Source organism: Mesoplodon bidens (genome assembly GCF_964165515.1).
Source record: "Mesoplodon bidens genome assembly, contig: HAP1_SCAFFOLD_921, whole genome shotgun sequence".
NCBI classification, from domain to species: Eukaryota; Metazoa; Chordata; class Mammalia; order Artiodactyla; family Ziphiidae; genus Mesoplodon; species Mesoplodon bidens.
The window spans coordinates 1-111,000 of NW_027671703.1; the positions used below are offsets into that span (position 1 = coordinate 1).

The 111,000-nt window shown below is 39.7% G+C and overlaps 1 protein-coding gene across 1 annotated transcript; it reads right to left on the bottom strand.

The window, feature by feature from the left end:
• Positions 1 to 260: 260 nt before the first annotated feature.
• On the bottom strand, positions 261 to 92,182 carry LOC308611130 (uncharacterized protein; the record flags this gene model as incomplete). The annotated part of the gene is made up of 32 exons (XM_081260031.1): positions 92,116 to 92,182; positions 88,060 to 88,185; positions 85,225 to 85,350; positions 79,558 to 79,683; positions 76,719 to 76,844; positions 72,271 to 72,396; positions 69,431 to 69,556; positions 66,603 to 66,728; positions 63,775 to 63,900; positions 60,947 to 61,072; positions 58,119 to 58,244; positions 55,291 to 55,416; positions 50,843 to 50,968; positions 48,003 to 48,128; positions 45,175 to 45,300; positions 42,347 to 42,472; positions 37,896 to 38,021; positions 34,828 to 34,953; positions 32,000 to 32,125; positions 29,172 to 29,297; positions 26,344 to 26,469; positions 21,896 to 22,021; positions 18,575 to 18,637; positions 16,938 to 16,988; positions 15,631 to 15,690; positions 11,653 to 11,715; positions 9,679 to 9,726; positions 7,720 to 7,782; positions 5,746 to 5,793; positions 4,015 to 4,077; positions 2,042 to 2,089; positions 261 to 376 (listed from the first exon to the last, which is right to left on the bottom strand). The coding sequence occupies exons 7-32, from the start codon at positions 69,546 to 69,548 to the stop codon at positions 261 to 263; spliced, it is 2,631 nt and encodes an 876-aa protein (XP_081116157.1). The 5' UTR covers positions 69,549 to 69,556; positions 72,271 to 72,396; positions 76,719 to 76,844; positions 79,558 to 79,683; positions 85,225 to 85,350; positions 88,060 to 88,185; positions 92,116 to 92,182.
• Positions 92,183 to 111,000: the final 18,818 nt, after the last annotated feature.

Genomic DNA, 111,000 nt, shown 5'->3' on the forward strand with positions numbered 1-111,000 from the left:
ATAAATATATATTTAATATAAATATAAATGTAATTCATTTTACTAAAATAAAGTTGTATTTTAAAAAGAGCTCACTTCCTATCACTTGTCAAGTAAATCTGAAAATTGAGTCTTAGATTTTTTTTTTACCATTTAAAAGATTTTAGAGTGGCTTTAAATTGTAGTAGTACACATTCTTTAAGCATATTATTACTTTACGAAATACTCAGATTAATGAAAGTAAAATTTTTAAGTCATATAATGATATGCTCCAGGTCTGACTACAGTGTTGTAACTTTAATACTGTGAATAGTTTTTTCAATAGGTTCTTTACCTTCTGCTTCATTGCTGACTGTTTCAGGAGGTGGTAATGTCGTGTTTTCATTGACGAGTTTATCTACGAAAAGGCATAATGGATTATCAGCATATAAATATATTGACTCAACATTTGTGATTAAGCATTTTTTAAGCTAAAAAAGTAGAAGAAAAGGAGACAAAAATGTCAAAAAAAAAAAAAAACCAAAGAGAGACATGTTGACATTTTCCTGAGATACCTTAAAGGAGGGGAAAGAAGAAGGCTTTGAAGAATGATGTTTGTGTGATAATGGGTCGCCTGAGGTGGGATTAATATGCCTATAATTTGCAAGAGTGAGGAAAAACTGGGAGCGTGGGGCCACAGGCTTCCTTTGACAGTACGGAACATCTATCGAATGAGAGGCATTGGCTTCCCACGGCTCCCTGAACAGGCCTTGAAGTGATACGGTCACTTCAGGACAAGTTGGTTGCTGGTCAGGGTGGTGACGTGAAAGAGTTGTAACATCAATGTCCTTGCAAACTGGAAACACATGCATGTTAACTACTCAAAACAGAGTTTTGGCCCTAAAGATTTGGGGCTACAAATCAAGGATTTTCAGGCCTGATCTAGTATATATCTCAGTCTACAATGTGTCCATCTGGAGGTATGTCAGCAAGAGTGTATTTGGGAACCATTGTGACTGAAGGACCATTGTTCTCCCCACGAAGTTGGCAATTTCAGTTAAATTGCTTCATACAGGAGTCAATAAAGTTCCGTATGAAGTACAGGCAACCCCACTTCTAGGAAGATTTCTACTGAGCCTACAAACAGAATAGGTATCTTGTTGGCAAGGAAGGATGGAAAAACGAACCCGTTACCAGAGTTGACACAGATTCAGGCAGGGCTGGAACAATTGGTAAGTAATCCTTTAACTCTGCTATGCAACCCTCAGACTTGATTTTGGAGAAAAATGTCTGGATTGTCTCACTACTGCCTTGCTCTCGTCGTTTTAGGGACTAAAAGAATTGTTAGTCTAAATTTTTCTGGAGCTTTCCATCTCCTTGAGGAGCTTGCTCCCTCAGAATGTCCCCGCCATGTCAACATGTCTCCCTCTGTTAGGGCCCCTTTTAAAATGGCAGAAGTTTCTTATCCCAATACAACTTTGACAATCCTTTGGGGACCTGAATTGTAGGAAGAGAAGTTAGGGTTTTGGAATCTCTTCCATGGGTACTGTGGTCTTCAATAATCCATTTCCTAAGGGAATTTGAGGTACCTGGCTCTGTGTGTCTTATCCCAAATAGCTCAAGATGTTGTCTGCTGTGTGCAAGCAAAATTCCCATGAGAGGTTTGTCTAATTCTTGTATGCCCTTGAAATGTCCCTAACCATTTATGCCCCAAATTTTGGAATTGCTCAAAATATTTCGTTATTGTCAAGTAGCTTTATTAATAGTTAGGCATTGCTGAGTCCGGCTTTTCCCAATATTGAATATTGTCATAGTCAGAAATATGCTGTCTTGCCTTATTTATTTTCATCCCCTTTTCCTTGTCTTCTTGTCTTTCATAGACATGAGCTATTGACACGTCCAGGTGAAAGACGTGGTATATGTACTCTAGAGACTTTTAATGGCCTCCAGAGTCACATGCTGGCAACCGTTTTATCTATCAAGAGTTACACTTGGTGGAAAGATGCAAAAAAGAAATAATATTTGAAGCTGAAAGTGCAAAGCAGAAAGAAGTAAAAATCATTGGAAAAATGACATGATTTACCCAGTGATCTACTGTGTCTCAGAGTTTCCTGTCTTTGCCCAGCAGGTCCTGTAAGTAGCAGGGACATTAGGATGGCACTGCCCAATGGAGATCACAATGCTGGGGATGAATTCCCAAAAGCTTTGTGACTCAGTCTGATGTCTTTATCTGTGGTCCTACAACAGTTTTGAGGTGTTTTTTTTTTTTCATAAACCACTATCAGATTTTCTTTGAAAATTAAGAGTTATGTTTTCATGAGGTAATGTATATTTTTGGTTCCTAGATTTTAAAGAACAATTAATATTGCCGATTGAAAGATGAGAACAGACCTTTTTGGTTTTCAAAGCATTTACAATACCGTATATTCTTTTGGATGAGCACAAGGTATCTCCTAAAAAACTAATCAGACACCAAACTTCGATCCAAATGCCCTGCAAATTCTGGTTCATTCGCTATCTTAAGTGTAATGATTTTTTTTTTTTTCCGGTAAGCGGGACTCTCACTGTTGTGGCCTCTCCCCTTGCAGAGCGCAGGCTCTGGATGCGCAGGATCAGCGGCCATGGCTCACGGGCCCAGGCGCTCCGTGGCATGTGAGATCCTCCCGGACCGGGGCACGAACCCGCGTCACCTGCATTGGCAGGCGGACTCTCAACCACTGCGCCACCAGGGAAGCCCCAGCTTCAGGAAATTTTTGATAGAACATTCATTCATTTGTTACTTTAGTCATCTAAAAGTTAGACCTTGAGTTCCTATCATGTGCCAGACCCTGTGGTTGGCATTAAAGTTACAGAAATGAACAAGGTCTTATGCTCAAGGAACACGCTCTCAATTTGGGAGACAGACAAGAATCACTGTTAATTATGTTGCAGGGTAATGAGGGCTTTCATAGCGATGCACAGCTGGTATGCACAGAGGGATCTAATTCAACTTCCAAAGGCCAGAAACACTTGGAGAGGGAGCTGATGCTCCCATATAGGCTCAGAGGACTAGAAATTGTTTGCCAGACAAACTATGTAAGAGAGAGGTCATTCCACGGTGAGCAAACTCAGGTGTCATAAGCAGGTTCGGTAAGTTCTGAGAGCTTCAGGTAGTCTGCAGTGGAGAATGTGGGTGAGGAATGTGACCAGAGATCAGACTGGCAAGTTCTTCAATGGTCAGATCATTTCAGACTTGAATGCCTGGTTAAGAACTTAGACTATGACCCCAAACCTAGTAGAAAATTACTGAAGGTATTTAAGAAGGGGCCAACCAGGATGATCAGATTTCTATATTTAAATATATCAAGAAAGTGAATAATATTAGAGTAATCATATGAGAAACATACTTGGATTGCATGAACTGGAGAACATAGGGTTTCATGTAATGACAGTCCACTGTCTTCAATTAGACCACTCCTCTTTCAAGACCTTCGAGGAGAGCCATCCTGGGTTGTTATGTTTTCACAAGTATTTTATAAGGAACAATACTCTTGTCAGAAAAAGTAAAAGGATAATTTTGATTTTGTAAACTCTCACTCTGAACTTTCCCCCACTGATAATCTTAGGAAACACCAGCAATTGACTCTAAGCAGAGGCAAGTTTATTTCTCAAGCATGTGATTGTTATATCATTATTTTAAAATTATATTAAAATGTATTAAATATATTTATATAAATATATATTTATACACACATGATATTTTAGATAAATATATATTTAATATAAATATAAATGTAATACATTTTACTAAAATAAAGTTGTATTTTAAAAAGAGCTCACTTCCTATCACTTGTCAAGTAAATCTGAAAATTGAGTCTTAGATTTTTTTTTACCATTTAAAAGATTTTAGAGTGGCTTTAAATTGTAGTAGTACAAACTCTTTAAGCATGTTATTACTTTACGAAATACTCAGATTAATGAAAGTAAAATTTTTAAGTCATATAATGATATGCTCCAGGTCTGACTACAGTGTTGTAACTTTAATACTGTGAATAGTTTTTTCAATAGGTTCTTTACCTTCTGCTTCATTGCTGACTGTTTCAGGAGGTGGTAATGTCGTATTTTCATTGACGAGTTTATCTACGAAAAGGCATAATGGATTATCAGCATATAAATGTATTGACTCAACATTTGTGATTAAGCATTTTTTAAGCTAAAAAAGTAGAAGAAAAGGAGACAAAAATATCAAAACAACAACAAAAAAAACCAAAGAGAGACATGTTGACATTTTCCTGAGATACCTTAAAGGAGGGGAAAGAAGAAGGCTTTGAAGAATGATGTTTGTGTGATAATGGGTCGCCTGAGGTGGGATTAATATGCCTATAATTTGCAAGAGTGAGGAAAAACTGGGAGCGTGGGCCACAGGCTTCCTTTGACAGTACGGAACATCTATCGAATGAGAGGCATTGGCTTCCCACGGCTCCCTGAACAGGCCTTGAAGTGATACGGTCACTTCAGGACAAGTTGGTTGCTGGTCAGGGTGGTGACGTGAAAGAGTTTTAACATCAATGTCCTTGCAAACTGGAAACACATGCATGTTAACTACTCAAAACAGAGTTTTGGCCCTAAAGATTTGGGGCTACAAATCAAGGATTTTCAGGCCTGATCTAGTATATATCTCAGTCTACAATGTGTCCATCTGGAGGTATGTCAGCAAGAGTGTATTTGGGAACCATTGTGACTGAAGGACCATTGTTCTCCCCACGAAGTTGGCAATTTCAGTTAAATTGCTTCATACAGGAGTCAATAAAGTTCCGTATGAAGTACAGGCAACCCCACTTCTAGGAAGATTTCTACTGAGCCTACAAACAGAATAGGTATCTTGTTGGCAAGGAAGGATGGAAAAACGAACCCGTTACCAGAGTTGACACAGATTCAGGCAGGGCTGGAACAATTGGTAAGTAATCCTTTAACTCTGCTATGCAACCCTCAGACTTGATTTTGGAGAAAAATGTCTGGATTGTCTCACTACTGCCTTGCTCTCGTCGTTTTAGGGACTAAAAGAATTGTTAGTCTAAATTTTTCTGGAGCTTTCCATCTCCTTGGGGAGCTTGCTCCCCCAGAATGTCCCCGCCATGTCAACATGTCTCCCTCTGTTAGGGCCCCTTTTAAAATGGCAGAAGTTTCTTATCCCAATACAACTTTGACAATCCTTTGGGGACCTGAATTGTAGGAAGAGAAGTTAGGGTTTTGGAATCTCTTCCATGGGTACTGTGGTCTTCAATAATCCATTTCCTAAGGGAATTTGAGGTACCTGGCTCTGTGTGTCTTATCCCAAATAGCTCAAGATGTTGTCTGCTGTGTGCAAGCAAAATTCCCATGAGAGGTTTGTCTAATTCATGTATGCCCTTGAAATGTCCCTATCCATTTATGCCCCAAATTTTGGAATTGCTCAAAATATTTCGTTATTGTCAAGTAGCTTTATTAATAGTTATGCATTGCTGAGTCTGGCTTTTCCCAATATTGAATATTGTCATAGTCAGAAATATGCTGTCTTGCCTTATTTATTTTCATCCCCTTTTCCTTGTCTTCTTGTCTTTCATAGACATGAGCTATTGACACGTCCAGGTGAAAGACGTGGTATATGTACTCTAGAGACTTTTAATGGCCTCCAGAGTCACATGCTGGCAACCGTTTTATCTATCAAGAGTTACACTTGGTGGAAAGATGCAAAAAAGAAATAATATTTGAAGCTGAAAGTGCAAAGCAGAAAGAAGTAAAAATCATTGGAAAAATGACATGATTTACCCAGTGATCTACTGTGTCTCAGAGTTTCCTTTCTTTGCCCAGCAGGTCCTGTAAGTAGCAGGGACATTAGGATGGCACTGCCCAATGGAGATCACAATGCTGGGGATGAATTCCCAAAAGCTTTGTGACTCAGTCTGATGTCTTTATCTGTGGTCCTACAACAGTTTTGAGGTGTTTTTTTTTTTTTCATAAACCACTATCAGATTTTCTTTGAAAATTAAGAGTTATGTTTTCATGAGGTAATGTATATTTTTGGTTCCTAGATTTTAAAGAACAATTAATATTGCCGATTGAAAGATGAGAACAGACCTTTTTGGTTTTCAAAGCATTTACAATACCGTATATTCTTTTGGATGAGCACAAGGTATCTCCTACAAAACTAATCAGACACCAAACTTCAATCCAGATGCCCTGCAAATTCTGCTTCATGGGCTATCTTAACTGTAATGATTTTTTTTTTTTCCGGTAAGCGGGCCTCTCACTGTTGTGGCCTCTCCCGTTGCAGAGCGCAGGCTCTGGATGCGCAGCCTCAGCGGCCATGGCTCACGGGCCCAGGCGCTCCGTGGCATGTGAGATCCTCCCGGACTGGGGCACGAACCCGCGTCGCCTGCATTGGCAGGCGGACTCTCAACCACTGCGCCACCAGGGAAGCCCCGGCTTCAGGAAATTTTTCATAGAACATTCATTCATTTGTTACTTTAGTCATCTAAAACTTAGACCTTGAGTTCCTATCATGTGCCAGACCCTGCGGTTGGCATTAAAGTTACAGAAATGAACAAGGTCTTATGCTCAAGGAACACGCTCTCAATTTGGGAGACAGACAAGAATCACTGTTAATTATGTTGCAGGGTAATGAGGGCTTTCATAGCGATGCACAGGTGGTATGCACAGAGGGTTCTAATTCAACTTCCAAAGGCCAGAAACACTTTGAGAGGGAGGTGATGCTCCCATATAGGCTCAGAGGACTAGAAATTGTTTGCCAGACAAACTATGTAAGAGAGAGGTCATTCCACGGTGAGCAAACTCAGGTGTCATAAGCAGGTTCGGTAAGTTCTGAGAGCTTCAGGTAGTCTGGAGTGGAGAATGCGGGTGAGGAATGTGACCAGAGATGAGACTGGCAAGTTCTTCAATGGTCAGATCATTTCAGACTTGAATGCCTGGTTAAGAACTTAGACTATGACCCCAAACCTAGTAGAAAATTACTGAAGGTATTTAAGAAGGGGCCAACCAGGATAATCAGATTTCTATATTTAAATATATCAAGAAAGTGAATAATATTAGAGTAATCATATGAGAAACATACTTGGATTGCATGAACTGGAGAACATAGGGTTTCATGTAATGACAGTCCACTGTCTTCAATTAGACCACTCCTCTTTCAAGACCTTCGAGGAGAGCCATCCTGGGTTGTTATGTTTTCACAAGTATTTTATAAGGAACAATACTCTTGTCAGAAAAAGTAAAAGGATAATTTTGATTTTGTAAACTCTCACTCTGAACTTTCCCCCACTGATAATCTTAGGAAACACCAGCAATTGACTCTAAGCAGAGGCAAGTTTATTTCTCAAGCATGTGATTGTTATATCATTATTTTAAAATTATATTAAAATGTATTAAATATATTTATATAAATATATATTTATACACACATGATATTTTAGATAAATATATATTTAATATAAATATAAATGTAATACATTTTACTAAAATAAAGTTGTATTTTAAAAAGAGCTCACTTCCTATCACTTGTCAAGTAAATCTGAAAATTGAGTCTTAGATTTTTTTTTTACCATTTAAAAGATTTTAGAGTGGCTTTAAATTATAGTAGTACAAATTCTTTAAGCATGTTATTACTTTACGAAATACTCAGATTAATGAAAGTAAAATTTTTAAGTCATATAATGATATGCTCCAGGTCTGACTACAGTGTTGTAACTTTAATACTGTGAATAGTTTTTTCAATAGGTTCTTTACCTTCTTCTTCATTGCTGACTGTTTCAGGAGGTGGTAATGTCGTGTTTTCATTGACGAGTTTATCTACGAAAAGGCATAATGGATTATCAGCATATAAATATATTGACTCAACATTTGTGATTAAGCATTTTTTAAGCTAAAAAATAGAAGAAAAGGAGACAAGAATATCAAAACAAACAAACAAAAAAAGAGAAAGATGTTGACATTTTCCTGAGATACCTTAAAGGACGGGAAAGAAGAAGGCTTTGAAGAATGTTTGTGTGAAAATGGGTCGCCTGAGGTGGGATTAATATGCCTATAATTTGCAAGAGTGAGGAAAAACTGGGAGCGTGGGGCCACAGGCTTCCTTTGACAGTACGGAACATCTATCGAATGAGAGGCATTGGCTTCCCACGGCTCCCTGAACAGGCCTTGAAGTGATACGGTCACTTCAGGACAAGTTGGTTGCTGGTCAGGGTGGTGACGTGAAAGAGTTGTAACATCAATGTCCTTGCAAACTGGAAACACATGCATGTTAACTACTCAAAACAGAGTTTTGGCCCTAAAGATTTGGGGCTACAAATCAAGGATTTTCAGGCCTGATCTAGTATATATCTCAGTCTACAATGTGTCCATCTGGAGGTATGTCAGCAAGAGTGTATTTGGGAACCATTGTGACTGAAGGACCATTGTTCTCCCCACGAAGTTGGCAATTTCAGTTAAATTGCTTCATACAGGAGTCAATAAAGTTCCGTATGAAGTACAGGCAACCCCACTTCTAGGAAGATTTCTACTGAGCCTACAAACAGAATAGGTATCTTGTTGGCAAGGAAGGATGGAAAAACGAACCCGTTACCAGAGTTGACACAGATTCAGGCAGGGCTGGAACAATTGGTAAGTAATCCTTTAACTCTGCTATGCAACCCTCAGACTTGATTTTGGAGAAAAATGTCTGGATTGTCTCACTACTGCCTTGCTCTCGTCGTTTTAGGGACTAAAAGAATTGTTAGTCTAAATTTTTCTGGAGCTTTCCATCTCCTTGAGGAGCTTGCTCCCCCAGAATGTCCCCGCCATGTCAACATGTCTCCCTCTGTTAGGGCCCCTTTTAAAATGGCAGAAGTTTCTTATCCCAATACAACTTTGACAATCCTTTGGGGACCTGAATTGTAGGAAGAGAAGTTAGGGTTTTGGAATCTCTTCCATGGGTACTGTGGTCTTCAATAATCCATTTCCTAAGGGAATTTGAGGTACCTGGCTCTGTGTGTCTTATCCCAAATAGCTCAAGATGTTGTCTGCTGTGTGCAAGCAAAATTCCCATGAGAGGTTTGTCTAATTCATGTATGCCCTTGAAATGTCCCTATCCATTTATGCCCCAAATTTTGGAATTGCTCAAAATATTTCGTTATTGTCAAGTAGCTTCATTAATAGTTAGGCATTGCTGAGTCTGGCTTTTCCCAATATTGAATATTGTCATAGTCAGAAATATGCTGTCTTGCCTTATTTATTTCCATCCCCTTTTCCTTGTCTTCTTGTCTTTCATAGACATGAGCTATTGACACGTCCAGGTGAAAGACGTGGTATATGTACTCTAGAGACTTTTAATGGCCTCCAGAGTCACATGCTGGCAACCGTTTTATCTATCAAGAGTTACACTTGGTGGAAAGATGCAAAAAAGAAATAATATTTTTTTTTTTTTTTTTTTTTTTTTTTTTTTTGTGGCACGTGGGCCTCTCACTGTTGTGGCCTCTCCCATTGCGGAGCACAGGCTCCAGACGCGCAGGCCCAGCAGCCATGGCTCACGGGCCCAGCCGCTCTGAGGCATGTGGGATCCTCCCGGACCGGGGCACGAACCAGCGTCCCCTGCATCGGCAGGCGGACTCTCAACCACTGCGCCACCAGGGAAGCCCCAGAAATAATATTTGAAGCTGAAAGTGCAAAGCAGAAAGAAGTAAAAATCATTGGAAAAATGACATGATTTACCCAGTGATCTACTGTGTCTCAGAGTTTCCTTTCTTTGCCCAGCAGGTCCTGTAAGTAGCAGGGACATTAGGATGGCACTGCCCAATGGAGATCACAATGCTGGGGATGAATTCCCAAAAGCTTTGTGACTCAGTCTGATGTCTTTATCTGTGGTCCTACAACAGTTTTGAGGTGTTTTTTTTTTTTTCATAAACCACTATCAGATTTTCTTTGAAAATTAAGAGTTATGTTTTCATGAGGTAATGTATATTTTTGGTTCCTAGATTTTAAAGAACAATTAATATTGCCGATTGAAAGATGAGAACAGACCTTTTTGGTTTTCAAAGCATTTACAATACCGTATATTCTTTTGGATGAGCACAAGGTATCTCCTAAAAAACTAATCAGACACCAAACTTCAATCCAGATGCCCTGCAAATTCTGCTTCATGGGCTATCTTAACTGTAATGATTTTTTTTTTTTCCGGTAAGCGGGCCTCTCACTGTTGTGGCCTCTCCCGTTGCAGAGCGCAGGCTCTGGATGCGCAGCCTCAGCGGCCATGGCTCACGGGCCCAGGCGCTCCGTGGCATGTGAGATCCTCCCGGACTGGGGCACGAACCCGCGTCGCCTGCATTGGCAGGCGGACTCTCAACCACTGCGCCACCAGGGAAGCCCCGGCTTCAGGAAATTTTTCATAGAACATTCATTCATTTGTTACTTTAGTCATCTAAAACTTAGACCTTGAGTTCCTATCATGTGCCAGACCCTGCGGTTGGCATTAAAGTTACAGAAATGAACAAGGTCTTATGCTCAAGGAACACGCTCTCAATTTGGGAGACAGACAAGAATCACTGTTAATTATGTTGCAGGGTAATGAGGGCTTTCATAGCGATGCACAGGTGGTATGCACAGAGGGTTCTAATTCAACTTCCAAAGGCCAGAAACACTTTGAGAGGGAGGTGATGCTCCCATATAGGCTCAGAGGACTAGAAATTGTTTGCCAGACAAACTATGTAAGAGAGAGGTCATTCCACGGTGAGCAAACTCAGGTGTCATAAGCAGGTTCGGTAAGTTCTGAGAGCTTCAGGTAGTCTGGAGTGGAGAATGCGGGTGAGGAATGTGACCAGAGATGAGACTGGCAAGTTCTTCAATGGTCAGATCATTTCAGACTTGAATGCCTGGTTAAGAACTTAGACTATGACCCCAAACCTAGTAGAAAATTACTGAAGGTATTTAAGAAGGGGCCAACCAGGATAATCAGATTTCTATATTTAAATATATCAAGAAAGTGAATAATATTAGAGTAATCATATGAGAAACATACTTGGATTGCATGAACTGGAGAACATAGGGTTTCATGTAATGACAGTCCACTGTCTTCAATTAGACCACTCCTCTTTCAAGACCTTCGAGGAGAGCCATCCTGGGTTGTTATGTTTTCACAAGTATTTTATAAGGAACAATACTCTTGTCAGAAAAAGTAAAAGGATAATTTTGATTTTGTAAACTCTCACTCTGAACTTTCCCCCACTGATAATCTTAGGAAACACCAGCAATTGACTCTAAGCAGAGGCAAGTTTATTTCTCAAGCATGTGATTGTTATATCATTATTTTAAAATTATATTAAAATGTATTAAATATATTTATATAAATATATATTTATACACACATGATATTTTAGATAAATATATATTTAATATAAATATAAATGTAATACATTTTACTAAAATAAAGTTGTATTTTAAAAAGAGCTCACTTCCTATCACTTGTCAAGTAAATCTGAAAATTGAGTCTTAGATTTTTTTTTTACCATTTAAAAGATTTTAGAGTGGCTTTAAATTATAGTAGTACAAATTCTTTAAGCATGTTATTACTTTACGAAATACTCAGATTAATGAAAGTAAAATTTTTAAGTCATATAATGATATGCTCCAGGTCTGACTACAGTGTTGTAACTTTAATACTGTGAATAGTTTTTTCAATAGGTTCTTTACCTTCTTCTTCATTGCTGACTGTTTCAGGAGGTGGTAATGTCGTGTTTTCATTGACGAGTTTATCTACGAAAAGGCATAATGGATTATCAGCATATAAATATATTGACTCAACATTTGTGATTAAGCATTTTTTAAGCTAAAAAATAGAAGAAAAGGAGACAAGAATATCAAAACAAACAAACAAAAAAAGAGAAAGATGTTGACATTTTCCTGAGATACCTTAAAGGACGGGAAAGAAGAAGGCTTTGAAGAATGTTTGTGTGAAAATGGGTCGCCTGAGGTGGGATTAATATGCCTATAATTTGCAAGAGTGAGGAAAAACTGGGAGCGTGGGGCCACAGGCTTCCTTTGACAGTACGGAACATCTATCGAATGAGAGGCATTGGCTTCCCACGGCTCCCTGAACAGGCCTTGAAGTGATACGGTCACTTCAGGACAAGTTGGTTGCTGGTCAGGGTGGTGACGTGAAAGAGTTGTAACATCAATGTCCTTGCAAACTGGAAACACATGCATGTTAACTACTCAAAACAGAGTTTTGGCCCTAAAGATTTGGGGCTACAAATCAAGGATTTTCAGGCCTGATCTAGTATATATCTCAGTCTACAATGTGTCCATCTGGAGGTATGTCAGCAAGAGTGTATTTGGGAACCATTGTGACTGAAGGACCATTGTTCTCCCCACGAAGTTGGCAATTTCAGTTAAATTGCTTCATACAGGAGTCAATAAAGTTCCGTATGAAGTACAGGCAACCCCACTTCTAGGAAGATTTCTACTGAGCCTACAAACAGAATAGGTATCTTGTTGGCAAGGAAGGATGGAAAAACGAACCCGTTACCAGAGTTGACACAGATTCAGGCAGGGCTGGAACAATTGGTAAGTAATCCTTTAACTCTGCTATGCAACCCTCAGACTTGATTTTGGAGAAAAATGTCTGGATTGTCTCACTACTGCCTTGCTCTCGTCGTTTTAGGGACTAAAAGAATTGTTAGTCTAAATTTTTCTGGAGCTTTCCATCTCCTTGAGGAGCTTGCTCCCCCAGAATGTCCCCGCCATGTCAACATGTCTCCCTCTGTTAGGGCCCCTTTTAAAATGGCAGAAGTTTCTTATCCCAATACAACTTTGACAATCCTTTGGGGACCTGAATTGTAGGAAGAGAAGTTAGGGTTTTGGAATCTCTTCCATGGGTACTGTGGTCTTCAATAATCCATTTCCTAAGGGAATTTGAGGTACCTGGCTCTGTGTGTCTTATCCCAAATAGCTCAAGATGTTGTCTGCTGTGTGCAAGCAAAATTCCCATGAGAGGTTTGTCTAATTCATGTATGCCCTTGAAATGTCCCTATCCATTTATGCCCCAAATTTTGGAATTGCTCAAAATATTTCGTTATTGTCAAGTAGCTTCATTAATAGTTAGGCATTGCTGAGTCTGGCTTTTCCCAATATTGAATATTGTCATAGTCAGAAATATGCTGTCTTGCCTTATTTATTTCCATCCCCTTTTCCTTGTCTTCTTGTCTTTCATAGACATGAGCTATTGACACGTCCAGGTGAAAGACGTGGTATATGTACTCTAGAGACTTTTAATGGCCTCCAGAGTCACATGCTGGCAACCGTTTTATCTATCAAGAGTTACACTTGGTGGAAAGATGCAAAAAAGAAATAATATTTTTTTTTTTTTTTTTTTTTTTTTTTTTTTTTGTGGCACGTGGGCCTCTCACTGTTGTGGCCTCTCCCATTGCGGAGCACAGGCTCCAGACGCGCAGGCCCAGCAGCCATGGCTCACGGGCCCAGCCGCTCTGAGGCATGTGGGATCCTCCCGGACCGGGGCACGAACCAGCGTCCCCTGCATCGGCAGGCGGACTCTCAACCACTGCGCCACCAGGGAAGCCCCAGAAATAATATTTGAAGCTGAAAGTGCAAAGCAGAAAGAAGTAAAAATCATTGGAAAAATGACATGATTTACCCAGTGATCTACTGTGTCTCAGAGTTTCCTGTCTTTGCCCAGCAGGTCCTGTAAGTAGCAGGGACATTAGGATGGCACTGCCCAATGGAGATCACAATGCTGGGGATGAATTCCCAAAAGCTTTGTGACTCAGTCTGATGTCTTTATCTTTGGTCCTACAACAGTTTTGAGGTGTTTTTTTTTTTTCATAAACCACTATCAGATTTTCTTTGAAAATTAAGAGTTATGTTTTCATGAGGTAATGTATATTTTTGGTTCCTAGATTTTAAAGAACAATTAATATTGCCGATTGAAAGATGAGAACAGACCTTTTTGGTTTTCAAAGCATTTACAATACCGTATATTCTTTTGGATGAGCACAAGGTATCTCCTAAAAAACTAATCAGACACCAAACGTCGATCCAAATGCCCTGCAAATTCTGGTTCATTCGCTATCTTAAGTGTAATGATTTTTTTTTTTTTTTCCGGTAAGCGGGCCTCTCACTGTTGTGGCCTCTCCCGTTGCAGAGCGCAGGCTCTGGATGCGCAGGATCAGCGGCCATGGCTCACGGGCCCAGGCGCTCCGTGGCATGTGAGATCCTCCCGGACTGGGGCACGAACCCGCGTCACCTGCATTGGCAGGCGGACTCTCAACCACTGCGCCACCAGGGAAGCCCCAGCTTCAGGAAATTTTTGATAGAACATTCATTCATTTGTTACTTTAGTCATCTAAAAGTTAGACCTTGAGTTCCTATCATGTGCCAGACCCTGTGGTTGGCATTAAAGTTACAGAAATGAACAAGGTCTTATGCTCAAGGAACACGCTCTCAATTTGGGAGACAGACAAGAATCACTGTTAATTATGTTGCAGGGTAATGAGGGCTTTCATAGCGATGCACAGGTGGTATGCACAGAGGGATCTAATTCAACTTCCAAAGGCCAGAAACACTTTGAGAGGGAGCTGATGCTCCCATATAGGCTCAGAGGACTAGAAATTGTTTGCCAGACAAACTATGTAGGAGAGAGGTCATTCCACGGTGAGCAAACTCAGGTGTCATAAGCAGGTTCGGTAAGTTCTGAGAGCTTCAGGTAGTCTGGAGTGGAGAATGTGGGTGAGGAATGTGACCAGAGATGAGACTGGCAAGTTCTTCAATGGTCAGATCATTTCAGACTTGAATGCCTGGTTAAGAACTTAGACTATGACCCCAAACCTAGTAGAAAATTACTGAAGGTATTTAAGAAGGGGCCAACCACGATCATCAGATTTCTATGTTTAATCTTAAATGCATACTACTAAGCAAAAGAAGCCAATCTGAAAAGGATACATACTGTATATTTCCAATGATTTGACCTTCTGGAAAAGGCAAAACTATAGAGACAGTGAAAAGATCAGTAGTTGCCAAGGGTTGGGCAAGGGAGGGATGGCTAAGTAGGTTGTAGGGGATTTTTAGGTCAATGAAGCTACTCGGTATGATTGTAATGGTGGACACAAGACATTATGCATTTGTCAAAATCCCGTAGAATTGTACAACACAAAGGGTGGACCCTAATGTAAACTATGAAGTTTAGTTAATAGCAATGTATCAATATTGGCTCATAAATTGTTAAAAAAATGCACCACACGAATGGAAGATATTAATACCAGGGGAAACTGAGCAGGGGGAATATATGAGAACTCTGTACTTTCTACTCAATTTTTCTATAAGCTTAAAACCGCTCTAAAAATGTCTGTCAATTTAAGACAACTGCATCCTAAATATTGTTCACTTGCCTACTCCTTCATTTGGTTTACTGTTTCAGGAATATAAGTTACAAAACAGGGAGATGGAAATAGTCATCTGTAATGTGGTCACTGAAGAACACTGTTTAGGAAACATAACTTTCCTACAACTGTAAATGTCCTCTCTGGTATGATGTCAGCCACCATGCTACCTTCTTACATATTCTATACCTTACTGAGGAAAACAGTATCACCATGTAGACACTACAATGTGTGAAAGTATTTATGTATCCCTTTAATTGAAGTATTTTGTTCTTACTTGGAATTGGCTGAAAAGCTTCATCTCGTTGGTTGTCCTCATTGGTGTCTGCCTGTATAGCTGTTTAAACAATAAATTGGTGTTATGGTAAACAAAATTCACTTACTTTTGTGTGTGTATACAGCTTATTCTCATTGTTCATGGTAGTCATGGCAGTTAAGCTATGTGAGCACTGAATCAATGAATACTGAACCATCATTGTTCCTAAGGGAAATACAGGCTTAGGTTCCTATGAGCCTCTGGTCACTACATTTTCATCAACCAATGAATATCTAACCTTGTTTTATGTGTGTGTTTCTGTTTAGAGACACTTTATTTAGTATATACTGCTGATTCATCAACACTGAGCTCACAATCAACAGCATTATAACTCACACCTACATGAAGCTTATATAATACACACATTTTTCTCCTGAGGTACACCACAGCCTTCTTGTGTTTAGGAACATTAAACAGCATTGTACTACTATACTTGGGGGGCATTTAAAATAGCAAAATTGCCAACAGAAAGCACAAAAGTGCGAAACATCTAGCACTAAGTAGACCACAAAAAAAGGAACTTGTTTAAAGCATGAGAGCTGAAAAAAGGAGTCCTTTGTTATACCTCAGCTAGGAACAAGACCATCAAGCAATTAAATTTTTTTTGCTACTCTGTGTGTGTCCACAAATGACTGTGAAAGTTCTGCAAGTGGAGGGTTCCAGATAAATTTTAGATACAGGTAAATTCACAAATACAGAATCTGCAAGTTAGGATCCATTGAATATGGTATGTATTTCACATTTATAACACATGCTTGTATGTGTGTGATACATGAATTATATTTATACATGTCTGCATACATAGATGATATGCATGTTACATTTATACATGCATACATACAAATGCTATGCATGTTACATTTATACATGCATGACTGTACATTTATGATTATATATTACTTTTATGCATGCATATATTTTGATATATAATTTGCATTCGTTCATGCCTCTCCATGTGCATACTGCTCCAAATACAAAGAGGGATTATATTGAGCAAGAGCCTAATTTAACATTTTTAATCATAAATTAAATGACTAGATTGCAACACTTGTAGGAAAATAACAGTTTTGGGGAGAGAATCAGAAAATGTGTGACACTGATCAGCTTTCTGGGTTTGTTTTACATTTGCTATTACATGTGATGATGGCAGCAAAATGTTGACTTATTAATTCTCAGTATTAGAACAATTTACACTGATCTTGGCTTTCTTACAGAAGACTTTAGAAAACCAAAACATTTTCCCAGCAACCCAACTACTATGAGCGTACCTTCAGCTAACATTTTCCAAAATGCAGTCTCACGTGGACTCTGGATTGGTTCTGTTTAGAAAACAAAATAGAACATGATAACAACATAAGGTAATTTGGCGTCAGTAAATTTGGTTTTTTTTGGTGCGGTACGCGGGCCTCTCACTGTTGTGGCCTCTCCCCTTGCAGAGCGCAGGCTCTGGATGCGCAGGCTCAGCGGCCATGGCTCACGGGCCCAGGCGCTCCGTGGCATGTGAGATCCTCCCGGACTGGGGCACGAACCCGCGTCGCCTGCATTGACAGGCGGACTCTCAACCACTGCGCCACCAGGGAAGCCCCGGCTTCAGGAGATTTTTCATAGAACATTCATTCATTTGTTACTTTAGTCATCTAAAACTTAGACCTTGAGTTCCTATCATGTGCCAGACCCTGTGGTTGGCATTAAAGTTACAGAAATGAACAAGGTCTTATGCTCAAGGAACAAGCTCTCAATTTGGGAGACAGACAAGAATCACTGTTAATTATGTTGCAGGGTAATGAGGGCTTTCATAGCGATGCACAGGTGGTATGCACAGAGGGATCTAATTCAACTTCCAAAGGCCAGAAACACTTTGAGAGGGAGCTGATGCTCCCATATAGGCTCAGAGGACTAGAAATTGTTTGCCAGACAAACTATGTAAGAGAGAGGTCATTCCACGGTGAGCAAACTCAGGTGTCACAAGCAGGTTCGGTAAGTTCTGAGAGCTTCACGTAGTCTGGAGTGGAGAATGCGGGTGAAGAATGTGACCAGAGATGAGACTGGCAAGTTCTTCAATGGTCAGATCATTTCAGACTTGAATGCCTGGTTAAGAATTTAGACTATGACCCCAAACCTAGTAGAAAATTACTGAAGGTATTTAAGAAGGGGCCAACCAGGATGATCAGATTTCTATATTTAAATATATCAAGAAAGTGAATAATATTAGAGTAATCATATGAGAAACATACTTGGATTGCATGAACTGGAGAACATAGGGTTTCATGTAATGACAGTCCACTGTCTTCAATTAGACCACTCCTCTTTCAAGACCTTCGAGGAGAGCCATCCTGGGTTGTTATGTTTTCACAAGTATTTTATAAGGAACAATACTCTTGTCAGAAAAAGTAAAAGGATAATTTTGATTTTGTAAACTCTCACTCTGAACTTTCCCCCACTGATAATCTTAGGAAACACCAGCAATTGACTCTAAGCAGAGGCAAGTTTATTTCTCAAGCATGTGATTGTTATATCATTATTTTAAAATTATATTAAAATGTATTAAATATATTTATATAAATATATATTTATACACACATGATATTTTAGATAAATATATATTTAATATAAATATAAATGTAATTCATTTTACTAAAATAAAGTTGTATTTTAAAAAGAGCTCACTTCCTATCACTTGTCAAGTAAATCTGAAAATTGAGTCTTAGATTTTTTTTTTACCATTTAGAAGATTTTAGAGTGGCTTTAAATTGTAGTAGTACACATTCTTTAAGCATATTATTACTTTACGAAATACTCAGATTAATGAAAGTAAAATTTTTAAGTCATATAATGATATGCTCCAGGTCTGACTACAGTGTTGTAACTTTAATACTGTGAATAGTTTTTTCAATAGGTTCTTTACCTTCTGCTTCATTGCTGACTGTTTCAGGAGGTGGTAATGTCGTGTTTTCATTGACGAGTTTATCTACGAAAAGGCATAATGGATTATCAGCATATAAATATATTGACTCAACATTTGTGATTAAGCATTTTTTAAGCTAATAAAGTAGAAGAAAAGGAGACAAAAATGTCAAAAAAAAAAAAAACCAAAGAGAGACATGTTGACATTTTCCTGAGATACCTTAAAGGAGGGGAAAGAAGAAGGCTTTGAAGAATGATGTTTGTGTGATAATGGGTCGCCTGAGGTGGGATTAATATGCCTATAATTTGCAAGAGTGAGGAAAAACTGGGAGCGTGGGGCCACAGGCTTCCTTTGACAGTACGGAACATCTATTGAATGAGAGGCATTGGCTTCCCACGGCTCCCTGAACAGGCCTTGAAGTGATACGGTCACTTCAGGACAAGTTGGTTGCTGGTCAGGGTGGTGACGTGAAAGAGTTTTAACATCAATGTCCTTGCAAACTGGAAACACATGCATGTTAACTACTCAAAACAGAGTTTTGGCCCTAAAGATTTGGGGCTACAAATCAAGGATTTTCAGGCCTGATCTAGTATATATCTCAGTCTACAATGTGTCCATCTGGAGGTATGTCAGCAAGAGTGTATTTGGGAACCATTGTGACTGAAGGACCATTGTTCTCCCCACGAAGTTGGCAATTTCAGTTAAATTGCTTCATACAGGAGTCAATAAAGTTCCGTATGAAGTACAGGCAACCCCACTTCTGGGAAGATTTCTACTGAGCCTACAGACAGAATAGGTATCTTGTTGGCAAGGAAGGATGGAAAAACGAACCCGTTACCAGAGTTGACACAGATTCAGGCAGGGCTGGAACAATTGGTAAGTAATCCTTTAACTCTGCTATGCAACCCTCAGACTTGATTTTGGAGAAAAATGTCTGGATTGTCTCACTACTGCCTTGCTCTCGTCGTTTTAGGGACTAAAAGAATTGTTAGTCTAAATTTTTCTGGAGCTTTCCATCTCCTTGGGGAGCTTGCTCCCCCAGAATGTCCCCGCCATGTCAACATGTCTCCCTCTGTTAGGGCCCCTTTTAAAATGGCAGAAGTTTCTTATCCCAATACAACTTTGACAATCCTTTGGGGACCTGAATTGTAGGAAGAGAAGTTAGGGTTTTGGAATCTCTTCCATGGGTACTGTGGTCTTCAATAATCCATTTCCTAAGGGAATTTGAGGTACCTGGCTCTGTGTGTCTTATCCCAAATAGCTCAAGATGTTGTCTGCTGTGTGCAAGCAGAATTCCCATGAGAGGTTTGTCTAATTCATGTATGCCCTTGAAATGTCCCTATCCATTTATGCCCCAAATTTTGGAATTGCTCAAAATATTTCATTATTGTCAAGTAGCTTTACTAATAGTTATGCATTGCTGAGTCTGGCTTTTCCCAATATTGAATATTGTCATAGTCAGAAATATGCTGTCTTGCCTTATTTATTTTCATCCCCTTTTCCTTTTCTTCTTGTCTTTCATAGACATGAGCTATTGACACGTCCAGGTGAAAGACGTGGTATATGTACTTTAGAGACTTTTAATGGCCTCCAGAGTCACATGCTGGCAACCGTTTTATCTATCAATAGTTACACTTGGTGGAAAGATGCAAAAAAGAAATAATATTTGAAGCTGAAAGTGCAAAGCAGAAAGAAGTAAAAATCATTGGAAAAATGACATGATTTACCCAGTGATCAACTGTGTCTCAGAGTTTCCTTTCTTTGCCCAGCAGGTCCTGTAAGTAGCAGGGACATTAGGATGGCACTGCCCAATGGAGATCACAATGCTGGGGATGAATTTCCAAAAGCTTTGTGACTCAGTCTGATGTCTTTATCTTTGGTCCTACAATAGTTCTTAGGAGTTCTTTTTTAAATTTTTTAATAAACCACTATCAGATTTTCTTTGAAAATTAAGAACGATGTTTTCATGGGTAATGTAAATTTTTGGTTCCTGGATTTTAAAGAACAATTAATATTCCTGATAGAAAGATGAGAACAGACCTTTTTGGTTTTCAAAGCATTTACAATACCGTATGTTCTTTTGGATAACCACAAAGTATCTCCTAAAAAACTAATCGGACACCAAAATTCAATCCAAATGCCCTGCAAATTCTGGTTCATGGGCTATCTTAAGTGTAATTCTTTTCTTTTTATTTTTTTGCGGTACGCGGGCCTCTCACTGCTGTGGCGTCTCCCGTTGCGGAGCACAGGCTGCGGATGCGCAGGCTCAGCGGCCATGGCTTACTGGCCCAGCCGCTCCGCGGCACGTGTTATCTTCCCGGACCGGGGCACGGACCCACGTCCCCTGCATCGCCAGGCGGACTCTCAACCACTGCGCCACCAGGGAAACCCTATATTTAATTTTTAACAAGAGTATCTTATGAATTTTTCACATTTTAGAATGGTGGACCTTGTAAGGACATGGAAAGAAAGCCAATACGATGAATGGTGAATAAATTGAAGTTCAGTGGACCTTCCAAACATCTCAAAGTCATCTTGTTACGGGTTGAATTTCGTTTGCCCCAAAAAGCTATGTTGACGTCTTAACCTTCAGTACCTCAGAATGTGACCTAATTTGGAAGTTAAGTCATTGAACATTTAATTAGTTAAGACAAAGTCACATGCGAGTAGGTGGGCTCCTAATCCAAAACGGTGTCCTTATTGAGAAGAGGGAAATTTGGACATGGAAACACAGAAAGAACTTGTGAAGACAGATGCAGCGGTTGGAGTTCTGCTGCTATAAGCCAAGGAACTCCTGAGGCTACCAGATGCTGGAAGATGCAAGGGAAGATAGTCTCCTAGAGGCTTTGGAGAGAGGCTGGCATGGCCAAAACTTTGATTTTGCATTTCTGGTTTCTGTGACAACTGAGAGAATAAATTTCTTTCGCTTTGAGCCCCAGTCTGTGGTACTTTGTTTCAAGAGGCACTACAAAGCTGACACACACCTCCAAATAAATTTTGCTTAACTCACCATAAAATAAGGACAATGGTTACTAATGTGAATAAATAACCATACTACTAATGATAAACCCTATGTTAATTATAGACAATTACCAAGAGAATCTTATTAAACTTCATTAACACCTCATGGAAAGAGTTGTAGGAAACAAGGATTTCATCTCATACGTTAAAACGTCTACAAAGTAAGGTAAATTTAAGTAGGAAATAAAATGATAATAGGAGTTTTAGATTTAAAATAAATCAAAACAGTCTAATCAAAACTAAATCAAACCAGTCTAATCAGCTGTTGTATATGTATTGCTATTAACTTGAAAAGCTTACATTTTTCCTTATCTGTATAAAAATTGCCAGTTTTCTCATGAGCAGGAGTATACTCCTTATTTTCTTCTTCCACTTCATGTGGTGGTTCGGCCATAGGCTGCTCAGGTAAGGGCGTCATCTCGGGCCCTGAAAAAAAGTATGACCAGAGATCAGAAATCTGTTCATTTCTTTGATTATTTTCTTTTACTAACTGCATTTTTTCACAAAGGATTTCAGTCAGAGATTTAAAATCTAAGTTATACCATATTTCCAACAATAAACTTTATATCATCTTATAGGAAATTGCCACGGATTGTTGGAGAGGGTGTGGAGAAAAGGGAACCCTCCTACACTCCTGTTGGGATGTAAAATTGGTGAAACTGCTATGGGGAACAGTATGCAGCTTCCTCTAAAAACTAAAAATAGAGTTGCCATATGACCCAGCAATCCCACTCCTGGGCATATACCAAGACAAAACTATAATTCAAAAAGATGAATGCACCCCTATGTTCACAGCAGCACTCTTTACAACAGCCAAGACATGGAAACAACCGAAATGTCCACTGACATATGAATGGATAAAGAAAATGTGGTGTATATATACAATAGAATATTACTCAGCCATAAAAAGCATGAAATAATGTCATTTGCAGCAACATGGATGGACCTAGAGATTATCCTACTAAGTGAAGTAAGTCAGACACAGAAGGACAAGTAGCAGATGATATCACTTACATGTGCAATCTAAAATACGCCACAAATGAACCTATCTACGAAACAGAAACAGACTCACAGACATAGAAAACAGACTGTGGTTGGCAAGGGGGTGGAGAGGGAAGGACTGGGAGTTTGGGATTAGCAGATGCAAACTAGTGTATATAGGATGGATAAACAACAAGGTCCTAACTGTATAGCACAGGGAACTATATTTAAGATCCTATGATAAAACATGATGGAAAAGAATATCAAAAAGAATATATTGTGTACAACTGAGTCACTTTGCTGTACAGCAGAAATTAACACCGCATTGTAAATCAACTATAATTCAATAAAATGTTTTAAAAAATTACTACGGACCAATTTTCTAGGATAGTGGATCATGTTTCTTATATGCTGTATTTTTTTAAAGGGAATAAAAACACTTTTATTTGGAAATTTCAAGTTGCAAGGAGAGCTCTCAGCCAAGCTCTGTGACCTAGCTAGCCGATTATTTACAGGATATTTGGGCAGGAATTGTTCATGAGCTTTTAATTTGGAGTGCTTAAGTTGCCAAAGTGCTCTGAGCTCCAGTGAAGCACCACAGAATCCATAAAGGAAACTTTATCAATCACTCCCGGCAGCTACCTCCCCCAACTCCCGCCACGAAAGGCAGCCAATTGGCTTTCTAACCAAGACCACAGACACACACATTAGTGGAGTCACACTCCAAGTCCCTGTTTATAAATTGCCTTTCAAATGCTAGGGGATTCAGGTATAATATACTTAAGCTCCAGGCATGAACCCACCAAAACAAGGCATGCTGTGTATGATAAAGTCAGAAGAAAGCAGAATTGGATGAAGCCAATTTCTGGTAGAAACTCTACAATCAAAAACCATTCAGCCAATCACAACCTACTATTGTTCAATAGTGTACGGTCTTTAGCCAGTGGGATTCCTGGGTTTTTGCCCTTCGCCTGGGAGACTGATAAAATGTCTGACAAGAACTAATACCAGAGAAGTGGCCAGAGACCTATAGCAGAGGGAATGATGGGTACTATCAGTTTACACAATCCAGCCCTAAGGACAGAATCCAAGCCCCCAATGAGAAGCCACGTTCAGCATCTTCCAAGTCAACAAGGAGCAGTTATATTTTGCAAGAACTCGCAATCAAGCCCCAATCCAAGTTCATGCCTTTTTAAGAAAACACCTGTTGCTGGAGCATTTGCAGGAAAAGCAGACAGAACGCTAGCCAAGTTAGGCCCCTTATTCAATCCTTCCACCATAACTACGACCACCGCTACAGATTTACAAAGAGAAGTAAACTGCTAAGCTTGTGTGTCTGTGTGTGTGTGTTGGGGAGAGGGTAAAGGGAATGTTCTCTCTACCATCTCCTTGCTAGTCTTCTATCCTCTTTGGTCAAAGCTCTCTTCCTCCTCCTAAGTAATCCCAGGTAGGAAGTCAGCATGCTTAGTCACCTCACCCAGCCTGTCTTTCAAAGCCCTGCCCCTCTCCTTCTCCGCCTAAACGTTCCTCAGTAGACCATGCATCCAGGGTGAGCACATGGGCCAGCACCCCAGGCTGCACAAACTGCGCGCCGCGACCCTCACCCCGCATGCATTACCAGGGCCCAATCTGGGGGGGCCTCGCCGCAGCACCCACCCCGGGGTGTTGCCCCCAACTCGGGCCCATCCAAGTCCAGGGGAGTGTAAGGGGAGGAGCAGGGGGCCAGGAGACCAGCCCTCCTTCCCAGGGCCACCCCCGCCCCCCGTCAGCAGCGGGAGAGGCTGTCGCCATGGCCACGCCCCCTCCTCAGGGCCAGCGCGGCAGGCTCCCTCGAGGTGCAGGCCCCGACTTCTCCCTCGGCCTGCGCAGGCGCTCAGGGCAGTTTAAGGCGGCGGGCGCGGCCGCGCCGACTGCGGAGCCGGGTAGGCAGAGGCAGGGCGAGCTCCGCCCGCTCCCCAACGCCCGTTCCCGGCCGCCTCAACAGCGGCAGCCAGCACCACGAGTCCACAACACACCGACCCACCTCCGCGCACCTCTTATCTGCTATTTTGATGAAAGTTTTTAATGCTCACCTTCATCGGTGGGATCTGTACCACTAATCGCTGGGTGAAAAAACCCACATAAAACAATAAACAATATAAAACTCATTGCGAAAATGACGTGATTTACCCAGTGATTTACTGGGTCTCAGAGTTTCGTGCCCAGCAGGTCCTATAACTAGCAGGGGCATTATGATGTCACTGCCGAATGGAGATCACAATGCTGGGGATGAACTTCCAAAAGCTTTGTGTGTGATTCAATCTGATGTCTTTACCTTTGGTGCTACAATAGTTTTTACGTTGTTTTTGGTTTTTTTTAATAAACCACTAACACATTTTCTTTGAAAACTAAGAGTTATGTTTTCCTGAGGTAAGGTAAAGTTTTGGTTTTTGGATTTTAAACAACAATTAATATTGCTGATAGAAAGATGAGAACAGACCATTTTGGTTTTCAAAGCATTTACAATACCGTATGTTCTTTTGGATAACCACAAGGTATCTTCTGAAAAACTAATCAGACACCAAAATTCAGCCCAAATATCCTGCAAATTCTGGTTCATGGGCTATCTTAACTGTAATTCTTTATTTTATTTATTTATTTATTTTTGCACTACGAGAGCCTCTCACTGCTAGGGCCTCTCCCGTTGCGGAGCACAGGCTCCAGACGCGCAGGCTCAGCGGCCATGGCTCACGGGCCCAGCCGCTCCGCGGCACGGGTGATCTTCCTGGCAGGGGCACGAACCCGCATCCCCTGCATTGGCAGGCGGACTCTCAACCACTGCGCCACCAGGGAAACCCTATATTTAATTTTTAACAAGAGTATCTTAGGAATTTTTCACATTTTAGAATGGTGGACCTTGTAAGGACATGGAAAGAAAGCCAATACGATGAATGGTGAATAAACTGAAGTTCAGTGGACCTTCCAAACATCTCAAAGTCATCTTGTTATGGGTTGAATTTTGTTTGCCCCAAAAAGCTATGTTGACGTCTTAACCTTCAGTACCTCAGAATGTGACCTAATTTGGAAGTTAAGTCATTGAACATTTAATTAGTTAAGACAAAGTCACGTGCGAGTAGGTGGGCTCCTAATCCAAAACGGTGTCCTTATTGAGAAGAGGGAAATTTGGACATGGAAACACAGAAAGAACTTGTGAAGACAGATGCAGCGGTTGGAGTTCTGCTGCTATAAGCCAAGGAACTCCTGAGGCTACCAGATGCTGGAAGATGCAAGGGAAGATAGTCTCCTAGAGGCTTTGGAGAGAGGCTGGCATGGCCAAAACTTTGATTTTGCATTTCTCGTTTCTGTGACAACTGAGAGAATAAATTTCTTTCGCTTTGAGCCCCAGTTTGTGGTACTTTGTTTCAAGAAGCCCTACAAAGCTGACACACACCTCCAAATAAAGTCTGGTTAACTCACCATAAAATTAGGTCAATTGTTACTAATGTGAATAAATAACCATACTACTAATGATAAACCCTATGTTAATTATAGACAATTACCAAGAGAATCTTATTAAACTTCATAACACCTCATGGAAAGAGTTGTAGGAAACAAGGATTTCATCTCATACGCTGAAACGTCTACAAAGTAAGTTAAAATTTAAATAGGAAATAAAATGGTAATAGGAGTTTTAGAGTTAAAACAAGTCAAACCAGTCTAATCAAAACTAAATCAAACCCGTCTAATCAGCTTTTGTATATGTATTGCTATTAACGTGAAAAGCTTACATTGTTTTCTATGTTTATAATAATTGCCAATTTTCGGATTAGCAGGAGTATACTCCTTATTTTCTTCTTCCACTTTATGTGGTTGTTCAGTCACAGGTTGCCGAGGTAAGGGCGTCCTCTCGGGCCCTGAAAAAAAGTATGAACAGAGATCAGAAATACGTTGATTTCTCTGACTATTTTCTTTCTCTAACTGCATTTTTTTCACAAGGATTTGAGGCAGAGATTTAAAATCTAAGTTATACCATATTTCCAACAATAAACTTTATATCATCCTATAGGAAATTGCCACGGATTGTTGGAGAGGGTGTGGAGAAAAGGGAACCCTCCTACACTGTTGGTGAGAATGTAAAATTGGTGAAACTGCTATGGAGAAAAGTATGGAGGTTCCTGTAAAAACTAAAAATAGAGTTGCCATATGATCCAGCAATCCCACTCCTGGGCATAAACCAAGACAAAACTACAATTCAAAAAATGAATGCATCCCTATGTTCACAGCACCACTATTTACAACAGCCAAGACATGGAAACAACCGAAATGTCCACTGATATATGAATGGATAAAGAAGACGTGGTGTATATATACAATAGAATATTACTCAGCCATAAAAAGCATGAAATAATGTCATTTGCAGCAACATGGATGGACCTAGAGATTATCCTACTAAGTGAAGTAAGTCAGACAGAGAAAGACAAGTACCAGATGATATCACTTATATGTGCAATCTAAAATACGCCACAAATGAACCTATCTACGAAACAGAAACAGACTCACAGACATAGAGAACACACTGTGGTTGGCAAGGGTGTGGAGAGGGAAGGATTGGGAGTTTGGGATTAGCAGATGCAAACTAGTGTACATAGGATGGATAAACAACAAGGTCCTACTGTATAGCACAGGGAACTATATTTAAGATCCTATGATAAACCATAATGGAAAAGAATTTTAATGGAAAAGGATTTTCCATTCTTTCCAAAAAGAATATATATGTGTACAACTGAGTCACTTTGCTGTACAGCAGAAATTAACACCACATTGTAAATCAACTACACTTCAATAAAATGTTTTAAAAAATGGCTACGGACCAATTGTATAGGATAATGGATCATGTTTCTTGTCTGCTATTTTGATGAAAGTTTTAAATGCTCACCTTCATCGGTGGGATCCGTACCACTAATCTCTGGGTGAAAAACCCCACATAAAAAAATAAACAATATAAAAATCACTGGAAAAATGACATGATTTACCCAGTGATCTACTGTGTCTCAGAGTTTCCTTTCTTTGCCCAGCAGGTCCTGTAAGTAGCAGGGACATTAGGATGGCACTGCCCAATGGAGATCACAATGCTGGGGATGAATTTCCAAAAGCTTTGTGACTCAGTCTGATGTCTTTATCTTTGGTCCTACAATAGTTCTTAGGAGTTCTTTTTTAAATTTTTTAATAAACCACTATCAGATTTTCTTTGAAAATTAAGAACGATGTTTTCATGGGTAATGTAAATTTTTGGTTCCTGGATTTTAAAGAACAATTAATATTCCTGATAGAAAGATGAGAACAGACCTTTTTGGTTTTCAAAGCATTTACAATACCGTATGTTCTTTTGGATAACCACAAAGTATCTCCTAAAAAACTAATCGGACACCAAAATTCAATCCAAATGCCCTGCAAATTCTGGTTCATGGGCTATCTTAAGTGTAATTCTTTTCTTTTTATTTTTTTGCGGTACGCGGGCCTCTCACTGCTGTGGCGTCTCCCGTTGCGGAGCACAGGCTGCGGATGCACAGGCTCAGCGGCCATGGCTTACTGGCCCAGCCGCTCCGCGGCACGTGTTATCTTCCCGGACCGGGGCACGGACCCACGTCCCCTGCATCGCCAGGCGGACTCTCAACCACTGCGCCACCAGGGAAACCCTATATTTAATTTTTAACAAGAGTATCTTAGGAATTTTTCACATTTTAGAATGGTGGACCTTGTAAGGACATGGAAAGAAAGCCAATACGATGAATGGTGAATAAATTGAAGTTCAGTGGACCTTCCAAACATCTCAAAGTCATCTTGTTACGGGTTGAATTTCGTTTGCCCCAAAAAGCTATGTTGACGTCTTAACCTTCAGTACCTCAGAATGTGACCTAATTTGGAAGTTAAGTCATTGAACATTTAATTAGTTAAGACAAAGTCACGTGCGAGTAGGTGGGCTCCTAATCCAAAACGGTGTCCTTATTGAGATGAGGGAAATTTGGATATGGAAACACAGAAAAAACTTGTGAAGACAGATGCAGCGGTTGGAGTTCTGCTGCTATAAGCCAAGGAACTCCTGAGGCTACCAGATGCTGGAAGATGCAAGGGAAGATAGTCTCCTAGAGGCTTTGGAGAGAGGCTGGCATGGCCAAAACTTTGATTTTGCATTTCTGGTTTCTGTGACAACTGAGAGAATAAATTTCTTTCGCTTTGAGCCCCAGTCTGTGGTACTTTGTTTCAAGAGGCACTACAAAGCTGACACACACCTCCAAATAAATTTTGCTTAACTCACCATAAAATAAGGACAATGGTTACTAATGTGAATAAATAACCATACTACTAATGATAAACCCTATGTTAGTAATTACCAAGAGAATCTTATTAAACTTCATAACACTGCATGGAAAATGTAGGAAATATGGATTTCATCTCATACGTTAAAACGTCTACAAAGTAAGGTAAATTTAAGTAGGAAATAAAATGATAATAGGAGTTTTAGATTTAAAATAAATCAAACCAGTCTAATCAAAACTAAATCAAACCAGTCTAATCAGCTGTTGTATATGTATTGCTATTAACTTGAAAAGCTTACATTTTTCCTTATCTGTATAAAAATTGCCAGTGTTCTCATGAGCAGGAGTATACTCCTTATTTTCTTCTTCCACTTCATGTGGTGGTTCAGCCATAGGCTGCTCAGGTAAGGGCGTCATCTCAGGCCCTGAAAAAAAGTATGACCAGAGATCAGAAATATGTTCATTTCTTTGATTATTTTCTTTTACTAACTGCATTTTTTCACAAAGGATTTCAGTCAGAGATTTAAAATCTAAGTTATACCATATTTCCAACAATAAACTTTATATCACCCTATAGGAAATTGCCACGGATTGTTGGAGAGGGTGTGGAGAAAAGGGAACCCTCCTACACTGTTGGTGAGAATGTAAAATTGGTGAAACTGCTATGGAGAAAAGTATGGAGGTTCCTGTAAAAACTAAAAATAGAGTTGCCATATGATCCAGCAATCCCACTCCTGGGCATAAACCAAGACAAAACTACAATTCAAAAAATGAATGCATCCCTATGTTCACAGCACCACTATTTACAACAGCCAAGACATGGAAACAACCGAAATGTCCACTGATATATGAATGGATAAAGAAGACGTGGTGTATATATACAATAGAATATTACTCAGCCATAAAAAGCATGAAATAATGTCATTTGCAGCAACATGGATGGACCTAGAGATTATCCTACTAAGTGAAGTAAGTCAGACAGAGAAAGACAAGTACCAGATGATATCACTTATATGTGCAATCTAAAATACGCCACAAATGAACCTATCTACGAAACAGAAACAGACTCACAGACATAGAGAACACACTGTGGTTGGCAAGGGTGTGGAGAGGGAAGGATTGGGAGTTTGGGATTAGCAGATGCAAACTAGTGTACATAGGATGGATAAACAACAAGGTCCTACTGTATAGCACAGGGAACTATATTTAAGATCCTATGATAAACCATAATGGAAAAGAATTTTAATGGAAAAGGATTTTCCATTCTTTCCAAAAAGAATATATATGTGTACAACTGAGTCACTTTGCTGTACAGCAGAAATTAACACCACATTGTAAATCAACTACACTTCAATAAAATGTTTTAAAAAATGGCTACGGACCAATTGTATAGGATAATGGATCATGTTTCTTGTCTGCTATTTTGATGAAAGTTTTAAATGCTCACCTTCATCGGTGGGATCCGTACCACTAATCTCTGGGTGAAAAACCCCACATAAAAAAATAAACAATATAAAAATCACTGGAAAAATGACATGATTTACCCAGTGATCTACTGTGTCTCAGAGTTTCCTTTCTTTGCCCAGCAGGTCCTGTAAGTAGCAGGGACATTAGGATGGCACTGCCCAATGGAGATCACAATGCTGGGGATGAATTTCCAAAAGCTTTGTGACTCAGTCTGATGTCTTTATCTTTGGTCCTACAATAGTTCTTAGGAGTTCTTTTTTAAATTTTTTAATAAACCACTATCAGATTTTCTTTGAAAATTAAGAACGATGTTTCCATGGGTAATGTAAATTTTTGGTTCCTGGATTTTAAAGAACAATTAATATTCCTGATAGAAAGATGAGAACAGACCTTTTTGGTTTTCAAAGCATTTACAATACCGTATGTTCTTTTGGATAACCACAAAGTATCTCCTAAAAAACTAATCGGACACCAAAATTCAATCCAAATGCCCTGCAAATTCTGGTTCATGGGCTATCTTAAGTGTAATTCTTTTCTTTTTATTTTTTTGCGGTACGCGGGCCTCTCACTGCTGTGGCGTCTCCCGTTGCGGAGCACAGGCTGCGGATGCGCAGGCTCAGCGGCCATGGCTTACTGGCCCAGCCGCTCCGCGGCACGTGTTATCTTCCCGGACCGGGGCACGGACCCACGTCCCCTGCATCGCCAGGCGGACTCTCAACCACTGCGCCACCAGGGAAACCCTATATTTAATTTTTAACAAGAGTATCTTATGAATTTTTCACATTTTAGAATGGTGGACCTTGTAAGGACATGGAAAGAAAGCCAATACGATGAATGGTGAATAAATTGAAGTTCAGTGGACCTTCCAAACATCTCAAAGTCACCTTGTTACGGGTTGAATTTCGTTTGCCCCAAAAAGCTATGTTGACGTCTTAACCTTCAGTACCTCAGAATGTGACCTAATTTGGAAGTTAAGTCATTGAACATTTAATTAGTTAAGACAAAGTCACGTGCGAGTAGGTGGGCTCCTAATCCAAAACGGTGTCCTTATTGAGATGAGGGAAATTTGGATATGGAAACACAGAAAAAACTTGTGAAGACAGATGCAGCGGTTGGAGTTCTGCTGCTATAAGCCAAGGAACTCCTGAGGCTACCAGATGCTGGAAGATGCAAGGGAAGATAGTCTCCTAGAGGCTTTGGAGAGAGGCTGGCATGGCCAAAACTTTGATTTTGCATTTCTGGTTTCTGTGACAACTGAGAGAATAAATTTCTTTCGCTTTGAGCCCCAGTCTGTGGTACTTTGTTTCAAGAGGCACTACAAAGCTGACACACACCTCCAAATAAATTTTGCTTAACTCACCATAAAATAAGGACAATGGTTACTAATGTGAATAAATAACCATACTACTAATGATAAACCCTATGTTAGTAATTACCAAGAGAATCTTATTAAACTTCATAACACTGCATGGAAAATGTAGGAAATATGGATTTCATCTCATACGTTAAAACGTCTACAAAGTAAGGTAAATTTAAGTAGGAAATAAAATGATAATAGGAGTTTTAGATTTAAAATAAATCAAACCAGTCTAATCAAAACTAAATCAAACCAGTCTAATCAGCTGTTGTATATGTATTGCTATTAACTTGAAAAGCTTACATTTTTCCTTATCTGTATAAAAATTGCCAGTGTTCTCATGAGCAGGAGTATACTCCTTATTTTCTTCTTCCACTTCATGTGGTGGTTCAGCCATAGGCTGCTCAGGTAAGGGCGTCATCTCAGGCCCTGAAAAAAAGTATGACCAGAGATCAGAAATATGTTCATTTCTTTGATTATTTTCTTTTACTAACTGCATTTTTTCACAAAGGATTTCAGTCAGAGATTTAAAATCTAAGTTATACCATATTTCCAACAATAAACTTTATATCACCCTATAGGAAATTGCCACGGATTGTTGGAGAGGGTGTGGAGAAAAGGGAACCCTCCTACACTGTTGGTGAGAATGTAAAATTGGTGAAACTGCTATGGAGAAAAGTATGGAGGTTCCTGTAAAAACTAAAAATAGAGTTGCCATATGATCCAGCAATCCCACTCCTGGGCATAAACCAAGACAAAACTACAATTCAAAAAATGAATGCATCCCTATGTTCACAGCACCACTATTTACAACAGCCAAGACATGGAAACAACCGAAATGTCCACTGATATATGAATGGATAAAGAAGACGTGGTGTATATATACAATAGAATATTACTCAGCCATAAAAAGCATGAAATAATGTCATTTGCAGCAACATGGATGGACCTAGAGATTATCCTACTAAGTGAAGTAAGTCAGACAGAGAAAGACAAGTACCAGATGATATCACTTATATGTGCAATCTAAAATACGCCACAAATGAACCTATCTACGAAACAGAAACAGACTCACAGACATAGAGAACACACTGTGGTTGGCAAGGGTGTGGAGAGGGAAGGATTGGGAGTTTGGGATTAGCAGATGCAAACTAGTGTACATAGGATGGATAAACAACAAGGTCCTACTGTATAGCACAGGGAACTATATTTAAGATCCTATGATAAACCATAATGGAAAAGAATTTTAATGGAAAAGGATTTTCCATTCTTTCCAAAAAGAATATATATGTGTACAACTGAGTCACTTTGCTGTACAGCAGAAATTAACACCACATTGTAAATCAACTACACTTCAATAAAATGTTTTAAAAAATGGCTACGGACCAATTGTATAGGATAATGGATCATGTTTCTTGTCTGCTATTTTGATGAAAGTTTTAAATGCTCACCTTCATCGGTGGGATCCGTACCACTAATCTCTGGGTGAAAAACCCCACATAAAAAAATAAACAATATAAAAATCACTGGAAAAATGACATGATTTACCCAGTGATCTACTGTGTCTCAGAGTTTCCTTTCTTTGCCCAGCAGGTCCTGTAAGTAGCAGGGACATTAGGATGGCACTGCCCAATGGAGATCACAATGCTGGGGATGAATTTCCAAAAGCTTTGTGACTCAGTCTGATGTCTTTATCTTTGGTCCTACAATAGTTCTTAGGAGTTCTTTTTTAAATTTTTTAATAAACCACTATCAGATTTTCTTTGAAAATTAAGAACGATGTTTCCATGGGTAATGTAAATTTTTGGTTCCTGGATTTTAAAGAACAATTAATATTCCTGATAGAAAGATGAGAACAGACCTTTTTGGTTTTCAAAGCATTTACAATACCGTATGTTCTTTTGGATAACCACAAAGTATCTCCTAAAAAACTAATCGGACACCAAAATTCAATCCAAATGCCCTGCAAATTCTGGTTCATGGGCTATCTTAAGTGTAATTCTTTTCTTTTTATTTTTTTGCGGTACGCGGGCCTCTCACTGCTGTGGCGTCTCCCGTTGCGGAGCACAGGCTGCGGATGCGCAGGCTCAGCGGCCATGGCTTACTGGCCCAGCCGCTCCGCGGCACGTGTTATCTTCCCGGACCGGGGCACGGACCCACGTCCCCTGCATCGCCAGGCGGACTCTCAACCACTGCGCCACCAGGGAAACCCTATATTTAATTTTTAACAAGAGTATCTTATGAATTTTTCACATTTTAGAATGGTGGACCTTGTAAGGACATGGAAAGAAAGCCAATACGATGAATGGTGAATAAATTGAAGTTCAGTGGACCTTCCAAACATCTCAAAGTCACCTTGTTACGGGTTGAATTTCGTTTGCCCCAAAAAGCTATGTTGACGTCTTAACCTTCAGTACCTCAGAATGTGACCTAATTTGGAAGTTAAGTCATTGAACATTTAATTAGTTAAGACAAAGTCACGTGCGAGTAGGTGGGCTCCTAATCCAAAACGGTGTCCTTATTGAGATGAGGGAAATTTGGATATGGAAACACAGAAAAAACTTGTGAAGACAGATGCAGCGGTTGGAGTTCTGCTGCTATAAGCCAAGGAACTCCTGAGGCTACCAGATGCTGGAAGATGCAAGGGAAGATAGTCTCCTAGAGGCTTTGGAGAGAGGCTGGCATGGCCAAAACTTTGATTTTGCATTTCTGGTTTCTGTGACAACTGAGAGAATAAATTTCTTTCGCTTTGAGCCCCAGTCTGTGGTACTTTGTTTCAAGAGGCACTACAAAGCTGACACACACCTCCAAATAAATTTTGCTTAACTCACCATAAAATAAGGACAATGGTTACTAATGTGAATAAATAACCATACTACTAATGATAAACCCTATGTTAGTAATTACCAAGAGAATCTTATTAAACTTCATAACACTGCATGGAAAATGTAGGAAATATGGATTTCATCTCATACGTTAAAACGTCTACAAAGTAAGGTAAATTTAAGTAGGAAATAAAATGATAATAGGAGTTTTAGATTTAAAATAAATCAAACCAGTCTAATCAAAACTAAATCAAACCAGTCTAATCAGCTGTTGTATATGTATTGCTATTAACTTGAAAAGCTTACATTTTTCCTTATCTGTATAAAAATTGCCAGTGTTCTCATGAGCAGGAGTATACTCCTTATTTTCTTCTTCCACTTCATGTGGTGGTTCAGCCATAGGCTGCTCAGGTAAGGGCGTCATCTCAGGCCCTGAAAAAAAGTATGACCAGAGATCAGAAATATGTTCATTTCTTTGATTATTTTCTTTTACTAACTGCATTTTTTCACAAAGGATTTCAGTCAGAGATTTAAAATCTAAGTTATACCATATTTCCAACAATAAACTTTATATCACCCTATAGGAAATTGCCACGGATTGTTGGAGAGGGTGTGGAGAAAAGGGAACCCTCCTACACTGTTGGTGAGAATGTAAAATTGGTGAAACTGCTATGGAGAAAAGTATGGAGGTTCCTGTAAAAACTAAAAATAGAGTTGCCATATGATCCAGCAATCCCACTCCTGGGCATAAACCAAGACAAAACTACAATTCAAAAAATGAATGCATCCCTATGTTCACAGCACCACTATTTACAACAGCCAAGACATGGAAACAACCGAAATGTCCACTGATATATGAATGGATAAAGAAGACGTGGTGTATATATACAATAGAATATTACTCAGCCATAAAAAGCATGAAATAATGTCATTTGCAGCAACATGGATGGACCTAGAGATTATCCTACTAAGTGAAGTAAGTCAGACAGAGAAAGACAAGTACCAGATGATATCACTTATATGTGCAATCTAAAATACGCCACAAATGAACCTATCTACGAAACAGAAACAGACTCACAGACATAGAGAACACACTGTGGTTGGCAAGGGTGTGGAGAGGGAAGGATTGGGAGTTTGGGATTAGCAGATGCAAACTAGTGTACATAGGATGGATAAACAACAAGGTCCTACTGTATAGCACAGGGAACTATATTTAAGATCCTATGATAAACCATAATGGAAAAGAATTTTAATGGAAAAGGATTTTCCATTCTTTCCAAAAAGAATATATATGTGTACAACTGAGTCACTTTGCTGTACAGCAGAAATTAACACCACATTGTAAATCAACTACACTTCAATAAAATGTTTTAAAAAATGGCTACGGACCAATTGTATAGGATAATGGATCATGTTTCTTGTCTGCTATTTTGATGAAAGTTTTAAATGCTCACCTTCATCGGTGGGATCCGTACCACTAATCTCTGGGTGAAAAACCCCACATAAAAAAATAAACAATATAAAAATCACTGGAAAAATGACATGATTTACCCAGTGATCTACTGTGTCTCAGAGTTTCCTTTCTTTGCCCAGCAGGTCCTGTAAGTAGCAGGGACATTAGGATGGCACTGCCCAATGGAGATCACAATGCTGGGGATGAATTTCCAAAAGCTTTGTGACTCAGTCTGATGTCTTTATCTTTGGTCCTACAATAGTTCTTAGGAGTTCTTTTTTAAATTTTTTAATAAACCACTATCAGATTTTCTTTGAAAATTAAGAACGATGTTTCCATGGGTAATGTAAATTTTTGGTTCCTGGATTTTAAAGAACAATTAATATTCCTGATAGAAAGATGAGAACAGACCTTTTTGGTTTTCAAAGCATTTACAATACCGTATGTTCTTTTGGATAACCACAAAGTATCTCCTAAAAAACTAATCGGACACCAAAATTCAATCCAAATGCCCTGCAAATTCTGGTTCATGGGCTATCTTAAGTGTAATTCTTTTCTTTTTATTTTTTTGCGGTACGCGGGCCTCTCACTGCTGTGGCGTCTCCCGTTGCGGAGCACAGGCTGCGGATGCGCAGGCTCAGCGGCCATGGCTTACTGGCCCAGCCGCTCCGCGGCACGTGTTATCTTCCCGGACCGGGGCACGGACCCACGTCCCCTGCATCGCCAGGCGGACTCTCAACCACTGCGCCACCAGGGAAACCCTATATTTAATTTTTAACAAGAGTATCTTAGGAATTTTTCACATTTTAGAATGGTGGACCTTGTAAGGACATGGAAAGAAAGCCAGTATGATGAATGGTGAATAAACTGAAGTTCAGTGCACCTTCCAAACATCTCAAAGTCACCTTGTTACGGGTTGAATTTTGTTTGCCCCAAAAAGCTATGTTGACGTCTTAACCTTCAGTACCTCAGAATGTGACCTAATTTGGAAGTTAAGTCATTGAACATTTAATTAGTTAAGACAAAGTCACATGCGAGTAGGTGGGCTCCTAATCCAAAACGGTGTCCTTATTGAGAAGAGGGAAATTTGGATATGGAAACACAGAAAGAACTTGTGAAGACAGATGCAGCGGTTGGAGTTCTGCTGCTATAAGCCAAGGAACTCCTGGGGCTACCAGATGCTGGAAGATGCAAGGGAAGATAGTCTCCTAGAGGCTTTGGAGAGAGGCTGGCATGGCCAAAACTTTGATTTTGCATTTCTGGTTTCTGTGACAACTGAGAGAATAAATTTCTTTCGCTTTGAGCCCCAGTTTGTGGTACTTTGTTTCAAGAAGCCCTACAAAGCTGACACACACCTCCAAATAAAGTCTGGTTAACTCACCATAAAATTAGGTCAATTGTTACTAATGTGAATAAATAACCATACTACTAATGATAAACCCTATGTTAATTATAGACAATTACCAAGAGAATCTTATTAAACTTCATTAACACCTCATGGAAAGAGTTGTAGGAAACAAGGATTTCATCTCATACGCTGAAACGTCTACAAAGTAAGTTAAAATTTAAATAGGAAATAAAATGGTAATAGGAGTTTTAGAGTTAAAACAAGTCAAACCAGTCTAATCAAAACTAAATCATGGGCTTCCCTGGTGGCGCAGTGGTTGAGAGTCCGCCTGCCGATGCAGGGGACACGGGTTCGTGCCCCGGTCTGGGAAGATACCACATGCCGCGGAGCGGTTGGGCCTGTGAGCCATGGCCGTTGGGCCTGCGCGTCCGGAGCCTGTGCTCCGCAACGGGAGAGGCCACAACAGTGAGAGGCCCGCATACAGCAAAAAAAAAAAAAAAAAAAAAAAAAAACTAAATCAAACCCGTCTAATCAGCTTTTGTATATGTATTGCTATTAACGTGAAAAGCTTACATTGTTTTCTATGTTTATAATAATTGCCAATTTTCGGATTAGCAGGAGTATACTCCTTATTTTCTTCTTCCACTTTATGTGGTTGTTCAGTCACAGGTTGCCGAGGTAAGGGCGTCCTCTCGGGCCCTGAAAAAAAGTATGAACAGAGATCAGAAATACGTTGATTTCTCTGACTATTTTCTTTCTCTAACTGCATTTTTTCCACAAGGATTTGAGGCAGAGATTTAAAATCTAAGTTATACCATATTTCCAACAATAAACTTTATATCACCCTATAGGAAATTGCCACGGATTGTTGGAGAGGGTGTGGAGAAAAGGGAACCCTCCTACACTGTTGGTGAGAATGTAAAATTGGTGAAACTGTTATGGAGAAAAGTATGGAGGTTCCTGTAAAAACTAAAAATAGAGTTGCCATATGATCCAGCAATCCCACTCCTGGGCATAAACCAAGACAAAACTACAATTCAAAAAATGAATGCATCCCTATGTTCACAGCACCACTATTTACAACAGCCAAGACATGGAAACAACCGAAATGTCCACTGACATATGAATGGATAAAGAAGACGTGGTCTATATATACAATAGAATATTACTCAGCCATAAAAAGCATGAAATAATGTCATTTGCAGCAACATGGATGGACCTAGAGATTATCCTACTAAGTGAAGTAAGTCAGACACAGAAAGACAAGTACCAGATGATATCACTTACATGTGCAATCTAAAATACGCCACAAATGAACCTATCTACGAAACAGAAACAGACTCACAGACATAGAAAACAGACTGTGGTTGGCAAGGGGGTGGAGAGGGAAGGACTGGGAGTTTGGGATTAGCAGATGCAAACTAGTGTATATAGGATGGATAAACAACAAGGTCCTAACTGTATAGCACAGGGAACTATATTTAAGATCCTATGATAAAACATGATGGAAAAGAATATCAAAAAGAATATATTGTGTACAACTGAGTCACTTTGCTGTACAGCAGAAATTAACACCGCATTGTAAATCAACTATAATTCAATAAAATGTTTTAAAAAATTACTACGGACCAATTTTCTAGGATAGTGGATCATGTTTCTTATATGCTGTATTTTTTTAAAGGGAATAAAAACACTTTTATTTGGAAATTTCAAGTTGCAAGGAGAGCTCTCAGCCAAGCTCTGTGACCTAGCTAGCCGATTATTTACAGGATATTTGGGCAGGAATTGTTCATGAGCTTTTAATTTGGAGTGCTTAAGTTGCCAAAGTGCTCTGAGCTCCAGTGAAGCACCACAGAATCCATAAAAGGAAACTTTATCAATCACTCCCGGCAGCTACCTCCCCCAACTCCCGCCACGAAAGGCAGCCAATTGGCTTTCTAACCAAGACCACAGACACACACATTAGTGGAGTCACACTCCAAGTCCCTGTTTATAAATTGCCTTTCAAATGCTAGGGGATTCAGGTATAATATACTTAAGCTCCAGGCATGAACCCACCAAAACAAGGCATGCTGTGTATGATAAAGTCAGAAGAAAGCAGAATTGGATGAAGCCAATTTCTGGTAGAAACTCTACAATCAAAAACCATTCAGCCAATCACAACCTACTATTGTTCAATAGTGTACGGTCTTTAGCCAGTGGGATTCCTGGGTTTTTGCCCTTCGCCTGGGAGACTGATAAAATGTCTGACAAGAACTAATACCAGAGAAGTGGCCAGAGACCTATAGCAGAGGGAATGATGGGTACTATCAGTTTACACAATCCAGCCCTAAGGACAGAATCCAAGCCCCCAATGAGAAGCCACGTTCAGCATCTTCCAAGTCAACAAGGAGCAGTTATATTTTGCAAGAACTCGCAATCAAGCCCCAATCCAAGTTCATGCCTTTTTAAGAAAACACCTGTTGCTGGAGCATTTGCAGGAAAAGCAGACAGAACGCTAGCCAAGTTAGGCCCCTTATTCAATCCTTCCACCATAACTACGACCACCGCTACAGATTTACAAAGAGAAGTAAACTGCTAAGCTTGTGTGTCTGTGTGTGTGTGTTGGGGAGAGGGTAAAGGGAATGTTCTCTCTACCATCTCCTTGCTAGTCTTCTATCCTCTTTGGTCAAAGCTCTCTTCCTCCTCCTAAGTAATCCCAGGTAGGAAGTCAGCATGCTTAGTCACCTCACCCAGCCTGTCTTTCAAAGCCCTGCCCCTCTCCTTCTCCGCCTAAACGTTCCTCAGTAGACCATGCATCCAGGGTGAGCACATGGGCCAGCACCCCAGGCTGCACAAACTGCGCGCCGCGACCCTCACCCCGCATGCATTACCAGGGCCCAATCTGGGGGGGCCTCGCCGCAGCACCCACCCCGGGGTGTTGCCCCCAACTCGGGCCCATCCAAGTCCAGGGGAGTGTAAGGGGAGGAGCAGGGGGCCAGGAGACCAGCCCTCCTTCCCAGGGCCACCCCCGCCCCCCGTCAGCAGCGGGAGAGGCTGTCGCCATGGCCACGCCCCCTCCTCAGGGCCAGCGCGGCAGGCTCCCTCGAGGTGCAGGCCCCGACTTCTCCCTCGGCCTGCGCAGGCGCTCAGGGCAGTTTAAGGCGGCGGGCGCGGCCGCGCCGACTGCGGAGCCGGGTAGGCAGAGGCAGGGCGAGCTCCGCCCGCTCCCCAACGCCCGTTCCCGGCCGCCTCAACAGCGGCAGCCAGCACCACGAGTCCACAACACACCGACCCACCTCCGCGCACCTCTTATCTGCTATTTTGATGAAAGTTTTTAATGCTCACCTTCATCGGTGGGATCTGTACCACTAATCGCTGGGTGAAAAAACCCACATAAAAAAATAAACAATATAAAACTCATTGCGAAAATGACGTGTTTACCCAGTGATTTACTGGGTCTCAGAGTTTCGTGCCCAGCAGGTCCTATAACTAGCAGGGGCATTATGATGTCACTGCCGAATGGAGATCACAATGCTGGGGATGAACTTCCAAAAGCTGTGTGTGTGATTCAATCTGATGTCCTTATCTTTGGTGCTACAATAGTTTTTACGTTGTTTTTGGGTTTTTTTTTAAATAAACCACTAACACATTTTCTTTGAAAACTAAGAGTTATGTTTTCCTGAGGTAAGGTAAAGTTTTGGTTCTTGGATTTGAAAGAACAATTAATATTGCTGATAGAAAGATGAGAACAGACCATTTTGGTTTTCAAAGCATTTACAATACCGTATGTTCTTTTGGATAACCACAAGGTATCTTCTGAAAAACTAATCAGACACCAAAATTCAGCCCAAATATCCTGCAAATTCTGGTTCATGGGCTATCTTAACTGTAATTCTTTATTTTATTTATTTATTTATTTTTGCACTACGAGAGCCTCTCACTGCTAGGGCCTCTCCCGTTGCGGAGCACAGGCTCCAGACGCGCAGGCTCAGCGGCCATGGCTCACGGGCCCAGCCGCTCCGCGGCACGGGTGATCTTCCTGGCAGGGGCACGAACCCGCATCCCCTGCATTGGCAGGCGGACTCTCAACCACTGCGCCACCAGGGAAACCCTATATTTAATTTTTAACAAGAGTATCTTAGGAATTTTTCACATTTTAGAATGGTGGACCTTGTAAGGACATGGAAAGAAAGCCAATACGATGAATGGTGAATAAACTGAAGTTCAGTGGACCTTCCAAACATCTCAAAGTCATCTTGTTATGGGTTGAATTTTGTTTGCCCCAAAAAGCTATGTTGACGTCTTAACCTTCAGTACCTCAGAATGTGACCTAATTTGGAAGTTAAGTCATTGAACATTTAATTAGTTAAGACAAAGTCACGTGCGAGTAGGTGGGCTCCTAATCCAAAACGGTGTCCTTATTGAGAAGAGGGAAATTTGGACATGGAAACACAGAAAGAACTTGTGAAGACAGATGCAGCGGTTGGAGTTCTGCTGCTATAAGCCAAGGAACTCCTGAGGCTACCAGATGCTGGAAGATGCAAGGGAAGATAGTCTCCTAGAGGCTTTGGAGAGAGGCTGGCATGGCCAAAACTTTGATTTTGCATTTCTCGTTTCTGTGACAACTGAGAGAATAAATTTCTTTCGCTTTGAGCCCCAGTTTGTGGTACTTTGTTTCAAGAAGCCCTACAAAGCTGACACACACCTCCAAATAAAGTCTGGTTAACTCACCATAAAATTAGGTCAATTGTTACTAATGTGAATAAATAACCATACTACTAATGATAAACCCTATGTTAATTATAGACAATTACCAAGAGAATCTTATTAAACTTCATAACACCTCATGGAAAGAGTTGTAGGAAACAAGGATTTCATCTCATACGCTGAAACGTCTACAAAGTAAGTTAAAATTTAAATAGGAAATAAAATGGTAATAGGAGTTTTAGAGTTAAAACAAGTCAAACCAGTCTAATCAAAACTAAATCAAACCCGTCTAATCAGCTTTTGTATATGTATTGCTATTAACGTGAAAAGCTTACATTGTTTTCTATGTTTATAATAATTGCCAATTTTCGGATTAGCAGGAGTATACTCCTTATTTTCTTCTTCCACTTTATGTGGTTGTTCAGTCACAGGTTGCCGAGGTAAGGGCGTCCTCTCGGGCCCTGAAAAAAAGTATGAACAGAGATCAGAAATACGTTGATTTCTCTGACTATTTTCTTTCTCTAACTGCATTTTTTTCACAAGGATTTGAGGCAGAGATTTAAAATCTAAGTTATACCATATTTCCAACAATAAACTTTATATCATCCTATAGGAAATTGCCACGGATTGTTGGAGAGGGTGTGGAGAAAAGGGAACCCTCCTACACTGTTGGTGAGAATGTAAAATTGGTGAAACTGCTATGGAGAAAAGTATGGAGGTTCCTGTAAAAACTAAAAATAGAGTTGCCATATGATCCAGCAATCCCACTCCTGGGCATAAACCAAGACAAAACTACAATTCAAAAAATGAATGCATCCCTATGTTCACAGCACCACTATTTACAACAGCCAAGACATGGAAACAACCGAAATGTCCACTGATATATGAATGGATAAAGAAGACGTGGTGTATATATACAATAGAATATTACTCAGCCATAAAAAGCATGAAATAATGTCATTTGCAGCAACATGGATGGACCTAGAGATTATCCTACTAAGTGAAGTAAGTCAGACAGAGAAAGACAAGTACCAGATGATATCACTTATATGTGCAATCTAAAATACGCCACAAATGAACCTATCTACGAAACAGAAACAGACTCACAGACATAGAGAACACACTGTGGTTGGCAAGGGTGTGGAGAGGGAAGGATTGGGAGTTTGGGATTAGCAGATGCAAACTAGTGTACATAGGATGGATAAACAACAAGGTCCTACTGTATAGCACAGGGAACTATATTTAAGATCCTATGATAAACCATAATGGAAAAGAATTTTAATGGAAAAGGATTTTCCATTCTTTCCAAAAAGAATATATATGTGTACAACTGAGTCACTTTGCTGTACAGCAGAAATTAACACCACATTGTAAATCAACTACACTTCAATAAAATGTTTTAAAAAATGGCTACGGACCAATTGTATAGGATAATGGATCATGTTTCTTGTCTGCTATTTTGATGAAAGTTTTAAATGCTCACCTTCATCGGTGGGATCCGTACCACTAATCTCTGGGTGAAAAACCCCACATAAAAAAATAAACAATATAAAAATCACTGGAAAAATGACATGATTTACCCAGTGATCTACTGTGTCTCAGAGTTTCCTTTCTTTGCCCAGCAGGTCCTGTAAGTAGCAGGGACATTAGGATGGCACTGCCCAATGGAGATCACAATGCTGGGGATGAATTTCCAAAAGCTTTGTGACTCAGTCTGATGTCTTTATCTTTGGTCCTACAATAGTTCTTAGGAGTTCTTTTTTAAATTTTTTAATAAACCACTATCAGATTTTCTTTGAAAATTAAGAACGATGTTTTCATGGGTAATGTAAATTTTTGGTTCCTGGATTTTAAAGAACAATTAATATTCCTGATAGAAAGATGAGAACAGACCTTTTTGGTTTTCAAAGCATTTACAATACCGTATGTTCTTTTGGATAACCACAAAGTATCTCCTAAAAAACTAATCGGACACCAAAATTCAATCCAAATGCCCTGCAAATTCTGGTTCATGGGCTATCTTAAGTGTAATTCTTTTCTTTTTATTTTTTTGCGGTACGCGGGCCTCTCACTGCTGTGGCGTCTCCCGTTGCGGAGCACAGGCTGCGGATGCGCAGGCTCAGCGGCCATGGCTTACTGGCCCAGCCGCTCCGCGGCACGTGTTATCTTCCCGGACCGGGGCACGGACCCACGTCCCCTGCATCGCCAGGCGGACTCTCAACCACTGCGCCACCAGGGAAACCCTATATTTAATTTTTAACAAGAGTATCTTATGAATTTTTCACATTTTAGAATGGTGGACCTTGTAAGGACATGGAAAGAAAGCCAATACGATGAATGGTGAATAAATTGAAGTTCAGTGGACCTTCCAAACATCTCAAAGTCATCTTGTTACGGGTTGAATTTCGTTTGCCCCAAAAAGCTATGTTGACGTCTTAACCTTCAGTACCTCAGAATGTGACCTAATTTGGAAGTTAAGTCATTGAACATTTAATTAGTTAAGACAAAGTCACGTGCGAGTAGGTGGGCTCCTAATCCAAAACGGTGTCCTTATTGAGATGAGGGAAATTTGGATATGGAAACACAGAAAAAACTTGTGAAGACAGATGCAGCGGTTGGAGTTCTGCTGCTATAAGCCAAGGAACTCCTGAGGCTACCAGATGCTGGAAGATGCAAGGGAAGATAGTCTCCTAGAGGCTTTGGAGAGAGGCTGGCATGGCCAAAACTTTGATTTTGCATTTCTGGTTTCTGTGACAACTGAGAGAATAAATTTCTTTCGCTTTGAGCCCCAGTCTGTGGTACTTTGTTTCAAGAGGCACTACAAAGCTGACACACACCTCCAAATAAATTTTGCTTAACTCACCATAAAATAAGGACAATGGTTACTAATGTGAATAAATAACCATACTACTAATGATAAACCCTATGTTAGTAATTACCAAGAGAATCTTATTAAACTTCATAACACTGCATGGAAAATGTAGGAAATATGGATTTCATCTCATACGTTAAAACGTCTACAAAGTAAGGTAAATTTAAGTAGGAAATAAAATGATAATAGGAGTTTTAGATTTAAAATAAATCAAACCAGTCTAATCAAAACTAAATCAAACCAGTCTAATCAGCTGTTGTATATGTATTGCTATTAACTTGAAAAGCTTACATTTTTCCTTATCTGTATAAAAATTGCCAGTGTTCTCATGAGCAGGAGTATACTCCTTATTTTCTTCTTCCACTTCATGTGGTGGTTCAGCCATAGGCTGCTCAGGTAAGGGCGTCATCTCAGGCCCTGAAAAAAAGTATGACCAGAGATCAGAAATATGTTCATTTCTTTGATTATTTTCTTTTACTAACTGCATTTTTTCACAAAGGATTTCAGTCAGAGATTTAAAATCTAAGTTATACCATATTTCCAACAATAAACTTTATATCATCCTATAGGAAATTGCCACGGATTGTTGGAGAGGGTGTGGAGAAAAGGGAACCCTCCTACACTGTTGGTGAGAATGTAAAATTGGTGAAACTGCTATGGAGAAAAGTATGGAGGTTCCTGTAAAAACTAAAAATAGAGTTGCCATATGATCCAGCAATCCCACTCCTGGGCATAAACCAAGACAAAACTACAATTCAAAAAATGAATGCATCCCTATGTTCACAGCACCACTATTTACAACAGCCAAGACATGGAAACAACCGAAATGTCCACTGATATATGAATGGATAAAGAAGACGTGGTGTATATATACAATAGAATATTACTCAGCCATAAAAAGCATGAAATAATGTCATTTGCAGCAACATGGATGGACCTAGAGATTATCCTACTAAGTGAAGTAAGTCAGACAGAGAAAGACAAGTACCAGATGATATCACTTATATGTGCAATCTAAAATACGCCACAAATGAACCTATCTACGAAACAGAAACAGACTCACAGACATAGAGAACACACTGTGGTTGGCAAGGGTGTGGAGAGGGAAGGATTGGGAGTTTGGGATTAGCAGATGCAAACTAGTGTACATAGGATGGATAAACAACAAGGTCCTACTGTATAGCACAGGGAACTATATTTAAGATCCTATGATAAACCATAATGGAAAAGAATTTTAATGGAAAAGGATTTTCCATTCTTTCCAAAAAGAATATATATGTGTACAACTGAGTCACTTTGCTGTACAGCAGAAATTAACACCACATTGTAAATCAACTACACTTCAATAAAATGTTTTAAAAAATGGCTACGGACCAATTGTATAGGATAATGGATCATGTTTCTTGTCTGCTATTTTGATGAAAGTTTTAAATGCTCACCTTCATCGGTGGGATCCGTACCACTAATCTCTGGGTGAAAAACCCCACATAAAAAAATAAACAATATAAAAATCACTGGAAAAATGACATGATTTACCCAGTGATCTACTGTGTCTCAGAGTTTCCTTTCTTTGCCCAGCAGGTCCTGTAAGTAGCAGGGACATTAGGATGGCACTGCCCAATGGAGATCACAATGCTGGGGATGAATTTCCAAAAGCTTTGTGACTCAGTCTGATGTCTTTATCTTTGGTCCTACAATAGTTCTTAGGAGTTCTTTTTTAAATTTTTTAATAAACCACTATCAGATTTTCTTTGAAAATTAAGAACGATGTTTCCATGGGTAATGTAAATTTTTGGTTCCTGGATTTTAAAGAACAATTAATATTCCTGATAGAAAGATGAGAACAGACCTTTTTGGTTTTCAAAGCATTTACAATACCGTATGTTCTTTTGGATAACCACAAAGTATCTCCTAAAAAACTAATCGGACACCAAAATTCAATCCAAATGCCCTGCAAATTCTGGTTCATGGGCTATCTTAAGTGTAATTCTTTTCTTTTTATTTTTTTGCGGTACGCGGGCCTCTCACTGCTGTGGCGTCTCCCGTTGCGGAGCACAGGCTGCGGATGCGCAGGCTCAGCGGCCATGGCTTACTGGCCCAGCCGCTCCGCGGCACGTGTTATCTTCCCGGACCGGGGCACGGACCCACGTCCCCTGCATCGCCAGGCGGACTCTCAACCACTGCGCCACCAGGGAAACCCTATATTTAATTTTTAACAAGAGTATCTTATGAATTTTTCACATTTTAGAATGGTGGACCTTGTAAGGACATGGAAAGAAAGCCAATACGATGAATGGTGAATAAATTGAAGTTCAGTGGACCTTCCAAACATCTCAAAGTCATCTTGTTACGGGTTGAATTTCGTTTGCCCCAAAAAGCTATGTTGACTTCTTAACCTTCAGTACCTCAGAATGTGACCTAATTTGGAAGTTAAGTCATTGAACATTTAATTAGTTAAGACAAAGTCACGTGCGAGTAGGTGGGCTCCTAATCCAAAACGGTGTCCTTATTGAGATGAGGGAAATTTGGATATGGAAACACAGAAAAAACTTGTGAAGACAGATGCAGCGGTTGGAGTTCTGCTGCTATAAGCCAAGGAACTCCTGAGGCTACCAGATGCTGGAAGATGCAAGGGAAGATAGTCTCCTAGAGGCTTTGGAGAGAGGCTGGCATGGCCAAAACTTTGATTTTGCATTTCTGGTTTCTGTGACAACTGAGAGAATAAATTTCTTTCGCTTTGAGCCCCAGTCTGTGGTACTTTGTTTCAAGAGGCACTACAAAGCTGACACACACCTCCAAATAAATTTTGCTTAACTCACCATAAAATAAGGACAATGGTTACTAATGTGAATAAATAACCATACTACTAATGATAAACCCTATGTTAGTAATTACCAAGAGAATCTTATTAAACTTCATAACACTGCATGGAAAATGTAGGAAATATGGATTTCATCTCATACGTTAAAACGTCTACAAAGTAAGGTAAATTTAAGTAGGAAATAAAATGATAATAGGAGTTTTAGATTTAAAATAAATCAAACCAGTCTAATCAAAACTAAATCAAACCAGTCTAATCAGCTGTTGTATATGTATTGCTATTAACTTGAAAAGCTTACATTTTTCCTTATCTGTATAAAAATTGCCAGTGTTCTCATGAGCAGGAGTATACTCCTTATTTTCTTCTTCCACTTCATGTGGTGGTTCAGCCATAGGCTGCTCAGGTAAGGGCGTCATCTCAGGCCCTGAAAAAAAGTATGACCAGAGATCAGAAATATGTTCATTTCTTTGATTATTTTCTTTTACTAACTGCATTTTTTCACAAAGGATTTCAGTCAGAGATTTAAAATCTAAGTTATACCATATTTCCAACAATAAACTTTATATCACCCTATAGGAAATTGCCACGGATTGTTGGAGAGGGTGTGGAGAAAAGGGAACCCTCCTACACTGTTGGTGAGAATGTAAAATTGGTGAAACTGCTATGGAGAAAAGTATGGAGGTTCCTGTAAAAACTAAAAATAGAGTTGCCATATGATCCAGCAATCCCACTCCTGGGCATAAACCAAGACAAAACTACAATTCAAAAAATGAATGCATCCCTATGTTCACAGCACCACTATTTACAACAGCCAAGACATGGAAACAACCGAAATGTCCACTGATATATGAATGGATAAAGAAGACGTGGTGTATATATACAATAGAATATTACTCAGCCATAAAAAGCATGAAATAATGTCATTTGCAGCAACATGGATGGACCTAGAGATTATCCTACTAAGTGAAGTAAGTCAGACAGAGAAAGACAAGTACCAGATGATATCACTTATATGTGCAATCTAAAATACGCCACAAATGAACCTATCTACGAAACAGAAACAGACTCACAGACATAGAGAACACACTGTGGTTGGCAAGGGTGTGGAGAGGGAAGGATTGGGAGTTTGGGATTAGCAGATGCAAACTAGTGTACATAGGATGGATAAACAACAAGGTCCTACTGTATAGCACAGGGAACTATATTTAAGATCCTATGATAAACCATAATGGAAAAGAATTTTAATGGAAAAGGATTTTCCATTCTTTCCAAAAAGAATATATATGTGTACAACTGAGTCACTTTGCTGTACAGCAGAAATTAACACCACATTGTAAATCAACTACACTTCAATAAAATGTTTTAAAAAATGGCTACGGACCAATTGTATAGGATAATGGATCATGTTTCTTGTCTGCTATTTTGATGAAAGTTTTAAATGCTCACCTTCATCGGTGGGATCCGTACCACTAATCTCTGGGTGAAAAACCCCACATAAAAAAATAAACAATATAAAAATCACTGGAAAAATGACATGATTTACCCAGTGATCTACTGTGTCTCAGAGTTTCCTTTCTTTGCCCAGCAGGTCCTGTAAGTAGCAGGGACATTAGGATGGCACTGCCCAATGGAGATCACAATGCTGGGGATGAATTTCCAAAAGCTTTGTGACTCAGTCTGATGTCTTTATCTTTGGTCCTACAATAGTTCTTAGGAGTTCTTTTTTAAATTTTTTAATAAACCACTATCAGATTTTCTTTGAAAATTAAGAACGATGTTTTCATGGGTAATGTAAATTTTTGGTTCCTGGATTTTAAAGAACAATTAATATTCCTGATAGAAAGATGAGAACAGACCTTTTTGGTTTTCAAAGCATTTACAATACCGTATGTTCTTTTGGATAACCACAAAGTATCTCCTAAAAAACTAATCGGACACCAAAATTCAATCCAAATGCCCTGCAAATTCTGGTTCATGGGCTATCTTAAGTGTAATTCTTTTCTTTTTATTTTTTTGCGGTACGCGGGCCTCTCACTGCTGTGGCGTCTCCCGTTGCGGAGCACAGGCTGCGGATGCGCAGGCTCAGCGGCCATGGCTTACTGGCCCAGCCGCTCCGCGGCACGTGTTATCTTCCCGGACCGGGGCACGGACCCACGTCCCCTGCATCGCCAGGCGGACTCTCAACCACTGCGCCACCAGGGAAACCCTATATTTAATTTTTAACAAGAGTATCTTAGGAATTTTTCACATTTTAGAATGGTGGACCTTGTAAGGACATGGAAAGAAAGCCAGTATGATGAATGGTGAATAAACTGAAGTTCAGTGCACCTTCCAAACATCTCAAAGTCACCTTGTTACGGGTTGAATTTTGTTTGCCCCAAAAAGCTATGTTGACGTCTTAACCTTCAGTACCTCAGAATGTGACCTAATTTGGAAGTTAAGTCATTGAACATTTAATTAGTTAAGACAAAGTCACATGCGAGTAGGTGGGCTCCTAATCCAAAACGGTGTCCTTATTGAGAAGAGGGAAATTTGGATATGGAAACACAGAAAGAACTTGTGAAGACAGATGCAGCGGTTGGAGTTCTGCTGCTATAAGCCAAGGAACTCCTGGGGCTACCAGATGCTGGAAGATGCAAGGGAAGATAGTCTCCTAGAGGCTTTGGAGAGAGGCTGGCATGGCCAAAACTTTGATTTTGCATTTCTGGTTTCTGTGACAACTGAGAGAATAAATTTCTTTCGCTTTGAGCCCCAGTTTGTGGTACTTTGTTTCAAGAAGCCCTACAAAGCTGACACACACCTCCAAATAAAGTCTGGTTAACTCACCATAAAATTAGGTCAATTGTTACTAATGTGAATAAATAACCATACTACTAATGATAAACCCTATGTTAATTATAGACAATTACCAAGAGAATCTTATTAAACTTCATTAACACCTCATGGAAAGAGTTGTAGGAAACAAGGATTTCATCTCATACGCTGAAACGTCTACAAAGTAAGTTAAAATTTAAATAGGAAATAAAATGGTAATAGGAGTTTTAGAGTTAAAACAAGTCAAACCAGTCTAATCAAAACTAAATCAAACCCGTCTAATCAGCTTTTGTATATGTATTGCTATTAACGTGAAAAGCTTACATTGTTTTCTATGTTTATAATAATTGCCAATTTTCGGATTAGCAGGAGTATACTCCTTATTTTCTTCTTCCACTTTATGTGGTTGTTCAGTCACAGGTTGCCGAGGTAAGGGCGTCCTCTCGGGCCCTGAAAAAAAGTATGAACAGAGATCAGAAATACGTTGATTTCTCTGACTATTTTCTTTCTCTAACTGCATTTTTTCCACAAGGATTTGAGGCAGAGATTTAAAATCTAAGTTATACCATATTTCCAACAATAAACTTTATATCACCCTATAGGAAATTGCCACGGATTGTTGGAGAGGGTGTGGAGAAAAGGGAACCCTCCTACACTGTTGGTGAGAATGTAAAATTGGTGAAACTGCTATGGAGAAAAGTATGGAGGTTCCTGTAAAAACTAAAAATAGAGTTGCCATATGATCCAGCAATCCCACTCCTGGGCATAAACCAAGACAAAACTACAATTCAAAAAATGAATGCATCCCTATGTTCACAGCACCACTATTTACAACAGCCAAGACATGGAAACAACCGAAATGTCCACTGACATATGAATGGATAAAGAAGACGTGGTCTATATATACAATAGAATATTACTCAGCCATAAAAAGCATGAAATAATGTCATTTGCAGCAACATGGATGGACCTAGAGATTATCCTACTAAGTGAAGTAAGTCAGACACAGAAAGACAAGTACCAGATGATATCACTTACATGTGCAATCTAAAATACGCCACAAATGAACCTATCTACGAAACAGAAACAGACTCACAGACATAGAAAACAGACTGTGGTTGGCAAGGGGGTGGAGAGGGAAGGACTGGGAGTTTGGGATTAGCAGATGCAAACTAGTGTATATAGGATGGATAAACAACAAGGTCCTAACTGTATAGCACAGGGAACTATATTTAAGATCCTATGATAAAACATGATGGAAAAGAATATCAAAAAGAATATATTGTGTACAACTGAGTCACTTTGCTGTACAGCAGAAATTAACACCGCATTGTAAATCAACTATAATTCAATAAAATGTTTTAAAAAATTACTACGGACCAATTTTCTAGGATAGTGGATCATGTTTCTTATATGCTGTATTTTTTTAAAGGGAATAAAAACACTTTTATTTGGAAATTTCAAGTTGCAAGGAGAGCTCTCAGCCAAGCTCTGTGACCTAGCTAGCCGATTATTTACAGGATATTTGGGCAGGAATTGTTCATGAGCTTTTAATTTGGAGTGCTTAAGTTGCCAAAGTGCTCTGAGCTCCAGTGAAGCACCACAGAATCCATAAAGGAAACTTTATCAATCACTCCCGGCAGCTACCTCCCCCAACTCCCGCCACGAAAGGCAGCCAATTGGCTTTCTAACCAAGACCACAGACACACACATTAGTGGAGTCACACTCCAAGTCCCTGTTTATAAATTGCCTTTCAAATGCTAGGGGATTCAGGTATAATATACTTAAGCTCCAGGCATGAACCCACCAAAACAAGGCATGCTGTGTATGATAAAGTCAGAAGAAAGCAGAATTGGATGAAGCCAATTTCTGGTAGAAACTCTACAATCAAAAACCATTCAGCCAATCACAACCTACTATTGTTCAATAGTGTACGGTCTTTAGCCAGTGGGATTCCTGGGTTTTTGCCCTTCGCCTGGGAGACTGATAAAATGTCTGACAAGAACTAATACCAGAGAAGTGGCCAGAGACCTATAGCAGAGGGAATGATGGGTACTATCAGTTTACACAATCCAGCCCTAAGGACAGAATCCAAGCCCCCAATGAGAAGCCACGTTCAGCATCTTCCAAGTCAACAAGGAGCAGTTATATTTTGCAAGAACTCGCAATCAAGCCCCAATCCAAGTTCATGCCTTTTTAAGAAAACACCTGTTGCTGGAGCATTTGCAGGAAAAGCAGACAGAACGCTAGCCAAGTTAGGCCCCTTATTCAATCCTTCCACCATAACTACGACCACCGCTACAGATTTACAAAGAGAAGTAAACTGCTAAGCTTGTGTGTCTGTGTGTGTGTGTTGGGGAGAGGGTAAAGGGAATGTTCTCTCTACCATCTCCTTGCTAGTCTTCTATCCTCTTTGGTCAAAGCTCTCTTCCTCCTCCTAAGTAATCCCAGGTAGGAAGTCAGCATGCTTAGTCACCTCACCCAGCCTGTCTTTCAAAGCCCTGCCCCTCTCCTTCTCCGCCTAAACGTTCCTCAGTAGACCATGCATCCAGGGTGAGCACATGGGCCAGCACCCCAGGCTGCACAAACTGCGCGCCGCGACCCTCACCCCGCATGCATTACCAGGGCCCAATCTGGGGGGGCCTCGCCGCAGCACCCACCCCGGGGTGTTGCCCCCAACTCGGGCCCATCCAAGTCCAGGGGAGTGTAAGGGGAGGAGCAGGGGGCCAGGAGACCAGCCCTCCTTCCCAGGGCCACCCCCGCCCCCCGTCAGCAGCGGGAGAGGCTGTCGCCATGGCCACGCCCCCTCCTCAGGGCCAGCGCGGCAGGCTCCCTCGAGGTGCAGGCCCCGACTTCTCCCTCGGCCTGCGCAGGCGCTCAGGGCAGTTTAAGGCGGCGGGCGCGGCCGCGCCGACTGCGGAGCCGGGTAGGCAGAGGCAGGGCGAGCTCCGCCCGCTCCCCAACGCCCGTTCCCGGCCGCCTCAACAGCGGCAGCCAGCACCACGAGTCCACAACACACCGACCCACCTCCGCGCACCTCTTATCTGCTATTTTGATGAAAGTTTTTAATGCTCACCTTCATCGGTGGGATCTGTACCACTAATCGCTGGGTGAAAAAACCCACATAAAACAATAAACAATATAAAACTCATTGCGAAAATGACGTGATTTACCCAGTGATTTACTGGGTCTCAGAGTTTCGTGCCCAGCAGGTCCTATAACTAGCAGGGGCATTATGATGTCACTGCCGAATGGAGATCACAATGCTGGGGATGAACTTCCAAAAGCTTTGTGTGTGATTCAATCTGATGTCTTTACCTTTGGTGCTACAATAGTTTTTACGTTGTTTTTGGTTTTTTTTAATAAACCACTAACACATTTTCTTTGAAAACTAAGAGTTATGTTTTCCTGAGGTAAGGTAAAGTTTTGGTTTTTGGATTTTAAACAACAATTAATATTGCTGATAGAAAGATGAGAACAGACCATTTTGGTTTTCAAAGCATTTACAATACCGTATGTTCTTTTGGATAACCACAAGGTATCTTCTGAAAAACTAATCAGACACCAAAATTCAGCCCAAATATCCTGCAAATTCTGGTTCATGGGCTATCTTAACTGTAATTCTTTATTTTATTTATTTATTTATTTTTGCACTACGAGAGCCTCTCACTGCTAGGGCCTCTCCCGTTGCGGAGCACAGGCTCCAGACGCGCAGGCTCAGCGGCCATGGCTCACGGGCCCAGCCGCTCCGCGGCACGGGTGATCTTCCTGGCAGGGGCACGAACCCGCATCCCCTGCATTGGCAGGCGGACTCTCAACCACTGTGCCACCAGGGAAACCCTATATTTAATTTTTAACAAGAGTATCTTATGAATTTTTCACATTTTAGAATGGTGGACCTTGTAAGGACATGGAAAGAAAGCCAATACGATGAATGGTGAATAAACTGAAGTTCAGTGCACCTTCCAAACATCTCAAAGTCATCTTGTTATGGGTTGAATTTTGTTTGCCCCAAAAAGCTATGTTGACGTCTTAACCTTCAGTACCTCAGAATGTGACCTAATTTGGAAGTTAAGTCATTGAACATTTAATTAGTTAAGACAAAGTCACGTGCGAGTAGGTGGGCTCCTAATCCAAAACGGTGTCCTTATTGAGAAGAGGGAAATTTGGACATGGAAACACAGAAAGAACTTGTGAAGACAGATGCAGCGGTTGGAGTTCTGCTGCTATAAGCCAAGGAACTCCTGAGGCTACCAGATGCTGGAAGATGCAAGGGAAGATAGTCTCCTAGAGGCTTTGGAGAGAGGCTGGCATGGCCAAAACTTTGATTTTGCATTTCTCGTTTCTGTGACAACTGAGAGAATAAATTTCTTTCGCTTTGAGCCCCAGTTTGTGGTACTTTGTTTCAAGAAGCCCTACAAAGCTGACACACACCTCCAAATAAAGTCTGGTTAACTCACCATAAAATTAGGTCAATTGTTACTAATGTGAATAAATAACCATACTACTAATGATAAACCCTATGTTAATTATAGACAATTACCAAGAGAATCTTATTAAACTTCATAACACCTCATGGAAAGAGTTGTAGGAAACAAGGATTTCATCTCATACGCTGAAACGTCTACAAAGTAAGTTAAAATTTAAATAGGAAATAAAATGGTAATAGGAGTTTTAGAGTTAAAACAAGTCAAACCAGTCTAATCAAAACTAAATCAAACCAGTCTAATCAGCTGTTGTATATGTATTGCTATTAACTTGAAAAGCTTACATTTTTCCTTATCTGTATAAAAATTGCCAGTGTTCTCATGAGCAGGAGTATACTCCTTATTTTCTTCTTCCACTTCATGTGGTGGTTCAGCCATAGGCTGCTCAGGTAAGGGCGTCATCTCAGGCCCTGAAAAAAAGTATGACCAGAGATCAGAAATATGTTCATTTCTTTGATTATTTTCTTTTACTAACTGCATTTTTTCACAAAGGATTTCAGTCAGAGATTTAAAATCTAAGTTATACCATATTTCCAACAATAAACTTTATATCACCCTATAGGAAATTGCCACGGATTGTTGGAGAGGGTGTGGAGAAAAGGGAACCCTCCTACACTGTTGGTGAGAATGTAAAATTGGTGAAACTGCTATGGAGAAAAGTATGGAGGTTCCTGTAAAAACTAAAAATAGAGTTGCCATATGATCCAGCAATCCCACTCCTGGGCATAAACCAAGACAAAACTACAATTCAAAAAATGAATGCATCCCTATGTTCACAGCACCACTATTTACAACAGCCAAGACATGGAAACAACCGAAATGTCCACTGATATATGAATGGATAAAGAAGACGTGGTGTATATATACAATAGAATATTACTCAGCCATAAAAAGCATGAAATAATGTCATTTGCAGCAACATGGATGGACCTAGAGATTATCCTACTAAGTGAAGTAAGTCAGACAGAGAAAGACAAGTACCAGATGATATCACTTATATGTGCAATCTAAAATACGCCACAAATGAACCTATCTACGAAACAGAAACAGACTCACAGACATAGAGAACACACTGTGGTTGGCAAGGGTGTGGAGAGGGAAGGATTGGGAGTTTGGGATTAGCAGATGCAAACTAGTGTACATAGGATGGATAAACAACAAGGTCCTACTGTATAGCACAGGGAACTATATTTAAGATCCTATGATAAACCATAATGGAAAAGAATTTTAATGGAAAAGGATTTTCCATTCTTTCCAAAAAGAATATATATGTGTACAACTGAGTCACTTTGCTGTACAGCAGAAATTAACACCACATTGTAAATCAACTACACTTCAATAAAATGTTTTAAAAAATGGCTACGGACCAATTGTATAGGATAATGGATCATGTTTCTTGTCTGCTATTTTGATGAAAGTTTTAAATGCTCACCTTCATCGGTGGGATCCGTACCACTAATCTCTGGGTGAAAAACCCCACATAAAAAAATAAACAATATAAAAATCACTGGAAAAATGACATGATTTACCCAGTGATCTACTGTGTCTCAGAGTTTCCTTTCTTTGCCCAGCAGGTCCTGTAAGTAGCAGGGACATTAGGATGGCACTGCCCAATGGAGATCACAATGCTGGGGATGAATTTCCAAAAGCTTTGTGACTCAGTCTGATGTCTTTATCTTTGGTCCTACAATAGTTCTTAGGAGTTCTTTTTTAAATTTTTTAATAAACCACTATCAGATTTTCTTTGAAAATTAAGAACGATGTTTTCATGGGTAATGTAAATTTTTGGTTCCTGGATTTTAAAGAACAATTAATATTCCTGATAGAAAGATGAGAACAGACCTTTTTGGTTTTCAAAGCATTTACAATACCGTATGTTCTTTTGGATAACCACAAAGTATCTCCTAAAAAACTAATCGGACACCAAAATTCAATCCAAATGCCCTGCAAATTCTGGTTCATGGGCTATCTTAAGTGTAATTCTTTTCTTTTTATTTTTTTGCGGTACGCGGGCCTCTCACTGCTGTGGCGTCTCCCGTTGCGGAGCACAGGCTGCGGATGCGCAGGCTCAGCGGCCATGGCTTACTGGCCCAGCCGCTCCGCGGCACGTGTTATCTTCCCGGACCGGGGCACGGACCCACGTCCCCTGCATCGCCAGGCGGACTCTCAACCACTGCGCCACCAGGGAAACCCTATATTTAATTTTTAACAAGAGTATCTTAGGAATTTTTCACATTTTAGAATGGTGGACCTTGTAAGGACATGGAAAGAAAGCCAATACGATGAATGGTGAATAAATTGAAGTTCAGTGGACCTTCCAAACATCTCAAAGTCATCTTGTTACGGGTTGAATTTCGTTTGCCCCAAAAAGCTATGTTGACGTCTTAACCTTCAGTACCTCAGAATGTGACCTAATTTGGAAGTTAAGTCATTGAACATTTAATTAGTTAAGACAAAGTCACGTGCGAGTAGGTGGGCTCCTAATCCAAAACGGTGTCCTTATTGAGATGAGGGAAATTTGGATATGGAAACACAGAAAAAACTTGTGAAGACAGATGCAGCGGTTGGAGTTCTGCTGCTATAAGCCAAGGAACTCCTGAGGCTACCAGATGCTGGAAGATGCAAGGGAAGATAGTCTCCTAGAGGCTTTGGAGAGAGGCTGGCATGGCCAAAACTTTGATTTTGCATTTCTGGTTTCTGTGACAACTGAGAGAATAAATTTCTTTCGCTTTGAGCCCCAGTCTGTGGTACTTTGTTTCAAGAGGCACTACAAAGCTGACACACACCTCCAAATAAATTTTGCTTAACTCACCATAAAATAAGGACAATGGTTACTAATGTGAATAAATAACCATACTACTAATGATAAACCCTATGTTAGTAATTACCAAGAGAATCTTATTAAACTTCATAACACTGCATGGAAAATGTAGGAAATATGGATTTCATCTCATACGTTAAAACGTCTACAAAGTAAGGTAAATTTAAGTAGGAAATAAAATGATAATAGGAGTTTTAGATTTAAAATAAATCAAACCAGTCTAATCAAAACTAAATCAAACCAGTCTAATCAGCTGTTGTATATGTATTGCTATTAACTTGAAAAGCTTACATTTTTCCTTATCTGTATAAAAATTGCCAGTGTTCTCATGAGCAGGAGTATACTCCTTATTTTCTTCTTCCACTTCATGTGGTGGTTCAGCCATAGGCTGCTCAGGTAAGGGCGTCATCTCAGGCCCTGAAAAAAAGTATGACCAGAGATCAGAAATATGTTCATTTCTTTGATTATTTTCTTTTACTAACTGCATTTTTTCACAAAGGATTTCAGTCAGAGATTTAAAATCTAAGTTATACCATATTTCCAACAATAAACTTTATATCATCCTATAGGAAATTGCCACGGATTGTTGGAGAGGGTGTGGAGAAAAGGGAACCCTCCTACACTGTTGGTGAGAATGTAAAATTGGTGAAACTGCTATGGAGAAAAGTATGGAGGTTCCTGTAAAAACTAAAAATAGAGTTGCCATATGATCCAGCAATCCCACTCCTGGGCATAAACCAAGACAAAACTACAATTCAAAAAATGAATGCATCCCTATGTTCACAGCACCACTATTTACAACAGCCAAGACATGGAAACAACCGAAATGTCCACTGATATATGAATGGATAAAGAAGACGTGGTGTATATATACAATAGAATATTACTCAGCCATAAAAAGCATGAAATAATGTCATTTGCAGCAACATGGATGGACCTAGAGATTATCCTACTAAGTGAAGTAAGTCAGACAGAGAAAGACAAGTACCAGATGATATCACTTATATGTGCAATCTAAAATACGCCACAAATGAACCTATCTACGAAACAGAAACAGACTCACAGACATAGAGAACACACTGTGGTTGGCAAGGGTGTGGAGAGGGAAGGATTGGGAGTTTGGGATTAGCAGATGCAAACTAGTGTACATAGGATGGATAAACAACAAGGTCCTACTGTATAGCACAGGGAACTATATTTAAGATCCTATGATAAACCATAATGGAAAAGAATTTTAATGGAAAAGGATTTTCCATTCTTTCCAAAAAGAATATATATGTGTACAACTGAGTCACTTTGCTGTACAGCAGAAATTAACACCACATTGTAAATCAACTACACTTCAATAAAATGTTTTAAAAAATGGCTACGGACCAATTGTATAGGATAATGGATCATGTTTCTTGTCTGCTATTTTGATGAAAGTTTTAAATGCTCACCTTCATCGGTGGGATCCGTACCACTAATCTCTGGGTGAAAAACCCCACATAAAAAAATAAACAATATAAAAATCACTGGAAAAATGACATGATTTACCCAGTGATCTACTGTGTCTCAGAGTTTCCTTTCTTTGCCCAGCAGGTCCTGTAAGTAGCAGGGACATTAGGATGGCACTGCCCAATGGAGATCACAATGCTGGGGATGAATTTCCAAAAGCTTTGTGACTCAGTCTGATGTCTTTATCTTTGGTCCTACAATAGTTCTTAGGAGTTCTTTTTTAAATTTTTTAATAAACCACTATCAGATTTTCTTTGAAAATTAAGAACGATGTTTCCATGGGTAATGTAAATTTTTGGTTCCTGGATTTTAAAGAACAATTAATATTCCTGATAGAAAGATGAGAACAGACCTTTTTGGTTTTCAAAGCATTTACAATACCGTATGTTCTTTTGGATAACCACAAAGTATCTCCTAAAAAACTAATCGGACACCAAAATTCAATCCAAATGCCCTGCAAATTCTGGTTCATGGGCTATCTTAAGTGTAATTCTTTTCTTTTTATTTTTTTGCGGTACGCGGGCCTCTCACTGCTGTGGCGTCTCCCGTTGCGGAGCACAGGCTGCGGATGCGCAGGCTCAGCGGCCATGGCTTACTGGCCCAGCCGCTCCGCGGCACGTGTTATCTTCCCGGACCGGGGCACGGACCCACGTCCCCTGCATCGCCAGGCGGACTCTCAACCACTGCGCCACCAGGGAAACCCTATATTTAATTTTTAACAAGAGTATCTTATGAATTTTTCACATTTTAGAATGGTGGACCTTGTAAGGACATGGAAAGAAAGCCAATACGATGAATGGTGAATAAATTGAAGTTCAGTGGACCTTCCAAACATCTCAAAGTCATCTTGTTACGGGTTGAATTTCGTTTGCCCCAAAAAGCTATGTTGACGTCTTAACCTTCAGTACCTCAGAATGTGACCTAATTTGGAAGTTAAGTCATTGAACATTTAATTAGTTAAGACAAAGTCACGTGCGAGTAGGTGGGCTCCTAATCCAAAACGGTGTCCTTATTGAGATGAGGGAAATTTGGATATGGAAACACAGAAAAAACTTGTGAAGACAGATGCAGCGGTTGGAGTTCTGCTGCTATAAGCCAAGGAACTCCTGAGGCTACCAGATGCTGGAAGATGCAAGGGAAGATAGTCTCCTAGAGGCTTTGGAGAGAGGCTGGCATGGCCAAAACTTTGATTTTGCATTTCTGGTTTCTGTGACAACTGAGAGAATAAATTTCTTTCGCTTTGAGCCCCAGTCTGTGGTACTTTGTTTCAAGAGGCACTACAAAGCTGACACACACCTCCAAATAAATTTTGCTTAACTCACCATAAAATAAGGACAATGGTTACTAATGTGAATAAATAACCATACTACTAATGATAAACCCTATGTTAGTAATTACCAAGAGAATCTTATTAAACTTCATAACACTGCATGGAAAATGTAGGAAATATGGATTTCATCTCATACGTTAAAACGTCTACAAAGTAAGGTAAATTTAAGTAGGAAATAAAATGATAATAGGAGTTTTAGATTTAAAATAAATCAAACCAGTCTAATCAAAACTAAATCAAACCAGTCTAATCAGCTGTTGTATATGTATTGCTATTAACTTGAAAAGCTTACATTTTTCCTTATCTGTATAAAAATTGCCAGTGTTCTCATGAGCAGGAGTATACTCCTTATTTTCTTCTTCCACTTCATGTGGTGGTTCAGCCATAGGCTGCTCAGGTAAGGGCGTCATCTCAGGCCCTGAAAAAAAGTATGACCAGAGATCAGAAATATGTTCATTTCTTTGATTATTTTCTTTTACTAACTGCATTTTTTCACAAAGGATTTCAGTCAGAGATTTAAAATCTAAGTTATACCATATTTCCAACAATAAACTTTATATCATCCTATAGGAAATTGCCACGGATTGTTGGAGAGGGTGTGGAGAAAAGGGAACCCTCCTACACTGTTGGTGAGAATGTAAAATTGGTGAAACTGCTATGGAGAAAAGTATGGAGGTTCCTGTAAAAACTAAAAATAGAGTTGCCATATGATCCAGCAATCCCACTCCTGGGCATAAACCAAGACAAAACTACAATTCAAAAAATGAATGCATCCCTATGTTCACAGCACCACTATTTACAACAGCCAAGACATGGAAACAACCGAAATGTCCACTGATATATGAATGGATAAAGAAGACGTGGTGTATATATACAATAGAATATTACTCAGCCATAAAAAGCATGAAATAATGTCATTTGCAGCAACATGGATGGACCTAGAGATTATCCTACTAAGTGAAGTAAGTCAGACAGAGAAAGACAAGTACCAGATGATATCACTTATATGTGCAATCTAAAATACGCCACAAATGAACCTATCTACGAAACAGAAACAGACTCACAGACATAGAGAACACACTGTGGTTGGCAAGGGTGTGGAGAGGGAAGGATTGGGAGTTTGGGATTAGCAGATGCAAACTAGTGTACATAGGATGGATAAACAACAAGGTCCTACTGTATAGCACAGGGAACTATATTTAAGATCCTATGATAAACCATAATGGAAAAGAATTTTAATGGAAAAGGATTTTCCATTCTTTCCAAAAAGAATATATATGTGTACAACTGAGTCACTTTGCTGTACAGCAGAAATTAACACCACATTGTAAATCAACTACACTTCAATAAAATGTTTTAAAAAATGGCTACGGACCAATTGTATAGGATAATGGATCATGTTTCTTGTCTGCTATTTTGATGAAAGTTTTAAATGCTCACCTTCATCGGTGGGATCCGTACCACTAATCTCTGGGTGAAAAACCCCACATAAAAAAATAAACAATATAAAAATCACTGGAAAAATGACATGATTTACCCAGTGATCTACTGTGTCTCAGAGTTTCCTTTCTTTGCCCAGCAGGTCCTGTAAGTAGCAGGGACATTAGGATGGCACTGCCCAATGGAGATCACAATGCTGGGGATGAATTTCCAAAAGCTTTGTGACTCAGTCTGATGTCTTTATCTTTGGTCCTACAATAGTTCTTAGGAGTTCTTTTTTAAATTTTTTAATAAACCACTATCAGATTTTCTTTGAAAATTAAGAACGATGTTTCCATGGGTAATGTAAATTTTTGGTTCCTGGATTTTAAAGAACAATTAATATTCCTGATAGAAAGATGAGAACAGACCTTTTTGGTTTTCAAAGCATTTACAATACCGTATGTTCTTTTGGATAACCACAAAGTATCTCCTAAAAAACTAATCGGACACCAAAATTCAATCCAAATGCCCTGCAAATTCTGGTTCATGGGCTATCTTAAGTGTAATTCTTTTCTTTTTATTTTTTTGCGGTACGCGGGCCTCTCACTGCTGTGGCGTCTCCCGTTGCGGAGCACAGGCTGCGGATGCGCAGGCTCAGCGGCCATGGCTTACTGGCCCAGCCGCTCCGCGGCACGTGTTATCTTCCCGGACCGGGGCACGGACCCACGTCCCCTGCATCGCCAGGCGGACTCTCAACCACTGCGCCACCAGGGAAACCCTATATTTAATTTTTAACAAGAGTATCTTAGGAATTTTTCACATTTTAGAATGGTGGACCTTGTAAGGACATGGAAAGAAAGCCAATACGATGAATGGTGAATAAATTGAAGTTCAGTGGACCTTCCAAACATCTCAAAGTCATCTTGTTACGGGTTGAATTTCGTTTGCCCCAAAAAGCTATGTTGACGTCTTAACCTTCAGTACCTCAGAATGTGACCTAATTTGGAAGTTAAGTCATTGAACATTTAATTAGTTAAGACAAAGTCACGTGCGAGTAGGTGGGCTCCTAATCCAAAACGGTGTCCTTATTGAGATGAGGGAAATTTGGATATGGAAACACAGAAAAAACTTGTGAAGACAGATGCAGCGGTTGGAGTTCTGCTGCTATAAGCCAAGGAACTCCTGAGGCTACCAGATGCTGGAAGATGCAAGGGAAGATAGTCTCCTAGAGGCTTTGGAGAGAGGCTGGCATGGCCAAAACTTTGATTTTGCATTTCTGGTTTCTGTGACAACTGAGAGAATAAATTTCTTTCGCTTTGAGCCCCAGTCTGTGGTACTTTGTTTCAAGAGGCACTACAAAGCTGACACACACCTCCAAATAAATTTTGCTTAACTCACCATAAAATAAGGACAATGGTTACTAATGTGAATAAATAACCATACTACTAATGATAAACCCTATGTTAGTAATTACCAAGAGAATCTTATTAAACTTCATAACACTGCATGGAAAATGTAGGAAATATGGATTTCATCTCATACGTTAAAACGTCTACAAAGTAAGGTAAATTTAAGTAGGAAATAAAATGATAATAGGAGTTTTAGATTTAAAATAAATCAAACCAGTCTAATCAAAACTAAATCAAACCAGTCTAATCAGCTGTTGTATATGTATTGCTATTAACTTGAAAAGCTTACATTTTTCCTTATCTGTATAAAAATTGCCAGTGTTCTCATGAGCAGGAGTATACTCCTTATTTTCTTCTTCCACTTCATGTGGTGGTTCAGCCATAGGCTGCTCAGGTAAGGGCGTCATCTCAGGCCCTGAAAAAAAGTATGACCAGAGATCAGAAATATGTTCATTTCTTTGATTATTTTCTTTTACTAACTGCATTTTTTCACAAAGGATTTCAGTCAGAGATTTAAAATCTAAGTTATACCATATTTCCAACAATAAACTTTATATCATCCTATAGGAAATTGCCACGGATTGTTGGAGAGGGTGTGGAGAAAAGGGAACCCTCCTACACTGTTGGTGAGAATGTAAAATTGGTGAAACTGCTATGGAGAAAAGTATGGAGGTTCCTGTAAAAACTAAAAATAGAGTTGCCATATGATCCAGCAATCCCACTCCTGGGCATAAACCAAGACAAAACTACAATTCAAAAAATGAATGCATCCCTATGTTCACAGCACCACTATTTACAACAGCCAAGACATGGAAACAACCGAAATGTCCACTGATATATGAATGGATAAAGAAGACGTGGTGTATATATACAATAGAATATTACTCAGCCATAAAAAGCATGAAATAATGTCATTTGCAGCAACATGGATGGACCTAGAGATTATCCTACTAAGTGAAGTAAGTCAGACAGAGAAAGACAAGTACCAGATGATATCACTTATATGTGCAATCTAAAATACGCCACAAATGAACCTATCTACGAAACAGAAACAGACTCACAGACATAGAGAACACACTGTGGTTGGCAAGGGTGTGGAGAGGGAAGGATTGGGAGTTTGGGATTAGCAGATGCAAACTAGTGTACATAGGATGGATAAACAACAAGGTCCTACTGTATAGCACAGGGAACTATATTTAAGATCCTATGATAAACCATAATGGAAAAGAATTTTAATGGAAAAGGATTTTCCATTCTTTCCAAAAAGAATATATATGTGTACAACTGAGTCACTTTGCTGTACAGCAGAAATTAACACCACATTGTAAATCAACTACACTTCAATAAAATGTTTTAAAAAATGGCTACGGACCAATTGTATAGGATAATGGATCATGTTTCTTGTCTGCTATTTTGATGAAAGTTTTAAATGCTCACCTTCATCGGTGGGATCCGTACCACTAATCTCTGGGTGAAAAACCCCACATAAAAAAATAAACAATATAAAAATCACTGGAAAAATGACATGATTTACCCAGTGATCTACTGTGTCTCAGAGTTTCCTTTCTTTGCCCAGCAGGTCCTGTAAGTAGCAGGGACATTAGGATGGCACTGCCCAATGGAGATCACAATGCTGGGGATGAATTTCCAAAAGCTTTGTGACTCAGTCTGATGTCTTTATCTTTGGTCCTACAATAGTTCTTAGGAGTTCTTTTTTAAATTTTTTAATAAACCACTATCAGATTTTCTTTGAAAATTAAGAACGATGTTTTCATGGGTAATGTAAATTTTTGGTTCCTGGATTTTAAAGAACAATTAATATTCCTGATAGAAAGATGAGAACAGACCTTTTTGGTTTTCAAAGCATTTACAATACCGTATGTTCTTTTGGATAACCACAAAGTATCTCCTAAAAAACTAATCGGACACCAAAATTCAATCCAAATGCCCTGCAAATTCTGGTTCATGGGCTATCTTAAGTGTAATTCTTTTCTTTTTATTTTTTTGCGGTACGCGGGCCTCTCACTGCTGTGGCGTCTCCCGTTGCGGAGCACAGGCTGCGGATGCGCAGGCTCAGCGGCCATGGCTTACTGGCCCAGCCGCTCCGCGGCACGTGTTATCTTCCCGGACCGGGGCACGGACCCACGTCCCCTGCATCGCCAGGCGGACTCTCAACCACTGCGCCACCAGGGAAACCCTATATTTAATTTTTAACAAGAGTATCTTAGGAATTTTTCACATTTTAGAATGGTGGACCTTGTAAGGACATGGAAAGAAAGCCAATACGATGAATGGTGAATAAATTGAAGTTCAGTGGACCTTCCAAACATCTCAAAGTCATCTTGTTACGGGTTGAATTTCGTTTGCCCCAAAAAGCTATGTTGACGTCTTAACCTTCAGTACCTCAGAATGTGACCTAATTTGGAAGTTAAGTCATTGAACATTTAATTAGTTAAGACAAAGTCACGTGCGAGTAGGTGGGCTCCTAATCCAAAACGGTGTCCTTATTGAGATGAGGGAAATTTGGATATGGAAACACAGAAAAAACTTGTGAAGACAGATGCAGCGGTTGGAGTTCTGCTGCTATAAGCCAAGGAACTCCTGAGGCTACCAGATGCTGGAAGATGCAAGGGAAGATAGTCTCCTAGAGGCTTTGGAGAGAGGCTGGCATGGCCAAAACTTTGATTTTGCATTTCTGGTTTCTGTGACAACTGAGAGAATAAATTTCTTTCGCTTTGAGCCCCAGTCTGTGGTACTTTGTTTCAAGAGGCACTACAAAGCTGACACACACCTCCAAATAAATTTTGCTTAACTCACCATAAAATAAGGACAATGGTTACTAATGTGAATAAATAACCATACTACTAATGATAAACCCTATGTTAGTAATTACCAAGAGAATCTTATTAAACTTCATAACACTGCATGGAAAATGTAGGAAATATGGATTTCATCTCATACGTTAAAACGTCTACAAAGTAAGGTAAATTTAAGTAGGAAATAAAATGATAATAGGAGTTTTAGATTTAAAATAAATCAAACCAGTCTAATCAAAACTAAATCAAACCAGTCTAATCAGCTGTTGTATATGTATTGCTATTAACTTGAAAAGCTTACATTTTTCCTTATCTGTATAAAAATTGCCAGTGTTCTCATGAGCAGGAGTATACTCCTTATTTTCTTCTTCCACTTCATGTGGTGGTTCAGCCATAGGCTGCTCAGGTAAGGGCGTCATCTCAGGCCCTGAAAAAAAGTATGACCAGAGATCAGAAATATGTTCATTTCTTTGATTATTTTCTTTTACTAACTGCATTTTTTCACAAAGGATTTCAGTCAGAGATTTAAAATCTAAGTTATACCATATTTCCAACAATAAACTTTATATCATCCTATAGGAAATTGCCACGGATTGTTGGAGAGGGTGTGGAGAAAAGGGAACCCTCCTACACTGTTGGTGAGAATGTAAAATTGGTGAAACTGCTATGGAGAAAAGTATGGAGGTTCCTGTAAAAACTAAAAATAGAGTTGCCATATGATCCAGCAATCCCACTCCTGGGCATAAACCAAGACAAAACTACAATTCAAAAAATGAATGCATCCCTATGTTCACAGCACCACTATTTACAACAGCCAAGACATGGAAACAACCGAAATGTCCACTGATATATGAATGGATAAAGAAGACGTGGTGTATATATACAATAGAATATTACTCAGCCATAAAAAGCATGAAATAATGTCATTTGCAGCAACATGGATGGACCTAGAGATTATCCTACTAAGTGAAGTAAGTCAGACAGAGAAAGACAAGTACCAGATGATATCACTTATATGTGCAATCTAAAATACGCCACAAATGAACCTATCTACGAAACAGAAACAGACTCACAGACATAGAGAACACACTGTGGTTGGCAAGGGTGTGGAGAGGGAAGGATTGGGAGTTTGGGATTAGCAGATGCAAACTAGTGTACATAGGATGGATAAACAACAAGGTCCTACTGTATAGCACAGGGAACTATATTTAAGATCCTATGATAAACCATAATGGAAAAGAATTTTAATGGAAAAGGATTTTCCATTCTTTCCAAAAAGAATATATATGTGTACAACTGAGTCACTTTGCTGTACAGCAGAAATTAACACCACATTGTAAATCAACTACACTTCAATAAAATGTTTTAAAAAATGGCTACGGACCAATTGTATAGGATAATGGATCATGTTTCTTGTCTGCTATTTTGATGAAAGTTTTAAATGCTCACCTTCATCGGTGGGATCCGTACCACTAATCTCTGGGTGAAAAACCCCACATAAAAAAATAAACAATATAAAAATCACTGGAAAAATGACATGATTTACCCAGTGATCTACTGTGTCTCAGAGTTTCCTTTCTTTGCCCAGCAGGTCCTGTAAGTAGCAGGGACATTAGGATGGCACTGCCCAATGGAGATCACAATGCTGGGGATGAATTTCCAAAAGCTTTGTGACTCAGTCTGATGTCTTTATCTTTGGTCCTACAATAGTTCTTAGGAGTTCTTTTTTAAATTTTTTAATAAACCACTATCAGATTTTCTTTGAAAATTAAGAACGATGTTTCCATGGGTAATGTAAATTTTTGGTTCCTGGATTTTAAAGAACAATTAATATTCCTGATAGAAAGATGAGAACAGACCTTTTTGGTTTTCAAAGCATTTACAATACCGTATGTTCTTTTGGATAACCACAAAGTATCTCCTAAAAAACTAATCGGACACCAAAATTCAATCCAAATGCCCTGCAAATTCTGGTTCATGGGCTATCTTAAGTGTAATTCTTTTCTTTTTATTTTTTTGCGGTACGCGGGCCTCTCACTGCTGTGGCGTCTCCCGTTGCGGAGCACAGGCTGCGGATGCGCAGGCTCAGCGGCCATGGCTTACTGGCCCAGCCGCTCCGCGGCACGTGTTATCTTCCCGGACCGGGGCACGGACCCACGTCCCCTGCATCGCCAGGCGGACTCTCAACCACTGCGCCACCAGGGAAACCCTATATTTAATTTTTAACAAGAGTATCTTAGGAATTTTTCACATTTTAGAATGGTGGACCTTGTAAGGACATGGAAAGAAAGCCAATACGATGAATGGTGAATAAATTGAAGTTCAGTGGACCTTCCAAACATCTCAAAGTCATCTTGTTACGGGTTGAATTTCGTTTGCCCCAAAAAGCTATGTTGACGTCTTAACCTTCAGTACCTCAGAATGTGACCTAATTTGGAAGTTAAGTCATTGAACATTTAATTAGTTAAGACAAAGTCACGTGCGAGTAGGTGGGCTCCTAATCCAAAACGGTGTCCTTATTGAGATGAGGGAAATTTGGATATGGAAACACAGAAAAAACTTGTGAAGACAGATGCAGCGGTTGGAGTTCTGCTGCTATAAGCCAAGGAACTCCTGAGGCTACCAGATGCTGGAAGATGCAAGGGAAGATAGTCTCCTAGAGGCTTTGGAGAGAGGCTGGCATGGCCAAAACTTTGATTTTGCATTTCTGGTTTCTGTGACAACTGAGAGAATAAATTTCTTTCGCTTTGAGCCCCAGTCTGTGGTACTTTGTTTCAAGAGGCACTACAAAGCTGACACACACCTCCAAATAAATTTTGCTTAACTCACCATAAAATAAGGACAATGGTTACTAATGTGAATAAATAACCATACTACTAATGATAAACCCTATGTTAGTAATTACCAAGAGAATCTTATTAAACTTCATAACACTGCATGGAAAATGTAGGAAATATGGATTTCATCTCATACGTTAAAACGTCTACAAAGTAAGGTAAATTTAAGTAGGAAATAAAATGATAATAGGAGTTTTAGATTTAAAATAAATCAAACCAGTCTAATCAAAACTAAATCAAACCAGTCTAATCAGCTGTTGTATATGTATTGCTATTAACTTGAAAAGCTTACATTTTTCCTTATCTGTATAAAAATTGCCAGTGTTCTCATGAGCAGGAGTATACTCCTTATTTTCTTCTTCCACTTCATGTGGTGGTTCAGCCATAGGCTGCTCAGGTAAGGGCGTCATCTCAGGCCCTGAAAAAAAGTATGACCAGAGATCAGAAATATGTTCATTTCTTTGATTATTTTCTTTTACTAACTGCATTTTTTCACAAAGGATTTCAGTCAGAGATTTAAAATCTAAGTTATACCATATTTCCAACAATAAACTTTATATCATCCTATAGGAAATTGCCACGGATTGTTGGAGAGGGTGTGGAGAAAAGGGAACCCTCCTACACTGTTGGTGAGAATGTAAAATTGGTGAAACTGCTATGGAGAAAAGTATGGAGGTTCCTGTAAAAACTAAAAATAGAGTTGCCATATGATCCAGCAATCCCACTCCTGGGCATAAACCAAGACAAAACTACAATTCAAAAAATGAATGCATCCCTATGTTCACAGCACCACTATTTACAACAGCCAAGACATGGAAACAACCGAAATGTCCACTGATATATGAATGGATAAAGAAGACGTGGTGTATATATACAATAGAATATTACTCAGCCATAAAAAGCATGAAATAATGTCATTTGCAGCAACATGGATGGACCTAGAGATTATCCTACTAAGTGAAGTAAGTCAGACAGAGAAAGACAAGTACCAGATGATATCACTTATATGTGCAATCTAAAATACGCCACAAATGAACCTATCTACGAAACAGAAACAGACTCACAGACATAGAGAACACACTGTGGTTGGCAAGGGTGTGGAGAGGGAAGGATTGGGAGTTTGGGATTAGCAGATGCAAACTAGTGTACATAGGATGGATAAACAACAAGGTCCTACTGTATAGCACAGGGAACTATATTTAAGATCCTATGATAAACCATAATGGAAAAGAATTTTAATGGAAAAGGATTTTCCATTCTTTCCAAAAAGAATATATATGTGTACAACTGAGTCACTTTGCTGTACAGCAGAAATTAACACCACATTGTAAATCAACTACACTTCAATAAAATGTTTTAAAAAATGGCTACGGACCAATTGTATAGGATAATGGATCATGTTTCTTGTCTGCTATTTTGATGAAAGTTTTAAATGCTCACCTTCATCGGTGGGATCCGTACCACTAATCTCTGGGTGAAAAACCCCACATAAAAAAATAAACAATATAAAAATCACTGGAAAAATGACATGATTTACCCAGTGATCTACTGTGTCTCAGAGTTTCCTTTCTTTGCCCAGCAGGTCCTGTAAGTAGCAGGGACATTAGGATGGCACTGCCCAATGGAGATCACAATGCTGGGGATGAATTTCCAAAAGCTTTGTGACTCAGTCTGATGTCTTTATCTTTGGTCCTACAATAGTTCTTAGGAGTTCTTTTTTAAATTTTTTAATAAACCACTATCAGATTTTCTTTGAAAATTAAGAACGATGTTTTCATGGGTAATGTAAATTTTTGGTTCCTGGATTTTAAAGAACAATTAATATTCCTGATAGAAAGATGAGAACAGACCTTTTTGGTTTTCAAAGCATTTACAATACCGTATGTTCTTTTGGATAACCACAAAGTATCTCCTAAAAAACTAATCGGACACCAAAATTCAATCCAAATGCCCTGCAAATTCTGGTTCATGGGCTATCTTAAGTGTAATTCTTTTCTTTTTATTTTTTTGCGGTACGCGGGCCTCTCACTGCTGTGGCGTCTCCCGTTGCGGAGCACAGGCTGCGGATGCGCAGGCTCAGCGGCCATGGCTTACTGGCCCAGCCGCTCCGCGGCACGTGTTATCTTCCCGGACCGGGGCACGGACCCACGTCCCCTGCATCGCCAGGCGGACTCTCAACCACTGCGCCACCAGGGAAACCCTATATTTAATTTTTAACAAGAGTATCTTAGGAATTTTTCACATTTTAGAATGGTGGACCTTGTAAGGACATGGAAAGAAAGCCAATACGATGAATGGTGAATAAATTGAAGTTCAGTGGACCTTCCAAACATCTCAAAGTCACCTTGTTACGGGTTGAATTTTGTTTGCCCCAAAAAGCTATGTTGACGTCTTAACCTTCAGTACCTCAGAATGTGACCTAATTTGGAAGTTAAGTCATTGAACATTTAATTAGTTAAGACAAAGTCACATGCGAGTAGGTGGGCTCCTAATCCAAAACGGTGTCCTTATTGAGAAGAGGGAAATTTGGATATGGAAACACAGAAAGAACTTGTGAAGACAGATGCAGCGGTTGGAGTTCTGCTGCTATAAGCCAAGGAACTCCTGGGGCTACCAGATGCTGGAAGATGCAAGGGAAGATAGTCTCCTAGAGGCTTTGGAGAGAGGCTGGCATGGCCAAAACTTTGATTTTGCATTTCTGGTTTCTGTGACAACTGAGAGAATAAATTTCTTTCGCTTTGAGCCCCAGTCTGTGGTACTTTGTTTCAAGAGGCACTACAAAGCTGACACACACCTCCAAATAAAGTCTGGTTAACTCACCATAAAATTAGGTCAATTGTTACTAATGTGAATAAATAACCATACTACTAATGATAAACCCTATGTTAATTATAGACAATTACCAAGAGAATCTTATTAAACTTCATTAACACCTCATGGAAAGAGTTGTAGGAAACAAGGATTTCATCTCATACGCTGAAACGTCTACAAAGTAAGTTAAAATTTAAATAGGAAATAAAATGATAATAGGACTTTTAGAGTTAAAACAAGTCAAACCAGTCTAATCAAAACTAAATCAAACCCGTCTAATCAGCTTTTGTATATGTATTGCTATTAACGTGAAAAGCTTACATTGTTTTCTATGTTTATAATAATTGCCAATTTTCGGATTAGCAGGAGTATACTCCTTATTTTCTTCTTCCACTTTATGTGGTTGTTCAGTCACAGGTTGCCGAGGTAAGGGCGTCCTCTCGGGCCCTGAAAAAAAGTATGAACAGAGATCAGAAATACGTTGATTTCTCTGACTATTTTCTTTCTCTAACTGCATTTTTTCCACAAGGATTTGAGGCAGAGATTTAAAATCTAAGTTATACCATATTTCCAACAATAAACTTTATATCACCCTATAGGAAATTGCCACGGATTGTTGGAGAGGGTGTGGAGAAAAGGGAACCCTCCTACACTGTTGGTGAGAATGTAAAATTGGTGAAACTGCTATGGAGAAAAGTATGGAGGTTCCTGTAAAAACTAAAAATAGAGTTGCCATATGATCCAGCAATCCCACTCCTGGGCATAAACCAAGACAAAACTACAATTCAAAAAATGAATGCATCCCTATGTTCACAGCACCACTATTTACAACAGCCAAGACATGGAAACAACCGAAATGTCCACTGACATATGAATGGATAAAGAAGACGTGGTCTATATATACAATAGAATATTACTCAGCCATAAAAAGCATGAAATAATGTCATTTGCAGCAACATGGATGGACCTAGAGATTATCCTACTAAGTGAAGTAAGTCAGACACAGAAAGACAAGTACCAGATGATATCACTTACATGTGCAATCTAAAATACGCCACAAATGAACCTATCTACGAAACAGAAACAGACTCACAGACATAGAAAACAGACTGTGGTTGGCAAGGGGGTGGAGAGGGAAGGACTGGGAGTTTGGGATTAGCAGATGCAAACTAGTGTATATAGGATGGATAAACAACAAGGTCCTAACTGTATAGCACAGGGAACTATATTTAAGATCCTATGATAAAACATGATGGAAAAGAATATCAAAAAGAATATATTGTGTACAACTGAGTCACTTTGCTGTACAGCAGAAATTAACACCGCATTGTAAATCAACTATAATTCAATAAAATGTTTTAAAAAATTACTACGGACCAATTTTCTAGGATAGTGGATCATGTTTCTTATATGCTGTATTTTTTTAAAGGGAATAAAAACACTTTTATTTGGAAATTTCAAGTTGCAAGGAGAGCTCTCAGCCAAGCTCTGTGACCTAGCTAGCCGATTATTTACAGGATATTTGGGCAGGAATTGTTCATGAGCTTTTAATTTGGAGTGCTTAAGTTGCCAAAGTGCTCTGAGCTCCAGTGAAGCACCACAGAATCCATAAAGGAAACTTTATCAATCACTCCCGGCAGCTACCTCCCCCAACTCCCGCCACGAAAGGCAGCCAATTGGCTTTCTAACCAAGACCACAGACACACACATTAGTGGAGTCACACTCCAAGTCCCTGTTTATAAATTGCCTTTCAAATGCTAGGGGATTCAGGTATAATATACTTAAGCTCCAGGCATGAACCCACCAAAACAAGGCATGCTGTGTATGATAAAGTCAGAAGAAAGCAGAATTGGATGAAGCCAATTTCTGGTAGAAACTCTACAATCAAAAACCATTCAGCCAATCACAACCTACTATTGTTCAATAGTGTACGGTCTTTAGCCAGTGGGATTCCTGGGTTTTTGCCCTTCGCCTGGGAGACTGATAAAATGTCTGACAAGAACTAATACCAGAGAAGTGGCCAGAGACCTATAGCAGAGGGAATGATGGGTACTATCAGTTTACACAATCCAGCCCTAAGGACAGAATCCAAGCCCCCAATGAGAAGCCACGTTCAGCATCTTCCAAGTCAACAAGGAGCAGTTATATTTTGCAAGAACTCGCAATCAAGCCCCAATCCAAGTTCATGCCTTTTTAAGAAAACACCTGTTGCTGGAGCATTTGCAGGAAAAGCAGACAGAACGCTAGCCAAGTTAGGCCCCTTATTCAATCCTTCCACCATAACTACGACCACCGCTACAGATTTACAAAGAGAAGTAAACTGCTAAGCTTGTGTGTCTGTGTGTGTGTGTTGGGGAGAGGGTAAAGGGAATGTTCTCTCTACCATCTCCTTGCTAGTCTTCTATCCTCTTTGGTCAAAGCTCTCTTCCTCCTCCTAAGTAATCCCAGGTAGGAAGTCAGCATGCTTAGTCACCTCACCCAGCCTGTCTTTCAAAGCCCTGCCCCTCTCCTTCTCCGCCTAAACGTTCCTCAGTAGACCATGCATCCAGGGTGAGCACATGGGCCAGCACCCCAGGCTGCACAAACTGCGCGCCGCGACCCTCACCCCGCATGCATTACCAGGGCCCAATCTGGGGGGGCCTCGCCGCAGCACCCACCCCGGGGTGTTGCCCCCAACTCGGGCCCATCCAAGTCCAGGGGAGTGTAAGGGGAGGAGCAGGGGGCCAGGAGACCAGCCCTCCTTCCCAGGGCCACCCCCGCCCCCCGTCAGCAGCGGGAGAGGCTGTCGCCATGGCCACGCCCCCTCCTCAGGGCCAGCGCGGCAGGCTCCCTCGAGGTGCAGGCCCCGACTTCTCCCTCGGCCTGCGCAGGCGCTCAGGGCAGTTTAAGGCGGCGGGCGCGGCCGCGCCGACTGCGGAGCCGGGTAGGCAGAGGCAGGGCGAGCTCCGCCCGCTCCCCAACGCCCGTTCCCGGCCGCCTCAACAGCGGCAGCCAGCACCACGAGTCCACAACACACCGACCCACCTCCGCGCACCTCTTATCTGCTATTTTGATGAAAGTTTTTAATGCTCACCTTCATCGGTGGGATCTGTACCACTAATCGCTGGGTGAAAAAACCCACATAAAACAATAAACAATATAAAACTCATTGCGAAAATGACGTGATTTACCCAGTGATTTACTGGGTCTCAGAGTTTCGTGCCCAGCAGGTCCTATAACTAGCAGGGGCATTATGATGTCACTGCCGAATGGAGATCACAATGCTGGGGATGAACTTCCAAAAGCTTTGTGTGTGATTCAATCTGATGTCTTTACCTTTGGTGCTACAATAGTTTTTACGTTGTTTTTGGTTTTTTTTAATAAACCACTAACACATTTTCTTTGAAAACTAAGAGTTATGTTTTCCTGAGGTAAGGTAAAGTTTTGGTTTTTGGATTTTAAACAACAATTAATATTGCTGATAGAAAGATGAGAACAGACCATTTTGGTTTTCAAAGCATTTACAATACCGTATGTTCTTTTGGATAACCACAAGGTATCTTCTGAAAAACTAATCAGACACCAAAATTCAGCCCAAATATCCTGCAAATTCTGGTTCATGGGCTATCTTAACTGTAATTCTTTATTTTATTTATTTATTTATTTTTGCACTACGAGAGCCTCTCACTGCTAGGGCCTCTCCCGTTGCGGAGCACAGGCTCCAGACGCGCAGGCTCAGCGGCCATGGCTCACGGGCCCAGCCGCTCCGCGGCACGGGTGATCTTCCTGGCAGGGGCACGAACCCGCATCCCCTGCATTGGCAGGCGGACTCTCAACCACTGCGCCACCAGGGAAACCCTATATTTAATTTTTAACAAGAGTATCTTAGGAATTTTTCACATTTTAGAATGGTGGACCTTGTAAGGACATGGAAAGAAAGCCAATACGATGAATGGTGAATAAACTGAAGTTCAGTGGACCTTCCAAACATCTCAAAGTCATCTTGTTATGGGTTGAATTTTGTTTGCCCCAAAAAGCTATGTTGACGTCTTAACCTTCAGTACCTCAGAATGTGACCTAATTTGGAAGTTAAGTCATTGAACATTTAATTAGTTAAGACAAAGTCACGTGCGAGTAGGTGGGCTCCTAATCCAAAACGGTGTCCTTATTGAGAAGAGGGAAATTTGGACATGGAAACACAGAAAGAACTTGTGAAGACAGATGCAGCGGTTGGAGTTCTGCTGCTATAAGCCAAGGAACTCCTGAGGCTACCAGATGCTGGAAGATGCAAGGGAAGATAGTCTCCTAGAGGCTTTGGAGAGAGGCTGGCATGGCCAAAACTTTGATTTTGCATTTCTCGTTTCTGTGACAACTGAGAGAATAAATTTCTTTCGCTTTGAGCCCCAGTTTGTGGTACTTTGTTTCAAGAAGCCCTACAAAGCTGACACACACCTCCAAATAAAGTCTGGTTAACTCACCATAAAATTAGGTCAATTGTTACTAATGTGAATAAATAACCATACTACTAATGATAAACCCTATGTTAATTATAGACAATTACCAAGAGAATCTTATTAAACTTCATAACACCTCATGGAAAGAGTTGTAGGAAACAAGGATTTCATCTCATACGCTGAAACGTCTACAAAGTAAGTTAAAATTTAAATAGGAAATAAAATGGTAATAGGAGTTTTAGAGTTAAAACAAGTCAAACCAGTCTAATCAAAACTAAATCAAACCCGTCTAATCAGCTTTTGTATATGTATTGCTATTAACGTGAAAAGCTTACATTGTTTTCTATGTTTATAATAATTGCCAATTTTCGGATTAGCAGGAGTATACTCCTTATTTTCTTCTTCCACTTTATGTGGTTGTTCAGTCACAGGTTGCCGAGGTAAGGGCGTCCTCTCGGGCCCTGAAAAAAAGTATGAACAGAGATCAGAAATACGTTGATTTCTCTGACTATTTTCTTTCTCTAACTGCATTTTTTTCACAAGGATTTGAGGCAGAGATTTAAAATCTAAGTTATACCATATTTCCAACAATAAACTTTATATCATCCTATAGGAAATTGCCACGGATTGTTGGAGAGGGTGTGGAGAAAAGGGAACCCTCCTACACTGTTGGTGAGAATGTAAAATTGGTGAAACTGCTATGGAGAAAAGTATGGAGGTTCCTGTAAAAACTAAAAATAGAGTTGCCATATGATCCAGCAATCCCACTCCTGGGCATAAACCAAGACAAAACTACAATTCAAAAAATGAATGCATCCCTATGTTCACAGCACCACTATTTACAACAGCCAAGACATGGAAACAACCGAAATGTCCACTGATATATGAATGGATAAAGAAGACGTGGTGTATATATACAATAGAATATTACTCAGCCATAAAAAGCATGAAATAATGTCATTTGCAGCAACATGGATGGACCTAGAGATTATCCTACTAAGTGAAGTAAGTCAGACAGAGAAAGACAAGTACCAGATGATATCACTTATATGTGCAATCTAAAATACGCCACAAATGAACCTATCTACGAAACAGAAACAGACTCACAGACATAGAGAACACACTGTGGTTGGCAAGGGTGTGGAGAGGGAAGGATTGGGAGTTTGGGATTAGCAGATGCAAACTAGTGTACATAGGATGGATAAACAACAAGGTCCTACTGTATAGCACAGGGAACTATATTTAAGATCCTATGATAAACCATAATGGAAAAGAATTTTAATGGAAAAGGATTTTCCATTCTTTCCAAAAAGAATATATATGTGTACAACTGAGTCACTTTGCTGTACAGCAGAAATTAACACCACATTGTAAATCAACTACACTTCAATAAAATGTTTTAAAAAATGGCTACGGACCAATTGTATAGGATAATGGATCATGTTTCTTGTCTGCTATTTTGATGAAAGTTTTAAATGCTCACCTTCATCGGTGGGATCCGTACCACTAATCTCTGGGTGAAAAACCCCACATAAAAAAATAAACAATATAAAAATCACTGGAAAAATGACATGATTTACCCAGTGATCTACTGTGTCTCAGAGTTTCCTTTCTTTGCCCAGCAGGTCCTGTAAGTAGCAGGGACATTAGGATGGCACTGCCCAATGGAGATCACAATGCTGGGGATGAATTTCCAAAAGCTTTGTGACTCAGTCTGATGTCTTTATCTTTGGTCCTACAATAGTTCTTAGGAGTTCTTTTTTAAATTTTTTAATAAACCACTATCAGATTTTCTTTGAAAATTAAGAACGATGTTTCCATGGGTAATGTAAATTTTTGGTTCCTGGATTTTAAAGAACAATTAATATTCCTGATAGAAAGATGAGAACAGACCTTTTTGGTTTTCAAAGCATTTACAATACCGTATGTTCTTTTGGATAACCACAAAGTATCTCCTAAAAAACTAATCGGACACCAAAATTCAATCCAAATGCCCTGCAAATTCTGGTTCATGGGCTATCTTAAGTGTAATTCTTTTCTTTTTATTTTTTTGCGGTACGCGGGCCTCTCACTGCTGTGGCGTCTCCCGTTGCGGAGCACAGGCTGCGGATGCGCAGGCTCAGCGGCCATGGCTTACTGGCCCAGCCGCTCCGCGGCACGTGTTATCTTCCCGGACCGGGGCACGGACCCACGTCCCCTGCATCGCCAGGCGGACTCTCAACCACTGCGCCACCAGGGAAACCCTATATTTAATTTTTAACAAGAGTATCTTATGAATTTTTCACATTTTAGAATGGTGGACCTTGTAAGGACATGGAAAGAAAGCCAATACGATGAATGGTGAATAAATTGAAGTTCAGTGGACCTTCCAAACATCTCAAAGTCATCTTGTTACGGGTTGAATTTCGTTTGCCCCAAAAAGCTATGTTGACGTCTTAACCTTCAGTACCTCAGAATGTGACCTAATTTGGAAGTTAAGTCATTGAACATTTAATTAGTTAAGACAAAGTCACGTGCGAGTAGGTGGGCTCCTAATCCAAAACGGTGTCCTTATTGAGAAGAGGGAAATTTGGACATGGAAACACAGAAAGAACTTGTGAAGACAGATGCAGCGGTTGGAGTTCTGCTGCTATAAGCCAAGGAACTCCTGAGGCTACCAGATGCTGGAAGATGCAAGGGAAGATAGTCTCCTAGAGGCTTTGGAGAGAGGCTGGCATGGCCAAAACTTTGATTTTGCATTTCTCGTTTCTGTGACAACTGAGAGAATAAATTTCTTTCGCTTTGAGCCCCAGTTTGTGGTACTTTGTTTCAAGAAGCCCTACAAAGCTGACACACACCTCCAAATAAAGTCTGGTTAACTCACCATAAAATTAGGTCAATTGTTACTAATGTGAATAAATAACCATACTACTAATGATAAACCCTATGTTAATTATAGACAATTACCAAGAGAATCTTATTAAACTTCATAACACCTCATGGAAAGAGTTGTAGGAAACAAGGATTTCATCTCATACGCTGAAACGTCTACAAAGTAAGTTAAAATTTAAATAGGAAATAAAATGGTAATAGGAGTTTTAGAGTTAAAACAAGTCAAACCAGTCTAATCAAAACTAAATCAAACCCGTCTAATCAGCTTTTGTATATGTATTGCTATTAACGTGAAAAGCTTACATTGTTTTCTATGTTTATAATAATTGCCAATTTTCGGATTAGCAGGAGTATACTCCTTATTTTCTTCTTCCACTTTATGTGGTTGTTCAGTCACAGGTTGCCGAGGTAAGGGCGTCCTCTCGGGCCCTGAAAAAAAGTATGAACAGAGATCAGAAATACGTTGATTTCTCTGACTATTTTCTTTCTCTAACTGCATTTTTTTCACAAGGATTTGAGGCAGAGATTTAAAATCTAAGTTATACCATATTTCCAACAATAAACTTTATATCATCCTATAGGAAATTGCCACGGATTGTTGGAGAGGGTGTGGAGAAAAGGGAACCCTCCTACACTGTTGGTGAGAATGTAAAATTGGTGAAACTGCTATGGAGAAAAGTATGGAGGTTCCTGTAAAAACTAAAAATAGAGTTGCCATATGATCCAGCAATCCCACTCCTGGGCATAAACCAAGACAAAACTACAATTCAAAAAATGAATGCATCCCTATGTTCACAGCACCACTATTTACAACAGCCAAGACATGGAAACAACCGAAATGTCCACTGATATATGAATGGATAAAGAAGACGTGGTGTATATATACAATAGAATATTACTCAGCCATAAAAAGCATGAAATAATGTCATTTGCAGCAACATGGATGGACCTAGAGATTATCCTACTAAGTGAAGTAAGTCAGACAGAGAAAGACAAGTACCAGATGATATCACTTATATGTGCAATCTAAAATACGCCACAAATGAACCTATCTACGAAACAGAAACAGACTCACAGACATAGAGAACACACTGTGGTTGGCAAGGGTGTGGAGAGGGAAGGATTGGGAGTTTGGGATTAGCAGATGCAAACTAGTGTACATAGGATGGATAAACAACAAGGTCCTACTGTATAGCACAGGGAACTATATTTAAGATCCTATGATAAACCATAATGGAAAAGAATTTTAATGGAAAAGGATTTTCCATTCTTTCCAAAAAGAATATATATGTGTACAACTGAGTCACTTTGCTGTACAGCAGAAATTAACACCACATTGTAAATCAACTACACTTCAATAAAATGTTTTAAAAAATGGCTACGGACCAATTGTATAGGATAATGGATCATGTTTCTTGTCTGCTATTTTGATGAAAGTTTTAAATGCTCACCTTCATCGGTGGGATCCGTACCACTAATCTCTGGGTGAAAAACCCCACATAAAAAAATAAACAATATAAAAATCACTGGAAAAATGACATGATTTACCCAGTGATCTACTGTGTCTCAGAGTTTCCTTTCTTTGCCCAGCAGGTCCTGTAAGTAGCAGGGACATTAGGATGGCACTGCCCAATGGAGATCACAATGCTGGGGATGAATTTCCAAAAGCTTTGTGACTCAGTCTGATGTCTTTATCTTTGGTCCTACAATAGTTCTTAGGAGTTCTTTTTTAAATTTTTTAATAAACCACTATCAGATTTTCTTTGAAAATTAAGAACGATGTTTCCATGGGTAATGTAAATTTTTGGTTCCTGGATTTTAAAGAACAATTAATATTCCTGATAGAAAGATGAGAACAGACCTTTTTGGTTTTCAAAGCATTTACAATACCGTATGTTCTTTTGGATAACCACAAAGTATCTCCTAAAAAACTAATCGGACACCAAAATTCAATCCAAATGCCCTGCAAATTCTGGTTCATGGGCTATCTTAAGTGTAATTCTTTTCTTTTTATTTTTTTGCGGTACGCGGGCCTCTCACTGCTGTGGCGTCTCCCGTTGCGGAGCACAGGCTGCGGATGCGCAGGCTCAGCGGCCATGGCTTACTGGCCCAGCCGCTCCGCGGCACGTGTTATCTTCCCGGACCGGGGCACGGACCCACGTCCCCTGCATCGCCAGGCGGACTCTCAACCACTGCGCCACCAGGGAAACCCTATATTTAATTTTTAACAAGAGTATCTTATGAATTTTTCACATTTTAGAATGGTGGACCTTGTAAGGACATGGAAAGAAAGCCAATACGATGAATGGTGAATAAATTGAAGTTCAGTGGACCTTCCAAACATCTCAAAGTCATCTTGTTACGGGTTGAATTTCGTTTGCCCCAAAAAGCTATGTTGACGTCTTAACCTTCAGTACCTCAGAATGTGACCTAATTTGGAAGTTAAGTCATTGAACATTTAATTAGTTAAGACAAAGTCACGTGCGAGTAGGTGGGCTCCTAATCCAAAACGGTGTCCTTATTGAGATGAGGGAAATTTGGATATGGAAACACAGAAAAAACTTGTGAAGACAGATGCAGCGGTTGGAGTTCTGCTGCTATAAGCCAAGGAACTCCTGAGGCTACCAGATGCTGGAAGATGCAAGGGAAGATAGTCTCCTAGAGGCTTTGGAGAGAGGCTGGCATGGCCAAAACTTTGATTTTGCATTTCTGGTTTCTGTGACAACTGAGAGAATAAATTTCTTTCGCTTTGAGCCCCAGTCTGTGGTACTTTGTTTCAAGAGGCACTACAAAGCTGACACACACCTCCAAATAAATTTTGCTTAACTCACCATAAAATAAGGACAATGGTTACTAATGTGAATAAATAACCATACTACTAATGATAAACCCTATGTTAGTAATTACCAAGAGAATCTTATTAAACTTCATAACACTGCATGGAAAATGTAGGAAATATGGATTTCATCTCATACGTTAAAACGTCTACAAAGTAAGGTAAATTTAAGTAGGAAATAAAATGATAATAGGAGTTTTAGATTTAAAATAAATCAAACCAGTCTAATCAAAACTAAATCAAACCAGTCTAATCAGCTGTTGTATATGTATTGCTATTAACTTGAAAAGCTTACATTTTTCCTTATCTGTATAAAAATTGCCAGTGTTCTCATGAGCAGGAGTATACTCCTTATTTTCTTCTTCCACTTCATGTGGTGGTTCAGCCATAGGCTGCTCAGGTAAGGGCGTCATCTCAGGCCCTGAAAAAAAGTATGACCAGAGATCAGAAATATGTTCATTTCTTTGATTATTTTCTTTTACTAACTGCATTTTTTCACAAAGGATTTCAGTCAGAGATTTAAAATCTAAGTTATACCATATTTCCAACAATAAACTTTATATCATCCTATAGGAAATTGCCACGGATTGTTGGAGAGGGTGTGGAGAAAAGGGAACCCTCCTACACTGTTGGTGAGAATGTAAAATTGGTGAAACTGCTATGGAGAAAAGTATGGAGGTTCCTGTAAAAACTAAAAATAGAGTTGCCATATGATCCAGCAATCCCACTCCTGGGCATAAACCAAGACAAAACTACAATTCAAAAAATGAATGCATCCCTATGTTCACAGCACCACTATTTACAACAGCCAAGACATGGAAACAACCGAAATGTCCACTGATATATGAATGGATAAAGAAGACGTGGTGTATATATACAATAGAATATTACTCAGCCATAAAAAGCATGAAATAATGTCATTTGCAGCAACATGGATGGACCTAGAGATTATCCTACTAAGTGAAGTAAGTCAGACAGAGAAAGACAAGTACCAGATGATATCACTTATATGTGCAATCTAAAATACGCCACAAATGAACCTATCTACGAAACAGAAACAGACTCACAGACATAGAGAACACACTGTGGTTGGCAAGGGTGTGGAGAGGGAAGGATTGGGAGTTTGGGATTAGCAGATGCAAACTAGTGTACATAGGATGGATAAACAACAAGGTCCTACTGTATAGCACAGGGAACTATATTTAAGATCCTATGATAAACCATAATGGAAAAGAATTTTAATGGAAAAGGATTTTCCATTCTTTCCAAAAAGAATATATATGTGTACAACTGAGTCACTTTGCTGTACAGCAGAAATTAACACCACATTGTAAATCAACTACACTTCAATAAAATGTTTTAAAAAATGGCTACGGACCAATTGTATAGGATAATGGATCATGTTTCTTGTCTGCTATTTTGATGAAAGTTTTAAATGCTCACCTTCATCGGTGGGATCCGTACCACTAATCTCTGGGTGAAAAACCCCACATAAAAAAATAAACAATATAAAAATCACTGGAAAAATGACATGATTTACCCAGTGATCTACTGTGTCTCAGAGTTTCCTTTCTTTGCCCAGCAGGTCCTGTAAGTAGCAGGGACATTAGGATGGCACTGCCCAATGGAGATCACAATGCTGGGGATGAATTTCCAAAAGCTTTGTGACTCAGTCTGATGTCTTTATCTTTGGTCCTACAATAGTTCTTAGGAGTTCTTTTTTAAATTTTTTAATAAACCACTATCAGATTTTCTTTGAAAATTAAGAACGATGTTTTCATGGGTAATGTAAATTTTTGGTTCCTGGATTTTAAAGAACAATTAATATTCCTGATAGAAAGATGAGAACAGACCTTTTTGGTTTTCAAAGCATTTACAATACCGTATGTTCTTTTGGATAACCACAAAGTATCTCCTAAAAAACTAATCGGACACCAAAATTCAATCCAAATGCCCTGCAAATTCTGGTTCATGGGCTATCTTAAGTGTAATTCTTTTCTTTTTATTTTTTTGCGGTACGCGGGCCTCTCACTGCTGTGGCGTCTCCCGTTGCGGAGCACAGGCTGCGGATGCGCAGGCTCAGCGGCCATGGCTTACTGGCCCAGCCGCTCCGCGGCACGTGTTATCTTCCCGGACCGGGGCACGGACCCACGTCCCATGCATCGCCAGGCGGACTCTCAACCACTGCGCCACCAGGGAAACCCTATATTTAATTTTTAACAAGAGTATCTTATGAATTTTTCACATTTTAGAATGGTGGACCTTGTAAGGACATGGAAAGAAAGCCAGTATGATGAATGGTGAATAAACTGAAGTTCAGTGCACCTTCCAAACATCTCAAAGTCACCTTGTTACGGGTTGAATTTTGTTTGCCCCAAAAAGCTATGTTGACGTCTTAACCTTCAGTACCTCAGAATGTGACCTAATTTGGAAGTTAAGTCATTGAACATTTAATTAGTTAAGACAAAGTCACATGCGAGTAGGTGGGCTCCTAATCCAAAACGTTGTCCTTATTGAGAAGAGGGAAATTTGGATATGGAAACACAGAAAGAACTTGTGAAGACAGATGCAGCGGTTGGAGTTCTGCTGCTATAAGCCAAGGAACTCCTGAGGCTACCAGATGCTGGAAGATGCAAGGGAAGATAGTCTCCTAGAGGCTTTGGAGAGAGGCTGGCATGGCCAAAACTTTGATTTTGCATTTCTGGTTTCTGTGACAACTGAGAGAATAAATTTCTTTCGCTTTGAGCCCCAGTTTGTGGTACTTTGTTTCAAGAAGCCCTACAAAGCTGACACACACCTCCAAATAAAGTCTGGTTAACTCACCATAAAATTAGGTCAATTGTTACTAATGTGAATAAATAACCATACTACTAATGATAAACCCTATGTTAATTATAGACAATTACCAAGAGAATCTTATTAAACTTCATAACACCTCATGGAAAGAGTTGTAGGAAACAAGGATTTCATCTCATACGCTGAAACGTCTACAAAGTAAGTTAAAATTTAAATAGGAAATAAAATGGTAATAGGAGTTTTAGAGTTAAAACAAGTCAAACCAGTCTAATCAAAACTAAATCAAACCCGTCTAATCAGCTTTTGTATATGTATTGCTATTAACGTGAAAAGCTTACATTGTTTTCTATGTTTATAATAATTGCCAATTTTCGGATTAGCAGGAGTATACTCCTTATTTTCTTCTTCCACTTTATGTGGTTGTTCAGTCACAGGTTGCCAAGGTAAGGGCGTCCTCTCGGGCCCTGAAAAAATGTATGAACAGAGATCAGAAATATGTTGATTTCTCTATTTTCTTTCTCTAACTGCATTTTTTTCACAAGGATTTGAGGCAGAGATTTAAAATCTAAGTTATACCATATTTCCAACAATAAACTTTATATCATCCTATAGGAAAATGCCACGGATTGTTGGAGAGGGTGTGGAGAAAAGGGAACCCTCCTACACTGTTGGTGAGAATGTAAAATTGGTGAAACTGCTATGGAGAAAAGTATGGAGGTTCCTGTAAAAACTAAAAATAGAGTTGCCATATGATCCAGCAATCCCACTCCTGGGCATAAACCAAGACAAAACTACAATTCAAAAAATGAATGCATCCCTATGTTCACAGCACCACTATTTACAACAGCCAAGACATGGAAACAACCGAAATGTCCACTGACATATGAATGGATAAAGAAGACGTGGTCTATATATACAATAGAATATTACTCAGCCATAAAAAGCATGAAATAATGTCATTTGCAGCAACATGGATGGACCTAGAGATTATCATACTAAGTGAAGTAAGTCAGACAGAGAAAGACAAGTACCAGATGATATTACTTACATGTGCAATCTAAAATACGCCACAAATGAACCTATCTACGAAACACAAACAGACTCACAGACATAGAAAACAGACTGTGGTTGCCAAGGGGGTGGAGAGGGAAGGATTGGGAGTTTGGGATTAGCAGATGCAAACTAGTGTAGATAGGATGGATAAACAACAAGGTCCTACTGTATAGCACAGGGAACTATATTTAAGATCCTATGATAAACCATAATGGAAAAGAATTTTAATGGAAAAGGATTTTCCATTCTTTCCAAAAAGAATATATATGTGTACAACTGAGTCACTTTGCTGTACAGCAGAAATTAACACCACATTGTAAATCAACTACACTTCAATAAAATGTTTTAAAAAATGGCTACGGACCAATTGTATAGGATAATGGATCATGTTTCTTGTCTGCTATTTTGATGAAAGTTTTAAATGCTCACCTTCATCGGTGGGATCCATACCACTAATCTCTGGGTGAAAAACCCCACATAAAAAAATAAACAATATAAAAATCACTGGAAAAATGACATGATTTACCCAGTGATCTACTGTGTCTCAGAGTTTCCTTTCTTTGCCCAGCAGGTCCTGTAAGTAGCAGGGACATTAGGATGGCACTGCCCAATGGAGATCACAATGCTGGGGATGAATTTCCAAAAGCTTTGTGACTCAGTCTGATGTCTTTATCTTTGGTCCTACAATAGTTCTTAGGAGTTCTTTTTTAAATTTTTTAATAAACCACTATCAGATTTTCTTTGAAAATTAAGAACGATGTTTTCATGGGTAATGTAAATTTTTGGTTCCTGGATTTTAAAGAACATTTAATATTCCTGATAGAAAGATGAGAACAGACCCTTTTGGATTTCAAAGCGTTTACAATACCGTATGTTCTTTTGGATAACCACAAAGTATCTCCTAAAAAACTAATCGGACACCAAAATTCAATCCAAATGCCCTGCAAATTCTGGTTCATGGGCTATCTTAAGTGTAATTTTTTTCTTTTTATTTTTTTGCGGTACGCGGGCCTCTCACTGCTGTGGCGTCTCCCGTTGCAGAGCACAGGCTGCGGATGCCCAGGCTCAGCGGCCATGGCTTACTGGCCCAGCCGCTCCGCGGCACGTGTTATCTTCCCGGACCGGGGCACGGACCCACGTCCCCTGCATCGCCAGGCGGACTCTCAACCACTGCGCCACCAGGGAAACCCTATATTTAATTTTTAACAAGAGTATCTTATGAATTTTTCACATTTTAGAATGGTGGACCTTGTAAGGACATGGAAAGAAAGCCAATACGATGAATGGTGAATAAACTGAAGTTCAGTGGACCTTCCAAAGATCTCAAAGTCATCTTGTTATGGGTTGAATTTTGTTTGCCCCAAAAAGCTATGTTGACGTCTTAACCTTCAGTACCTCAGAATGTGACCTAATTTGGAAGTTAAGTCATTGAACATTTAATTAGTTAAGACAAAGTCACGTGCGAGTAGGTGGGCTCCTAATCCAAAACGGTGTCCTTATTGAGAAGAGGGAAATTTGGACATGGAAACACAGAAAGAACTTGTGAAGACAGATGCAGCGGTTGGAGTTCTGCTGCTATAAGCCAAGGAACTCCTGAGGCTACCAGATGCTGGAAGATGCAAGGGAAGATAGTCTCCTAGAGGCTTTGGAGAGAGGCTGGCATGGCCAAAACTTTGATTTTGCATTTCTCGTTTCTGTGACAACTGAGAGAATAAATTTCTTTCGCTTTGAGCCCCAGTTTGTGGTACTTTGTTTCAAGAAGCCCTACAAAGCTGACACACACCTCCAAATAAAGTCTGGTTAACTCACCATAAAATTAGGTCAATTGTTACTAATGTGAATAAATAACCATACTACTAATGATAAACCCTATGTTAATTATAGACAATTACCAAGAGAATCTTATTAAACTTCATAACACCTCATGGAAAGAGTTGTAGGAAACAAGGATTTCATCTCATACGCTGAAACGTCTACAAAGTAAGTTAAAATTTAAATAGGAAATAAAATGGTAATAGGAGTTTTAGAGTTAAAACAAGTCAAACCAGTCTAATCAAAACTAAATCAAACCCGTCTAATCAGCTTTTGTATATGTATTGCTATTAACGTGAAAAGCTTACATTGTTTTCTATGTTTATAATAATTGCCAATTTTCGGATTAGCAGGAGTATACTCCTTATTTTCTTCTTCCACTTTATGTGGTTGTTCAGTCACAGGTTGCCGAGGTAAGGGCGTCCTCTCGGGCCCTGAAAAAAAGTATGAACAGAGATCAGAAATACGTTGATTTCTCTGACTATTTTCTTTCTCTAACTGCATTTTTTTCACAAGGATTTGAGGCAGAGATTTAAAATCTAAGTTATACCATATTTCCAACAATAAACTTTATATCACCCTATAGGAAATTGCCACGGATTGTTGGAGAGGGTGTGGAGAAAAGGGAACCCTCCTACACTGTTGGTGAGAATGTAAAATTGGTGAAACTGCTATGGAGAAAAGTATGGAGGTTCCTGTAAAAACTAAAAATAGAGTTGCCATATGATCCAGCAATCCCACTCCTGGGCATAAACCAAGACAAAACTACAATTCAAAAAATGAATGCATCCCTATGTTCACAGCACCACTATTTACAACAGCCAAGACATGGAAACAACCGAAATGTCCACTGACATATGAATGGATAAAGAAGACGTGGTCTATATATACAATAGAATATTACTCAGCCATAAAAAGCATGAAATAATGTCATTTGCAGCAACATGGATGGACCTAGAGATTATCCTACTAAGTGAAGTAAGTCAGACACAGAAAGACAAGTACCAGATGATATCACTTACATGTGCAATCTAAAATACGCCACAAATGAACCTATCTACGAAACAGAAACAGACTCACAGACATAGAAAACAGACTGTGGTTGGCAAGGGGGTGGAGAGGGAAGGACTGGGAGTTTGGGATTAGCAGATGCAAACTAGTGTATATAGGATGGATAAACAACAAGGTCCTAACTGTATAGCACAGGGAACTATATTTAAGATCCTATGATAAAACATGATGGAAAAGAATATCAAAAAGAATATATTGTGTACAACTGAGTCACTTTGCTGTACAGCAGAAATTAACACCGCATTGTAAATCAACTATAATTCAATAAAATGTTTTAAAAAATTACTACGGACCAATTTTCTAGGATAGTGGATCATGTTTCTTATATGCTGTATTTTTTTAAAGGGAATAAAAACACTTTTATTTGGAAATTTCAAGTTGCAAGGAGAGCTCTCAGCCAAGCTCTGTGACCTAGCTAGCCGATTATTTACAGGATATTTGGGCAGGAATTGTTCATGAGCTTTTAATTTGGAGTGCTTAAGTTGCCAAAGTGCTCTGAGCTCCAGTGAAGCACCACAGAATCCATAAAGGAAACTTTATCAATCACTCCCGGCAGCTACCTCCCCCAACTCCCGCCACGAAAGGCAGCCAATTGGCTTTCTAACCAAGACCACAGACACACACATTAGTGGAGTCACACTCCAAGTCCCTGTTTATAAATTGCCTTTCAAATGCTAGGGGATTCAGGTATAATATACTTAAGCTCCAGGCATGAACCCACCAAAACAAGGCATGCTGTGTATGATAAAGTCAGAAGAAAGCAGAATTGGATGAAGCCAATTTCTGGTAGAAACTCTACAATCAAAAACCATTCAGCCAATCACAACCTACTATTGTTCAATAGTGTACGGTCTTTAGCCAGTGGGATTCCTGGGTTTTTGCCCTTCGCCTGGGAGACTGATAAAATGTCTGACAAGAACTAATACCAGAGAAGTGGCCAGAGACCTATAGCAGAGGGAATGATGGGTACTATCAGTTTACACAATCCAGCCCTAAGGACAGAATCCAAGCCCCCAATGAGAAGCCACGTTCAGCATCTTCCAAGTCAACAAGGAGCAGTTATATTTTGCAAGAACTCGCAATCAAGCCCCAATCCAAGTTCATGCCTTTTTAAGAAAACACCTGTTGCTGGAGCATTTGCAGGAAAAGCAGACAGAACGCTAGCCAAGTTAGGCCCCTTATTCAATCCTTCCACCATAACTACGACCACCGCTACAGATTTACAAAGAGAAGTAAACTGCTAAGCTTGTGTGTCTGTGTGTGTGTGTTGGGGAGAGGGTAAAGGGAATGTTCTCTCTACCATCTCCTTGCTAGTCTTCTATCCTCTTTGGTCAAAGCTCTCTTCCTCCTCCTAAGTAATCCCAGGTAGGAAGTCAGCATGCTTAGTCACCTCACCCAGCCTGTCTTTCAAAGCCCTGCCCCTCTCCTTCTCCGCCTAAACGTTCCTCAGTAGACCATGCATCCAGGGTGAGCACATGGGCCAGCACCCCAGGCTGCACAAACTGCGCGCCGCGACCCTCACCCCGCATGCATTACCAGGGCCCAATCTGGGGGGGCCTCGCCGCAGCACCCACCCCGGGGTGTTGCCCCCAACTCGGGCCCATCCAAGTCCAGGGGAGTGTAAGGGGAGGAGCAGGGGGCCAGGAGACCAGCCCTCCTTCCCAGGGCCACCCCCGCCCCCCGTCAGCAGCGGGAGAGGCTGTCGCCATGGCCACGCCCCCTCCTCAGGGCCAGCGCGGCAGGCTCCCTCGAGGTGCAGGCCCCGACTTCTCCCTCGGCCTGCGCAGGCGCTCAGGGCAGTTTAAGGCGGCGGGCGCGGCCGCGCCGACTGCGGAGCCGGGTAGGCAGAGGCAGGGCGAGCTCCGCCCGCTCCCCAACGCCCGTTCCCGGCCGCCTCAACAGCGGCAGCCAGCACCACGAGTCCACAACACACCGACCCACCTCCGCGCACCTCTTATCTGCTATTTTGATGAAAGTTTTTAATGCTCACCTTCATCGGTGGGATCTGTACCACTAATCGCTGGGTGAAAAAACCCACATAAAACAATAAACAATATAAAACTCATTGCGAAAATGACGTGTTTACCCAGTGATTTACTGGGTCTCAGAGTTTCGTGCCCAGCAGGTCCTATAACTAGCAGGGGCATTATGATGTCACTGCCGAATGGAGATCACAATGCTGGGGATGAACTTCCAAAAGCTGTGTGTGTGATTCAATCTGATGTCCTTATCTTTGGTGCTACAATAGTTTTTACGTTGTTTTTGGGTTTTTTTTTAAATAAACCACTAACACATTTTCTTTGAAAACTAAGAGTTATGTTTTCCTGAGGTAAGGTAAAGTTTTGGTTCTTGGATTTGAAAGAACAATTAATATTGCTGATAGAAAGATGAGAACAGACCATTTTGGTTTTCAAAGCATTTACAATACCGTATGTTCTTTTGGATAACCACAAGGTATCTTCTGAAAAACTAATCAGACACCAAAATTCAATCCAAATATCCTGCAAATTCTGGTTCATGGGCTATCTTAAGTGTAATTCTTTATTTTATTTATTTATTTATTTTTGCACTACGAGAGCCTCTCACTGCTGGGGCCTCTCCCGTTGTGGAGCACAGGCTCCAGACGCGCAGGCTCAACGGCCATGGCTCACGGGCCCCGCCGCTCCGCGGCACGGGTGATCTTCCCGGCAGGGGCACGAACACGCGTCCCCTGCATCGGCAGGCGGACTCTCAACCACTGTGCCACCAGGGAAACCCTATATTTAATTTTTAACAAGAGTTTCTTATGAATTTTTCACATTGTAGAATGGTGGACCTTGTAAGGACATGGAAAGAAAGCCCATATGATGAATGGTGAATAAATTGAAGTTCAGTGGACCTTCCAAACATCTCAAAGTCATCTTGTTACGGGTTGAATTTTGTATGCCCCAAAAAGCTATGTTGACGTCTTAACCTTCAGTACCTCAGAATGTGACCTAATTTGGAAGTTAAGTCATTGAACATTTAATTAGTTAAGACAAAGTCACATGCGAGTAGGTGGGCTCCTAATCCAAAACGGTGTCCTTATTGAGAGGAGGGAAATTTGTATATGGAAACACAGAAAGAACTTGTGAAGACAGATGCAGCGGTTGGAGTTCTGCTGCTATAAGCCAAGGAACTCCTGGGGCTACCAGAAGCTGGAAGATGCAAGGGAAGAATAAATCAAACCAATCTAATCAAAACTAAATCAAACCAGTCTAATCAGCTTTTGTATATGTATTGCTATTAACTTGAAAAGTTTCATTGTTCCATACCTTTATAATAACTGCCAGTTTTCTCATTAACAGGAGTATACTCCTTATCTTCTTCTTCCACTTTGGTTGTTCAGCCACAGGCTGCTCAGGTAAGTGCGTCGTCTTAGGCCCTGAAAAAAAGTATGTCCAGAGATCAGACATATGTTCATTTCTTTGATTATTTTCTTTTACTAACTGCATTTTTTCACAAAGGATTTCAGTCAGAGATTTAAAATCTAAGTTATACCATATTTCCAACAATAAACTTTATATCATCCTATAGGAAATTGCCACGGAGTGTTGGAGAGTGTGTGGAGAGAAGGGAACCCTCCTACACTCTTGGTGGGATGTAAAATTGGTGAAACTGCTATGGAGAACAGTATGGAGGTTCCTCTAAAAACTAAAAATAGAGTTGCAATATGATCCAGCAATCCCACTCCTGCGCATATATGAAGACAAAACTATAATTCAAAAAGATGAATGCACCCCTGTGTTCACAGCAGCACTATTTACAAAAGCCAAGACATGGAAACAACCGAAATGTCCACTGACATATGAATGGATAAAGAAGAAGTGGTATATATATACAATAGAATATTACTCAGCCATAAAAAAGCATGAACTAATGCCATTTGCAGCAACATGGATGGACCTAGAGGTTATCATACTAAGTGAAGTAAGTCAGATAGAGGAAGTCAAGTACCAGATGATATCACTTACATGTGGATTCTAAAATATGTCCCAAATGAACTTACCTACGAAACAGACACAGACTCACAGACATAGAAAACAGACTGTGGTTGCCAAGGGGGTGGAGAGGGAAGGATTAGGACTTTGGGATTTGCAGATGCAAACTAGTGTATATAGGATGGATAAACAACAAGGTCCTACTGTATAGCAGAGGGAACTATATTTAATATCCTATGATAAACCATAATGGAAAAGAATATCAAAAAGTATATATATGTCTATAAGTGAGTCACTTTTCTGTAGAGCAGAAATTTACACCGCATTGTAAATCAACTATACTTCAATAAAATGTTTTTTAAAAATTGCTATGGACAAATTTCCTAGGATAATGGATAATGTTTCTTGTCTGCTATTTTGATGAAAGTTTTAAATGCTCACCTTCATCGGTGGGATCCGTACCACTAATCTTTGGGTGAAAAACCCCGCATAAAAATATAAATAGTAAAAAAGTCATTGGGAAAAGGACGTGATTTATCCAGTGATCTACTGTGTCTCAGAGTTTTCTTTCTTTTCCCAGCAGGTTCTGTAACTAGCAGAGACATTAGGATGTCACTGATAAATGGAGATCAGAATGCTGGGGATGAATTTCCGAAAGCTTTGTGACTCAGTCTGATGTGTTTATCTTTGGTCCTACAATAGTTTTTAGGTGTTTTTTTTTTTTAATAAACCACTATCAGATTTTCTTTGAAAATTAAGAGTTATGTTTTCATGAGGTAATGTAAATTTTTGGTTCCTGGATTTTAAAGAACAATTAATATTGCTGATAGAAAGATGAAAACAGACCCTTTTGGTTTTCAAAGGAATTATAATATCGTATGCTGTTTTGGATAACCACGAAGTATCTCCTATAAAACTAATCAGACATCAAAATTCAATCCAAATGTCCTGCAAATTCTGGTTCATGGGCTATCTTAACTGTAATTCTTTTTTTTTTTTTTTTTGCGGTATGCAGTCCTCTCACTGCTGTGGCCTCTCCCGTTGTGGAGCACAGGCCGTGGACGCGCAGGCTCAGCGGCCATGGCTCATAGGCCCAGCCGCTCCGCGGCATGTGGGATCTTCCCTGACCCTGGCACGAACCCGTGTACCCTGCAGCGGCAGGCGGACTCTCAACCACTGTGCCACGAGGGAAGCCCTTAACTGTAATTCTTTAGGGGAAAGTTGTTTGAAACATCCTTTTGGGGGCGGTTTAAGACCTATATTCTTTATAGAATATAATATATTTATTTTGCTAAAAACATTTTATCAGTGAAACCGATCTTTCACCTCACATCATACAGATTGAGAAAATTATCTAACAGTTAGAAGAGGACTTAGGCCTGGATAATATTATCCATACATTCTTCATATAATAACTCATATAATAAGCAATAAAGGCAAGAAATCAAATGAACAATACCACCAATGTTGCTCTTCATATTAAAGGATCACCTAATATCCCCTCCCACAGTTGCAATTATTATTGATGGAGTCTCTTAGCTCTGGACAATATTCATAATTAAAATGACACAAGCATCAGGAGAAAAAGCGCACAAGTTTAAAAAGACTTGAATGTTTTTTCAGTATAATGAAGGCTCACAAATGAAGTCCAGCCAGCGTGGCATTGACTGGGCATACCTGAGGTACTAAAGAGTAAACTCGGAAGGAGTCTAATTGCTTAAGAGGGTGAGAGGAAGCAGAGAGGACTTATTCTAAAGTAAAAGCTGGTTAGGATCACAGCCTCAGTCCTCAGTCAACGAAAGGGAGGTCGTCCTGTGTTTAGTACTGTTTTTCTTTTAGGCTCTCCAGCCCATTCTTCCGTGGGTGCTGGGAAGTGAAGAAGAGATGTGAGTAAAGAGCTAGTAGGCTTCTGGAGCCCTTTACTTTGGCATCTCCCTAACAGGGTGCAACATAGAAAAGGGGACGTACTTGGAGCAAGCATGCCCCTGGTTGCCCTGAACCACTGCACAGCTTTGTCTGATGGAGCTCAGCCATGATGAAACTTAGCAAAAGATAGAAGTTCCAGGGTTGGGGAGGAGGTGGCATCCAGTGGAATTACCAACTTTTCTCTCTGCAGAATCCTCTTATATTCCTAGAATAGTTATGCTTATTTTCAGACGTGACAAACCCCCTCTACATGTAATGGAACTGGTAGAGTGAATTGGTAGATTTTTTTTTAAACATTCGATTTTATGAAACTAAGTTTGTTTCAAAATTGATTCTAATTTTCCTTTGTCCCATGACCAGTACTCTTTCTAGAGTATATCACTAGTGTTACGGGTTGAACTGTGTCTCCCCACCCCCAAGTTCAAATGTTGAAGTCCTAACCCTCCAGTACCTCAGAATGTGACCCTGTTTGAGATGGGGTCACTGCAGATGTAATTAGTTAAGATGAAGTCATACTAAAGTAGGGTGGGCCCCTAATACAACATGATTGCTATTCTTATAAAAAGGGGAAAGTTGAACATAGACAGTCAGACAGATACACACACACACACACACACACAGGGAGAATGCCATGTGAAGATGAAGGCAGAGATGGAGATGATGCAGCAAAAATCAAGGAACACTGAAGACTGCCAAGAAACTATCAAAAGCTAGAAGAGAGGCACAGGACAGATTCTCCCTTACAGCCCTCAGAAGGAACCAACCCTACTAACACCTTGGTCTCAGATGTCTAGACTCCAGAACTGTGAGTCAGCAAATTTCTCTTGTTTAAGCCACTCAGTTTGTGGTACTTCTTTATGGCAGCCCTAGCAAACAAACACTAGATAAACTCTTTGGGTTCTTAAGAAGAGATTATGGAAACTAAAATTGAATGTGTCCTCACTGTATATCATCAGTTTAGGCTGTAGTTATCATTTCCATGAATGTAAATATTCTATTACGCAATAGAGTAAAAACTTATCTTTAAAAAAAGTGTATATTTACTTTCTATATATTAAACTATATTTTATGCTTTTGAAGAATGCCCTAAGAAGGATCCATTGCTAATACCAAGGATGTCATTAGATATACTTTCTAATCTATGATTTTATTTTATTTCTTGTTTCTTGACCATGTCTGGGTTATAAGCCCCTTCCATTTTGGTGTCTTCTCCGATAAGAGCACTGGGCCAGGAGTAAGACGGAATACATTTGGGTCTTAGCTCCATCACTTACTACCTATGTGATCATGAGCAAATCATCTCTCTAACCCTGAATTTCCTCATCTGGAAAATAAGTAAATTAGATATCATACCAAGTAGATATTCGAGGCATTTACTGGGTTGAATTTATTTCCTGAATTTATTTACTTCATAAAGAATTTATTTACTTTCTATACAGATAATTTTTTTTCATGCCTAAAAGGATTAGCGCTGGTGAGACTTTCATATACACAGCTTTTTAAGAGGCATAACACAACAGTACCCTACTAGGAAAGTAAATATAAGTAGAAAAAGTGATGTAGTAGAAGACACACAAACATTAAGAAATGAAACCATGTTGTAAAATGACCCCAAACGTATTTTAAAGACTGTCAGTTGAGTCATCCTAATCTTCGAGAGACTCCATTAAACGCAGATAGTTCCACAAAGCGTACATTAGTTGTTGCAATCCATGAACATAAGTCTCAAACCTTGCTTAAAATATTAATTTGAATATTACTTTCCTTAAATCTAAATAGTAAGTTTACACATGACATAAAATAAAATAAATGATTGGTTATATCATTGTAATTTTGTAAAACCAAGAACAGTGAACTCTGCTTCATCGGAATGGTTAGGGAACTGAGGTTGTCTTTAACAGACTCTCTCAAACTAAACAGAAGTTACCATTTCATTCAGGATTGCTCATTTTCAAAGAACTAGAATCTTTCAATAAAATATAAGAAAGTTCCTTTGAACAGAATGTAATCTCTTTTCTCTCTTTGTGGGACTGTCAAGAATTTATAGGGCCCTCTGGGTTAAGTGAGAACCTTGATTATCAATGAGTACTTTTGTGTATCATTTTGATTATCTGAGCTTTTTTCCCCCAGGTCCAGATCCTTTTTATTTATATTATTATTTTTTATTAAGGTAAAGCTTTTTTTACCTTCTAGATGAATAGAAATATTGAAGTAAGGGTATTTTTACTAACATGGTGACTCATGTAGTAAAAGAGAAATATCTGTTGATATTAAAACGTTGGGTTTAAAACCAGATCTTTCATTCACAACTTAATAGAAAAGGCAAGGGAAGACTGCATGGAATCTGGCCAGGCTGAAGTTGTTTAATTAGGTTGCTATATAAAAACTGCCACTTAACCTAAGTCTTAAGGAGGTTGCTAATTAATAGCTATCCAAAGATTCAGGATAACAGGGTAGATGCATTAGGACAGAGGGACAAGAACATTGAGACTGCTAAGTAAAGAGTGGAAAAACTGATTTACAGTGGGGTCTGGAAGTTTAAAACTTCAAAGCTGAACAGTGCTGTGTAATAACGAGTCCAAAGGGCCTGGCTTCAGGTTGCTAAATTAGATTAGACGGGAAGAAGAACATTGGCATTGGGATGTAAATTAAGTAAAATGAGAGACCAGGATGTGTTGTCTGGGGCCAATGAAGCTCCCTAGGACATGTAAGACTTGGAAATGAGAGGAACTGTGGGAAAGTGGTACCTTGGTCTTCTGTGAATGAGGCTGGTGTAGAGAATGACAACAGATGATGGTGGTGGGTAGGGTGGTAGAGAGTGGTATTACTAAATGGCATAAACCTGGGAGGATGGGTGGTTTTGAGAACACAAAAGTCAAGATACTGAAGAGCAAGAATGCCAACCACACCTCAAGGCACTGATATACACTGGGGTACATGAGATATAGGAGAAGGGGTTGTAGAAGGCTGCAGGGAAGAGCCAGATCTCGGTGAGAAGTTGTACTCATACTGAATCTAGATTTTGTATTTATAATTTAACATTATAATATAAGCATTCTGACACACTTACTTTTAATATCTGTAAAACATCCAATTCAGTGAATATTTATTACTTTTTTGGGTGATTTACCTTATCGTTGGTTAGGTTGTTTCCAATTTTCCTTATTACACACAGTAAAGTAATGAGCATATTTATGGCTAAAATTTTTTCAGCATTTATAATGATTTCATTTAGATAGTTTCCTAAATGAGGAATTTCTACCTTAAAGCATATGAACATTTCCAGGCTCTTGATACTCACTGTTCCACACTCATCTTGGATTTTCCCAGCCCCAGCCATGGAACCAACCGTCATCTCTAAGAATTCCTGGTTCCTTTCAGGGGACAATAGTATCCACATGCCAAGACCTGGACACTGGATGTGTTCATTGAATCAGAACACCACTGTGGTCAGGTCCTCTCAGTGGACAGAGACAGGAATACAGTGTATGTACAAGTGTATATGTGTATGTAATATATGCATATATATACAGACATATATTTACATCTATATTTATTTCTATATGTATCTATAGCAAAAACATGGGTTCAAACAGTTACTTTAACTTCAGACCAACACCTGTTTACATATTTATAACCCCCTTCTTTGATGGTGAGAAACCTGGCTTCCATTATACTTAATGCAGTATATTTACTTGTTTGATTAACTTCTCCCTCCCTCCTCCCCGTGGTATGGAATCAACCTTCCATTGCTGCGACCTCCCTCCCGCTGTCTAGATGCCCTTCACAACCCACTCAGGCTCTGACACCCTCTGCCAGGCTGCTCTCCCAGATAGATGACCTCCTCACCCCACCGGCCTCTGCCACCTCATGGTAGGCAGCCCTCCTACACAGATGCCCGCCCCATTTCACCTGGGCTCCAATACACCATGCCAGGCTACCTCCCACCTCACCCCTGCATGGATTCCCTCCCGATCCTGATTCCGTTCCAATATTCCATACCAAGCACCCCTCCTCCTACTCAGATGCCCTTCTCATCCCGCTTGAGCTCTGACACCCCATTCTGGGCCACATGGCTCCCTCCACCCCACCCTGGCACATATCCTACTGTGAGTGACCCTACCTAAGGCTTTGGGATAGGAATTTTCAGAAGGATGAAGGGGGAAGTGACAATGTACCTACTTTCAAATTTAGTTGACTCAGAAACATTCAGAACTTCTGAACACTGCTGTCTTTTTCTTTCTTCTCAATGGTCACCCTTGCCCCAAATCCTGCTCTAATTCCTTTCTCTCTGATCTTATATCTTCTCATTCAACTTGAAGTGATGATCCATGTTCACATCTTCTAAAGGGAAATTTACACAGTAAAAAGATTAAAGACACCAGAATAGGGTTACCCTGGTGGCGCAGTGGTTGAGAACCCGCCTGCCAATGCAGGGAACACAGGTTCGAGACCTTGTTCAGGAAGATCCCACACGCCACGGAGCAACTAAGCCCATGTGCCACAACTACTGAGCCTGCGCTCTAGAGCTCACGAGCCACAACTACTGAAGCCCATGAGCCACAACTATGGAAGCCGTGCATCTAGAGCCTGTGCTCCGCAACGAGAAACCACTGCAATGAGAAGCCCGTGCACCGCAACAAAGACCCAACACAGCCATAAAGAAAGAAAGAAAGGAAAGAAAGAAAGAAAGAAAGAAAGGAAAGAAAGAAAGAAAGAAAGAAAGAAAGAAAGAAAGAAAGAAAGAAAGAAAGAAAGAAAGAAAGAAAGAAAGAAAGAAAGACAGCAGAATAAATGAAAACTTGGGGGCCTCTAAACATACACTGAAGTTAAATGATTTGCCCTCCACAAACTTGAGAATGTGAAGTTCACCTTCAAATGCAACGGGAATTTGAGCAGTGACCAAGCCTGACTCAATGAACAAGTTACCATGATATTTACTCTTATTTTATGTGAACTTTAGCGCATCTTATCCCAGAAAGGATTTTAGGAAGTTTATAAGAGGTACAGAAAATAACAGCATAACATAAAAATAATAAAATATGGGGTGGGGGAGATAGAAAAGCAAGTTCAGGTACTCAGTTAAGCAGGAATCAGCTTTAAAAGTCAACTGTAAAGTCCCATGACCATGTTCAAGGTTGGCATAGAATTGGGTCTATCCTTCATAGAAAGAGATAATACAAAAAAGAGAATCTTGTCAATTATACAACCCGCGGTGTTGAGAGAAATAAGAAACTATTTCTCAGAGAGTGGACCCCTATTCTTGGTGTTGGAATCAGGCTCATTTTCTGTGTGATCTGGCCCCTGCGTACGTCTCCAGCTGTGTCTGTGCCACCCACCATCTCCCTTCCGAGGCCCCAGGCACCCTAGTGTTCCTTCAGTGCTTCAAAGAACCTTTTTCTGCCCGAGGGTCTTTTTCCATCTGGCCCTCTTGCTTGGAGGGCTCTTTTCCTTCTATTTGCTTGGCTGGATCCAGATAAGCCTTTGTCACTTGATTCGTTTGAAAATAATTTCTCCCATTCTGAGGGTTGTCTTTTTGTCTTGTTGATAGTTTCCTTTGTTGTGCAAAAGCTTTTTTAAGTTTCATTAGGTCCCATTTGCTTATTTTTGTTTTTATTTCCATTACTCAAGGAGGTGGGTCAAAAAAGATCTTGCTGTGATTTATGTCAAAGAGTGTTCTTCCTATATTTTCCTCTAAGAGTTTTGTAGTGTCTGGTCTTACATTAAGGTCTTTAATCCATTTTGAGTTTATTTTTGTGTATGGTGTTAAGGAGTGTTTTAATTTCATTCTTTTACATGTAGCTGTCCAGTTTTCCCAGCACCACTCATTGAAGAGGCTGTCCTTTCTACACTGTACGTTCCTGACTCCTTTATCAAAGATAAGGTGACCATGTGTACGTGGGTTTATTTCTGGGGTTTCTATCCTGCTCCATTGATTTATCTTTCTGTTTTTGTGTCAGTACCATACTGTCTTGATTACTGTAGCTTTGTAGTATAGTCTGAAGTCAGGGAGCCTGATTCCTCCAACTTTGTTTTTCTTTCTCAAGATTGTTTTGGCTATTCGGGGTCCTTTGTGTCTCCATACAAATTTTAAGATATCTTGTTCTAGTTCTGTAAAAAATGCCATTGGTAATTTGATCAAGATTGCATTGAATCTGTAGATTGCTTGGGGTAGTATACTCATTTTGACAATATTGATTCTTCCAATCCAAGAACATGGTATACCTCTCCATCTGTTTCTGTCATCTTTGATTTCTTTCATCAGTGTCTTATAGTTTTCTGAGTACAGGTCTTTTACCTCCATAGGTAGGTTTATTCCTAGGTATTTTATTCTTTTTGTTGCAGTGGTGAATGGAATTGTTTCCTTAATTTCTCTTTCTGATCTTTCATTGTTAGTGTATAGGAATGCAGTAGATTTCTGTGCATTAATTTTGTATCCTGCAACTTTACCAAATTCACTGATTAGCTCTAGTAGTTTTATGGTGGCATCTTTAGGATTCTCTATGTATAGTATCATGTCATCTGCAAACAGTGACAGTCTTACTTCTTCTTTTCCAATTTGTATTCCTTTTATTTCTTTTTCTTCTCTGATTGCCATGCCTAGGACTTCCAGAACTATGTTGAAAAAGAGTAGCGAGAGTGGACATCTTTGTATTGTTCCTGATCTTAGAGGAAATGCTTTCAGTTTTTCACCATTGAGAATGATGTTTGCTGTGGGCTTGTCATATATGGCCTTTATCATGTTGAGGTAGGTTCCCTCTATGCCCACTTTCTGGAGAGTTTTTATCATAGATGGGTGTTGAATTTTGTCAAAAGCTTTTTCTGCATCTATTGAGATGATCATATGGTTTTTATTCTTCAATTTGTTAATATGGTGTATTACATTCATCGATTTGTGTATATTGAAGGATTCTTGCATCCCTGGGATAAAGCCCACTTGATCATGGTGTATGATCCTTTTAATGTGTTGTTGGATTCTGTTTGCTAGTCTTTTGCTGAGGATTTTTGCATCTATATTCATCAGTGATATTGTTCTGTAACTTTCTTTTTTTGTAGTATCTTTGCCTGGTTTGGGTATCAGGGTGATGGTGGCCTTGTAGAATGAGCTTGGGAGTGTTCCTTCCTCTGCAATTTTTTGGAAGAGTTTGAAAAGGATGGGTGCTAACTCTTCTCTAAGTGTTTGATAGAATTCACCTGTGAAGCCATCTGATCCTGGGCTTTTGTTTGTTGGAAGATTTTTAATCACAGTTTCAATTTCATTCCTTGTGACTGGTCTGTTCATATTTTCTATTTCTTCCTGGTTCAGTCTCGGAAGATTACAGCTTTCTAAGAATTTGTCCATTTCTTCCAGGTTGTCCATTTTATTGGCATAGAATTGCTTGTAGTAGTCTCTTATGATGCTTTGTATTTCTGTGGTGTCCGTTTTAACTTCTCGTTTTTCATTTCTAATTTTATTGATTTGAGTCCTCTCCCTCTTTTTCTTGATGAATCTGGCTAAAGGTTTACCAATTATGTTTATCTTCTCAAAGAACCAGCTTTTAGTTTTATTGATCTTTGCTATTGCTTTCTTTGTTTATATTTCATTTATTTCTGCTCTGATCTTTATGATTTCTTTCCTTCTACTAACTTTGGGTTTTTGTTGTTCTTCTTCTTCTTTCTCTAGTTTCTTAGATTTAAGCTTAGGTTGTTTATTTGAGATTTTTCTTGTTTCTTGAGGTAGGGTTGTATTGCTATAAACTTCCCTCTTAGAGCTGCTTTTCCTGTGTGCCACAGGTTTTGGGTCATCATGCTTTCGTTGTCATTTGTTTCTATGTTTTTCTTTTTCTACTTCTTTGATTTCTTCAGTGATCTCTTGGTTATTTAGTAGTGCACTGTTTAGCCTCCATGTATTTGTGATTTTACATTTTTTTTCCTGTAATTGATTTCCAATCTCATAGCATTGGGGTCAGAAAAGATGCTTGATACAATTTCAATTTTCTTAAATTTACCGAGGTTTGATTTGTGACCCAAGATGTGATCTATCCTGGAGAATGTTCCATGTGCACTTGAGAAGAAAGTGTAATCTGCTGTTTTCAGATGGAATGTCCTATAAATATCAATTAAATCTATCTGGTCTCTTCTGTCATTTAAAGCTTGTGTTTCCTTATTTTCTGTCCAGATGATCTGCCCATTGGTATAAGTGAGGTGTTAAAGTCCCACACTATTATTGTGTTACTGCTGATTTCCTCTTTTATAGCTGTTAGCATTTGCCTTATGTATTGAGGTGCTCGTATGTTGGGTGCATATATATTTATAATTGTTATATCTTCTTCTTGGATTGATTCCTTGATCATTATGTAGTGTCCTTCCTTTTCTCTTGTAACATTCTTTATTTTAAAGTCTATTTTATCTGCTATGAGTATTGCTACTCCAACTTTCTTTTGATTTCCATTTGCATGGAATATCTTTTTCCATCCCCTCACTTTCAGTCTGTATGTGTCCCTAGGTCTGAAATGGGTCTCTTGAAGACAGCAAATATATGGGTTTTGTTTTTGTATCCATTCATTGAGCCTGTGTCTTTTGGTTGGAGCTTTTAATCCATTCACATTTAAGGTAATTATCAATATGTATGTTCCTATTACCATTTTCTTAATTGCTTTGGGTTTTCGTAGGTCCTTTTCTTCTCTTGTGTTTCCCACTTAGAGAAGTTCCTTTAGCATTTGTTGTAGAGCTGGTTTGGTGGTGCTGAATTCTCTTAGCTTTTGCTTATCTGTAAAGCTTTTGATTTTTCCATCAAATCTGAATGAGACCCTTGCCGGGTAGAGTAATCTTGGTTGTAGTTTCTTCCCTTTCATCACTTTAAATATATCATGCCACTCCCTTCTGGCTTATAGAGTTTCTGCTGAGAAATCAGCTGTTAACCTTATGGGAATTCCTCTTTATGTTATTTGTCATTTTTCCCTTGTTGCTTTTAATAATTTTTCTTTGTCTTTAATTTTTGTCAATTTGATTACTATGTGTCTTGGCATGTTTCTCCTTGGGTTTACCCTGTTTGAGACTTTCTGTGCTTCCTGGACTTGGGTGGCTATTTCCTTTCTCACATTAGGAAAGTACTATAATCTCTTCAAATACTTTTCAGGTCCTTTCTCTCTCTCTTCTCCTTCTGGGACCCCTATAATGCAAATGTTGGTGCATTTAATGTTGTCCCAGAGGTCTCTTAGGCTGTTTTCATTTCTTTTCATTCTTTTTTCTTTATTCTGTTCCATGGCAGTGAATCCCAACATTCTGTCTTCCAGGTCAGTTATCCATTCTTCTGCCTCAGTTATTCTGCTATTGATTCCTTCTAGTGTATTTTTCATTTCAGTTATTGTATTGTTCATCTCTCTGTTTGTTCTTTAATTCTTCTAGGTCTTTGTCAAACATTTCTTGCATCTTTTCAATCTTTGCCTCCATTCTTTTTCCGAGGTTCTGGATCATCTTCACTATCATTATTCTGAATTCTTTTTCTGGAAGGTTGCCTATCTCTGTTTCATTTAGTTGTTTTTCTGGGGTTTTATCTTGTTCCTTCATCTGGTACATAGCCCTCTGCCTTTTCATTTTGTCTATCTTTCTGTGAATGTGGTTTTCATTCCACAGACTGCAGGACTGTAGTTCTTCTTGCTTCTGCCATCTGCCCTCTGGTGGATGAGGCTATCTAAGAGGGTTGTGCATGCTTCCTGATAGGAGGGACTGGTGGTGGGTAGAGCTGGGTGTTGCTCTGGTGGGCAGAGCTCAGTAAAACTTTAATCCACTTGTCTGCTGATGGGTGGGGCTGAGTTGCCTCCCTGTTCGTTGTTTGGCCTGAGGCAACTCAGCACTGGAGGCTACAGGCTCTTTGGTGGGCTAATGGTGGACTCCAGGAGGGCTCATGCCAAGGAGTACTTCCCAGAACTTCTGCCGCCAGTGTGCTTGTCTCCATGGTGAGCCACAGCCACCCCCTGCCTCTGCAGGAGACCCTCCAACACTAGCTGGTAGGTCTGGTTCAGTCTCCTATGGGGTCACTGCTCCTTCCCCCTCGGTCCTGATGTGCACACTACTTTGTGTGTGCCCTCCAAGAGTGGAGTCTCTGTTTCCCCCAGTCATGTCAAAGTCCTGCAATCAAATCCCACTTGCCTTCAAAGTCTGATTCTCTGAGGATTCCTCCTCCCGTTGCTGGACCCCAGTTTGGGAACCCTGACATGGGGCTCAGAACCTTCACTCCAGTGGGTGGACTTCTGTGGTATAATTGTTCTCCAGTTCGTGAGTCACCCACCCAGCAGTTATGGGATTTGATTTTATTGTGATTGCGTCCCTCCTACTGTCTCACTGTGGCTTCTCCTTTGTCTTTGGATGTGGGGTATCTCTTTTGGTGAGTTCCAGTGTCTTCCTGTCATGATTATTCAGCAGTTAGTTGTGATTCTGGTTCTCTCGCAAGAGGGAGTGAGCACACGTGCTTCTACTCCACCATCTTTAACCAAATCCAGGTTCTCCTGTTCTTATATAGTGCCTTGAGCTTACCCCTGGAGGATTCATCCTGATCATAAGGCGTTATTTGCATGCAAATAATGTTTCCTGGTAGTCTCCCCTTGCTAGAATATAAGCTCTGTGAGACTCAGTGTATCTTATTTACTACTGTATCCCCAGACCCTTGCACATAGTAGGTGCTAAAATAAATGCTGAATAAAAACTTCTGTGAGGCTCATTAATGAATTTCATGGGACTGTTTCTTATAACAACCCATTTTATAAGCTGAAGGACTGAGTGATTTGGAGACTAAGTTGGGGATATTGGCAAAAGGCCATCCTAATAAAAATTCATGGAGAACATGCTACAGGCCCGGTAGGATTGTGCTGCCTTGTCCTTTGTCCAATGGAACAAAGAGAGCCTGGAAATGGACCCTGGTGCATGGCTCTTATAGACCTGCCCACTCTGCTTCCTAGGGTTGTCCTTCCATACAGTGAGGGCATCAGGCAGGAGAGGTGAGGAAGCATAAAACTGCAGGTGTATAACTTATTGTTTACATGGACAGCATCCTGCACAATAGGTCTGCAGAACCCAAGACACCCTGAGAACATCAACTTTTTAATACATAAGTGAAATTCTTTCCCTTAAGGTCTGATCCTCTATCTGTTACACAAACTCCTCCCAAACTCCTCCCTGACACTTTTGCTCTGCACCGAATTACTCTTTACTTTGTATGCATGTGTCTTTCCACATGATAATAACATTTTAATGCAAGGAGGTCCCATTGTCAGGGCAACCAAGGGGAGCACTTGCTCAGTTCAGGCTCTACTGTGACTTAGATTCCTGCCTGCTCTTGGCTCACCTCACTTATGTGGTTGCAAGGAGGTCAATATTCTGCTGTCTCCTGTTCTTTTCTTCTGTGTCCTGATGACAAACACTCACGCCTCTGAATTAACTTACTTTATAAACTCCTACTATCATTAATGCATTCCCTTCCTCCAGATGAATACTGCAGACTAGTGTACCAGCTGCCTCCAGGAAAGCCTGGCCAACGCTTACCTTGTCCTTGTTCCATTCCAGGAGCTCAGAATGAGCATCTATCTACTCACAAGCTGCCATATCCTTTCTCTGGTACCATGAAAAGGCCAATACCAGGAGAAATATATAGTGGATAAGAGTCCCGGCATTGAGTCTGGTGTTCTGGGTTCACATCTCTGCTCCTTCACTAACTATCAGTTTGACCTTGAGCAAAATATTTCATCTCTTTGAGACAGTTTTTTCACCAGTAAAGTGGGGGAAATTATGGCTCTCACCTCATGGAGTTGTTATAATCATTGAATGAGATATGGCATGTAAATCACTTGGCACAGTGACTGGCACACAGTAAACAAAGCTTAGTTGTATAGTCTAATGTCTTATTACAAGTTTGTAAAGTAAGATGTGCCTTGAGTGAAGTCTCATAAAGAGGCCACGAAAAGGGAATACAAAATACTACATAATACAATATAATAATACAATACATAATACAAAACTTCCTTAAAATCTTCTTTATCCAAATTTCTCCCCAACACTCCTTTAGTGTCTCCTAAAATAACTCTCTTCTTTGTCATCCCACAAGCTCCATCCAATCAACCTTCCTCCACTCTTTAGTTTATTTCCCCTTCCATCTTCCCTCCCTCCCTCCCCTCAATTCATACCTATTTATTTTTTTGTAAGCAGTACCATGCCATTTCTTATTTAAATTAGTTTATCCCTCCCCACTCTGAGGTTATTTTAAAAATAAACCTTCTTGTCCTAGTTCTTTCATGATTTTTTTTCACACTTAAACCTATGGTCTAAAGCATAGATTGGTAAATATTCTGTAAAGACCAAATTGTAATATGTAGGTGCTTTTACTAAACCTGTACCAGAGGTGCTATTTAGTGCAATAAGGCAAGAAAACAAAATAGAAAATGTAAGCATTGGAAAGGAAGAAACAAAACTGTGTCCACTCTCTAGGTGCTAGGTATACATCAATCAACAAAATAGAGATCCCTGATGACATAGAATTTATATTCTAGTTGGGAGAGACAGACAATACACAATAAACCTAGCAAATAAATTACACAACATAGATGCTATGGGAAAAAGAAAATTTGACCAGAGAAAGGGAGACTGTGAGTCTTGGTGGGCAGGTGTGACCAGCAGAGGCCCCAGTGAGAAGGTGACATTCAAGCAAAGACTTGAGGGGAGAAGGAATTAGACATGAGGGTATTTGGGGGCAGAGCATCCAGGCAGGGGAACGGCCAGCGCAGAGGCCGTAAGTGTGAATGTGACCAGCATGTGTGACGCCAGCAAGGAGTGGAGGGACAGAGGGGAATTGAGGGTTTTAATCTGAGGTTTTGAGCAAAGAAGGGACTATATTCTCATCCACAGACCGGGCAGGGGTGGGCGGCGCAGTTCCTCATGCCCAGCCAATGTTAACTTCTCCCACCAAACTTCATCCTGTCTAAAAGACCTCAGCATCTTTGCCCTAAGTGAAATAATTAGCCTTTAGATAAATAAACAAGTCACAATGGACGAGTTTTCTAAATGCTGCTGCCTCTTATGGATGGATGTCAGCATGTAGTGTTTAGCAAGACTAAATACATCATTGTAGAGACATTATATGCAGTTATGGAGAAACAGTTATCCAAAATATTGTTTCTGGGTTAATAAACATAGGATTCTGTTGATACCTTTGTGCCTCTATGTTCTATATATTTCTTGAAAATGCTTACACTCCTATCCTTTGCTGATTTGGTTATAGGTGAGGTCACATCTCAGTTATATGATACGATTTACTCTGGAGCAGTTATTCAACTTAATCTAGTAGGCAGTAATATTTATATGCTCAATCAAAGTTTAATTAGATTGAATTGGATGTCCTCGTTTGGGTTTTAATTTATTAAGTACTGGGAATTTTGGGGGGTTTTTTTGTCCTCATTAAAACTCAGTTAGATGATGAATGCTGCATTAAAACAAGAAGTTTCTGTTAAAATAACGTGTTCTGTTAAAATCTACTTCACAATGAAATAGAAAAATCAGATAAAATATCTAATTGTTATAAATGACACTACGATTGCTTCCCAATGACAGTTCTTTATCATTTTGGTCAATGTAGCAATGAAGTCTGCTTGGAAGCAAAGCTGAAATTTAAGAATTTAAGTTATTGAAAGATTGCATAGATTTAATGATCAGCTTAGCTTCCACGGGAAGCAAGCTTCTTATGGGAGTATCAATTTTGCTGTTGTTGGGTGGAAGGACTGAAGGCATCTGGTTTGAATTTATTGTCTTCTAAGACAGTTTTCCATTTATTATCATTAATACAATGTAGGTTACTAGGGAGAATATAATAATACACCAGGTATTCAATGTGTATGGGGATACATTTGAAAATTGAAATAGTGGTTTCCTCAGGGGCCTCTCTAGACATGGTAAAGCAGGGGCTGTGACCTGACATGCCTTAGGGGAGTGGCAAGAAACATACACGAGTGAAGCATCCCAGTGTAAGAGGACAGTGGTAACTGACAACCAGCCACATGTTTGTGCAGCAACAGTGAGTGGTGAGGACAGTGGTACATTAGAGAGACAACTCCATCAAAATGGGTCAGCCACTTCTCAGCCAATTCCTGAAAACAAAAGCCTTGTGTGGCCAGATCTTCTGATTTTGTAAGAGAAGCCAGAAATTCTGATTTTCATGTGTCAAATTTTTTGATTTTTAAATGTCGGTACTAGTAAAACAACAACAACAACTACAATCTACATAGGTCCAACAAAACATGCCTGCAGGACAAATTCAGTCCATAGCCCGCCTCTTTGTCACTTCTTGGTATACATTTCAGACAGTGGAACTGAAAACAGAGAAACCCTTATATGTGTGACTGAGTTCCAGAAATCTCGTTCCTCACTGCCCTGTGTCTAGAAATCACCTCGTCACAAACAGCTTTTGTCAGACATAGTATTCTATTGTTGCTATTAGGAACAGGGGCTACTTTTGGAGTCATTTACAATTACTACATAGTGACTGTAAATGTACTAATATCAATCATGTATAAGTATACAGAATTTACATATTTCTGCTTTTCCAAATATGTTAATATTTTAATCTTACATCAGTGTCCAAAAATAATTATAAGCTACATAGGAACAAATCTAGGACCCCAGTTGCAGTTCAGAAATCTGAGGCATGGAACAATTAAATATACTACCCAAGGTCATACAAATAAGGTAGTGGCAAACCTGAGATTAAACCTCAGGTTTGTTTACTCTGGTTGATGAGCTTTTTCTATAATCTAGACTTATTACCTTTATATGCCAGGCTGTTACCAAACTTAATACTGAATCTGACTGCAAGAAAAAAGATGTACAACATTAATCTGTTGAGAAGCTACACAATATGCATGACACCCTCCCAGGAAAATTTGTAATAGAATAAAGGAACTTCTGCTAAAATACAAATATGTGCATGTGTTCTAAAATAAATTTTGAATTAGTTTTTTGTAGAGTTAACCTTTCTTTGCATTTATTTGTTCCAGGATCATTGCAGGATAAAGAATATGTTTGTTAAAGAAATAAAACAAACACATAAAAAAGACAAAATAGAAGATGGTTATGTGTCTTTTATTTGTAACATTTGAATTCCTAAGCTCACATAAAACTGATTTCATAAATATCCTTTAGTTTTATCTTGCATTTTAATTGTTTTTAATTGTTAGTCTGTTCTTTTAACCAAATCCTTAATTTAATCACAAATGGAACTAAAAATATGCTAAATCTTTTTTCTGATGCAATTAGAAAAGATACTGAAAAACTTTGAAATTAGAACATTAAAAGCTAGTAAAACAGCTTAACTGTCAGATTAGAAATGGACTCTTCCCTCTAAAAGTTACAAAAATCCTTATTTATTCATTGAAAACTGTTTACCCAGAATTAATAACTGCCCAGAGAGAAACAACTTGTTGTAAGTTTTTTTGTTGATATATTTTTAAAAGCAGGGGAAAAAACCCATTAGTTCCAAAACACGCTTTGTTTTGCTAATTCTAGGAGAGAATCACCTATTTCATTAAGAACTAAAATGATCAAAGCACAAAAGACAACAGTATTAACCAAGTGACACATCAGACTCCTTTTAGTGATTCTGCCTTTGTACACATTCCTTGGTGGCTGTACTTTTCCTATGATATTTCTTTTTCTCAGGGTGATACCCATAGGGTGTGGAAGCAGTGTAAGGTTAGAGACCATAGGAAGTGATGTGCTTCCATTAATGACCAGAATGACATAATCACCACAAAAAGATAAGAGAAATTCTATCCACGTCCCCTAATGCTTTGCCAATTAAAGAGGGAATTAAAACAAAATAACTCAGTGTGATCTTACAGGGAATGCTAAAGGTAGGAAGGAAGGAAGCTCAAGAAGATAAAGCAAAATGGTGGAACAGAATATAGATAAGGATTTAGTGTGGGCAAATACAACAGAAAAGAAAATTTATAAGTGTATAAAATCAAGTCAAGAGTTAGCAAAGACACAACATAGTTTGGAGAAAGCATGCAGTAATTTCTTAATGTTCACTGCTAGTTACATCCATAATGCACAGTGACATGGAGAGCTTTAGGAAGGTTTCAGGCTGAAGTACAGAAATGTTAGCAATGGGGACTTGGAGACTTCCAAGAGAATTCCGCCATTGGGAGATGATAAATGGAGGAAGGCTGAAAGACAACTGGTAACAGTCTTCAAATATTTAGTGGACATGCAAATAAAGCTCTCATTTAGTATGTGTTTACTTATACAGTCTTTGGATCTTAATGTGGGATC